General features: G+C 34.2%; 11 protein-coding genes and 2 pseudogenes across 15 annotated transcripts; 7 read left to right on the forward strand and 6 right to left on the reverse strand.

The window, feature by feature from the left end:
* The first annotated feature begins 7,339 nt into the window (after positions 1-7,339).
* Positions 7,340-9,307, forward strand: LOC145563277 (NAC domain-containing protein 104-like). Its single transcript, XM_081623720.1, has 3 exons — positions 7,340-7,559; positions 8,199-8,470; positions 9,131-9,307. Exons 1-3 carry the CDS (start codon positions 7,340-7,342, stop codon positions 9,305-9,307), a joined length of 669 nt encoding a protein of 222 aa, XP_081479846.1.
* A 15,297-nt stretch (positions 9,308-24,604) lies between these two features.
* On the forward strand, positions 24,605-27,649 carry LOC145562030 (2-oxoisovalerate dehydrogenase subunit alpha 1, mitochondrial-like). The gene is made up of 9 exons (XM_081622185.1): positions 24,605-24,920; positions 25,606-25,740; positions 25,830-26,012; positions 26,114-26,271; positions 26,390-26,489; positions 26,638-26,749; positions 26,822-26,961; positions 27,042-27,227; positions 27,372-27,649. The coding sequence occupies exons 1-9, from the start codon at positions 24,729-24,731 to the stop codon at positions 27,537-27,539; spliced, it is 1,374 nt and encodes a 457-aa protein (XP_081478311.1). The 5' UTR covers positions 24,605-24,728; the 3' UTR covers positions 27,540-27,649.
* A 134-nt stretch (positions 27,650-27,783) lies between these two features.
* LOC145562031 (3'(2'),5'-bisphosphate nucleotidase 1-like) lies at positions 27,784-31,271 on the reverse strand. The gene is made up of 8 exons (XM_081622186.1): positions 31,027-31,271; positions 30,312-30,387; positions 29,406-29,479; positions 29,116-29,321; positions 28,700-28,901; positions 28,495-28,593; positions 28,259-28,412; positions 27,784-28,137 (listed from the first exon to the last, which is right to left on the reverse strand). The coding sequence occupies exons 1-8, from the start codon at positions 31,192-31,194 to the stop codon at positions 27,974-27,976; spliced, it is 1,143 nt and encodes a 380-aa protein (XP_081478312.1). The 5' UTR covers positions 31,195-31,271; the 3' UTR covers positions 27,784-27,973.
* Positions 31,272-44,067: 12,796 nt separating this feature from the next.
* On the forward strand, positions 44,068-44,835 carry LOC145564633 (BURP domain-containing protein BNM2A pseudogene; annotated as a pseudogene).
* Positions 44,836-49,327: 4,492 nt separating this feature from the next.
* LOC145564634 (BURP domain-containing protein BNM2A-like) lies at positions 49,328-50,107 on the forward strand. The gene has a single exon (XM_081624896.1). The coding sequence runs from the start codon at positions 49,328-49,330 to the stop codon at positions 50,105-50,107; it is 780 nt and encodes a 259-aa protein (XP_081481022.1).
* Positions 50,108-50,448: 341 nt separating this feature from the next.
* On the reverse strand, positions 50,449-51,790 carry LOC145564635 (pentatricopeptide repeat-containing protein At1g31790-like). Its single transcript, XM_081624897.1, has 3 exons — positions 50,995-51,790; positions 50,643-50,752; positions 50,449-50,532 (listed from the first exon to the last, which is right to left on the reverse strand). Exons 1-3 carry the CDS (start codon positions 51,788-51,790, stop codon positions 50,449-50,451), a joined length of 990 nt encoding a protein of 329 aa, XP_081481023.1.
* Positions 51,791-52,880: 1,090 nt separating this feature from the next.
* Positions 52,881-54,269, reverse strand: LOC145564636 (uncharacterized). The gene has a single exon (XM_081624898.1). It carries the CDS (start codon positions 54,267-54,269, stop codon positions 52,881-52,883), a length of 1,389 nt encoding a protein of 462 aa, XP_081481024.1.
* A 4,224-nt stretch (positions 54,270-58,493) lies between these two features.
* LOC145564637 (BURP domain-containing protein BNM2A pseudogene) lies at positions 58,494-60,567 on the reverse strand (annotated as a pseudogene).
* A 17,973-nt stretch (positions 60,568-78,540) lies between these two features.
* LOC145564638 (cation/H(+) antiporter 15-like) lies at positions 78,541-81,847 on the forward strand. Its single transcript, XM_081624899.1, has 3 exons — positions 78,541-78,768; positions 79,227-80,222; positions 80,420-81,847. Exons 1-3 carry the CDS (start codon positions 78,541-78,543, stop codon positions 81,737-81,739), a joined length of 2,544 nt encoding a protein of 847 aa, XP_081481025.1. The 3' UTR covers positions 81,740-81,847.
* Positions 80,062-86,064, reverse strand: LOC145562032 (nuclear intron maturase 4, mitochondrial-like). 3 transcript variants are annotated; one of them, XR_014094264.1, is made up of 4 exons: positions 85,913-86,064; positions 83,321-85,745; positions 80,372-80,522; positions 80,062-80,198 (listed from the first exon to the last, which is right to left on the reverse strand). XR_014094264.1 is itself a non-coding variant. In XM_081622187.1 (2 exons), the coding sequence occupies exons 1-2, from the start codon at positions 86,025-86,027 to the stop codon at positions 83,428-83,430; spliced, it is 2,433 nt and encodes an 810-aa protein (XP_081478313.1). In that variant the 5' UTR covers positions 86,028-86,064; the 3' UTR covers positions 81,872-83,427. The 3 variants fall into 3 exon arrangements, 1 of the variants encoding a protein (XP_081478313.1); XR_014094265.1 differs by lacking the exons at positions 80,062-80,198; positions 80,372-80,522 and adding an exon at positions 81,589-81,790; XM_081622187.1 differs by lacking the exons at positions 80,062-80,198; positions 80,372-80,522 and having other exon boundaries at positions 81,872-85,745.
* Positions 86,065-88,389: 2,325 nt separating this feature from the next.
* Positions 88,390-100,463, forward strand: LOC145563278 (uncharacterized). 2 transcript variants are annotated; one of them, XM_081623721.1, is made up of 13 exons: positions 88,390-88,544; positions 88,681-88,808; positions 89,101-89,241; positions 90,628-90,758; positions 91,277-91,495; positions 93,222-93,397; positions 95,373-95,473; positions 97,530-97,676; positions 98,397-98,452; positions 98,534-98,591; positions 99,630-99,750; positions 100,031-100,141; positions 100,229-100,463. In XM_081623721.1, the coding sequence occupies exons 1-13, from the start codon at positions 88,535-88,537 to the stop codon at positions 100,291-100,293; spliced, it is 1,464 nt and encodes a 487-aa protein (XP_081479847.1). In that variant the 5' UTR covers positions 88,390-88,534; the 3' UTR covers positions 100,294-100,463. The 2 variants fall into 2 exon arrangements, with proteins under 2 accessions (XP_081479847.1, XP_081479848.1); XM_081623722.1 differs by lacking the exons at positions 99,630-99,750; positions 100,031-100,141; positions 100,229-100,463 and adding an exon at positions 99,330-99,599.
* Positions 100,464-101,478: 1,015 nt separating this feature from the next.
* LOC145563279 (ras-related protein RABC1) lies at positions 101,479-107,615 on the forward strand. Of its 2 annotated transcripts, none has more exons than XM_081623724.1 (8): positions 101,479-101,660; positions 101,801-101,934; positions 104,032-104,100; positions 104,909-104,974; positions 105,369-105,490; positions 106,326-106,454; positions 106,992-107,107; positions 107,272-107,615. In XM_081623724.1, the coding sequence occupies exons 2-7, from the start codon at positions 101,805-101,807 to the stop codon at positions 107,097-107,099; spliced, it is 624 nt and encodes a 207-aa protein (XP_081479850.1). In that variant the 5' UTR covers positions 101,479-101,660; positions 101,801-101,804; the 3' UTR covers positions 107,100-107,107; positions 107,272-107,615. The 2 variants fall into 2 exon arrangements, with proteins under 2 accessions (XP_081479850.1, XP_081479851.1); XM_081623725.1 differs by having other exon boundaries at positions 107,276-107,615.
* A 2,423-nt stretch (positions 107,616-110,038) lies between these two features.
* On the reverse strand, positions 110,039-111,511 carry LOC145563280 (U-box domain-containing protein 25-like). The gene has a single exon (XM_081623726.1). It carries the CDS (start codon positions 111,490-111,492, stop codon positions 110,230-110,232), a length of 1,263 nt encoding a protein of 420 aa, XP_081479852.1. The 5' UTR covers positions 111,493-111,511; the 3' UTR covers positions 110,039-110,229.
* Between the last annotated feature and the right edge of the window lie 10,656 nt (positions 111,512-122,167).

The raw sequence follows: 122,167 nt of genomic DNA on the forward strand, positions 1-122,167 counted from the left end.
GAGGACTCTGAAATCTTCTTATTGGAGAATGAGGAACCCACAACCTACAAGCAAGCTTTGGTGAGCCCCAACTCAGATAAATGGCTTGAAGCCATGAAATCCGAAATGGAATCAATGTCTGAAAATAAAGTGTGGACCCTAGTTGACTTGCCTAATGGGGTAAAACCCATTGGTTGCAAATGGGTCTACAAGATTAAAACAGACAAGGATGGAAATGCCTACATCCATAAAGCAAGACTAGTTGCAAAAGGGTTCAGACAGATTCATGGTATTGACTATGATGAAACTTTTTCCCCAGTAGCAATGCTTAAGTCCATTCGGATTCTTCTAGCGATTGCCGCATTCTTCGATTATGAGATATGGCAGATGGATGTCAAAACCGCCTTCTTGAATGGGTTCTTGAAGGAGGAAGTGTATATGACACAACCTGAGGGTTTTGAAGATCCAGAAAATCCTAGTAAGGTATGCAAGCTTGAGAAATCCATTTATGGATTGAAGCAGGCATCCAGGAGTTGGAATCTTCGTTTTGATGAAGCGATCAAAAGGTTTGATTTTGTCAAAAGTGAAGAGGAACCTTGTGTATACAAGAAGTTTAGTGGGAGCAGCATAGTTTTCTTAGTCTTGTATGTAGATGACATACTTCTCATGGGAAATGACATACCAATGCTTGAGTCAGTCAAGGAATGGTTGAAGAGTTGTTTTTCCATGAAAGACTTAGGTGAAGCTGAGTATATTTTGGGAATCAAAATCCATAGAGACAGGTCTCGAAGGATGATTGGACTAAGTCAAGAGACTTATATTGATAAGGTTCTTGACAGGTTCGAGATGACAAACTCCAAGAGAGGTTTTCTCCCCATGTCCCATGGCATTACGCTCAGTAAATCTCAATGCCCGGTTATGCCAGATGAGATGAGACGTATGGCTATCATTCCTTATGCTTCTGCAATAGGATCGATAATGTATGCCATGATTTGTACAAGGCCGGATGTTGCATATGCTCTAAGCATGTGCAGCAGGTTTCAGGCAAATCCAGGTGAAGCACACTGGACAGCTGCCAAGAACATCCTTAAGTACTTGAGAAGGACGAAAGGAATGTTTCTAGTGTATGGTGGCGAAGATGAGTTGGTTGTCAAAGGTTATACGGATGCGAGTTTCCAAACAGACAGGGATGACTTCAGATCTCAATCTGGATACATTTTCTGTCTGAATGGAGGAGCAGTGAGCTGGAAGAGTTCGAAACAAAGCACTGTCGCAGACTCTACAACAGAATCAGAGTATTTGGCTGCTGTTGAAGCAGCTAAGGAAGCTGTTTGGATAAAGAAGTTCCTGACTGAGCTGGATATTGTACCAAGTTCTCAAAAGGGTATCGAGATATATTGTGACAATAATGGAGCTATTGCTCAATCTAAGGAAGCTAGGTCACACTTCAAATCCAAACATGTAGAGAGGAAGTTTCACCTCATTCGAGAGATCGTTGACAGAGGAGATGTCAAGATGAGCAAAATTCACACGGATGAGAACATCTCTGATCCGCTTACTAAACCCCTTCCAATGCACAAGCATGAGAAGCATACTAGTGCAACTGGATTGAAGCGAATGGTGTAATTAGAAGTTGTTTTTGTTTTGAGAAAACAAATTACATATGTAATACATTTATTTGCAGAATTATGTTTAATTTGAAATTATTTTCTTTTCTTATTTAATTGTGGTTTCAAAATTAAATGAAATGTCCAAAATAATTATGGATTGATGGGCTCATCAGGTTATCTATTCGATAGAGACCTGGTGTATGAAACCCCACAGGTGAACAAATCCACATATTATTTAAGTTCCTAGTTCGAAATCATTAAAGTGGACATAAATGATTTCAATGAATGGACTAGCATGTAAGATTGATTGGATAGCTCGGTTTCATGGGCTATAGGAGCTTAGTGATGTGGCTCGGTCAATCACATGGATATGCATGAATGATGCAGGATCGAACTATAGACCAAACTTTGAAGTTCAAGTATAGAACTTCCGGATATATTAGTGGATTCCTTTGACATGAGTGGAACATTGATTTCATTCAATGGATGATATAACTGTGGTACATTCAAACGTCTACCCGTAACTGGAGATTATAAAGGGTGTTTCCTGGTTATTTCAGAAATTGAGTGGGAGCTTTGGTTGCCACAAGATTGGATAGAGTCCACCTATTGAATTAGGAATGTGTCATGTTTTGGCCTCTTGAAGAGGGAGAATTCAGAAAATGCATGGCCGTGCTCAAATGTGTTACATAGTAACCATTTGTTTTGTAATTCTAACTCAGGTTTCAAGAAACGATTTGTAGATTAATATGGATTAGCATAAGATGCAATCATATTATCAAATCGACACAAAATGACTTAAGGAATTTGAATATTGCGCACTTGTCTCAGACAAGTGGGAGATTGAAGGAATTGTGTCTTCGATAAGTGCAATTACTAGATATATCAAGGATCACTGTTATGGAGATAATAAGTTCATTCTATTGGGGCGTCATCCTCTGTTGCTAGACTATGAGAGATGATCTTTGGGCTAGTCAAATAGCCCAAAGCCCTTTAGAATGGATCCTATGTTGGTCACACACAAGGGTATTGGGTTAAGCAAGTTAGAGGCCCATTTATGGGCCTCATGAGCAATCAATTAGTCATAAGCATGAGTGGGCTAAGTATAGTTTGAGTAGGATTAGGAAGTGGGCTTGGATTTGGACTTGGGCTATTATTTAGAGATATGATCTATAAATAATAGCCTTGCCTAGGGTTGAAGGAACAAGTCACAATTTGACATTACAGTGAATTGTGAAACAAGCAACCACCATCCAAAAAGACCCTCTTCCTCCCTCTCTCACACGCCACCTCTCTCCTCACCTCACACCCACGGCCGCCACCCCTAGTGGCCCTCGTGGTGTTGCGCGGTGTCTCTTGCCTAGTTGATCGTTCTTCCATCTCCATAGAAGGTCGAAAGAAGTGTTCTCTCGCGACTAACTAGCATTAGTGGAGGCCTTAATCCGTGCCCGTGGACTGAATAGAGGAATCGCATTTGAGGTTCTTTATCTCCCATTGTTCTTGCTCGATCATCGTGGAATCACGCTTCAAAGGTATAATTCTTACTTCTTTATGTGTTATGCATGAGATCCTTGTTTTGGTGCTATATGAATATGATTCATGTTAATTCCGCATTTAGTACCTATAATCTCCTACACCTTTCATAACATACCGCCCGTTAAAACATAATTATTTTACGTGGATTGTAACGAGTTAATTGAAATTATCATAATTAAGAAAGTATATTTATATATCGTTTAACGAGGATAGTATGATATGACTGATAATTTTGAGCATTAGCGTAAAAATTATACAATATATGTGACTATTATTTTCGAATGGTTGATTTTAGAGGTTCATGATAAGTTAGGCCCTGTTCTCATCAGATTATTTTCAGTTCAGTTCAGCTCTAATAAATTTAGTTTAGTTCAGTTCAGCTCCTAATTCTTACATGAAAGTAAGGTCATCCTTTTCAAGGAGATTATGGTGTAGCTCATGATTATTCATTTATCTTTAGTTTCTTTTAGCTTAGTGATTCATGGGAGCTCCATGATTACAAAAATATTCCTCAATGCACACGTAGAATGGTGGACTATCAATTCACTACTAATTTTGTCTTTTGTAACTTTATTTTGCTACTTATATATGACATGTGTAATGTGTTTTTTTCCTTATTTTCTTCCAACTGTCCACATTTTTTTGAGTGCTAACTTTTCATTTGCTAATTACACTTGGTTATCTTTTCCTTTTTAATGCATTTTAAATAATTAAATAAATTTGACAAAAGAGTTAAAAAACAACAAGTTCAAATGATCTCTATATTTCAGAATAACAACAATATTTGATTATATATTTACTGTCTTTGATGCATAACTTTGAGCTTTTGACCATTAATAAGTTTTGGTTACATAGTAAAAAATGTACTTAAAAAATTAATATTTAGAAAATATTTAAATAATTTTTTTTGAGTAATATTTTCTTAAATTAAGTTTTGGTTAAAAAATATTAATATGGAAGTTTATAAGTTTATTTTGATTACAGGTAAATATACCCGTTAATTTAGGACAAGAAGATTTACTATTTTTGACATTACATGTCGTTGACGTAAGACTCAAATTTTGTTGTGATACTATTGTAATGAAAAAAAGTGCCTAATACGGAGGAATCTTGTATTTAATTTTATTTTTTCAAACGTTTGTTATAATTAACTTGCCTGAAGTAGAAGTGGAAAATTGAGATAGGCTAGTAAAATTTAATGATAATGCAACTTTACACTTGTTGAGATTAGAAGTCATGACTTTACAAACAATTCGATCTACCAACTTCAATTTTATCATATGATGTCACGTTTATGTGATCATTTGGCATGGAGAAATTAATAATTTTAACCTTGTACAATTGTTGTTTGGTTACACTTTTCACTAACAAGATAATGTGAAGTAATTTAGCTAACTTGGTAAGAAAAGAAATTGGGAAAAGAACAGTTTAATTTGTCACCGTGAAATCCAATCAAAATTACTATTCTATCGGATTAGATTATTTAAATTTTGTCAGTTATTTTTAAATTAATACGTAGTATTTAATTATTGTATCATGTTATAATTAAAAAAAAATGTAATCCTCTGTATGATATTAAACTTGATGTACTTCATTTTACATGTGAATCCATTATGCAGACCATTAAAATAAATTGTTAAGTCCTTCAAATCAGTTTTATACTTCGTATATATTAGCAATAAAATTATACTGTATATATTAGTCATCTAACCAGGCCTCCACAATACAATTATGTGTTAATCATCTGATCTCCACCATCTTCTTTAGCTACGAACAATTCAATTCAACTTATAACAAATATGACTTTGTTTTTCCTTCTATGATCGAATTACTTGTCTTGGTGAATATCATCATAAACCAGCTAGCTAGATCAAAGCCTCAAAGTAATACCTAGCTACCTTAAAACTTTTTATTGATCTAAAGTTTATTCATCATCTAGCAAGCTAGAATAATAATGGTTAACTTTAGTTTGAAGGTGGCAGTGGCACAGTAAATTGGATAATGGTAGTTGCTTAATTGTGTTGGCACACTTGTATGAAAGCACACTATTTTGACTTATCCACCTATTCCTTATGTCAAATAGCAAGCCGAAACATCAAAAAGGGTTTTAAAGGTCACTATATCTTCAAACTTAATCCAAAGTGACTCTTGAGCACATAATCTTGTAACTCTAGTTAATTCATAATCCTGATTATCTTGAGTATATTTTATGCCTTTAATCATATAGGGCACTAATTACTTTCAAAAGAAACAATTTTTGTGATTTTAATTAGGGTTTAGTATTACTTCTTTACTATAGTATTATATATGAATCTATATATAGCAAAGTATGTACTCTATGCATGGATGCCTTGTCATTCCAACTAGCTAACGACAACTTTGGTATATATGTAGGTTATACTACATAGTAAGAAACACTTTAACAGTACATACATGTGTGTTAGTAGCTACTAGCTAACAATAATATATGCTACATGGCCGGTATATCTGTAATTTAAGGAAGAAAGTCGATCTCATCCCAATGTCTATAGAAATGCTAGTTCATTACAACAACAATGTACAACAACAATAACATATGGCAAATTGGCAACAATAAAGCCTAATTTGTTATCCGCATTTATTACTTTATAAAAGATGATGATAAATGATAAATTGTCCGTACGCTAAGTTTTTAATTCTCTAATTGAACAAATTGATTGTTGTATATTCTAACTCAAGAGTACAATAATTTATTAGATAAATTTAATTTGCTAGTCATTTTCCATTTAATGTTAGGTGTAATCTAGTTTAGTTATTTATTAATGTAGGTCAAGCAACAAGAATATTATGGAGATGCTAAAAATTTCACTTCTTTTTAGGTTAACGAAAAGGTATATCAGCCAATAGTGATTGAGTTGCCAAGCTTGAATTGCATGGTGTAGAGCTGGGATTGGTACATCTTGTTATCTTTAAGCTAAGGTCAGAATCTGAGTCCCCAATTAGAATATACGAGGAGCTAGCTTATGATATTTCTGTCAGATTTAGATGATAAATAGACCCATTATCTTTAAGATTCAGATGATAAAAGACCCATTAATTTAATTGAGAAACTTAAATGAACCTGATCTGATAAGATTATATAAACTAGCAAGCTATAAGACTAACGCTAGAATAGCTTAAGACACCTATATGCCTAATTATATTGATGTTTGGTTGAATACAAATGTTTTTTACTCCCGAGTCCCAACATATATACAACATTCATGTTCAAATAAATATGTTGAATTAATAAGTTTAGACAAATTATATAAGTTTCAAGTTTAGACAAAATACTTAAGTTAAGTCTATATGAATTTAGATAAATCAAAATCGGCAATGAAGAGACTATACACCTTAAATATCTTAGTTAAGGGATATCATTAAGATGTTTTGTTATTCAAATTTTAATGAACCAAATTTAGAAAAAGTAAAGGTATTGTATTATTATAAGACCGACTAAAAATATATAAGTGACTTGTATAGTTGTATCTTATAATTTTGAATGAGAGTATCACTAATGGGAGATTATAGGAGTAGAGATCTTGTGGTAATATACTGTAACACGGATATATACTCCGTATTACAAATCTTTGAGCAACAAATAAAATTGATGTAGATGAGATTCGATTATAAATTGAAAACTGCAACCTAGCTAGCTAGCTAGCTCAAATCCCAATACTATTTATACTTCATGACAAACATAGGTAGTTGTCTTTCAATTCATACAAACTTTCTATCAATCACTTCTTGTATAATTTGGCTTGTACCTCCACAACAACCGCCATGTTTCCAATGTGAATTTTCTTTCATATTTAACTTTCGCACCGAATAGAATATGATCTAAAAAAGAATATAAATATAAGAAAGTAGCAATTACACCAATCATCCTTAATAAACTGTCTAGTCATATGTAGAAACATCTCTCTCTTTAAACTCACAATCAATAACCTTTGTCCTTTCTTATCTAACCAAAACAAAAAAAGTCCTAAAATTAAAAGGAAACATCTCCACTTCCATCTAATCTCTTAGCTTCAACCACAATCATCAATTATATATAATATATTATCCAACTCTTATATTATATATATGTGTATGTCAAACAACTTAACCTAATAATCTAATTAATTTAATCTCCTCTTAGTTAAGATATTATCATACTAAGCTATATTATCAATATGGTACAAAACATACAAAATATGGTGGAGAATAATGAGAATATGTTAGATATGAAGCAGCTTCCTCCAGGGTTTAGGTTTGATCCTACTGATGAGGAGCTTGTACTTCATTTCTTGTACTCCAAGCTTAAGCTTTCGTCGTCTTCGTGTAATTATCCTTCTAACAATTGTAATAATCCTCATCGTCTTATTCCTGAGTTAGAGGATTTCTTTCATCACTATCATCCTTGTCAACTTCATGGTACGTAATTACTTACTTATCTTTGATAAGTTACTTGTTTAATTTGTTATATTTATTCTAAATTAAGTTGCTCTTTATCTTCGTTTATCTAAAATGTTCTTCATTACTCCAAAAATTTGATCTGATTTTTTCTTATAGTATAATTACATGTATCTACTACAAGTATGTATAAGGGTAATTATATGATTGATTGCTGCATCTACTCTATAATTTAATTAATGTCATTTTTTTTGTTGATTAGTTTACTATGATTTGGTAAAGTTAATTTTTCTTTAGTGGTAAACTTTTTTATTATTTTAATTTATAAAGAGAGGAACAGTGCCAAAGTCCAAATATCATTCTTTGCTTTTATTTTGCTTTGTTTAACCTCCTCAATGTGATTTTGATCACATACTTGCATAATCTAATAATTAACCAAATTAAATTACTAGTAGTACTACTCCACTTGATATTCACCTTAAAATTTTATAATTCACTAATTTAATCATAAAAATTTTATTATTTTTTTCCCCACTAAATAATGATATACTTAAGTAAAATATGAGTATATATTTTCTAAATTGAACATAGAAATAAAATGATTTAAGCCTTATGATTTAGACTATTTCTAAATTTGCATGTATGTATGATGATATGAAGGTGAGGCGTTTGAGAGCTGTGGACAATGGTACTTCTACACTAAAAAGACAGAGAACCGGGTATCCGAAAACGGGTATTGGGAAGAACTATTGGGCATGGATCAACCCATTTATGCTGAAAATAATTGTAACAAGTTAGTAGGGTTGAAGAAATGGTTGGTATTCAACAAGGGCATGTATGCATCATCAGGAGTCAAAAATGGATGGTTCATGCAAGAATATCATGCATGTTGCAATAATAATCTCTCTAAAAGAAGAAAATCAAAACAGCCAGCAGATGTAAGTACCCTTACATACTTATAGTAATAGCTAGAGTCTAAAGACCAACATTACAATATTTAACAATTACTTGGAATTGAATATTCTATGTGACATAATTAACGTGAAATTAACTTTAAACATATATAGATACTCCGATAGTCCGATTCTCCTAAATTCCTGTTCTTTTTTTTGATGGGTGAGAAGGAATATTATCGTTATTTTGTGAATTGCAGATATATGTGGTGCACCCATTATATAAACATTTTAACATGATGTTGCGATTGCTTAAATATGTGTGAAGTATATTGATAAATCTATATATCTTTTGCGGTGGTAGTTGCATTTTAAAATCATGTTACATATATACATTGTTACAATGTTACATTGAATTAATATATATGGGTAGTCCATGCATGTATATATATGCTATATATGTATATGTATATGCATATTATATTAATTAAAACTCAAAATTCTTGAACTTTCCTAATTATACAAAGCATAATTAAGCTAGATTGATCAAGAAGTAGACACTCATGCAATTAATTTGATGGTTAAGCATGCAATAAGTAAAAAAATTCCAATTTTTTTGGACTTCAATTATTTATAATGCTGCCCTTAATTTTTTTTATTTAATCTCTAGCTATTATATATTTTGATTCATATGATTAGGATGTGATGAACAAATGGGTTCTATGTCGGGTGCAACAAGTATGTGATGAATCTCAATGGATGAACACCTTTAATGAAGACAAATCTAACAACGAGGTGGAGCTTTCTTCTTCGGACGAAGCAGTGTATTTAGCTATGGAGGAGAATGATCAGGATGAAGTAACTTACCCATACTAAAAACATTATACGAATTACGTAGTATTATATATACCACCACCAAGCTTGCACAAAAAAGGAAAAACATAGCAATATAGGAAAGAAAAAAAAAAAAAGAGACAAAAGTATAATTAATTTAACATAAGCAGTTTTTTTTCTTTTCTTTGTAAATATTAGCTCAAGTGAAGTTTCATTTTTCTTATTTATAAAGCTAATTATATAGAGTTAATTAGCTATTATGTTGTATCTTGTATGTGTTATTTTCATTAATGAAGTTTCTTGTACATCGAACCTGAGTCTTTAATCCTCCATATTGGTTTTTGATTGAATAAATAATTTCAAGAAAACAATTACGCGATGTACTTATGTGCAGGAAGAGATGAGATTAGATTAAGCTTTGAACCATCAAATTATAGTACTCCGTATCATTTATGTAGAGGAAGAGATTAGATTAACTAAAGTGTTAGCGTAGTGTTTAGGCAAATCTCAACAAGGACATATGAGAATCTGCTAGGTTTGAGGGGTAATAACAATCATACTACCAAAGGCATACTAATTAATTATAAATGAATAACAAAGCAATAGATAAGCAATGAACAAGCAATAAGTAAACAGAATGAATTCGATTATAAAAAGAGAATAAGTTTAGAGATACAATACTGAGTAAGGACAAGCCTCATTCTTCAGTAGGGATGAAGCTCCGTAGGTGAATGTAGAGTAATTCTCTTATATTTTGAGTATATGTGCGTACATGAATGCTGAAAATGTCTAATTACACTTATTTATACCTAGGGATCTCTAGGGTTTACAAATAACTTCAGAATATATTCAAAATGAGGAAGATCTTCTTGATTTATCTTCTTCCTTGTTCTGTAGGTGTATCTTTGGCAAGTATCTCCTTGATTGATATCCTTGACGCTGCTTTCCTTGTTTGTTCCAATCAAGCCGTTTGCTTATTTTTGCTGAATCGTTGATCTTGGACTGATGCCCTAAACGTAATGGGTCGTATTATAATACGGGTCCAACAATTGCCCCTAATTTTTATTTCCAAGTATTGGAAGTGAAAATTACCTAAAGAAAATGCCTAGAAAATATTTTGAATTTCAGAAATTGTTCCAACGGTTAGCAAAATAGAAAGTGGTGGCGGTTTTAAGGCAACTTCTTCGATAACTGTGAAAGGCGGTTTATTTCCGTCTTTGGTATTTATTGGGTGTGCAGGCTCTTGTCTAATCACTTCAATTGCTTTGCCCCAATTTCAATTTCATCAGGTATTTTCTCTCTCCTCTCTGTTTGCTCTGTTTTTCACTTTGTGTTTTTCTCTTGTTTTTGCGATGGATGATCATGTGAGAGTGATGTTTGCTGGGGTGGATGAGGGTGTGAAAAGGCCAAACTTGGTGGCGCAGAACGTCTTTCCTGCCAAAGATGTCTATCCTTCCACCATTACGAAGGAGGAGGTTCAAAACATCGCTGCTATTGCGCGATTTCCTGATGGGGTTGTGGTGAAAGTTCCATCTTCTAGGGAAAGGGCTGACTGGACTGCTCCTGGTTGGGTGTGTTTCTTTGAGTATCCCTTTGTAATTGGGCATACTTTCCCTTTTTCTGCTCTTGTTCGCCAATTTCTTTCTAGAGTTAGGGTTTCACCTTGTCAATTACTGCCCCAAACTTGGAGGGTGTTGAGAATTCTGGATTTGCTGAGTGCAAAATTGGGTATAGAACTTGATGTGAGGGATTTGTGTTACCCTTATACTATTAGGACCAGTGGTAAGGGTCGAGTTGGTCTTCGCCTGAAGGATGGTGTTGGTCCTTTGGTGACTGACTTGGAGAAGGCGTTTGACAAGAAGTGGTATCACAAGTTCTTCTTTGTGAGGATTGACTCGTTGGGTGATGATTGTGATTTTTTGATTGACACTGTTGAGGCTGAAGGTATTTTGTTTTCTTATTCTTTTATGTTCTTCTCTCCTTCTTTGTTGATTTGGGCTTATTTGCTTGTTGGTTGCAGTGAGTAAACTGAAGCAGCGCTCTCAGTCTCTATCCTTGATAGACAAGTTGTATGAGTTGAGTGCAGACGAGAGATCTTTCATCAAGTTGACTCAGCTTGAAGCAGTTATTCAAATTAAGTCTTTGGACGAATCTGATTCTGAACAGAAAGTTGCCCCAACTATGTCTCAAGGTTTGTTTTCTTTCTTTCTTGTTCGTTTTGATGTTTTTCTATACTAGTAATTTTGTGGATGTGTGGTTGATGCCAATTTGTTTCACTTTTGATTGACTTAATTTGTGGGTTTTAATTTGTTTTAAATCAGTTGTATCCTTGCTGAATGTACTTGCATACAATTGTTAATCTATTTGATTCAATTAGCATCCTTGCTGTATACACTTGTTGCGTTCCTTGTTGTGCTACTTTTGAATTCCTCTATGTTCCTTGTAGATACATCGAGGTCACTAAGGTCTCATGATCTTCTTAGTTCATCTTCCATCTTGGGTCGTCTCAAGTCTCGCTCGTCCCCCCAGACTTCTGAAACTGTTCCTATCAAGATGGTTGCTCCCAAGGGTGCCCCTCCTCCACCTCCGCCTCGTGCTAGTCTCAAGAGGAAGTTGGAGATGCCTATTGATGTTGACGCTACTGAGTTTTCTTTTGATTCTCTGGCTCCGCATGTGGATACCCTGCTGTTTCCTTCTTTCAAGGATCGTCAATCCTCGATGACCTTTGCTGACCTTTCACAAGAGGCGGTCGTACAGTCTTTCCAGGTATAGTATACTCCAAAATTTTTTTTTTAATAAAATCAACATTATTGAATTATGCTTCTTACACTTCATCTTTGTTTTGCAGAGCCTTCAATCCTGCCTTGGTGTTTTAGGCAAGGTGTCAGTTTCACTCGGGTGTATGAGGCTATGAAGAAGGAACGTGATGCTCTGTCTGACAAGTACAAGGCTGCTACTGAGGCTCTGAAGGCTGAACGGACTAAGCATAGGGACTGCATTACTGAGCGGGATGGGCTGAAGGGTACCCTGAAGGAAGCTGCTAACGAAGCCATTGATTCTGCTACGTATTACTACGGGAAGGCACGTCTTGAGATGATGGAGGAGTTTCAGCAAGGAAAGCATGAGGCCTGGGATTATGATGGTGATAAGGCTTCCTTCGAGAAGGTGTTTCCTGAAGGGACTGCTGCTCCTGGCTCACTGCTGTTAAGCTTTGCTGATGAGGAAGTGAACTCTCCTCATAATGAAGAAGTCAAGGATGCTCCAGAAGTAATGAAGCCTGTTGCTGAAGAAGTGGTCCCTGCTGACAACATGGGAGAGAATTAGTTTAGCTGGTGCTGCGTCACCTTTTAAAAAAAATGTAAAGCTTTTGAATGATGTTTATGTTTACTGCCTTAGTGCAGTTGGATAGTTTGTCTTTTGTGCTACACTTCTGTAGCTGGATAATTTGTTTAATTTTGTTGCAATACGACTAAGTATTTCTGTCCTTCTTGCTGTGTTGATTTTGTTTCTGTATAGTGTGTTGTGATTGTATTGTAGTTGTATTACGATTGTATTACAGTTGTATTACAGTTGTATTACAGTTGTACTGCTACTTACATGTGTTTGCATGCCTTGTAAGGATAGTAGGTCTGTTCTGTTCAAGAATGACTGATCATCGTTCTGCGGTGAAGGGACTTGTTTCATTGTTGCGATGTCAGTAATGCTCCTTGCAAAACAGAAGAAGGTGAGGGGTGGCCGTGGGTTTCCCCAACGGCCCTCCGATGCCAAAGTCAGTACTCGTAATGATCATAAATCAAATTGACAAAGAATAGGGAGAAATGAGTACCTTTCGTGCTGATTTTGGCTGTTGGAGATTTTTTGTGTTTTTCTGTTTTCTTCTTTTTTGTATTTTCTTTTTGTAAATTAAAAGGCAAAATTGAAATAATAACTACGTACCTTTCTTCAGAAATGATATAGTTTTAAATGTGATGCGTTCCAGCTTCGCTGCACGTCTTTTCCTTCTGCATTCCTGAGTCTGTATGCTCCATTACCTAATACCTTAGTGATTTCATAGGGTCCTTCCCAGTTGGGTGCTAGCTTTCCTGCATTGACTTCCCTGGTGTTTTCGTATACCTTCCTGAGAACCCAATCTCCTAGCTTGAAGACTTTGATTGTAACATTCTTGGTGAAGGATCTTGCTACTTCCTGCTGATATGCTGCCATTCTCATTTGTGCGTCTTCCCTGAGTTCCTCCACTGTGTCTAGGTTGTGAATTAGTTCTGCTTGGTTCCTTTCTTCTGTCATTAACCCGTACCTTGCTGTAGGTACTTCTACCTCTGTTGGGATTACTGCTTCACATCCGTATACCAATGAGAAAGGGGTATGACCTATAGCACCTTTAGGAGTTGTTCTGTCTGCCCATAGTATGTTGGGTAGCTCATCTGCCCATTTTCCTTTGGCTCCTTCCAGCCTTTTCTTCATGTTGCCTATAAGAACTTTGTTGCTTGATTCTGCCTGCCCGTTTGCCTGTGGGTACCTTGGTGTAGATGTGATAAGGGAGATGTTCCATTCCTTACAGAACTTGGCGGTTTTGTTCCTGATGAACTGGGACTCATTGTCTGTAATGATCTCTGCTGGTACCCCGAACCTGCTTAGAATGTTCCTCTTTATAAATGAGATGACGTGCTTATCCTTGACTTCCTTGTATGCTTCTGCTTCAATCCATTTGGAGAAGTAGTCTGTCATTGCTAAGAAGTACACTCTCTGTCCTGATGACGGGGGCAGCTTTACTATATCCATTCCCCACTTCATGAATGGCCAAGGTGTCAACGTTGGGTGTAATTCTTCTGATGGCTTGTGTGTCAAGGGTGCATGTTTTTGACATGCTAGGCATTTCTTGGCGAACTCTGTTGCGTCCTTCCTCATGCTGGGCCAGTAGTATCCCATTCTAAGTGCTCTATTGGCTAGATTCCTTCCTCCGGAATGATTTCCGCATTCTCCGCTGTGTAGGGATTGTAAGACTTGTTGAGCTTCTTTTCTTTCCAGACATCGTAAGAAAGGTCCTGCTGCAGATTTCTTGAAGAGTACGTTGCTGATCAGACAATACTTGGAGGCTTTCTAAGCGAATGCTTGAGCTGTTACTTTCCCTGTTAGTTTCGTGTTGCCCAAGAGGTACTCCTTCAAAGGCGTTGTCCAACTATTGCCTTCTCCTTCTGTAGGGCTTGCTTGAATCTCGTAGACGCTCATGGTTGACTCTTTCTCTATGGCTGGTGAAAGTACGTGTACTAGTGGGATAGCTCCAAATTCCTCTGGATTGATGTTTGATCCTAAGTTTGCCAGTGCGTCTGCTTCGGTGTTCAAGTTTCTGGGTACTTGTTCTATCTTGAATTCCTTGAACTCTTTGATGAGCTTCTTTGTGACTTCTAGGTAAGCTATCATCCTTGTGTCTTTTGCTGCATATTGCCCGTTGACTTGGTTTACCATGAGTAAAGAATCAGAAATTACTTCCAGGTGTTGTATCTTCATGTCTTTTGCAACGGTCAGTCCTGTGATTAGTGCTTCGTATTCAGCTTCATTATTGGTGGCCTTGAAGTTACACCTTATTGCCTGTGCTATCTTGTCTCCCTGAGGTGATGTCAGTACCATTCCTAAGCCTACTCCGCGTATGTTTGTTGCGCCATCTGTATGGAGTGTCCATTTCTGCGCAGCTTTTGGTTCTTGTAGTGCCAATACTTCCTTCTGCGCTTCTTCTTCAAGGGTAGGGCTGAAGTCTGCCACGAAGTCTGCCAAGGCTTGTGACTTGACTGTCGTCCTGGGCTCGTACTGTATATCGTACATGCTCAGATGTAGGGCCCATTTCTCCATCCTTCCTGACATTTCTGGCTTTCTCATGATAGCTCTGATGGGATAGTTGGTTCGTAATTGTATGGAATGGCTCTCGAAGTATGGACGCAACTTTACTGAAGTAGTGAACAAAGCTAAAATGATTTTCTCTAGTGATGCATACCTTGTTTCCGCACTGAGCAGGGTCTTGCTTACATAGTAAATTGGAAGTTGTTCCTTTTCTTCCTCTCTTGTGAGAACTGCACTGACCGTCCCATCAGATACTGCAAGGTATAGCTGGAGTGGCTCTCCTTCTTTGGGCTTGGAGAGAATCAACGGGTTGGCTAGGTATTCTTTCAGCTTCTGGAATGCTTCATCGTGCTCTTGTTCCCAGTTGAACTCCTTGTTCTTTTTCAGTACCTCGTAGAAAGCTCTGTTCTTTTCTGAAGACTTTGAGATGAACCTATTCAGTGCCGCGATTTTTCCTGTTAAGCTTTGTACATCCTTCTTGGATTTTGGTCGCTCTAGATCTAGGATGGCTTTGACTTGTTCTGGACTGGCTTCTATTCCTCTTTGTGTAACCATGTATCCCAGGAATTTTCATGATTGTACTCCAAATGTGCACTTTGTGGGATTTAGCTTCATGCCGTATTGTTTCAGGATGGCAAATGCTTCTCTAAGGTCTCTGACGTGGTCTTCTGCCTTCTTGGATTTAACTACCATATCGTCTATGTAAACTTCCATTGTGTTTCCAATCTGTTCTTCAAACATCTTGTTTACCAACCTTTGGTACGTTGCTCCTGCATTCTTCAATCCAAAAGGCATCACCTTGTAGCAGTATATTCCTTGACTGGTAATGAAGGTTTTCTCTTGATCATCCTTGTGCATGAGGATCTGGTTGTAGCCACTGTAGGCGTCCATAAAAGATAGCAACTCGTGTCCTGCTGTGGCGTCTACCATGGCGTCGATATGAGGTAAAGGGAATGGGTCTTTTGGACAAGCTTTGTTGATGTCTGTAAAGTCTATGCAGATTCGCCATTTTCCGTTTTTCTTCCTGACTACCACCACGTTGGCGAGCCATTCTGGTACTTTACTTCTCTAATCTTCCCAGTTTTCAGTAGGTTCTGAATTTCTTCATTGATGATCTTGTTCCTTTCTGGCGCAAATTTCCTTCTTTTTTGCTTTACTGGTGTATGCATTGGATCTACGTTTAGCTTGTGGGTGATAACTTCTGGGGAAATGCCTTTCATGTCTTCATGGGTCCAAGCGAACACATCTTTCTCTTCTTCTAGGAAATCGTAAATTTGTTGTCTGAGTTCTGCTTTCAGCTCTGATCCTATTCTGACTTTCTGATCTGGATGTATGGGGTTCAGCTGGACTTCTGTAGCTTCTTGCTCCTCTGACATGCTCAATTTCTCTTGGCCCAGCTGACCCTCTGATTGCTATGCTGAACTCTTTTCTGCAGATGTTGCCTTCAGTGCTATCTTGTAACATTCTTTAGCTTCCCTAGGATCTCCTCTGATTTCTTGAATTCCCCACCTAGTAGGAAACTTGATGACTTGATGGTATGTAGAAGGGATGGCTTTCATCTCATGTATCCAGGGTCTTCCCAAAATCATGTTGTATGAAGACAGAGTGTTGATTACTAGGAACTTGACTTGTAGGTTGATCCCTTTTGCGTACGTTGCCAATGTAATCTCCCCACTTGTCTTTTTGGTTTCCCCGCTGAATCCTACTAGCATTGTTGATTTGTTGACGATATTTTTCTCATCTATATTCATATGCCTCAGGGTGTCTAGCATGATGATATTTGCAGAGCTTCCATTGTCAACTAGGATTCGCTTGATCATGCAATTTCCAACCGAGAGTGAGATCACTAGACCGTCGTGATGACCTTCAACTGCATCGCTCTCTTCAAACATGATAGGGATGTCTATCTTGGATTTTTCCCTCTTATCTGGTTGTTCTTTGTTGCTTTCTTTTGCAAGTCGCTTCGTTGCTGAATATGTTAGACCGCATACTTCTGACCCTCCAGATATGAAACAGATGGTTTTGACAATTGGAGGTGGAGGTGGAGGTGGAGGACCTCCTTGCTTGGACTCTCTATCCTTCCCTGAAGCCTTAGATCTATCTGACAAGAGTTCTTTGAGGTAGCCCTTCTTTAGCAAGTATGCAACTTCCTTTCTGAGCGCGACACATTCATCAGTAGTGTGACCGATATCTGAATGGAAATCACACCATCTGGATGGATCTTTCTTCTCCCCAGGCCTATCACTCCTTCTGGGCCATTGAACAGTATCTCCCATCTTGTTTAAGGTCCTTATTACTCCTGCAGGGTTGACATTGAAGCAATACTCATGCAACTTGGGTGGAAGTTCAGGATCTTCCCTCCAATCAGATAACTCTCCTTCGACAGCATTGACTGATCCCTCATCAAAGCGTGAACGCTGATACGGCTTGAATCGATGATCTCTCCTGGGGAAGTTGTTATTCCTTCTTAACGGACGATCTTCATCCTTTCTGAGCTCTGGAGTCTTTCTTGCATATGCATCTTCCTCAAATCTGACCTGGGCCATTGCTTTAGCTTGTACATCTTCAAAGGTCGTACAGGGGTACTTGGTTAATTCCTTGTAGAGTTCGCTGTGATCTAGCAACCCTCTTCTGAACGCTTCAATGGTTGTAGGAGCATCACACTTGTGTATTCCAATCTTTTCCCTGTTGAACCTGTTGAGATAATCCCTCAAGGATTCACCATGTCTCTGCACAACACGGTATAAATCCGATGACTGCTTCTCTATTTTCCTGCTGCTGGCGAACTGGACCTTGAATAGGTTTACCATTCCTGCAAAAGATCGAATTGTCCCATTATCTAAATTAATGAACCAAGTTAAAGCTGGACCTGATAATGTGGCTCCAAAGCCTTTGCACATGATAGCCTCTCTGATGTCTCTAGGGATTGAGCTTGTCATCATCTTCTGCTTGTAGAGGGACACGTGCTCATCAGGGTCTGTTGTTCCATCATACATGGCCATGTTGGGTGTGCTGAACCTCTTTGGCACTTCTACCATGGCGATCTCTTCTGAAAAAGGAGACTCTATATAGCCATCCGACGCCTCTTCCTTCATGGGCTTTGGCATTTCATGGATCTTGGCGATCTTGGCTTCGATTGCTTTGAGGTACTCTTTGACTACCTTCTCTATCTTTCCTTCCTCAGATCCTTCTTGGCTATTCTGCTTAGGGGTTCCTGCATTCAAAGAGTCTAGATCTAGGGTTGTCTCCCTAGTGTTAGATCCTTTTTCCCCGTTATGGGTATGAAAAGTACCTGACATATCAAGCTGCATGGCTATACTTTCAGTGTTCTTTCTGATATTGACGGTTTTAGAAGCGACTGATTGTATTTGGCTACGGAGGGCTTCATTTTGTTTGGTGAGACTGGTAAGTTTGGCTTCGGTTTGAACCTTTTGGGCCAACAGTGTTTCAATCTGGCTCTTTTGTTGGTCTAAGGTTTGACAGAATGCGTTCATTCCCTCATTGATTTCGGCCATGGTAAAGGGTACTTGGTGCCTAGACATGGTGTTTGTATTGGTTTTTTGGCGAATTGGTAGGTTAATTGATTATCAGCCCCACAGTGGGCGCCAAATTGTTTAGGCAAATCTCAACAAGGACATATGAGAATCTGCTAGGTTTGAGGGGTAATAACAATCATACTACCAAAGGCATACTAATTAATTATAAATGAATAACAAAGCAATAGATAAGCAATGAACAAGGAATAAGTAAACAGAATGAATTCGATTATAAAAAGAGAATAAGTTTAGAGATACAATACTGAGTAAGGACAAGCCTCCTTCTTCAGTAGGGATGAAGCTCCGTAGGTGAATGTAAAGTAATTCTCTTATATTTTGAGTATATGTGCGTACATGAATGCTGAAAATGTCTAATTACACTTATTTATACCTAGGGATCTCTAGGGTTTACAAATAACTTCAGAATATATTCAAAATGAGGAAGATCTTCTTGATTTATCTTCTTCCCTGTTCTGTAGGTGTATCTTTGGCAAGTATCTCCTTGATTGATATCCTTGACGCTGCTTTCCTTGTTTGTTCTAATCAAGCCGTTTGCTTATTTTTGCTGAATCGTTGATCTTGGACTGATGCCCTAAACGTAATGGGTCGTATTATAATACAGGCCCAACACGTAGTTTAAATTGATTTCAATAAATCAACTAAAATTTCATTACTTAGTTTAAATAAATTTCAACAAAGCAACTATAATTTAAACAAATCAACTAGTAGCATAGGTTTTATTTTAAGTTGTATGTTTGGGTACTCAAATGGCTCACCACTGTTAGGCCTCTAACTTATTGAGTAAGGCTCCGTTCACTTCACCTTATTTTTAGTGAAGTGAAATTATTTTTACTGAAACAAAATTATATTTGTTGAACTTAAATTATTTTTACCGAACTTAAATTAATTTTACAGTGCTGAACTGAAATTATTTTTACTGATTTTCTATTATTCCCTCCTTTTTTTTTTTATTTGCATCACTTGTGTTTACACGGAGTTTTAGGAGAATGAATTAGGTATAATATAATAATGTGAGTGGATGAATAATTTATTATGGTAAAAGTAATATGGGGACCATGAAAGTGAAATCATGTGAGAGAGAGTAGTGGGGACCATGGGAGAGAGAAATGATAAATTATTTAAGTGGGGTTTAAGGTAAGAGAGAGAAATAATAAAATATAGTATAAAGTCACTATATATAGAAGTGATGCAAATAAAAAAAAAATAAAAAAAAAAACATGCATAAAAGGAAAGTGATGCAAATATAAAAAAAACGGAGGAAGAATAATTCTTCATTATGAAAACTGAATTTTACTGAACTGAAATTATTTTTACTGAAATGAAATTAATTTTACTGAACTGAACTTATTTTTACTTAATATTATTTTTTTAAGGTGAAGTGAACAGGGCCTAAGTCTATAAAAACGTCCATATTCACTTATAGGAATTGGACCGATAAAAGAGAAAAAACTACAACAATAATACAAGTGTAAAGGTGCCTCTATCATGTTTGTCGATTAATAATGGCCATCAAAGGCATCTAGATATGCATATATTACATGCATTTAGGTGCATGTGATGCAGCTTTAATCAAACATAATCCAACTAAGTCAATCCCGAATTTCCGATCATAAATTGTAAATTAAATTTGCAGAAGGTGATTGTTTCTGTTAAGATATTTATATTGACATTTGTTGACTAGGACAAAGTTAGTTAGAGAGTTTGTTACACAATTTCCAGCTGTAATATTCTTGTATATATTGCTCTCTCCTCTCATTAATGAAACTAACTTACTTCTCACAATTAATTTCTCTTTTCTTCTCTCTACTTTCTCTCTCTATTTTCTCTGGAATTTTTCCCCAAATCTCAGTTTGTTCATGGTATCAGAGCACTTTGGTGTTCGATTCTTCGATTTTCGCTGATAATTTTCTCTTGATTTCTGCATAATTGCAGTAATTCTTTCTTCGATTCTTGATTTCTATACAAATTCTTCTTCTCCTTCCTCGATTTCTTTTTCATTTTCTTGAAATTCAAGATTATTTTTCGTCTTCTTCAAGCTATTCATCAATGGCGGGGAGTGAAGCTCAGCAGAATACTGTGAATTTTGCTGATCCTTACTATCTCTCTAATGGCGATTATCCAGGTATGTAGTTTGGTAATCACATACTTACTGGTTCTAATTACATCAATTGGAGCCGCGCCGTACTGTGCATATGGCGTTAATTGCTCGAAATAAATTGCAATTTGTTGATGGAACTCTTCCTTCTCCTGGTGTTAATTCTCCTGATTACCAGAAATGGTTAAGGAATGACTATATGGTCATGTCTTGGCTTTTGAATTCAATTGATAAGAATTTAACTGAGAGTTTTATGTTTGTGAATTCTTCTACTGAACCGTGGAAAGAAATTTCTGAGAGATTTGGACAATCTAATGCTCCTCAATTATTTGAGTTGCATCAGAGTTTAGGTTCTATGAACTAGAATAATGATAGTATTGCTGAGTACTATGGCAGATTGAAGAGTGTTTATGATCAATTACGGATTCTTGAAGGTTATCCGGATTGTAGTTGTGGTGCTATGAAGTTGTGTAGTTGTGGTATACTCAAGAAACTTCTTGAAATGGATCAGAGGAAGAAGTTGATTCAATTGCTTGCTGGTCTGAATAGAAGTTATGATCAGGTGAAAAAGAATCTGTTGAGTTTAGATCCATTGCCTAATATCAACAAAGCTTATCACACTCTACAACAGATTGAGCAACAGAATAAGTTGACTCAGATTAGCACAAATTATGTTGAAATTGGTGCGTTTAATTTGCATCTGGTAATGTTGTGGTTCCTCCTAAGGTTTTTCCTAAACCTAATTTTCAGTACAAGAAAGATTTTAAGAGACAGAAGTCTGAGATTGTGTGTGATCACTGCAAGAAACGTGGTCATTCAGTTGATCAATGTTTTAAGATCTATGGAGTTCCTGATTGGTTCAATGCTCTCAAGGCTAAAGGTCTTGCTCGTGTTGCTGGTAATGTTACTTCTGGTAGTGGTATTCTTGGTAAGGTTCCTATGGAGAATGGTGAAAGGAGTGGTTCTGGTGAAGTTTCTGGAATAAGAGCTGATCCTACTGTCATGACAAATATTTACAATGAGTTTTGCAGGATGATGCAGCAGCAACGCAGTTCTTCTGACAATCCTTTGTCTTCAGCTGTCAACTTTGCAGGTATAGCTATTGCCTCTAATGTTGATAGTTTGGACAAATTTTTTCATAAGAATGCTTGGATAATAAATACTAGTGCTAGTGATCATATGGCTGGAAATTTGGATTTGTTTGCTTCACTTATAAAATTACTAAATCCAATTATAGTATGATTGCCTGATGGAACTATTACATCTGTTTTATATGCTGGTTCTGTCAATTTGACACCTACCTTGGTCTTAAACAATGTTCTACAGCAGCAGAATACAGGAGTATGAGTTATACAACAAATGAGTTGATTTGGTTAGATGGTTTGCTAGATGATTTAGGAGTTCATGTTCCTACTCCTATTCCTTTGTATTGTGACAATATTTCTACTCAACATCAGGTAGAAAATCCTGTTTTTCACGAGTTGTCAAAGCACTTGAGAAGCAAACATCAGAAGCTGGATGTTGATTTTGTGAGGGAACAAGTTCAAGCTGGTTTCCTCAAAAATTTTCATGTAAAGTCAGCAATGCAACTTGCTGATATTATGACCAAACCATTGGGAGCAGATCAACACAGATTTTTGTGTTGCAAGATTGGTTTGGTTCAGCAGTATCCTTGTCAAGATTGGCCCTGCATCAAGAAGGCAGTTCAATCTTGAGGGGGGATGTTAAGATATTTATATTGACATTTGCTGACTAGGACACAATTTCCAGCTGTAATATTCTTGTATACATTGCTCTCTCCTCTCATTAATGAAACTAACTTACTTCTCACAATTGATTTCTCTTTTCTTCTCTCTACTTTCTCTCTCTATTTTCACTGGAATTTTTCCCCAAATCTCAGTTTGTTCAGTGTCTACACTAATACGTAAGCAAATTCAAATTTGGTAAATAGAAAATCATTATTCATTATATTCATGATGAATTATATGTAATCGTATGGAATAAATCATTTCTATGTCTATATATTATCAATGTCCAAAAAAAGATGGGCACCCATCATATTATAAAGGAAATTTTGTTTTTTACCACCTCACAAAAACACGAAAATCTGTTTTACCACCTCCCAAAAAAAAAGTATTACTTTACCACCTCATAAAAATCACGAATATAGGTTTTACCACCACTTAACGGTTTCCATCCAAAAATTCCGTTAAGTGTGGCCCACGGTAACACGTGTCAGCATTTTATTTGTTAAAAAAAAAAGAGAAATTAAAAAAAAAAAAAAAAACCTAAAACTACTCCAGCCACCACCACAGCGCCACCCCCGCGCCACCGCTGCCTTCCCCCCAACTCACCACGGCACTCCCCGAAACCACCACCCACGTCGCACCACCAGCCCCAACCCACCTAAACCCTCCCCCTCCCTTTCCCGCAACCGTAACACCCCCAAAAACCACCAAACCCAAAACCCTCCTTCCCTAATACGGTCACGATTTTGGCCACAAATGGCCGAAATTGGCCGGCTTTAAGGCTGAGTGGCCTTAACCGGCCGATTTCGGCCATTTGTGGCCGGAATCGTGGCTGTTTTGGGGGGATTCGTGGTCATTGAGGGTTGTGAGTTGGTGGTTTTTGGGTCGATTGCGGTTGTGGGAGAGGGAAGGGGGCGTTCAGGTGGGTTGGGAGAGGGAGGGGGAAGAGCCGCGCCGCCGGTGGTAGGTTCGGGGGGGGGCAGTCGTGGGTTGGGTGGTGGCGTGGTGGTGGCTGGGTAGTTTTAGGGTTTTTTATTTTTTTTATTTTTTTTATTTTTTTTTTCTTTTTTTGGCCAATAATAACATGACACGTGGCTTTATGGGCCCACTTAACGGATTCGTAAACGGAACCAGTTAAGTGGTGGTAAAACCTATATTCGTGATTTTTATGAGGTGGTAAAGTAATACTTTTTTTTTGGGAGGTGGTAAAACAGATTTTCGTGTTTTTGTGAGGTGGTAAAAAACAAAATTTCCTATTATAAATGTAGATCTTAAAAATGATACTCTCTTACTTTATTTTTTATTATTATTTTTTTTTTATGTTGTTTTTTTCCTCCCTTAAATTATTAAAGATTTTGGTGACTTGTGAATGGATTATGTTAATCGAGCTCTTTCGATTTGATTTTGAAGACGATGATAATTTTTCTACAAAATTATAGCAAAGATATTTTTTACAGAATATATAATCGATTATATCATGGACGGAGTCACGGAGTAACATAATTCAAAACAATCTTCATGATCTGGTGGTTTAACGTATGAAATCATTTGATCTTGGTCAACCCATTTAAATTAAATACAAATATAATCCAATCTCTATAATCGTGCTCAATTTAATGAATCTTTTTATAAGATCATCCAAATTCCAAATCCAACCCATAAATTTGGCATATTAAAATATACTTCAACGACAAATAAACGTTTTTATCAAGTTAATTTGATGTGTACACTCTGTACCGTACAATTTTCGCGTTTAATTAGATTTAATGACCTGATTGGGTCAGGCTTGTCCCAGCCCGAAATTTTAAAATATGAATTCGGATCGGATAATCCTTAAAATAAGGAACTATTAAGAGCTGAATCCTTAACAAGTTTTTGTACGACTTAAAATTTGACCCGACGGACTCAACTCAACTTAATCCAAAAAGGTCCGATCTAACTCGATCCAATTTACGTGTCTAGTGACGTGATTCATAGCCCGAATCTTAGCCCGAAATATTTCACCTTTCAACCCGACCCATAATCACCTCTATATAAACGTTAAATAGACTGCCAAAGTGGCAAAAGTTAGTTGGTTTAAAAGGATATGAACAAACACGCAAATATAAGTGTCAATCTTTCCTACTCATCATCTCCAAATTGTCTTCATACTACTTAATAATCCTTAAATTTCTTAATTATCGTCTTTTACAATTTTCTTCCACAATTTTTTCCCCTTTTAGATATTATCAATGGCATCATCATTAACAAGATCAAGAGCTCTAATTAACAAATTAAGATCAAATTTGGGTTCAATTAGTATGCTTAATTACCCCAACTCATCAAAAACTCTTCTTGTTAATCCAAATTTTATTTCTCATCGTTTTGAATCTACAATAGCCCAGAAACAAATTAATTTTACTTCTGATGATGATGATAATCAGGTTAGCTCTTTTAGTTGCTTTATTTCATGCATGCATTACTCTGTTTTGAGTTTAAATTGTTGTAACTTTGTTAATTTAATATATTTTTTAATTATATGGTTGATTATGTGACATAGTATTTTCCTATTTATATATACTTGTATAATTCAATGATGGGTATAGAAAAAAAAAATATAAAATAAATTACCTATTTGTTGGGGCTTTTGCTAAGAAATGTACAAGTAAATAATTGTATGTCGTATCCCCGTACCTGTGTCTAAAATTTGGACAGAGGCCATAAGTCTTGAAATTGTATGTCTAAAATTTGGACAGAGGCCATGAGTCTTGAAATTGTATGTCCGACACTTGGATATGTACCCATATGCCTATACTAAAGTCCCAGGAACAAAGATACGTGAGTAATTTAATCTTACACGTCGTGGTGGTAAACAAAGGTTCCGACCTTTAACCCCCTTAGGATTAGGAAAAAAATCATGTAATTGTAAAATTGACTAGGCATGAAGGCATAGTCTAAAGCAATGTCTTAAGTAATGCTGCTAATTAATGTTGTGTTATTGAGTTGTATACTCGTATTTGATAAAATATGACAATAATAGCGCAATTTTTCAAGTATAACCGTCTTTTTCCATCCTTGAAGTTGATCATTTGAGGAATAGCTCTAACTTGAGTAGTGTTATAATGACAGGACTTAGATTTTCCTGGTGGTAAGGTTGGAATTACCTCTCAAATGAGGTTCATATCGGAAACTAATGGTTGTAGGGTCGAATGCTATAGGGTCCTTGGTGATGATGGCGAGCTTTTGAAAAAGCCACCTGTGCAGGTAAGATCGAGTGTTTGAAAACTTGTCGCGGTCTTGGAGTTTGCAGGAAGTTTGATACTCAGTCTTACTGGATTAATTGATTATATCAGGTCGGCGAGGAACTTGCTGTCAAGATGTATGAAAATATGGTTACCTTACAAGTGATGGATAACATATTCTATGAAGCACAAAGGCAGGGAAGAATCTCATTCTATCTCACTACTATGGGAGAAGAAGCCATCAATATCTCCTCAGCAGCTGCTCTCAGTGCAGATGATGTTATATTCCCTCAGGTAGCCAACTGAATATAACTGATGATTCTGAAAATTACTCGAGTTCAACGTGTATGTGCTAGAAAGTTTAGTCTTAATTTACCTGGATTCAAATTTTGCAGTATAGGGAGCCAGGTCTTCTACTATGGCGAGGTTTCACCCTGCAAGAATTTGCTAATCAATGTTTCGGTAACAAAGCTGATAATGGAAAGGGCAGGCAGATGCCTATACATTATGGTTCAAACAAGCTCAATTACGTTACAGTATCCTCAACTGTCGCGTAAGATTTGTAGTCTTTGACAGGCTTTTACTCTTTCATACTGTCTGATATACATCAGCCTTTGTATATATTTGTATCTCAGCTTGCAAATCCCTTCTGTTTTTTGTTTCATTTTCAGTACGCAACTACTCCATGCAGTCGGTGCTGCTTATTCTTTGAAAATGGACAACAAAAATGCATGTACAATTACTTATTTTGGAGATGGTGGCACCAGCACAGTAAGTATAATTATAAGTTTATACTAACCTCTGGACTTTGCTGGCCTGAAAAAAGCTTCTGTTCGTCTGTCAATGGTTATGATTTTGCTACTTATGGTTCTTAAGAATAAAAAGCCTTGACTTTGTGTAATGGCCTAACTCATTTCAGGGAGATTTCCATGCTGCTTTGAACTTTGCAGCAGTTCTAGAGGCTCCGGTCATATTTTTCTGCCGCAACAATGGTTGGGCAATTAGCACCCCAATTTCTGACCAGCTAAGAGGTGTGTATCGACTATGATACTGCTTTCCACTACTTACATTTTCAGCACCTAATTTCTTTTTACCTTTTACAGGTGACGGAGTGGTTGTCCGAGGGCAGGCTTATGGAATAGAAAGCATCCGAGTTGATGGCAACGATGCTCTTGCTATTTACAATGCAGTGCACGAAGCCCGAAGAATTGCCATTAGTGAAAAAAGACCTATCTTGATTGAGGTGAGTAAAGGTTATTGCTGATCTTTGTACTGTGTTTTAGGAAAAGTTGAGCTAATAAATAATTAAATCTGTTATTGTAGGCATTAACATATAGAGCAGGGCATCACTCTACTTCTGATGATTCTACAAAGTACCGTCCACTTGAGGAAATTGAACGGTGGAGAAAAACTCGAGACCCAGTACCTAGATTTAGAAAATGGATTGATGGCAATGGGTGGTGGAACGATCATAGAGATTTAGAGTTGAGAAGCAGTGTCCGAAAACAGGTAATAACTGCTACATTATGAAAGTGTTCTGTAAGTCCATAGCTAAGCTTTTAAATCAGTGTAGTCAAGTTTTAATAAACTTAATAATTATGATTACAAGTTACAACTGTGATTCAGCTGTCTAACTGCTGTATTATGTTACAGCTCTTGCAAGCAATTCAAGTTGCAGAGAACCTTGATAAACCACCAGTAGCTGATCTTTTTACTGATGTCTATGATGTTCTCCCACCAAATCTCCAGGAGCAAGAAAGATCGTTAAGGAAGACCATTACAGAACACGGGAAAGATTATCCAACAAATATTCCTGTATAGTTGATTTACTTGATTTATTTTAGCACATCAAAATATGTGCTAATAATGTGCAAATGTTCATAAAATTTATCAGGAATAATGGTTATGTATTTAATGTTTATTTTGGTATAGAGATTAATGTACATCTAAAGCCGATATTTACTTTTGGTGGCTATCTGAGTAAGAGCAGACAAAAAAACAAAAAAAAAAAAACACCTTAGCCTAGATCAGTCAATCAATATTCAATACATACATAAATACAGAATTGTGCAAACAAGAAAAGTGACCAACATTTTATTAATTTTCATAAATGCTTCAGTTTCTCATCTACAATCATCCCCAGAACCTCTAGTACTTTGTTTTACGGTATGTCAAAATGACATTCATAGTCAAGTAGAATAGAAAGGGGCATCAAATTGAAGATAAACACTATTATTACATTAGAGAAAGCAGCACTACAAGGATGCAGCCTTCTCGTCTATGGACTGTTGAATTGCCCTCAGAAGGGATGGCATTAGCTTCTGGTTGCTAGCTATTATGCCTTTGTACAGGTCTAGATACTTCCCTTTTGAAAAATCTAATGGGTTTCCTGCAGCATCTGAAACGATACCTCCAGCTTCTGCAATACCCACCATATCCATACCAAAAAAAAAAAAAAAAAAAAAAGCCTAGAGTTCAGGAAACATTTGAAAGAAAAAAGTGGGGAAAAAACCAACTAGGGGCAAATTATGTCGCTTTACCTGTCACGACAATAGACCCAGCGGCATGGTCCCATATCTTTTCACGATAACCTGCTTTCGGGAAACGCAAATATATAGCCCCATCACCTCTGCTCAGAGCACCATACTTTGCTTGGCTGTCAATCCTTACTGGAGGCGCTTTGACACCAAGTTTCTGTCGAAATATTTTGATGATTAAGCAGCTTTTCCATGTACAAGAAACTTTTCTACAGAATGTAAGTAGTTCCAAATCTTACTTTTGCTATGGAGCTACTCAGATCAAAGGAGGAATGAGCTGCTTCATATGATTCAAAGAATGATGCCTCTTCAGAATTTTCTATTGGGCTGACATTTACCTGTGATAGTTGAAACCACAGAATACAGAGAAAAAAAGCATGAGATTCTGTACTGATTTCAGTGGAATTGATGTACAGTACATTTGCAATCAGATTAAGAGCACACTTTGACTGGGGAAGAACCGTCAAGTGATTCCATATAGGTTCCTTCACCGAGGACAGCTGAGAAAAGACAGCCAGTTTGACCGGCAGAGCTCTGCACACTAAGAGGTGCTAAAGGAAGATTTGGGCAAGCCAAGACCCCAAGGACTACTCTTCCTTGATCTAGCAATGCTAATGCTATTGCATACTGGTCCCCCCTCACAAACCTGGTATAATGCAATCTTAGCTTAGATGTATCAAAATCAGGAAAACAGGACAAAATAGGCAGTCAAAACTAAGAGATGTATGCATTCATCAAAGATGTGACTTATTTGCAAAATCAGGGGTCAATTTATCAGTTGAAGTTTGACTCATTCACTGTACATCAGGAGGATACAAACTAAACCCTGGTATTCTACCAATTTTCTGAATTTAACATACCCTTTAGTACCATCTATAGGGTCCAAAACCCAGTGTCGACCTACCGCACCACCTTCAGATCTGCCACTATCGATAGCAGCAAGCACACCATCAGCTGACAAAGGTGAAACACTGTATGTACTCTCACTGGCAATAGTATCATTTACAAGCACTCTGATACGCTCTAAAGTATCTTGTGCACCATCCTCTCTCAGATCTCCAGAGTCCTGAAATAGTTAAAAGTCGTAATGTAAATTCACCAAAGCATACAGAGAAGTGTAAATATTAAGAATCGACCACAAATATTTTACCTCCTCGGCCACCAAAGAAAATGGTTCTGCAGAAAGTTCATGTTCAAGTACAAAACTAACAACAGCTTGTGAACCTGGTAAATACACACACAAGGAGTAAAATATTAGTCATTAATTTGCACCTGTGTAATGAGTCTAGTGAGCCCTAATTTTCTGAAAAAATGTCCCATTTATCTTTCTTATAGCTGATGGTTCACTTTGGAGCCATTGCTTGCCATGCAGAGGACAATTAATGGACATAAAGCACTCAATAGTCATTACTAAGACAAACATCCCAGAATACCCAAATCTACAATAACAAACCCAGCTTTAGTGACAAATAGAAATGACTTCAAGCACCACTACATGGACAGCATTTCAAGCTTGCACAATCCATAGGAGAGGACCCCAATAAATTCAAGGAAGATAATCTTCAAGCTATGTTACAGGAAGATTTATAAACTAAGAAGGTTGACAGGCTGTGGCGACAAAAAAACCTACAGTTTCTAAAAGGTATTGTAAGATTTGGTCTGGTTTTCATAATCTAAGTGTAATGGTGCTTTTATGAATAAATGGGGTAAGGTATGAAATTGAGCCAGAGAAGGAAGTTTTCGTGCAAAGAACTTGACCCCATTTTCCCATCTCAAGTTCTCAACATGCACATTGACGCCCTTTGAAAGTGGTACCCATTCCCAAATGCTAATGACCTAATGTAATACGTGCAGACGTGCTCGACATCAACCATATAGCTTTGTAATGTCACAGTCTCTCTAAGTCTAGACTAATGGCAAGTATAAATCACAGGCTATAAGAAACCCATTTTTGATGGTTCTACAATGGATTAGCTATATCATAAAGCAAAAATAATGAGCAGATATTGGCACTATCTAAGACATTAGATATACATAGAAAGGTTATACTACAAACCATAATCCGCAACTGTTACAGGGCTCTTGTCCAGTTTTGATTGAACATCAGATTGCAACAATGATTTTTGTACTTTCTGCAGATAATCCCAAAACATAGGAGCATAAGATTTAACAAAAGTATGATGCCATTGTTACAGAAAGCCAGGTATAAAAAATAAATAAATAAATAAATAAAAAAACATTGTACCCAAAACTGCATATATCAAGAAACCAAGAGTCCAAGACTAGTAAACCAAACTAATCCAATGGTTGATCATACTGGCCATGCCGCGAACCGTTGAATTCTAATCAATTGACAAGCTAGATAGGATCTAGACTACATTTTTCAATCAAATAATAGGGAAAATATACATTTCCATTGAATTTCATACACATATTCTCTCTCATCCAATCAGCCCAGAAATTCATCCAACAATCCAAATCCATTCACCCTGAATCCTGAAATTCCACTACTTCATACAATTTTCAGTGCACAAAGAACAAATTATGAATGTATAAAAGATCTATCGCCAAAAATACCATCTCCATTCAAATTCAATCAAATGAAAAATCCCCCCAAATCAATCTCAGCCAAAATTATGACAATAAAGTTTGTACCCATTAAAATAACCCGAACCCCAGAAAATTTCTGACAAATTCTAATCTGGATATTCAAATAAATATTGAAATGCATCATTTTAATCGTATATAGCAATGAAGGAGGAGAGAGAAACCTGGCAAAGTTTGGCAGCAAGACTAGCAGCTTTCTTGGCAGCAACAAGCTCCTTGTGGTAAGACATTGAAGAATTGAGGAGAGAGAAAATAGAGGACTTGGGTTTATGATTGAGAGTAGGAATAACAAAGTGGGTTTTACTTCTTAAGCTGCTTAAGCCTATATACATGGTGACTGAGCGGTTCCTTGCTTGTTCTCTTGTCTTGCTACTTCTCTGGTCTTTACTTCTCTACCTACTCATTATTTCATTTCTTGATTATTAGAATTCTTAATATAATTTTTTTTTTTTTTTTTTTTTTTTTTTTTTTTTTTTTTTTTGGCGTTCTCATCCGGTGTACTCTTTAAGATCATCCGGAATCGGATCAATTTTGAATGGTTAAGTTCCAGAATCCTGAGTTAGTATTATATACTCCTGGATCATGGTACTCCTAGACAGTGGCGGAGTCAGGATTTGTAATGCGGGGGGACAAATTTCAGATGTTTAATAAAATCGACAAAAATTTTAAGAAAAAAAGATGGTCACATAAATTGCTTAATATATTTTTTTTTATGGACAAGACTATTATTCTTATATGGCAAAAAAAAAAAAAAAAAAAAAAAAAAAAAAAAAAAAAAAAAAAAAAAAAAGAGAGTTTTTATAAGTTTCATTGCATATTAAGAAAATTATCAAAAAAAAAAAAAAAAAATTGTTGGTGAATCCCAATTGTAAGTTATGTGATCCCTAATAATCGAAAAATACGCTTTATCAAATAATAAGAGTTTAAACAATATGAAAATAGATATAAAGGGATTTGGGTTACATTTAAAAAAAAATAAACACAACTTTATTTGACTAATGAAATTATTACAATGTGTTATGTAAAAATAAAATTAAAAATCTAGTTCCAAACACTATAAAATTAAAAATTTGAATTTAGGCACACATAATTAAAGAGATAAAAAATACAGAGATATGTTACAAATAGTTGAATAACACATTATTAATCATTATAAAAAAGGCGGTACTTGATTAAATAGTTAACTGAGAATAGTTAGAGGTTTGAAAACTTATAATACTTTAAATTTATAGATTATATACTATAAAATGAAATCCAAAACAAGTATATAAGAAAAGGAAAAAAAAATCCAAAAACAAGAAAAAAAATCCAAAAACAAGAAAAAAAATCAAACCTAGGAACAAGGGGAGAAAAGGAAGCCTTATTCAAGGCCCAACAACCACTAGACCATCCTTTAACTTTGTAATACATGTTGTTTATATAATGTATATAAATGTATTAATCGTACCTTTTTATGCTAACGGAAATAATTTTTTTATTTTTTTCTGAAAATGGGGGGACAGCTGTCCCCCCATATTCCTATAGTGGCTCCGCCACTGCTCCTGGATCATGGTACTCCATGCCCAATATACTTGAGTTATTTTGCCTAAGTCTTATGTTATTTTGTTTAAAACCTTATGTTATTTTGCTAAAATAATATGATATTCACTTATATACTTCAACATCATGCATACAAAAAAAACATGCATTTATATTTTATAGAAATAACATGTACTTATTTAAAAAATAACATATATAAAAATTGAAATAATAAGAGGTTCACATCAAAATAACATGAATTGTTATAAATTTGGAGTACAGCGAAAGGATCAATGTTGAAAAAAAAAAACAACATGCAAATATAAAATAACATATAGTTATTTTAAAATAATATATATATATATATATATATATATATATATATATATATATATATATATATATATATATATATATATATATATATTGAAATAACAAGAAGTTCATATTAAAAAAAACATAAATTTTATAAACCTGGAGTACCATGCACACGGTACTCCAGGAGTAGCATAGAATTTGCGACATGTCATGTTAGAAGAAAACTTAAATTGAAAGGTGAACCTAATTATAGTGTACAAAATTAATTTATTTGGACTACTAATTTATTATCTATACTTATACTTTGAAAGTATTATTTTGACAAAACTTATAGTATGAACTTAATAATTTAATTTGAATATATTTGAGCTCATTTTTGTATAAACTTATTTGAAGTAATATAATGTGTGAAAAAACAACCTACTTTTGTGTATTATTTCACAAATTTTTATATATGGTTGGTCATACCATGTGGTTGGGGTTACTCTCACAAAGAAAACACGCTAATCGATTGAGTAACACCACAATAAGTAATCCTTGACTGACTGGGTAACCCATGAATAAATAATGTCGGCTACATGGTTTGATCAGCCACACATAAATAGCACAATAATCACAACCGATATTAACTTCATGTCTTCATTTCAGCATAAAGTAATACTCCGTAACTAAATATTGCCTTCTAAATTATACATATAGTAGGACTATTTAATCGTTTAAATACTTGAAAGAAAATCCATAAGTTGAAAACAACAACGAACATTGCATAGCTTAAATTAAAAACGTTACATACATACAACAACTTAGTACTAAAATCCTTAGGCATAACAAAGCATAGCTGATAAACGTTCACTCTAAAATAGTACATCAAATATATTTGAACCAAACCCCCTTTATTTATTAAATAGACACTTACTTTACTCATAATCCAGATTAGTTTTATGCCACTAGATAAACTATGGGGCTTAGTCTAGCATGCTACACCATAAGCCGGTCTAGCTAGTTGAACTCGAACCCGGTCACAACAGATTTGATAGTTGGCCAAACATCCTTGGTAGGATTAGCCGCTCCATGGTGCCATTGTAGAACATGGTTAATCTTAGGCTCGAAATCTCTCACAAAATAGTTGGCTGTGGATACCTCATCATCATGGCTAGCCGCACCATGGTGCCATTGTAGAACATGGTTAGGCTTAGGCACAAAGTCTTTCACAAAATATATTGGGGCTACCTCATCATCATCATGACTAGCCGCGCCATGGTGCCGTTGTAGGACATGGTTAGGCTTAGGCACAAAGTCTTTAACAAAATACGCGGTTGTTGTTGTTGTTGCCCCATTTTCCGATTTAGGATTAGTATCCAAATATTGCCATTGATTAGGCTTAAACTTAAAGTCTTTGACAATAGAATTAAATTTTTGTACATCATTAGACTTTAAGCCTACTAGGGCTTCAATTGCTTTCTTTCCCCAATACTCGCCGGAGTTTTGGCGTCCGTCGTTCGACTTTATGCCTGAAAGGGTTTCAATTGCTTTCTTTCCCCAGTACTCTCCCACACCGTCGTCACATCCATGAGCTACATTGACAACCTGTATAAATATGTCAATCTATAAGACATATATACTATACGTCTCCCTCTGTCTCATTTTACTTGTCAAATTTTCTGATTTGCATTTCACGGTAGAAGTATAATGTAATAATCAACTCTTTATACTCCGTATTAAAAATATATATTATTCAACAAAGTAAAAATTACACATAGCACTTTTAGTTAGAATCTCTGTTAAACGAATGAAAGAATGAACACTCATTTAACATGCATTATATTGTTGTATACAATCAGTTTTTTTATAAGGCTTTTTAAATGTTTGACCAGTGTGCAATCAATATAATTTTAATTCCTCGATGGTTTTTTTTAAGATAAAACACTAACATTTTTCATGCATGTTAATTGGTGGAGAATATGAATATATCTTAATATCTATCATATATAATGCATAAACTAAATATTTAATAATTTTTATCAATAAGTAAAAATATTTAAAAAAAATTCCTCAAAAAAAAAATAAATAAAAAAATAAAAAATAAAATTTAGTTAGGAAATATACACACAGACATAAAATAAAATTGAAACATATGATTATGTTTTTTTTTTTTTTTCTGTAAATATAAGTCACAAAAAAAATGATATTGTTGTAATACATTTAAGAGAATGTAGGAAGTACTTTATAATTAACTACGAGAAGAAGCTAATAATCTAACACTTTATTGTTGAAAGAAAGGTATTTACGCCGAATGAATATGTTCTCAAACTATATATACGGAGTATTTGAAATAAAGATCAGAATAACCAAACCTAAAGATAAAAAATAAAAGAGCAAATTATAAAAATAAATTTTAACAAAAAAAATTGTGGCTCTAAAAGAAGAGGAGATAAATGCTTACGAATAGAAGTGCCAGAAGAAGAGTAGAAATGATAGATAGCTTCATTTTCGTCAAATGTCTCCAACAACTGTTGTGTATGTTCCCCCGACCAAGCCACTTGCATAAGAGCTATATATAGACTGATTTTTCATTTTTTAAAAATAGTTCAGGGGGTTAGAGCGAGTTTTCTTCTTGATTTAAGGGGATTATAGGATCGATTCTCATCACTTGCCGTTATAGTAGTTAAAACTAAAAAAAATATTAAAGAAATATGGTTTACTATGGCTCGCTACACAAACAAACTAAGGCCATGTTCTGTTCACCTTATTTTTACTTATTTAATTAGGTTTGATAAGTTCAGTTCAAGAAATTAAAATTAAGTTCTGATAAGGGTTACCCAAGTTTAAATTACAACTAAAATAAGTTTTAATAAGGTTTAATAAGTTCAGATTAGTTTAGATAAGTTAAGCTAAGTCCAAATAAGTAAAAATCAAATGAATAAAACACACCTTAATTTAATAAAATATTTCTCCCTCTGTTTTTTTTTAAATGCATCACTTGCATTTACACGGAGTTTTAAGAAAATTATTTGCTTTAATATTATATTGTGCAAGTGGGGCAAGTGGGTGATTAATTTATTTTGATAAAAGTACAATGTGGGTCATGAAATAGATAGTATGTGAGAGAGATTGATTTATATAATTATATAAGTTGGGACCATGAAAGAAAGAGAAATGCTAAAATATTTTAGGTGGAGTATTATAGAAGAAAGAGAAATAATAAAATATAGATTAAAGTTACCAAAGATAGAAATGATGCATTTAAAAAAAACACCCCAAAATGGAAAGTGATGCATTTAAAAAAAAACGGAGGGAGTATTAAATGACTTATCAAGTCAATAAGCAATACCCGCGACATCGTAGAATAGTGTAATTCTCCTTAGTTGGAGCATTCTCATTAATCGATATATATAGGTGTCATTACAACCTAAACATGACAATAAAATATTTACTAAATTACACTCAAAGTATATCAAACAGAATACGTACATACGAGCTAGATTATTTATAATCTTCATCTTAAATGAATTAAATGTTGAATTATTTAGAGTATTGGTGACAAATATTCATGTGTTTGATTGAATTTCTTAGGTTAAAGTGTTGAAATTCAATTAAACAAGTAAAAGAGCAATTTGTATCTCGGTTTAGAAAAGTGTTCCTCGCCCTATAGTCCGTCTTATGGCGCGCCCGGCAGCGTTGCCCGGTAAGGCGCGAGAGCGAAGAAAAATTAAACGATGTCACCGCCCAGCATGGCAACTATCCGCCTGGTAGGGCACGAGAGCACCCAAAATTTTCTGGGTTGCTTGGTTTCTCTCGCCCGATAGTGCGAAGGCCTGCCCGACAAGGCGTGGGTGTAAGCGTGGCAATTTTGACGGTAATTGTTCAGTTTTGCCTGGTTTTATTGCTCTTGATGATATAAATATGATAGTTCATATTGATGAAATATATTCAAGGAACTGATTATGTTCTTCTTGAAAAACCTTTGCATGCAAGTTTATTGATTATCATTTCAAATCACAAAAGCTTATTTACATTGTATTGTAATCATCCTACTTGTGATTGCAATTGACCTTTGTTATATATCTTGAGTAAATTTCCGTGATACTAGGTTGTAACTACTTTTAGAAAAGTGATCTCGTTTACGCCTCAAAAATTTTTCCGTTAATTTCATTTGCAATTTTCTTTGTGACCTTATAAACACAAAATACCCAACATTAAAAATTGGGTGAATGTCAACAAACTTATATTTTTATGCTTTTCAAAGTTTTGGAGAATGACATCGAATATGTAAGCATCGAATCTTAGCTACCCGTGTATTTATTATTACTTTTTTTTGCTTCAATACACAAACACACACACACACAAAGTCTCCTTGTAAATATTTCTTTAAAAGATATCTTCTATTTGTTACATATATAAACTATTATATATATGGCCCTTATTTTCACTTAATTGAAGAAAAAAGTTCTAGTAAAATTATTCTAGAAAAATAAGTTCAAATAATTGATAAAAAAGACCGAGTTTTAATCGGTGCTTCATATGCATCTAGTAATATTTTTCAACATTAATAGAATTTAATTTAATCAAGATTAAGGGCCTGTTCTGATTGACTGAAATGAGCTGAATTGAACTTATTGGAGCTGAACTGAACTGAAGTGAACATTTTATGAGAGAAGAAAATTAATAAGAATTGAAATGAAGTGAACTGAAGTAAAGTGAAAATAAGCTGAAGAGAATAGGCCTTAAGATTTTGTTTATGATGATAAACTACATATATATGTACATACTAATTTTACATGTATTTCAATTATAGATGTTACAAGACATTAAATCTTATGAAATTAAAATCTTACATTATTCAAAGAAGATTAAACATCAAAAGATTAAAATGAGTGCAATTAATTAATAATTAATCATACTACTCCGTACATACGTAGTATATAGGCAAATGTTGGTTATTGTATAGTGTTTACACCTCATCGAGTCCTAATTTTCTTTTAAATATCTAAGTACTTAGTGTCATGAGTCTACTTGTAGGCTGAAATGAATTGTAACTCGAAAATCTATTCTAACTTATTTGTCTTGGTTTTATTTTTAAAAATGGTACTCTCTCCACCCTTTTATTATATGCCTATTTTTCATTTTGTTTGGGAATTAAGAAAGTTAAAAATTTCTTAAAATTAATAATTAGGAGTACAAATATACATGTGGGGTTAGAGAGAGATAGAGAGAAAGAAAAAAGTGGTTGAGAATTAGGAAAGAGAAAGTGTTGGGAATTGATGTCAAAGTACAAAAAAGAAAGAGAAAAAGGATGGCAAATCATCAAAAAAAGAATAAAGTACAATCTATTAATAGAAATTGACACTTAATTTTGATGACTCAAAAAAGGAATACATACATATAATAAAAGGACGGAGGGAGTATTTGTTTTATTCACCTTACTTTCACTTTTTTTTATAAATATAAATTCAAATAATACATATTAATAACTTCATAAAAGTTCAGAATTTTAGATTAGTCCGTCAAAATTAAAATAAATGGAGTTTCGATTAGATAAAAGTTAATAAGAGTTATTCAAATTTTTACAGTTGAACTATATATATTTTAAATAAGTCATTATATTAAGGGTATGTTCTCTTCAAATTATTTTCATTTCAGTTCAGTTTTTAATTTCTTTCTCTCATAAAATATTCAATTCAGTTCACTTCAGTTCAACTCCAATAAGTTCAATTCAGCTCAGTCAATTAGAACAGGTCTTAAGTTTTAATAATTATATATTCTAAAAGCATAAATTATGTGAGTAAAACACAATCTCGACAATATATACAAGAACATCAAAGAAAATTATATCTCTCTCAAATAGATGATGTTCAAACTAATATGGGACCAATGAAAATGTTAGAAAATCACATGCGTTACTTCCCTCAATTAAATCCCTCTCTTGCATTGCATGCTTTTATATTTTGGATAGAATTCTTTCAAAACTTGTTGGAAACAGACTTATGACAATGCCAACTGTTAAAACTAATCTCACCATAATTTAAAAGCACGAATTGTAATGCATGCATGAATGCTCAAAGACATGCAAGACGTACAATTGGTCATTTTTCATCAATTTCCTGAAAATATATATGTTCCCAAGCTTTTAACGATATCAAGACAATCATGACCGTTGATAATTTATCCAAACAATCCTATCTTTTAACCACCAATAGCTATGCATGCGCATGCGCAATATAGAAGACGTACAATTGTCATCGCTTATCTATTTTTCTAAATATTACTCTTTCCGTACCCATCCCCATAACTTCGACCCTTTTAGGTTAATTTCACGATTATTAAGAAAGTTAAATAAAAAGAAATAAAAACATATTAAAAATATATAATTTGTCATTCCTTATCTATTTTTCTAAATATAGACATGCAAGTAGTACTTTTTAATACTTTACGTGCATGTTTCTGTAATTATGTTTGTAATAAAATCAAAATATATCTTAATATATAATAACAGTAAGAAAATTTTCGTTAATTTGAGTATAATTTAAAATCAAAATATATCTTAACATATAATAACAATAAGAAAATTTTCGTTAATTTGAGTATGATATTACAAAATACCCATGGAGACAATGTCTTGAAGTGCAGATGTGGTGATTATGAGTGACAAAGTGAGTGTAAGAAATAAAGTGAATAATATAAGATAGGGTAATATGGAAATGTGTAAGGGGTCTTAACCGTTCAACTTACATATATAATTTCAGTTTATCAATTCAGTTCAACTTTAATTAGTTCAGTTTACTTCAATTTTTAATTTCCTCCTCTCATAAACAATTCATTTTAGTTCAGTTCTACCCAATCAGTTCAGTTCAGTTGTTTTCAGTAAATCGAAACAGACCCTTAATATCACGAGGAAAGAGTGATATTAAGGTATTAAATTAGGTTTGTCAATAACTAAATATAGTTAAGTGTAATATAAGAGTACAAAAGATGGTCAAATTGATACATATATAGCTGTCAATTCGGGTAAACTGTCGGGTTTGGATCCGGTCAATTCGGGTTGGGTCAATTCGGGTTAATGCCGTAATCTATGAAGGTCGGGTTCGGGTTGGGTCATGCTTGAGTCGGGTCATACATCTTATCGGGTTTGGGTCGGGTTTAGGTCGGTTAATAACAGGTCGGGTTACATTTAAGTCGGGTGAACAATAGGTCGGGTTTAATTCAGGTTTTCACGGGTTAAGGTAATTCTCGGGTTCGAGTCGGGTTCGGTTTAAGTCAATAATTGCGGGTTAGAATCAGGTCGGGTCAATCTCGGGTTTGAGTTGGATTCGGTTCAAGTCAATAATTTGCGGGTTATAATTAGGTCGGGTCATATTCAAGTCGGGTCAATCTCGGGTTTGAGTTGGGTTCGGTTCAAGTTAATAATTTGCGGGTTATAATCAGGTTGGGTCATTTTCAAGTCGGGTCATTCTCGAGTTCAAGTCGGGTCATGTTCAAGTCAATAATTTGCGGGTTACAATCAGGTCGGGTCATTTTCAAGTCGGGTCATATTCGGGTTCAACTGACTATAAATAGATAATTATCATTTTTATCAAGCTAATTATTTCCTTTGACTATAATATATATGGCAACATACTAGGGTATATAGTCTATAATTTAGGAAGATGATTATCTCCTTTGACCATACAACAAATATATACTATATTTAACTCTTAAATTTGGGGATGATGCCCCTTTCTTTTGCTGGCCTGGACCGACTTGGTCTCCTTAGACAAAATGCTTTGATCAACAATAATAAGGTGGTCTAAATTGAATTTAAGGTGATTTGAAATCGGGTCAGGAACAATTTGGGTTGAATTTAGGTCGGGTCAATAACAAGTCGTGTTGATTTCGAGTCAGGTTAGTAACAGATCGAGTTGAATTTTTAGGTCTGGTTAATAATAGGTCGGATAAAATTCGGGTCGGGTCAATAACAAGTCGGGTTGAATTTGGGTTGGGTTAATAACAAGTCGGGTTGATTTCAGGTCAAGTTTGTAACAGGTCGGGTTAGGAACGGGTCGAGTTGAATTCAGGTCGGGTTAGTAACAAGTCGGGTTAAATTCGGATTTTGACGGGTTAAAACGGATTTGGGTCAATTTCGGTTCAGGTCAATAATTTACGGGTTACATTTAGGTCGGGTCATCTCCAAGTCGGTTTATGTTTGGGTTCGGGTCTCACATACTCGAGTCTAGCGTTGGTTTCAGGTCGGGTCTGGTCGGGTCGGATTTGGTTCACCATTTTTTTGGGTTCAGATGGGTCGATTAATAATCGGGTTCTGATCGGTATTTCGGGTCGGGTCAGCTTTTGACAGCTCTCTCTCTCTCTCTCTCTCTCTCTCTCTCTCTCTCTCTCTCTCTCTCTCTCTCTCTCTCTCTCTCTCTCTCTCTCTCTCTCTCTCTCTCTCTCTCTCTCTCTCTCTCTCTCTCTCTCTCTCTCTCTCTCTCTCTCTCTCTCTCTCTCTCTCTCTCTCTCTCTCTCTCTCTATATATATATATATATATATATATATATATATATATATATATATATATATATATATATATATATATATATATATATATATATATATAGTTAGTGTTATATGAGTTAAATTACTTGATTAGTATTACAGGATTACTTCGTCAGGATTACAAGGGTTAATATATAGGTCAATGTTAGGGATTACTCGGTCACTATTACAGAGGTTACTCGGTTAGTGTTACAAAGGTTATTTAATTTTATTATTTTACAAGTGGTCACATGATGTGGCCAGTAGCACACAGACGGGCTGGAATAATATAGGATCATAATATCAATGTTACCATAAACAATTTTATTTTTTATACCTAAAAGTAAAAAAGATCTAGTTATATATAATTAATCAATCAATTACATTATACTAAAGGCGAAACTTAGAGAACACTTGACAAAATATAATAAAAAGTTTTCCCTCCAAAACCACTTACTAAAAAAAACTTATTGTAATTAAATTATGACTTTTAGTTTGTATAAAATCTAAAATAAATGTCCTTAAATATCAAGTTGCCCATTATAACTATTATATGTTTAATTAATTTCTTTCACAATATTTCATACTTTTTACTACTAAGTCTATTTATAATATTTATATCCATTATTTTTGATAAAATTTATTGTCATTAGAATTATTTAACAACCGTGCATTGCACGGGTTTAATCTAGTTAAAATCTAAAAACAAAGATGGAGTATTAAATATTGTAGTTTTCATATACTCTGTAAATAAGTAATTCACAAGATAGATAATAAGATCATCTATCTCTGAAGTATAGGTCATGTGTTACATCCTTTACTAATTTTACTTTTATTTTATTTTATTTATTTTTATTTATTTATTTATTTATTTATTTATTATTATTATTATTATTTTATTTTTATTCTTTTTTATTTTTATTTTTTGTGGGATAGAGTTATTTCATTACTTGTTGAAAACAGACTAATGGCAATGCCAAGTGTTAAACAAACTATAAATTTAAGTAGTATATAATGTTATTTTTTTCACAAGCATATTGATAGGCTAATAGTTATACATGCATACGGATAAGTATACATGCAATTCATACAATTGTCATTATTTTGGTTTTCAATTTCTTTTATTTGATTCTTTTTTTATTTTTTAAGAAATAGATTAAAACCTAACTGTTTTTTAAAAGCAACATTCCATATAAACTGATATAGACTATAACACTGAGGTAATCTATAACATTTTTTTTAACTCGGTAAGATAGGGGGGTAGTCCCTATAATTATTACAGGAGGGGTGAAATGAGGATCAAACCCAGTTTACTTCTGAGGGAGATGGAGGGATAATCAGTCCCTTCACTCCTTGATCGAGGTAATCTATAACATAGTACAATAAAGAACGTAAATTCAACTATCTTAAATGGTAAAATATTGATGGGTGGTACACATGCATGAAATAAATTAGATCAATTCCACTAGTCTTTTTATAACCAAATGCAGAATTATGTTATTAATGAAATCATGCATATCAATTCCTAACTCTTTTTATAAAAAAAAAGGTCATAAATAATTAAAAGATTTTTTTTTTTTAAAAAAAAAAGATTTACAATTGAATTAAATTACGTATTTAATGTTTTAAGACATTTGGAGTAATTTGAGTACCTACACATATATAATTATGTAGTTCAATATACATACATGATATATGTGCAATATATGTGTAAATGTATAAAATAAATGTGTATGTAACAAATAAAAGGAGTAAAGGGAGCAAACTTGACAATCCTTAATGATCTGATGCTTCGCCATTAGCCTTAAAACTAGGATGACATTAACAAAAGTTTCGCCATCATCTATCTATTTCTCACTAAATTATCTAACTATCCTTAATAACACGTCTTTTTTCTAGACAAGTATCAATACTAAATATCTCAAACATGAAGTGAATTTTGATGTATGTGAGAATCCCTGATTTGGATTAGTCTTAAACTCCTTATACATCTTAATGTCATCAGAAAGTATTTTAATTAATACACACACATACACGTCTAAGGAACACCTTTGCTAACTTAAGCATATAACATTGGTGGGTTAACAACTTAACACATATGCTACATGATCAAAATCTAATTATTTATCAATCACTCGTACATAATGTATGAGTACATGATTAAAAAAAAATTAACTAGTGTGGTATGATTAATACCCTTTTTTTTTTTTTTTTTGTGTTTTTGTGAAAACAACACCCTATTCTCTTAAACTTTGACTTTAGTTAGAAAAAACAAAACAAATTAAATTATTTAATTTATTTAAACATATTCAGAAATAATAATTTTTGAACAATCTCTCACACTCAAAAATTAAAAAGGCAATTTTAATTTTTTAAATATATATAGGTAAAATAAGTCCAAAATAGTTAAGATGATTTAAGAATAAACCAAAAATTAAAGTGGTTAGAGCCTAAAGATGTCTTAAAATCCTTTTTTTCTTTTTCTTTTTTTTTTTTTAACTTTACTTGCTTCATTTTTTTTTTCCCTTCAAGATTCATATAGTGTAGGCTGTAGGCCCCATAATTGAATAAATATTTACTTCTTATCCGCTTATAAATAGAAACCCAAGTTTTTGACGAATGTACTCAAATCATAAGCAACATCCACAAACATCTCATCCAATCAACTAACAAAATGAAGATGTTTTTGGGTTTCCTAAGTTCAGCCGTACTCTTTTTGGTGGTAATTTCTCTACATTTAATCTAAATTTCTCCTTTTATTTAGGAAAAAGTCCACATTTTGAATTTACCATAAATGTTATTGGATTAGTCACAGGACATATTTTCAAATTATCAACTTTTTATAATTCCGTTCCATGTATGCATGCAGGTTGTGAGCGCTAGAGATGTTGATTTCACCAAGAAGTCCGAGTTCAAAGAATCCGACTATGTATTCTTCAACTACAACGACCTCAAGGTCGGAGCAAAAATGCCAATTTACTTTGGTGGTGCATTCGACACTGAAATCCCACATTTTCTTCCTAAGGAAAAAGCCGAAATGATCCCTTTCTCATCCCAAAAACTCCCATTCCTTCTTAACTATTTCGGTTTCCAACCCGAATCACCTCAAGCTAAAGCCATGGAATACAGTCTCAAAAAATGCGAGGGAGAAATCCCCGACGCTAAAGGAGCCAAAAAATGTGTTACCTCCTTGGACTCCATGATCGATTTTGTTCGTGAAACCTTCAAAACTAGTTCTACCAACAACGGTGGTCAGTTATTTGATGACCTTAAGGTATTGAGTACAAGCCCACTTCCGAAATCAGCCAAAGTATTCCAACCTTACACCATCATTGAACAACCAAAAAGAGTACCGAGCCCTAAAATGACCGCGTGTCACATGCTGACTTATCCTTACGCGGTGTACTATTGCCATAACCCTGACCCTGAAAACCGAGTGTACGAGATTTCTTTGATGGGTGAAGATGGTACTCGTGTTAACGCGATTGCTAGTTGCCATATGAATTCTAACGCATTTGACGCTAATCTATCCGTGTTCCGTATGTTTAACACACAGCCTGGTTCTCCAGTGTGCCATTTCCTTTCTTCTGATGGACTTCTTTGGGTGCCTACTAACCCGTCCTCAGTCTAATTGTACCGCTGCTACTGCGGCTACTAGTACGAGTTCATTTAACGAGGCAAGAAAGATGGTACTTCACTCTCATCGGACTCAGATCCACTCTATGGAGTTAGGAATTGAATAAGTCCATCTGTTAGTGTTGTTTTGTTCTTGTTTTTAACTTTCTAATGTCTTAACTTGGCTATTATGAAGAGGATTCCCAGAAACTAGCAAGTGTAGCTAGTGTTTTATTGGGTCCTAATGTATGTTTTTATTATCGATCAACCGTGTACTTAACCATCGATTAATAAAATCTTGTTTTATGTACATGCTATTGTGATTTATATTCTTACATTGGCTGCTTGCAAATTTAAAGTTACGAGATAAGTGCATAGGTTATAGTTAGTTTAGTTATTCCAAAAATCAAAGTAAAAAAGTTATACTATCTCTGTTTCGTATTATTTACAACAATTTGACATAAAGTAGAAAGAAAAAATATCTAATCATTGCAAATAATATGAAACGGAGATAATACGTTGTAAATGTCCAATTTCCAATCACAAACGAACATTGCTTCTATTCTTAAAACATTGTAATGATAGAGCTACAAATTAAAGGTGAATAAAGTGGTGGAGCTATTTTTTTGAAGACGGGTGTTGACAATTTATCTATGGAGTGTCAGGACTATGAATTACTCCATTTAAATGTATTTATAAAAGAAATAAAAAGAATTATTTATCAAAGTTTTTATTTTTGATGAGGTGTTGGCTGACATTTCATGCACCTTAGTGACTTTTCCAATCTCCACTACGGTAAATCATGTACTGTACCTTCTAATCTCACAACCAAAGCATATAAGAATCCATACACGATACACCCAACTCGATCAAACCACTAGAAACTAAACAGCTACATATCGACTACATAGAAATCTTCGATCAAAGCCTCAAAGGTGTTCAATATAGGCAGCAAGTCCACCATGCATGACATTGGTGAAGATCCAATGAATGAAATCTGGGCAGCAGCATGGATTACCGGTCACTAACTGACCGACCATCCGGGGTTGTTGAACGGTTGAACCTAATCATATTGTATTTCCTTTGTTCACCCTTAGTTGCAACGTTTTACACGCCCCAATTACCATTTTCCTGGAATGAGCAGTTTAAAATTTTTCATTGTGAAACTTTAATTTTTCAAATATCTTTAATTACCAAATAACTAAAAATTATAAAAAAATTACACTATGAAAGCATTAACTAAGTCGAATCTAACAAGATTTTATGTGATTACGTTTTTCCTTGGCTATAAATCACTAAAGCTAGTCGAAGTGAATATGTGAATAGCTTTAAAAATCAAAATATTACAACACTATTGAAATCTAGCTAGCTTGCAAGTAAACACTGAGTAATTTAGTTGTGATTTTGAAACCCAAGTCGTGGCATCAAGCAATGGGCTTGGTTTTGAAACATTATTGGATTAATGGCGGTTATCATTCTTATCAACATTATAAAAAGAATTTAAGACTTGTTTATTAGATTCGTTGATTTAAAGTTTCTTCTCTATAGTTATATCTTTTTTTTTTTTTTTTTTACCCATTTTGAATCTTGCACGCACATTTTCAAGCTAAATAATAATTGTAAAAAAAACTTGGAATGTGCAATAGTTGCATTAAGTTAAAAGATAAAAGAACAGATGAAGTAAAAATAGACTTTGTATATTGTATACCTCAATTTCTAAATACCCACTCGTCTTTTTCGTCCATTTAGATATTTGCAACAATTTCTATTTTGACTTAAACCACTACATATATTCTTTCTTCCTCCCAATAAGCCACTTCACAAATATTTCATTATTTATCCCTTTCACTACTCACATTAATCCTTTATTATTCTCCCACCTATAAAACTATTAAAAAATACTCTCATTAAAAGCGCATACTACCTCTGTTAATGATTATGTGCAACTTTAGAATATTGTTTGTGAGATATAAAAAATTTCAAAGTTGCAGATAATCATTAATGAATGTAGTATAATGATCTGTATCCGACCCGGATTCGTGGATCCATATCCGTTTTCACGAATATGGAGCTTTGAAATTTAGACCCAACGGATCCGGGTCGGAGCCGGATCCTGTGCTAAAAAATGGATCTGGATACGGATCTAACCAAAATATCCGTATCCAAATCCGTTTACCCTTTTTTTTTTTTATAAATTTTTATTTTAAAACTATAGGCCTAGCCTACAGCTCTACAACATGTTATATTGAGATTTTTAATTTCATTAATGTTCATACTAATTCCAATAGTATATTTCCTTAAAAAAAAAAATCCAATAGTATATTATCCAACAGTGGAGCTCCTTTAGTGCTCACTGTTTTCCGTATGTTGTTTTGTTTTTGTTTGTTTTTTTTATATATATATATTTTTTATTTTATTTTATCATTTTTTTATGAATCTTATTAGTGTAATTGTTACTATAACTTGCAATTAGTTCCTACTTTAACTTAGTTATATTTTTTTAAAACTCTTGGTTTGTAATTTAAAGTAGGTGAAATGTGCAAGACCCTTTTTGGTCTCGGATCTGTAGGATCCAACGAATATAGATATGGATCTCCCATTTTCATACCCAACGGACCCGGATTGGATCTGAATTCAGGGTATAAAAACGGATCTGAATCTATATCCAGTCGGATTCTGTCCAAATTCGACACGTTGCCATCCCTGATAGTTACTCATGCTAGAAAAAATTCCCCGGCATATTCAATATTGTCACGCGTTACTTCAATTCCCCCAATCATTTCTCTTGCAATGCATTCTTTTTTCTTTTTTAAAGACAGGATTCTTTCACTACTTGTTGAAAACAGACTAATGAAAATGCCACGTGTTAATCTAACCCATAAACTAAGAATTATATATCCTTACATCTAGCCTTTTACAATGACTAGATGATCCTGGCCCTTAACAATGTCCGTAGCTATGCATGCACATGCATAAATAGGCTAATAGCTATGCATGCATATATGTAGACATGCAATACGCACAATTGTCGTTTCTCATCTTTTTTTTTGAATACTATTATTCTTTTTTTTTTTTTTTTTTTTAAACTAAGGGGTTGTTTACTTCAGCTTAATTTCATTTTAGTTCAGTTCTAATCAGTTCACTTCAGCTCCAATCAGTTCAGCTCCTAATTTCCATCTCTCATAAAATATTCATTTCAGCTCTATTCAGTTCAATCCACTTCAGTTCAACTTAGCTCAGTAAATGTGAACATGCCCTAAGTAGGAACTAATCTTAAACAAGTTTGTCAAATAAATTAAAGTGATATGGATTGTATATTTGTATGTGGTTTTAATTGTATTTGTTTATGAATACTATTATTACTAAATTAAAATTAATGATGATTAGATTTAACCACTAAGCTATGAACTTAATTTTCTGGCCTATATTTTTCCATCTATTAATATGTAATTGTAGAGGGATAACATTAAATATTGCATGATTTAGTAATTGAAGCTTACTTCAATGCATATCTCAACTGTTAATATTATTAATTATCAAAAAAAAGTTAAAATGTGAAAAATTTAAAAATTAAAATGAATCAAACAAGGTTTAAATGTTTTCAAAAAAAACAAGGTTTAAATAATTATGTTAATCCTTACGAAAAAATAGGGATTATAGTGTGAATATGAAAATGTTTCATCTTATAAATGGAATGATATATATAATGGAGGTCATGAGATCAAATCTTAAACAAAAGATTGATTAAAGGTTTTCTAACATACTACGAAATTATAACAGTCACTCTTTACTTGACACAATTTTTTTTTTTCTATTTAGGGAATGATTGGTGCTTTATAAATGCAAAGTCAAAGTATTCAAAAGCACATACAAGGTAGTCTCATAAGGACAATGACTAACTCAAATTTGCTCTACTCCAAAAGGCACTAATCTAGCGAGGTGATGAGCAACATATAATTGCACTCAATGCATCAACTTTAGTTGGACACACTAATTACACTCAATGCATCAACTTGGACTAGACTACATACTAATTACACTCAAATACTCAATAACACAATAAAACTGCACTAAAAGTTTAAACGGATCAAATCAAATTAGAGAACAGACCAATTGAATCGTAATATTGTCATACCAAGTATATCTTTATTAGGAACATGCACTTGTTAAAAATCTACAAAGTACTACTTGTATTTTTTTTACCCAAATCCCATAGTGTAGGCCCCATGCTTGATTAAATTACTAATTCTTATCCGCTTATAAATAGCAACCCAAGTTTTTGACGAATGTACTCCAAACTAAAGCTAATATCCACAAACATCTCACCCAATCAATCAACAAGATGAAGATGTTTTTGGGTTTCCTCAGTTCAGCCGTTCTGTTTTTGGTGGTAATTTCTCTATCTACAAACTCTTAGCCTTATATTGTTGAGCAATATATAATGTTTATTGTACATATTATAAGGAAAAACTGTATACTTTAATTATTTACGTACCATATATTAATATATGAATGCATGCATGCAGGTTGTGAGCGCTAGAGATGTTGAGTTCAGCAAGAAGTCTGAGTTCAACGAGGCAGACTATGTGTTCTTCAACTACAACGACCTCAGAGTCGGGGCGAAAATGCCAATTTACTTTGGTGGTGCATTTGATTCTGAAGTCCCAAATTTTCTACCTAAGGAAAAGGCCGACATGATCCCTTTCTCTTCCCAAAAACTCCCCTTTCTTCTTAACTATTTCGGCTTCCAGCCGGAGTCTCCTCAAGCGAAAGCCATGGAATACAGTCTCAAAAAGTGTGAGGGTGAAATCCCTGATGCCCAAGGAGCCAAAAAATGTGTTACCTCTTTGGACTCTATGATCGATTTTGTTCGTGAAACCTTTAAAATTAGTAACACCGGTAATGGTGGTCAGTTGTTTGATGATCTTAAGGTATTGAGTACAAGTCCACTCCCAAAATCTGCCAAAGTATTCCAACCTTACACCATTATAGAACAACCAAAAAGAGTACCTAGTCCTAAAATGACCGCTTGTCACATGCTGACTTATCCCTACGCCGTCTACTATTGCCATAACCCTGACCCTGAAAACCGAGTGTACGAAATTACTTTGATGGGTGAAGATGGTACTCGCGTTAACGCTGTTGCTAGTTGCCACATGAATTCTAAGGCTTTCGACCCTAACCTCATGGTCTTCCGTATGTTTAACACTCAGCCAGGCTCCCCTGTTTGCCACTTCCTTTCTTCTGATGGTCTACTTTGGGTACCTGCTAACCCATCCTCGCTCTAGATTGAACTACTGCTACTTCTAATGCGCGTTGATTTATGATGCAAGAAGATTGGTACTCCACTCTCATCGTACTTGGATCCCCTCTATCGAGTAAGGAAAAGTCGAACTGTTAGTGTTGTTTTGTTCTTGTTTTAACTTTCTAATGTTTAAACTTAGTCATGTAAAGGACTCCCATAAAGTAGCAAGTATAGCTAGTGTTAATTGGGTCCTCTAAGTGTCTGTATTTATCGATCAGATGTGTACTTATTATCGATTGATAAAATAAAGTTTGTGTACGTACTACTGTGTCTTCATTCTACCTTTAAACTCAGATTAAAAGTCACGAGATATCGAGTTCATAATCATAGATAAACAAACTGATTTTCATAAACTAGAAAATCAGTGCTTACTGATAACATATACAGATAACAGATACCATCTGAAAACTACTCATAGATACAAGCTGTTCAAAATGATATATGTATAAATTTGTACACGAATTCAGGCAAACATGTAATATAAACACTAAATGATCAGTAGAAACGACACGTATTACCTGATCTAGTGCAAAATCTCCCAATGCAAGCTTTGCTGCTAGTTGACCGATTATCAGTTTTCCATGAGTACCATGACAGGGCACAATTGATGCAGGAAACCAAATAATGGCTAGCAAATTTCGTAGATGAATGCTTCCGTATATAGCTCAGGTCGAACATACAACAAGAGATCGTGTTATTCGTTAAGTTTAAGTCATACATTAGCAAATCGAAACCCATCAATAGACATCTCTAGCAGAATTTGCTTACAATGTCACATAGGATCATTTCTGTAACCCGGGTTTAATATTATTATCCTTACAAAAACTGTTCCTGTTAGTATTCATCATGTTATTTCTAGCTTCAGACTACCACAGGCAAGCCTGACTTCATCCATTACTGATTTCTGTGGTTTCAGACCTGCAGCCTTCATTTCGTACAAGGTCTTTAAGGCATCAATGTACGATCCATGGTGTATAAAACCAGTAACCATCGCGTTCCAACACGCATTGTTTCGTTTCTTGTGATCCATACTGTCAAAAACTCTCTTAGCATCATTCAACAATCCACATCTCCCATACATGTCAATTAGAGCACACATCACAAAAACATGACTGTCCAACCCGAGTTTTATAGCTTTGGCATGAACTTCTTGTCCAAACAATCCACCATCACCAACTCTTCCACAAGCCTTAAGAACATTAGAAAATGTATACTCGTTCACCCTAACTCCGGCCTCGCCCATCACCTGAAAAAGTCTTATTACCTCTCCAAAACATTGTTTGCGGCCATTGTTAACAATAACACCAGTCCAAAGCACAGTATCGCGGTGATCAACCACTTGAATAAGGTCAAAGAACACATGATTAGCCTCCATTAAACACCCAGATTTTCCATAGAATTCAACCAAAGCAGTATCAACAACTAATCCTCTATCATAACCCATTTTAAGCATCCACCCATGAACCATCTTCCCTAAATCAACCTCCTTTAAATGTACACAAGCCTTAAGAAAACTAACCAAAACAACTTCCAAACCCGAATCAAACTCCTGATAAACAAAATATTGATGCATATTCACAAACAACTCTAAAGCTTCTTCAAGAAGATGATTATCAATAAGGGCAGCCATAACAATAGCCAAGGAAATAAAATTTCTGTGCGGCATTTCATCGAACAGTTGGTGTGCAACATCAAAACAACCGCAACTCACAAGCATCAACCGTTCAAAAACCTAACAATCCCAGCATTTTTCTTCATGTGGGTATAAATTTCTGCTGCTTCAATGGCGTCTCGTTTGTGGGTGCATTCAACAACAAGAGAAGCATAGATTTCTGGGGTAACAACAACTCCAAGGCCATCCATTAAGCGTAGAACATCTAAGATTCTGTTATTATTATTGCAAATTTGATTATTTTGTTGTTGAGGCGGCGGCGGCGGCGGCGAGGTGGTGGTGGTTTTATGCAGCGGTTGTCGGAGAAGGGTGGTTTTAAGAGGGAAAATGGGTTTAAGAATTGAAGGGTGGTGTTTTTGTTTTGGGGTTGGTTGAATGAAACGAGTAATTGAAGTTGTAGTTGTAATTGGGGAGTTGAGATTAATGAGTTCCATAATTCTCCACCATTTGCGTTTGGGTTCAACCGTTCAAGGGATTGTCATACGAAAATAAGATGTACTCGACTACTCGTACTCTTTATGCTTCGTAAGTGATAAAGAACAATTAGCACTGTCAAAGCGGTTTGACAGTTCGGTTTCGGTGAGCATGAGCATTGGTGAGGTTACTCACCATTATCCACCTTACTTTCAACTATCTTTTTTATTTATTTTTTTTCCAAATCATCTTCCACCTCACCTTCCACTATCATAAGCTACTAGTGTGAGTCACCTTATTTATTTATCTACAATGGTGAGGTTACTCACCATTCTCTCTCCTAACTACCCCATCATTTTCTCTTTCTCACTCTTGTTTTATTTTATATTTTTTAAAACATGTATTAATCTCTATTATTTATTTGTAATTTTTGAACTTACATAATTAATTAAAAAAAGTTAGACATTCTTTAGTGCAATATTAATAGTCATTATAAATAGTACAATATTAATAATCACTTATGTATGTAAATTGAAACAATTTTTTTTTCTAATTTTTGAAATAAAAAGTACAAAAATAATACAATATATAAATAACATAGTTTATTTAGCAAAGACATCCATTAAAATTTAAAATACAATATTCATTAACAGCGACTTTTGTCATCTCTTCATTCGTTGCCGAAACGTCCCCATATATGTTCAACCAAGTCATTCTTTAGTGCAATATGGGTCTCCCTATCACGAACATTATTTCTATTTTCCATATAACCATTTAGATTGAGCCTATCCAATCGTCCACTTCTCACAGTAAATGGTTGGTTGTTGTTACTAGTTGATGATTCAGCTACATTTTGGGGTTGGTCATTGATAAATTCAGTTGCATCATAATGCAAATATCCATCTCGCTCATCTTCAACAATCATATTGTGCATGATAATACAAGCCATTACAATTTTCCATAAAATTTCGGTCGACCATGCTAGACTTGGTTGACGTATTATTGCAAATCGAGCTTGTAACACTCCAAAGGCACGTTCAACGTCCTTTCGATAACTCTCTTGCTTCTTGGTAAATAATTTGTGCTTACCAGTTTGTAGATGTTTGATTGCTGGGATAAATGTTGCCCATTTCGGATAGATACCGTCTGTAAGATAGTAACCCATATTGTATGTATTTCCGTTGACATTGAAGGTAACCTCTGGAGCTTTTCCCTCACATATATCAGAGAACACCGGTGACCGTTGGAGGACATTTATATCATTACAAGAACCCGGGGTTCCAAAAAAAGTGTGCCATATCCACAAGTCTTGCAAAGCAACAGCCTCCAAGATCACCGTTGCTGTTTTACTTCTACCTTGATACATTCCTTTCCATGCACGCGGACAATTTTTCCACTCCCAATGCATGCAATCAATGCTGCCCATCATACCAGGAAATCCACGAGCATAACTTTCACGGAGGAGCCGTTTAGTATTCATAATATTTGCCCTCCTCAAGTACTCTGGTCCAAATTGAGCTACAACCCCTTCAACAAAGTGAGCCAGACCTTCTCTTGCAGTACTTGATGCGATTTTAAGATACTCGTCAACTGCATCGGCAGATGTACCGTATGCTAACATTCGAATTGCTGCAGTGCATTTTTGGAGGGGGGATGCACCTAGTCTTCCGGTGGCATCCGACCTTTGTTGAAAGTAAACATCACTTTCGCTTAGTTGATTAACAATGCGTGTGAACACATTCTTACGCATGTGAAACCGTCGACGAAACATATTAGCAGGGTACAATGGTTGGGGATTAAAGTAATCGTTATATAACTGAATATCAGCATATTCTCGATCTCTTGGTACATACCACCTTTGGTACGTAGGTTCAAGAGTGAATGGGACCTGATAAGTTGATGTTACAAAGGGAACAACAGCTGTATTGATCGCTTCCTCGATCAATTCATCTTCTTTTTGCCTTTGGGTAATTGATTCATGCCACTCTACATAGTCGTTCACCATGTAATCAAATAACCCTGAACTAGATGAACTAGAAGAATTTGAATCAGAGTTCATTTTGTAATATTTTTTTGTAAAGAGGAAGAGAGAATTTTGTTTTTTTTTTTTTTTTTTTTTTTTTTTTGTAGAAATAATACTTATATTTATGTATTGAAATATGAAGTGTATCCCCTTATTTATAACTTCTAAAATAATTCAAAAAAAATGACTATTTCTGATAAGGTTTGTAGATATATGAGATATGATTTTCGATAAGGTTTACAGATTTTCTACATTGGTAATTCGTTGAATGGATAAACAACTCAAAAATATTACATTTCTGATAAGGTTTGTAGATTTCTTTTGTATGACAATTCAATGTATGGGTACACAAAACAGTAAAAGATGAGATTCTCTGATATTATTGCTTACAGATTTCTTGTCAACATGTGACATTTCAATGTAGCATTGCATGTCGGTCATATTCTACAACATTTCTCATTATTGAGCTAATTTTATATTATTATTATTTACAAGATATAATTTATTGGGTAATAAACAAAGAGCAATTATATTTATTAAAACTTCAACTTCAATGCATTAAGAAAAAACAACAAAATATTACAAAGGAAATTGTTAAAGCAACATAAGTAACATACATTACATCAATTAAAACTAGAATAATACACATGTAGTTTGACTACCTTAATTGATATTTAAACTAGCCTAGAAGATGTGCAAATTCTTGCTTTAATTTTAGATATATTTCTTTTTCTTCTTCAGATAGAATTGGTTTTGCAAGAAGGACACTAAATAGCTTGAACCTTTTTTCTTCTTGTTTCTTCCGAGCTTTGATGGCATCTCGCTCCTTCTGATACTCTAGCATACGTTCTGCTACATCAATTCGCCTTTCATCAACATCTTTGTGTTGACCTTTCATTACATTCATCTCTGATAGGGCTTGAGTAAACGACTCTAAATTTTTAATTTCAGAATTACCCCCAATTTGAATTCCAGAATTGAAAATAGATTTACCTTTTCTTTTAGATGCTTTCACCCCGTCAGGATGACGGCGACGAGTATGAGTTTTTGGACCTTCATCAGTTGGAGTATCTGGCTCTGATCTTTTCGAATTGCCACCATCACTAGAAGGTAAATCCAGGTCTATTGGCTTCCATTTGTCTAACTCTCTCAACATCTCCCAACAACCAATTAAACCAAAGCGTGAACCATTACATGATCTTTTCGAAGTACCACTCATATATCTTTTTTTTGCTTCACTATAGCAACCAACCCATATACTCACATCTTTATTTATTCTTGCCCACCAACTTTTAATAGATCTTAAAGTTCTAGGGCGCATGGTGGATGAATTTTCTTCTCTAGCTTGATCATAAAGGGATTTTATGTTCCTCCACATTACCGCCAAACTTTGATCAGTTGCCGTCTCTGGATGTTCAACTGCACACTCTACCCAAGCCGAAACGAGGACATCATCTTCTTTTGCACCCCATTTTTCTGCCCTTACATTAGTGTTGCTCCCGTGGGGACCTTGAACAACATCATCATCACCAACGCCATCAGCATCATCATTGGCTTGTTGTTGAACCCTAGGATCATCGGGTGGGGTTAAGTTACTGCTTCTTTCTCCCTCGGGAGTTGCTGGACTGTTTTGAATTATTTGGTTCACACCATAATGTTGCGACATTGGGAACATAAAACCAGAAGGATAATTTTGGGGAATTTGTTGCAAATTTTGGTTTAAAAATTGGTTTGAGAATTGTTGGGTGTAATTTTGGTTTGGAAATTGATTTGGGAATTGTTGTACAAATTGTTGGTTTGGATGCGTTGGTTGGTTAGGAATGTTATAAAATAACATCCTTTGAGCATTTGGATTATAAGGGTTATTTGGATCAAAATGAAAATTACTTTGAAAATTTGGAGAATTGGAATATTGGTTATTTGGATTATTTTGAGAGGAACCACTTCCGTAATTAGGATTATTAAGATCCATAATCACAAATTATTTTTATAATGAAAAAAAGAAGAGTGAAATTTTAAGGGTGAGAAACTATATCAATATTAGGCTCTATTTATAGATAAAATTATAATTATACCGTTGGTGAAATTATTTTTTGGAAATATGTTTAAATGAAGTGAGAAACTACCGTTGGAGCATTATAGCAATACTAACTGTTAAAAATTAATATAGCCGTTGCATTCTACAGCAAACATCAAACACAAATAGCAAACATCAAACACAACTTGCAATATTCATGACAAGTGTCATGTGATAATTGGACCTAAAAAAAATCAGATTCTTTGGTTTAGAAAGTCAGCAACTCACGCTCATACTCAGTGCCGCTTCAGACGTTGCTACCTCATACTGTGAGTAAGTAATGAGTCAGATATTTCAATGGTAAGCTAACTCAAAAAAAGTGAGAGATAGTTCTGAGGAGGGTACTGACTCACCGTTGTACATGCTCTTATACTCTGTAGGTGATAAAGAACGATGTATCAATTCGAGGATTTGGGTCGGGTTATTTGGTCGTGTGGTGCGGATGTAAACCAAATCAAATTAATATGTGATTTCTTCCGGTTCAAACAAATCCATATGAAAACAAAGGAAGATTTTTTGAAAGAACAAAGAAGGTTTTTCTGATGACTAGACAAAATTTAAATACTACCTCCATTATATATTATTTGTAATAATGATTAGACATTTTTCCTCTCTATTTTATGTTAAATCGTTGTAAATAATATGTAACAGAGGTAGTAATTATACTTGTTTTAATTTTTAATCAGTTACAAGACTTTTATATTAGCTACAATTTTTTTTGTAGCAATTGAATAGTATTTCGCTTGAGAGTGAGGGAAAGCTCAAGTGGTTAGAGCTTCCTTCCCAGGAGATCCTGGGATTAAATCTCATTCCCGCACTTGTGGCTCTCTAGTCTCTAAACACCAAAAAAGAATAGTATTTGGCTTATTATACCATCTCTTTCCTTTTTTTTTTTTTTTTTTTTTTTTTTTTTTTTTTTTTTTTGTTTTCCACTCTCAATTTCTCTAATGCTCTCAGGTAGGGGTGCTAATTGAGTTGAGCAGCTCGCGAGCAACTCGTACTCGACTCGGTCAACGCTCGGTCAAAACTCGACTCGAGTTGGCTCGACTCGAATTCGACTCGACTCGAGATGTTAACGAGCACGAGTTGAGCAAGCTCTAACTCGACTCGATAAGCTCGTGAGCAACTCGATAATATAATATTAATATAGAATTTGCAAACAACAAGTTACTATCTTTAAACAAATTTGACACTTATTAAGCCTTAATTTATATCATAAAAAAAGAAAGAGTAAATTTTTAATAAAATCTATATATAATAAGGAAAACAATATTAATTGAACAAAAAATAAATAAAGGCATAAAATAATAGAAGGACCAAAATTTTAACGAGCAGAATGTGAGCTGCTCGACTCGACTCGAAACTTTAACGAGCACGAGTCGAGCAGGTTTTATTTGCTCGAAACTTTAGCGAGCACGAGTTGAGCACATGTAAAAAGTTTTCGAGTTGAGTCGAGCACCCCTCAGCTCGTGATCGACTCGCTCGATAAGCACCCCTGCTCTCAGGCTTGCAAATCACTCTTCAAAACTCCATTTCCCTAAATTCTATAGAAATGGACAATTTGTTATCTTTTGTTTATATCCATTTATAAGTATAATGGTGATTGTCAAAAAAAAAAAAAAAAGTATAATGGTAGATTTCTTGGCTTCCTTATGTGTCATACACTCATGCTTATTTCTTAATTCAAAACAAAAAGTTGTTGATTCAAATATTTTAAGGATGTTAGCCATCTTCTCGTGTGTGATTGGATATTGGACATTTTTATGCATTGATTTTTGAAAAAAACTAACTATAACCAGTCACCATTCCCCAATGTTTGTTAATCAATTATGCACTACACTTGATATCTCGTAACTTTGATTTTGCAAACCAACCAAAGATAACACCCAATAGTACACTTAGGACACAATTAAACAAGATTTTATTAATCGATGATTAAGTACACGGTTGATCGATAATAAAAACATAAACTTAGGACCCAATTTAACACTAGCTATACTTGCTAGTGTATGGAAATCCTCTTCTTAAACCAAGTTAAACCATTAGAAAGTTAAAAACAAGCTAGAACAAACAACACCCAACAGATCGACTTATTCCGATGAGAGTGGAGTACCATCTTTCTTGCTTCATTAATCAACTCGTACGAACTAGTAGTCGCAGCAGCAGCAGTAGCAGTCGTTCTATTAGATTAAGGATGGGTTAGCAGGCACCCAAAGTAAACCATCAGAAGAAAGGAAATGGCATACTGGAGAGCTGGGAGTAATGTTAAACATACGGAACACGGCGAGATCAGCATCAAAAGCATTAGAATTCATGTGGCAACTAGCAATAGCGTTAACACGAGTACCATCTTCACCCACCAAAGAAATCTCGTACACTCGGTTTTCAGGGTCAGGGTTATGGCAATAGTACACCGCGTAAGGATAAGTCAGCATGTGACACGCGGTCATTTTAGGGCTCGGTACTCTTTTTGGTTGTTCAATGATGGTGTAAGGTTGGAATACTTTGGCTGATTTCGGAAGTGGGCTTGTACTCAATACCTTAAGGTCATCAAATAACTGACCACCGTTGTTGGTAGAACTAGTTTTGAAGGTTTCACGAACAAAATCGAGCATAGAATCTAAGGAGGTAACACATTTTTTGGCTCCTTGAGCGTGGGGAATTTCAGCCTCACATTTTTTGAGACTGAATTCCATGGCTTTCGCTTGAGGAGATTCGGGTTGGAAGCCGAAATAGTTAAGAATGAATGAGAGGTGGTTGGATGAAAAGGGGATCATATCGGCCTTTTCCTTGGGAAGAAAACGTGGGATTTCAGCATCGAACGCACCACCAAAGTAAATCGGCATTTTCGCCCCGACCTTGAGGTCGTTGTAGTTGAAGAACACAGTCGGATTCCTTGAACTCGGACTTCTTGTGGAAGTCAACTTCTCCGGCATTCACAACCTGCATGCATGGGAAAGGAATTATTAAAGTTGATTGATATTATGAAAATATACGTCGTAACTATTTTAATTACATGTAATAAATAATGTACACGATTAAATTTAGCAAGTAGTATATTAACAGTTACAATTTATATTGTTGAACAATTTAGACTAAGAGTAGAGAATTACCACCAAAAAGAGTACGGCTAAACAGAGAACACCGAAAAACATCTTCATTTTGTTGGTTGATTGGATGAGATGATGTTTGTGGATATTAGTTTTGATTTGAGTACATTCGTCTAAATTTGAGTTGCTATTTATAACCAAATAAGAAGTTCTAGCGTGGGGCCTACAATATAGGAATTTTAAAAAAAATATTAAGAACTTTTTGTCTTCCGCTAGCTATATACCTAAATAAGTTGTAGTTTATAGTTTGATTCTTGTATTATTAAGGTCTGACTTCTTAAGTAGGTAATCAAATAGCCTAAATGGACGTATGTAATGTGATGTAAGTGAAGTTAATCAAAAGAGAAGATTGTAACTTTGTAAGTGTAAACATGGATATGAAATACATCCACTTACACAAAACTAAGCTTGAGTAAAATTAAAACATAGGATTTTGCAAGATTATTATTAGACTATGTTCTCTTCAATTTCTTTTGTTCATACTTATCATCTGAACTTATATCATCAAATTATATTTTGTTTGAAGCTTTCTTGTTTGTGTGTCAAATTATTCGAAAAGGCTTGTTTTAATTTGTCTAAACCTATCTAAAAATATCTGAAAAATTAAAATTATTAAACTATTCAATTACTACTTTTTTTTTTTTTTCAAATAAAAGTCAAATTCGCTGAATGGAATGAAACTTTAATCATGTCATGCTAATTGTTACTCCTACTAAATTTTAATCATGTAATTAATAAATAGTCAAATTCTAATCATGTAGCATATTTGTCAACCCATCATCGCTCAATATAATTAAGCAGAGAAGGTGTTCCTGTGGTTTGTATTAACTTAGCCAGTTACACTTAAAGGAAATTAAGGATATTATTAAGATCCAATTAAGGAAATTGTTTAACAGTTTAAAAAAATATAGAGAAATGAACTATTTAGATAAGTTATGTATGCTGCCTCAAAAGAGAAAAAAAAAAAAAAAAGTTGTTGTGTATGCTGGTGTTTCGCATTTGGTCAAATCTTGTATAATGTGGGAGTTTGTATATCCTTTCAAAGCTATAGAAAATAAAATGTTTTAGTTGCAATTGAACGTAATGCATCAATGTTAGTGTCATCTTTATCAAAGTTAGTGTTGCTGTTTGGAGTGTGTTTTTTCATCTTATTGGACCTAAATTTAACTGAGCTTATTCGACCTTATTAAACTTATGAAACCTTATTTTTATAAATTGTACATTAAAATATATATCGATCAAAGTTATGAATATCTTTGAAACAGAGAGAATAACTATTTTTTCCAATAGTTAAAAAAAAACTGGATAAGCATGTCTACATACATATATGCATGCATAACTATTGGCCTACTACTTGCATGTGCATGCGTAACTGAAGGCTAGGATTGGGATAATAAAATTTTCAGATAAGTAAAGAAAATTGTATGCCTAGCATGTTGCATGAGTTTATGACATACAATTAATGCTTTAAGTTTAAAGTTGTTTAACACTTGGCAATGCCATTAGTCTGTCTCCAACAAGTTTTGAAAGAATTCTATCCAAAATATAAAAACCAAGCAATGCAAGAGAGAGAATAGAGGAAAAGTAGCGCATGAATTACAATCTGCCTTCTCCATCATGTGAAGTTACAGTTTCTATCAGATCACGGGTAGTATATATTTTTGGTGGTGAAATTATGAAATGTCAAATAAAATTAACGAAAAAAACAGTTTATTAATCAAATTAAGGTGTTTTGGAGAGAGGTATAATACAATTTATCTAAGATTAAACATAGTGTTATAAAATTAAAGAGAAAGAGGAGAAATTAGGGAGAATAGATCAGTCTCAATTATTCCATAGAGTGGGGATACATATATACATACAATATAACTAGGGGTTTGCTTATATAACAATAAACCCTAGTTCTAGAACATTCCAAAATGATAAAGGAGGATAATGGATATCCATACAATATTTCATAACACTCCCCCTTGGATGTCCATTATCGAAAAGTGTGCCTCGTTAAAACTTTATTAGGAAAAACCCTATTGGATAAAAACCTAATGAAGAAAAAGAGTACAACATTCTTCGTAATACGCTCGAGATGCTGCCTCATTAAAAACCTTACCAGGAAAACCCAATGTGGGACAAAACCATGGTCAGGGGTAAAAGAGTGCAGCGCGTATTTTCTCCCCCTGATAAATATATAGCTTGAGATCTTCTAGTGTCGCAGCAATGAATCCAATATGTTAGATATCTTCTCATATGTAGTAAAATATCACTCGTTGATCTTCGATACTCCTAAATTGAAATTGTATCTTCAAGTCTTCACATGTGAAGTGTCTTCATTTCACCATACATGTGTTTATCTCTAATATCATTATTTCAAATATCTGTTTAATAGTTGATTCAAAGGGTAAACTTATACGGTTATGACTTCTTCTGGAAGTCGTTAAAAATAAATATTGATGATCATTATTTGATCAAACATTCATTAATACGAGTAATAATTTGATGACAAAACTTGATATTATTAATATCATTCTTCTCATATGAATTATAATATAACCCATATAATTATCTACGCTAATCATGGTTCTTCTGGACCATAAGAAAACATTGTCATGCATAAGTGATCCATTGATATTCTTTAGACGTTTCATAACTGACACGATAGCTCTCTTGCAAATACAAATAGTAAATCTCATTAACTCTCATATGCTCAAACTTCAGGTTGATATGTCAATAATGTTGTTACGTACATAGATTTTCAAGAGTTTGATAATAATTGCAAATTCAAGATATAAACTTTGTAGGGCTTGATATTACAATAGGTCGTATATAAGTTCTTCAGGAACTCTTCTTAATTCATAATGTGCAATTAAATCGATGTCATCAATAATTTCATCACAATTATAAGCCCATTGGAATATTAAATTATTAATATCTCTTTCTAATTTTTCATCAAAGTTGTAAACATGTCTTACTATACTTTGAATGAACATTTACATACACCATAATTATTGTAAGAAATTAATGCATGCAATATGAGATATAGAAAATATGATATCATATTAACAAATATACAATAAGTAATGCATCTAACAACTTCCTATATATGCAATAAATATCCATTAACTAATGACTCACACGTGCACATGAACATAAAACTCAAAATGATGCAAGACACTGTACAGTGTTTAAAAATCCATATTTCATTGGACTTCTGATCCATAATAAACTTTTGATCATTATCATTATGTCGACAACAAAATGGACATATATTTCAGATCTCTTATTCACTAATCCATTCTATCATGCATATGCATATTATTCATCGGTTCCATTGTGTACCGGTATCATAAAATTCCTATAACGTATATTTCGCATGCTATTTTACTATGATATCTGAATGCATTTCTCATAAGTACCATCATAACTTTTCTTACATAATAGGCCATCTATTATAATAATTCAGATATCTATACCACATATTAAGGGTATTTCTCGCACTATGGTATTAATATACTATTATTATACTTTAAAAGTATCAACTGCACTATCTTGCCGTATATCGCATATTTATATTGGATCCGATCATACAAACTACACTTCAAGTGTAGTGATTTAAAGTAAATTGACAAGATCTATCTTAATGTATGCACATAATATCATTATCACCATAATCAAAATATATCTCTCTATTCCTCTAGATGGGTCATAACGGTATATAAATCAAATCATAGATGTGTAACATATGTTGATACAAAAGTTAGCATGTAACTTTAAAAAGTATCATTAGAGGGATCAACTATTTATAGTATTATAGTTTTGCCAACTTACTTCAATTCTTCCCCCTAAGTTGGTAAAATATCTCAAATGTTGGGGCAATTCTTCACCAACTTCAGGATGGTATCATACTAAAGATTTAATTATCGTGTGGCCACCTCTATCAAATAAATGTTAATATTTAAGCTAATATATGTATCAAGCTGACCTTCAATGTATTTTATTGTTTATGTGCAAGGATTACATAATTTAACGGAATGAATAATATCTCCCCCTAATCCTTGCATATGGGGGCATAAAATTAATCGTCCAACAACCTTTAATTAATTTTATTGCGTCTTTTAAGCCAGAAAATTATTTTGGCAATGTTATGTAGCAAGTCAAGTGTTCCTCTTACATTCATTTTAATTTGGAATATCTCATAAGTATGGGCATAATAAATATATTTATCAAGTGAGTTAGTTGCTCACAATGTCATGCATTTTCAATCTCTTGCTCATAAAGATAATATGTACTCATATTAATTCTATCTTATAAACTTTTCCATGATATTGTGTATATAGGAACACATTATTTCTAGGTCAAATAGATGATATATATAATCATGTTTGCAATTCTAATTGAACTTTTCAGTAATTTTTAATAACAAAAACATCGTGCAAACATGCTTCTTTCAAATCATAAAAGACTTATTTACTTTTGGGATTGAGTAATTCTAGTAATTTATGTATCATCAGTTTTGACCCAAAGTTCGATATCTAGAATACTATTCTAAAACTTTTGTATAATTAATCTCATGTTTATAAACACACATTTAATCAAATAAAATTACACAATCTGTATTTAATATATGCTTCATGAAATATAAACTTAACTAATAAGATCTAGAACCTATGGTCAAATAGATTTAAAAGAGTATGCAATTTTAGAGTATTGACTTGCAAGTTACTATTAGTTCACTACTTGTTTTCTCTATTTCATAAAAAATCATATGTATATCATGTAATAGTCATTATCATTGTTGTCACAAACTATAATTTATTAATCAACTCAACATTGTATGTGGAAAACTAAGCTAGATGGATTGTGATTAATATAATTTGAGGTTATTTAGAAAATGTGAATCTAGGCAATTTAGTCTATGACATCATACATGTATTATATCTTATCAATATAGTAATCTCCCTCATAAGAGTGATTAAAAGCAATGCTAGCTATGTCTTATCAAGGACCAAAACATACTCATAGATATTATTTCTAGGGAGAAATATCAACTTTATGATATTTCCGGATCAACATTGACTAGGCCTCTAAGAGGATGAATAGACACATTAATAGGATAAAAATTATGTCTTGAATCAATGTTCAACAAAGATTCATGGTCAACTAAAATTCATGGTCGATCGTCAGCAACAAAGTTTTTGATTTTTGAATAATTATTGAAGGGCCTAGTATGAGCTTTAAATAGGCAGTATGGCCGCTGAATGTACATATCAAATCAACAAACCATTAGCTAAATAAATGGAGCTAATCAGCTAACTTACAAAAGATAAATACTCACAAAAGATAAATACTACTAAGTTGATAAGCTAGCTAATTAAACGGAGCTAATCATCCAATTTACTCGTGAAATCATTTCTTAATATACATGACAATTAGAAATAGCATTGCTCATCTGAGACGACATTTCTTCATTAATTCTATGCTTAAAATATTGACATTTCTTCATTAATCCTATGCTTAAAATATTAAATATATATGATGAAAAAAAATAGCATACTGATAAATTAACACACGTTCTTCTATTTCTCTAAATAACACAATATTTAAAAGGATATGGGCATATGGCTAAGGTAAAATTATTTGATTAGCAATTTAACAGTACTAGAAATCTAGAAAACAATTGAACTCGATATTACATCAATTCATAAAATATCACTAAAGAAGTATTAGTATGATCCTAATTTATCCTAATACAAAATCGGTGGTAATTGAAGTATAAATCTATTGAATTACTTATAACATCATCGACTAACGCTTTAAAAAAAAAATACCGAGACATTAAATCCTTGAACAATATATCGATTATCATCATAAAGCTTATGTAATGATTTATTATAAAAGAGTATCAATGATAATTATTAATTAAGCATAAATATAATATAGTTGAAATATTCAAGTATTATAATCATGAAATTATATGTACAAAAAAAAAAAAAAAGTTATTTAATCAATCACATATATGTACTCGTACAAGATAATTATCATGAAATTCGTCATGATTTGTCGACATCAAATTGGCGCATCAACAAACAAAGTATTAAATGGTTACACGGCTATATTATACCCCAAAATTCATTAATCGCGACAAAGTGACGTTACGTGAAATATTATCTAGCTAATAAATTTTAATCGTTATAATCATTAAGGGCCTGTTCTCATTGACTGAACTCAGCTGAACTGAACTGAACTCAGCTGAACTGAACTGAACTGAAATGAATATTTTATAAGAGAAGGAAATTAGGAGCTGAACTGAACTGAACTGAATTGAGCTGAGCTGAACTGAAGTCAGAACTGAATTGAATTTCAACGTAAGAGAACAGGCCCTAAATTTAGATGATCTAATTAGTTTTATACGGAGTACTCAACTATATGCTCGCATGAAATACTATATACTCACATGGATTACAAGAAAATTTGATGAAGGTAAACACCAAGCACCCACATAAACAACAAACGCATAGTTCAAACCGGAAATTAAAAGATAATTATACATAACCATCATTACTCGCATAAGCTCAGTACCATAAAAGAGAACGAAGGATAAGAACTCACTAGAAAAAACAGGTCATCACAATGCATGTCAACTCTATGTAAACGTGTTGGATCAAGGTTATCAGTGTCATCCTAATCATGCACTTAAAACAAAATAATCCACTGCCATCATAAGAAAATTGAAAAGATTGAATTTAATAAATTTATTATATCATGAACAATCAGGTTATCAAACCCATTAATTTACTAATCAATTAATATACGAGGAAGATTACAATTCGTCATCGTCAAATAATTTAAACTCTTAATTATGAATAATTTAAGATCGAGACAAAGAAATAGTTACTTAGATTATACTAGGAAGAAATTATAAGAATACTAACCTTGGAGTATTCCGTTCGATCAGTTTGGCTAGAGCGTGGTGCTGATAACGTGTTATAAAATTAAAGAGAAAGAGGAGAAATTAGGGAGAATAGATCAGTCTCTATTATTCCATAGAGTGGGGATATATATATACATACAATATAACTAGGGTTTGCTTAGATAACAATAAACCCTAGTTCTAGAACATTCCGAAATGATAAAGGAGGATAATGGATATCCATACAATATTTCATAACACATAGCAATATAATTATGAGTAATTATTATAATCGTCTCTAGAGCTGTCAATTCGGGTAAACGGGTCGGGTAAGAGTGGGTCGGGTCAACTCGGTTCGGGTCAATTCGGGTTAATGTCGTAACCTATGCGAGTCGAGTTCGGGTTGGGTCATGCTGGAGTCGGGTCATACATCTTATCGGGTTTCGGTCGGGTTTAGGTCGAGTTAATAACAAGACGGGTTACATTCGGGTCGGGTGAACAATAGGTCGGGTTTAATTCAGATTTTCAAGGGTTGAAACAAGTTAGGGTAATTCTCGGGTTTGAGTCGGGTCCGGTTCAAGTCAATAATTTGCGGGTTAGAATCAGGTCGGGTCATTCTTGGGTTCAAGTCAGGTTCGGTTCAAGTCAATAATTTGCGGGTTATAATCAGGTTGGGTCATTTCCAAGTCGGATCATTCTTGAGTTCAAATGGGGTTTTGTTCAAGTCAATAATTTGCAGGTTACAATTAGGTCGAGTCATTTCCAAGTCGGGTGATATTCGGGTTCAACTAACTATAAATAGATAGTTATCATTTTTATCAAGCTGATTATTTCTTTTGACTATAATATATATAGCAACATACTAGGAAACTATAGCTTATAATTTAGAAAGATAATTATCGCCTTTGACCATACAACAAATATATACAAAGTACTATATTTAACTCTTAAATTCGGGGATGATGCTCCTTTCTTTTGCTGCCTGGACCGACTTAATCTCCCTAGACAAAATGCTTTGATCAACAATAATAAGGTGGTCTAAATTGAATTTAAGGTGATTTGAAATCGGGTCGTGAACAATTTGGGTTGAATTTAGGTCTAGTCAATAACAAGTGTTGATTTCGGGTTGGGTTGTAACAGATCGGGTTGAATTTTTTGGTCGGGTTAGTAATAGGTCGGGTAAAATTCGAGTCAGGTCAATAACAAGTCGGGTTGAATTTGGGTCGAGTCAATAACAAGTTGGGTTGATTTCAAGTCGGGTTTGTAATAAGTCGGATTGAATTTCGAGTCGGGTTAGTAACAGGTCAAGTTAGGAACGGGTCGGGTTAGTAACAAGTCGGGTTAAGTTCGGGTTTTGACAAGTTAAAACGGGTTTGGGTCAATTTCGGTTGAAGTCGGGTTCGATTCAGGTCAATAATTTACGGGTTACATTTGAGTAGGGTCATCTCTAGGTCGGTTCATGTTCGGGTTAGGGTCACACATACTCTGGTCAACTCGGGTCTAGGGTTAGTTTCAGGTCGGATTTGGGTCACCATTTTTTTGGGTTCAAATGGGTCGGTTAATAATCAGATTCGGGTTGGTATTTCAGGTCGGATCAGCTTTTGACAACTCTAATATTCGTCTCTATGAAAAGTTTTTTAATATTAACTTTTGCCTACGGTTAGCTGTTATAATCATTAAAGAGGCTCCGATCCTTTTTTTTTTTTCATTCATTTAAAATCTTAGCATTATTTATATCTTTTTTTTTTCTTTTTTTTTTCTTTTTTTTTTTTTTTTAACAAGCATTATTTACTTTCAACATACAGAGTATAACATATAGCTCATATTCGGTCTTATTTAATGGTTATGCATGGCCAGATCCATAATTGGGGGCATTCTAGTAATTTTGCGCAAAATTTTATGTAGCATGCCCATGAATTTAAAGTAGTATCATTGAGTGATTCTCATTAGATAGTCAAATAATAACACTGAAAAAATTTCAACATTCTTTTATAAGCTTCCAATGGTACAGTTACAGTGGGATCCTATCACTATTTTCTCTCTTTTCAATTTTTCATGTGATGATGGAGTCCACATTACTTTTTTTCTCTCTTTCACATACTTTCATTATAATTTTTTTTTTTTTTTTTTTTTGACAAATATATTACTTTTTTTCTCTCTTTCACTTGGAAATTTGTTTTTAAAACGAAGCATAATGAGAATTTATTTTTATTTTAACAATATTACGGGAAATCGTTCATTAGGTATTAGCCTATACATAACTAACCTACATTACACTACTTCCTCACCAAGATTTTCGTGGTCAATAAAAAGAACATTTAAGATCATATGGAACATTTAACAACATATTTCTAGTCAATGTTGATGTAAAAAAGTGCCACCGTTCTAAGAAGACGAAGGGAGTAGTCTAATTAGAGTTTGTAAATAAGACTTTATATTTCAAACAATAAGAGACGAGCAGAATAATAGTTCCACTACTTTGACTTGCACCACTTTTGCCATATTTCTTTTCACTTGCAACACTTTAACTTTTACATAACACACTATTCACAATGTAGCTAATGGACGGAAATACAGGGGAGAGTACTGGGGAGAGAAAGCAACTGAAACCATTGCAAGCATAAGGTTGAATGAAAGAAGCCAATACTCGGGCAAGTACTAGTGGCACAAAGCTATTGAAAGCCTCGTAAGCTCGAGGTCAAAAGATGGACAGAAGAACTCAGGCGAGTACTGGGGAAAGAAAGCAATTGAAGTCCTTGTAGGCTTGAGGTCCAATGATGGACAAATATTTTCTACTGTGTGAAAGTCTACTTGAATGTGAATCCTACAGGGGAAAATGTGCAACAACCAAATATTTTGTTAAAGACTTTGAACCTAAGCCTAACCATGTTCTTCAATGGCACCATGGTGCAGCTAGCAATGATGATGATGAAAGTAGCCCCAATCATATATTTTGTGAAAGACTTTGTGCCTAAGCCTAACCATGTTCTACAATGGCACCATGGGGCAGCTAGTCATGATGATGTAACCACAACCAAATATTTTGTGAGAGACTTTGAGCCTGAGATAAACCACGTTCTTCAATGGCACCATGGGACGGCTAATCCTATCAAGGATGTTTGGCCAACAATCAAATTAATTGTGACAGGGTTAGAAATCAACTAGCCAAACAAGCTTCTGGTGTGGCATGCTAGACCAAACACCAAAGTTTATCTATTGGCATAATTAGGCTAATATGAGTATAAGTCTACAAGTGTCTATTAATATATAAAGGGGGTTTGAGTAGAATCTGTCTGATGTACTATTGTAGAGTGAAGTTTTCAGTTTTAACATGGCTTCAATTATGCTGTCCTAGGGCCTAAGGAATAATACTAAGTTGTATGTAATGTTTAATTTTGGTCATGCTAAAAATAAAATAAATACGTAGTAATATTTTTTGGGGGGCAAATTATGGTGACAAATTCTATTCATCCAATACTTAGTGCTAAAAGCCCTTAAACATATCATCAGCCAATCCACATTATTTCTTAACAAAACTTCTCCTCCTCAAATTTACAGCAATCACCTCTGGCCTAATTACATCAGCAAATCAAATGCACCAAAACCATCAACACACCCAGAACTCAGCATCACGAACTCCCTCAAAACAAAAACAAAAACAAAAAATTATTTCAACAAAATTCAAAAACATTTAACCAACACCCCAAAGATATTAGACCAGTCAATAAACTTCAGAAACACAAACTACCAACACGAGCATATATATCGACACCTTGTGTTTATATCCAAAAATGAGGCAGTCAGCAAGTATATCCAATCAAATCTTATAACAGTATCCTTTAATCAACTGACAATAATACATCACTTCTAAAACCATGCATAGCCTTTTTGTCACTATGGTCTGATTCACTTAGTGTCTTCAGCCTAATGTCACTTCTAGTTCCTCAACAAAACCAGCGTAGTAGAATATACACTTAAATCTAAAAACCCTCTCATAACGATAAACACACAATGATATAAATAGGGGAAATATACCACCCAATTCCTCCAAACCCTTAAAGACCTTAGTTTACATAACACCAGCTACCTCAATTTACAGAGAAGAGTTAGTCACCAAATGAAGCATCACCATTCTTCCAAGACCTAAATTCTCAACCTCTTCTCAATCAAACCCAACATTGTATACAAACATATCTATAGCCAAAATAAAAATTCCAAATCAGAAAACCCCAGGAAATAGAAAGAAAAAACTTCCTCAAATATGACATTATATAGAACAAACCTAACCTTAATTAAATTAAAGCGCAATGCAACAAGTCAAGGGACATTCTAAAGATCAAAAACAGATTGTCAATTTTTATTAAAAAAAAAAAAACTTTTGCAACTTTATAATCCAATCACAGAAACTTTAAAAGCTTAAAAAAAATTCTTTAATTTTGTAAGAAAATTTCCAAAATATTCAGCATTAGGAGAAAGAGAAAAAAAAAAAAAAAAAAAAAAAAACACGGGATTCAACATGCAAAAATTTCACAATTATATTCAGCTGTAAGCCTATAAATTGCTTTCTCTTGAACCCTTGTGCAAACTATCACAAGTCTCTTTAGCCTGAAAAGGTACTGTCATGCTCCCCTGTTATTCTTCTGCTCTTAGCACAATTTCTCATCCTCGAATCAGCAACTTTAGGCTCTTCCATACATTATACCCACATAGAAAATACACCAAAACCATCAAATACTCAGAACTTGGCACCCCAAACTCCCCTCGACACCAAAAAATCTTACAACCAATATCATAACATTACTCATCCTATTTCAACCATAAAAGATACTTAACATAGAGCAGATTAACAAAATAATACTGATATCTTCAATCAGATCTAGCATTTATAAGAAGCCCATATAACACGGACTCACACCTCAAAAAAATAGAGTTCTTCCATCGATTTCACAAACACCAGCACCAAGCCCAAATAAGTCAACACTGAGTTTTCATCTGCAGTCAGCAGCAAGTACATCCATTCTTACCTCAAAACAGTAGCACTTTAATTAACTTGCAATAAAACATAACCACTAAAGCCATGCAACACCAGTATCTCAAGCTTTAAGTCACTTCCAATTCCACAATAACAGCATATATACCAATGAACAGTCACCGAATCACTCCAAAACTCTCTCATAATACCCATAAGACATCTAAATATAACGCTCAATACCTCCAAACATTATACCTTAGCTACATAAAATCATCTACCACAAGTCACTGAGAAAAGCTAGTCACCAAAACAAGTCTCACGATACTCGTGGATCAAACCTTTTAACAATAATAAATAAATAAAGCAAATATCATAATACCCCAAAAAATAGTATCCGACTTCTCCATCAAAAATTAAATTGTATAGAATCTAACCTTAACAGATGCACATTGCAGGATATCTATGGGTATATAGAGCAATTAAATAGTTAACCAACTTATTCTATGACTTCAAAATCCTTTCAGGAGAGAAACATACTTCAAACCCATAAACAAGTCAATAGTCACCCAACCAATTATTAATCCATTTCTAGTCCCCATGCAATTATACAGGCTGACAGCTAGTAAAACCTTATGCCAACCAATTCTTATTTTAACAGGCTTATGGCAAGTTTTAAATCAGATCAGAAGGGAAAAATAAAAAATTAAAAAGGCCAAGCAGTTCAAAAAATCAGATCCCCTTGATTCAAACAAAATTTAAAACCATTTGAAGTTATGTAAAATGTGGACCAAAACATTAATTTTTAAAAAAAAAGTTATATTTTTTTTTGGAAAGCTTAAAATAGATCAAGAACTTTATTTCAAATAATAAACCACCAGCTCAAAAATCTGAAACTTTAAAAATATATCAAGTTGAAATGAGAATTGTTTTCATGATACTATTGAAAATGCATTACTAATAATACAGCCTCTAAAAATCACTAAGGGCCTGTTCACATTTAGTGAACTGATTGGAGCTGAGCTGAACTGATTGGAGCTGAACTAAACTGAGCTGAAATGAATATTTTATGAGAGAGGGAAATTAGGAATTGAACTGAACTGATTGGAGCTAAACTGAACTGAAATTAAGTAAATGTGAACAGACCCTAAGTTCCCAAAAACAATGGATTTAAAAAAATTTCTCCTTTATAAGCCTATAAAATTTGACAATATTGATTGTTTCCTCTAGAACCACCAGCTACAAGCCTACAACTATGTCACAAATGAAATATAAACATGGAACCCACAAAGCCGAAAAGAGATTTTTTAGCCAGATGATATTTCATCATATTCCCCCATTATATTCTGATCTTTAACACATTTCAAATCCTTAATTAATAGTTCTTGACTCCACCACTAATACCCAAAAAATTCATTATTCCCCTTAAAACTTAGACTCTACACAACAGCACATCCAAATATCACTAATTCCATATAACAAAAATAGCACATCTGCTAGTGATACTCAAAGTAACAAGGCCACACATAGTAGCTAAAATAAGACTTCTCAACCTCTCATCATTTATAGTGAAAATAGCACATCTGCTAGTGTTACCATTGCAGGCTATACACCACTGCAATGGTAAGTTGGTAAGAAAACACGGAAACTCAGCTAAAATAAACTCAAGGTCATAAACAAGTCAATAGTCATCCAACCAATTCATAATCATTTCCTAGTCCTAAATTCCAAACACCATCCATATAAAAAGAAGGGAACCTTAACCTACTTTACTTACACATCTAGTTCTCACTGCAGTGTATATATCAAAAGGAAATTTTAAACCATACAAAACTTTGGAAATTTAAGATCCAATCATGTGTGAAAAAAGTAGATTTAAGTGACAAAAATCCAAAATGGTATACATCTAAGCACAGATATATGGAACTTACTATAAAGTAAAAATGCTTTTTCTCATAGCACGCTTTTAAACACTAACCCACCAAAAAGAAAAGCATAGAAATACAAAAACAATATTTACAAATACATGGGCTTCAACAAGCAAGTATTATGACAATCATATTCAGCTGTACGCCTATAAACTGATTTCTCTATAAACCTGGTACAAGATTTCACAAATAATATAAAGCTTAGGGAACTGATAAACCAAACAATGTTTCTTTAAACCTCAAAGGGTACTGTCATGCTCCCCTATTATTCAGCTGCTCCTAACAAAATTTCTAATCCTCAAAAAAGCAAGTCTAGCCTCTAGCCTTAAATACCCAAATATACATATCTAAACAAAAATCATCAAAATATTCAGCTGAGCTGCCTCGGCACCCTAAACTTTCCTCAAAACTAATACTTCAATCAGATCTTGCATTTATAAGAAGCCAAATAAAAAGAACCGACACCTCATAAAAATTAGAATCAACCCTAAACTTCACAATCACAACCACCACCAAGTGCACATACGTCAACACCTTGAGTTATCTTCCAGAAATGATGCAGTCTGCAAGCATATCCAAAACCTATAAAAAGTAGCACTTTGTTTAACTTGGAATAAAACATAATTTCGAAAACCATGTATAACCAGCACCAAAATCTATATGTTACTTCCAATTCCTCAACGCACCATTGAAGGCTATATGAACTTAAATCTACAAACTAACAAACAACACTCCAAAACCCTCTCTTAATGATAAAAGAAAAATTAGAATACGATGGCAGAATGTACCACTCAATATCTCCAAACCTTAAAACCTTAGTTTACATAACTTCATTTACCACAATTTACTAAGAAAGTCCATTCACCAAATGAAGTTTTACCTGACTTCTGGAGCAATCCTTTATTCTCAGCTTTCCCTTTAAAAACAAAAATCATATGCATTCAAACCCAACATAATGTACAACAACCACTTAAGTCCATATTTAAAATAAAAAAAAAAATAATAAAATAAAACAGCGTCCAACATCTCCCTTAAAAATCACTTTGCTTAGAACAAACCTAAACATGACTAGCACTTAGCACGACATTAGTCACAAGATAAATCATACAAACAGATACTAAAAATGACTTCAATAATTGCACCACTTCAAACTCCATTGTCTTCTTCTACTACTACTTGCAAAAACTCCATTGTCTCCATCCACTAAAGAATTGAAAAAACTTGAGCCAAATTAAGATCACCGCTTTGGGTTCTTGCCAGATTACAAGCTAGAATATCAGATTTAAAACCCTTCAAAATTTTGAAAATTTCGGCCATAAAAAATGGAAAAAAATAAAATAAAAATCAAGTTCTAGAATGAGTCATAACTTGTAAGTAACAACACTTCATATGATTTAAGTTTAATAAAAAGTATAGAAAGCATAAAATCACTATGTTTACAATTACAATGGACTTAAACTTGTAAGCAACTTCACAATTTTTTTCCCCTATCAGCCTATTAAATCTTACAAAAACTTTCTCTGAGGATCAGGAGTTGATAAACCAACCAAAAGAGAGTTACTTTTGCTAGATTGGTACATCATATTCCCCTAATACTCCTTTGTCCTTAACACAACTTCCAATCCTCGAATCACCAACCCTCACCTTTAGCCAGTTCTACCTAAAAACCAAATATACAAAAACCATCAAAATACTCAGACATCAGCAACCCATACTCTCCTCAAAAAATATACTACGTATACATTTATAACTTAACCATCAGAATACTCAGAACTTGATATCCCATGCTCCCAACTTAAAAACTTTAGATCATCATAATGTTGACTACCACAACTTTTACTTAAAAGAGCTACTCACTTAATGAAGCTTCACCATACTTCCAAATCAAACCATAATTTTTTGCACAACTTTCTATCCTCACATCACCCCTTGTCAAACAAGCCTAAAACAAATGTACAATAACGAACATAATCATCAAAACTCGGAATCCCATGCTCACCTCAATACCAAGATACGTTATAAAATATCACAATACACAAGTTATAAATAGCCATACTAGCCCATACCAAAGATAACAAGGCTGTACACAACAACCGTCACTTCCAAAACCTAAGCAAACCGCAACAATAACCCAACACAATCTAAAACATCAAAACCATGAAGCAATCCAAATCACCAAAATCCACTTCAAACTCTAGAAAAGTGGAAAAAGCAGAATCATTCTAAGAATAACAACTCCCCGCTTTGTATGCAACTACTATGCAAGAGGTCAATTTAACAACACTACAAGTTCGACTAGAACCCAGAAGAATAGCACCTATTTACTCCGACAAATTCTATAGTAAATACTCACTAAAACAACAACAACAAATTTAGCCTTCCTATTCCAAAACATTGCAAATACATATCTCCACAAGACCACAATATCTTCATTCTTCACCCAAAAACACAAAGATAATCACTAGCTACTCAGAAATCTCATATCATAAAGGAAGTACTTGTGTAATTGTTGCATTTATCAATCAATCAACCAAACTTTTCTTACTCGACTAGTTAAAAAAAATTACAAAAACAATTTAAAAAAACAAAAACACCAAACCAACAAACAAATAATAAATAAATAAATAAAAATGGATTTTTACTTACTCGACTAGTTCTTCATCATCTCCATCAACGCCATAAAACCCGGTTAACGTACCGGAGTCGACCCCGATACAACAGTCATACTCCGTCTCAAGCACAAATTGCCACTGTTTTAAGACTAATTAATACTGCTGAGTTCCATAAACAAGTGACGATTTCGAACTCCTTGAACAACTCTTCATCTTCTTCTTCATCATAATCATCAACAACACCAAAAAAAACCTACTAATAATGTACCAAAATCACCTCCGATTAAACCATTGTACTCCGATCTAAAACAGTAATCGACACAATCTAGTTGCTAAAACAAGTGAAAATGCTAAAATTGGAAACTTCTTTCCTCAAAAAATGAAGAATTTTTATGTAATCGGAGAAAAGTTTAAGAGTTAAGACGAAGGAAGATAATCTAGGGTTAAGGTTAGGGTTATGATCGGAAATGTTGAATTGCAGGGAAGATTGAGAAGAGAGAGAAAGTAAAAGAGGTTGAAGAACTGAATTTTGTGATCGGAATTTTCAGCGTGAAGGAGTACTAATGTAGTCGTACTTGATATGGCGGTGAATGGCTTCACGGTAAACGCGTGAAATGGAATGGAAGTTTGTAAATTGTAACGGTCCTTTTTTTTTTTTTTTTTTTTTTTTGACAAGGAAGATGTTTTTTCTTCAAATGGCAGAATAGCAGATGATAAAATTGAAGTTTATTGATAAACTTCTCTTAGAGCGTGTTAGGCACTAGCGTTTGAGTAGCTTTTAGGTAGGTTTTATTGGTTTGACTTGGTCAAACCACTAATTAATAAAAATTGTGAGTGTTTGGCAAAGTAGTGGTTAGGGTAGCTTTTAGTGGTAGAGGTATCTTTTATGGAAAGTTAGAAATATTAGTTTTTGAAAGTAGAGGTACCTTTTGAGGTACCTGTTGAAAATTTAATCTATAGTTTATATACAAAATATTGATTTTTATATGTAATAACTAGTCAACCGCTATTTTACCGAACACTCATACTTAAATTATCTATCTTCACAGTTACAGCTTGTTGACAGCTAAAAGCTACCTACATAGCCAACAGCTACCTTCACAGCTATCAGCTACCTTCACGGCTATATTTTGCCGAACATGCCCTTAGTCTTAGACAAAAGTGTAATATTCTAGGGTAAAAATGGGTCTGATCGCTAATATCAACAACGGTTTTACTATTAAAATTGCTACGGGTATGTTAGTGATTTAATCTCTTTTACCTGGAAATTTGACAATTTTGCCCCTTTTTAAACATATTTCGTTTGCTAAGGAAATAAATTGGGACTCCCTCCAAATTCATTACCAATCACAAAGCAAGGTCATTACAAATTTAGTTAATAACCAAAAATTGTGTTTATGATTTATTGTTTACCCTTGTCAATTTTCTTTGATTTATAATTTTGTAAAAGGGAAAGAGAATTTTATTAATTGAGGTTTGGATTTTGAGCTATGAGGATATGTGAAAGTTTTTCTTAGCTCAATTTGATTCAATACACTATAATATGTTAAAATAGTAAAATATAAAATTATTAAATTGGTTAAAATAATAAATATATAGAAAGTATAGAGTATCGTTTATAAGTGCACAATTGCACACCATACAACTAATTTTTTTAAAAGAGCATATGGCTCAAATATTAACGCTTTATCACCTACACTAGTAAAAAAAAAATTATAGTTATTGCAATCAATACTCTATTCACCCTTCATAATATTTAATTTTTTGAGAGTTTTACAAAATTTAATACAATAAATCCAACATACTTCGTATATATTTGTACAAGTAGCATTTGTACACTCCTTTATCATTGGCTGAAACGGTATATTTTTATATACAGAGTATTCTATAACTTTACTCGATTTCTTTATGATTAGATAGTATGGTAACTTTTCAATATTTATGTACGTGTATTCATGACTATCAATTATCAATGGAGGGGGTTGTATACTTGTATAACATGCTAGAAGTTATTGTACAAAGTATTTCATAATGTAATCTAGGTAAAAAGGCTTAATACTCTAATCTAGATTCTAGTGTTTGAATATGCGAGCACTTGGAACAATTTTGTCTAATTGAAGAAAAAGAAGAAAAAAAAAACAAAATTTTCAATTTCCCTAAAAGATAGGAGAGTCTTCACAACATTACATGATATCATCTTAATTTCCTTAAAATAGCATATTTTCACTATCTAAGCAAAAAAAAATTCTAACCACAAAGATATGCACAAAAATTGAATGGACAACCAGAAGAAGCTAAATTTTACTTGTTTCTCCTAATTTTCTTTCATTCTTCCAACAATCAAAAAAGAAACCAGTTTTTATTGCAATTACCAACAATAAAAATAGAAGCTTTCACATAAAAAATTGCTAGAATAAAACTATCCACCTTCATTCTTCAATTCTAGCACACAAAGAAGGTATTATTGTTGATTCGGTTCGAGGTGTTGGCGTCGGTGGTTCGAAGCATGAGGGCACCAATTTAACCACCATCATTGGGTTATAATCAAGGGAGAAAGAAAAGCACAAAATATTTTTTTTCAAAGAATAAAGTTTGTTATAAAAAAAGTGATCATTTTCCAAGAAAAAACAAGAATAAGAAACAACTACATTTGCATGTTCTTGCTCCCTTGAAAAATAAATAAAGGTAATAAACACAAAAAATAAAAATGGCAGAAAGTACAAATGCAACAAATACAAATTCATTGGAGTCTAGCCCCATAGTATGTTATGCACCAACAATGATAACAACAAATGGGGTTTGGCAAGGAGATAATCCCTTAGATTATTCCTTACCACTCTTCATTTTGCAATTAACGATGGTCGTCGTTACTACTCGTGTTCTTGTTTTCATCCTCAAGCCACTTCGCCAACCCCGAGTCATCGCTGAAATCCTTGTAAGTACATTTTCATAATCTAACGTCTTATTTGATCTATGATGGGCATTTGTGAAATGGTATATCTTTGTCTTATTGATGTATCATAGAACAAGATCAATTAAAACATAACATGGAAAATGTGTTCCTAATTTTCAATAGAATTTTGCAATTTTGCCTGTATTGCTTGCTCTGATCTTCAAATGATGATTATTAAAAGGAAACATAGTTTCCTTTCCATTGAAAGTAACCCACTATTTTGTCAACCCTTTACATCCTCCACATAAAGCAATAACATAATTTGATGCAACATAAAAAAATTCTATAAAATAATTGGTAAGTTTACGCAATTTCAAATTTATGTCTCAACTTATATACTAATCTCTAGTGCATTATGCATAGTGTGTGTTGGTGTAACAAAACCATGGTTTGATGTATGCTAACATATGTTGCTTGCTTGTGCTAAATTAATCAAATAGGGAGGTGTTATACTTGGACCGTCAGTCTTGGGGAGATTTGAACGCTTTGCCAACACCATATTTCCTCTAAGAAGTGTGATGGTGCTAGAAACTATGGCGAACATTGGCCTCTTGTATTTCCTATTTCTGGTTGGGGTTGAGATGGATTTAGCAGTTATCAAACGTACAGGGAGGAAGGCGATCAGCATCGCAATTGGGGGCATGATCTTACCCTTTGTCATTGGATGCACCTTCTCCCTCTTAATGCAACACAAAGATGACAGCACCCACCACGGAACTTTTGTGCTCTTCCTAGGTGTTGCTCTCGCTGTCACTGCCTTCCCTGTGCTAGCTCGAGTTCTTGCCGAGCTCAAGCTCATTAATACAGAGTTAGGGCGGATTGCCATGTCATCAGCACTTGTCAATGACATCTGTGCTTGGGTGCTCTTAGCCTTGGCCATCGCGCTCGCCGAGACCAACTCAACCAGTCTCACTTCCCTCTGGGTGATTCTATCAAGCACTGCCTTTGTGGTCGTGTGCATCTTCTTGGTTAGACCCATCATCATGTGGATGATCCGCCGCACACCTGAGGGTGAGCCGTTCAGTGATTTTTACATATGCCTTATCCTCACAGGGGTTATGATCTCAGGGTTCATCACTGATGCTATAGGAACACATTCTGTGTTTGGGGCCTTTGTCTTCGGCCTTATCATCCCAAATGGACCTTTGGGAGTAACCCTCATAGAAAAGCTCGAAGATTTCGTATCAGGCCTTCTACTTCCTCTGTTTTTTGCAATCAGTGGTCTTAAGACAGACATTGGTCAAGTTGGCGGCCTTAAAGTCTGGGGCAATCTCATGGCTGTCATTGTACTGGCTTGTTCTGGCAAGGTTGCTGGCACTGCTGCTGTCGCCTACTACTACAACATGCCAATCCGTGAAGGAATCACCCTTGGTTTGCTCATGAACACCAAGGGTCTAGTTGAAATGATTGTCCTAAATGTGGGCAAGGACCAAAAGGTCAGAAAGCCATTAGATTCGTACATTTCCTCATTTCATTATATTAAATAAAAAAAAGGAGATATCAAACGGCACAGATGTGCACCAAACAGATATGAACGACTATGTTGAAAATCTGGTATAAATAGCAAAGATAATATAAACTTTACCCAGTTGATTAGTCTTGCACTTCTGAGATTTTAATTATGTTGTCACAGGTATTAGACGATGCATCATTTTCTATCATGGTGATATCAGCATTAATAATGACTGGTGTGATTGCTCCCCTGGTCACCGCAATTTACCGGCCAGCAAGAAGATCTGTGGCATATAAGAGAAGAACCATTCAGAAATCAAAACCAGATGCAGAACTGAAAGTATTGACTTGCATCCACACCCCAAGGAATGTCCCAACTATAATAAATCTCCTGGAAGCCAGCAACCCGTCAAGAAAATCTCCAATATGTGTCTATGTGCTACATCTAGTAGAATTGACTGGACGAGCATCAGCAATGCTCATAGTCCACAACACCAGAAAGTCTGGTCGGCCTGCTCTCAACAGAACACAAGCTCAGTCAGACCATATCATCAACGCCTTTGAAAATTACGAGCAGCATGCTCAAGCTGGATCAGTCTCGGTCCAGCCCCTGACAGCCATTTCCCCTTATAACTCAATGCATGAAGATATTTGTCACTTAGCACAGGAAAAGCGAGTGGCATTTATCATCATCCCCTTCCATAAGCAACAAACAGTGGATGGGGGCATGGAATCAACAAATCCAGCCTTCCGAATGATAAATCAGAATCTATTAGCCAATGCCCCTTGCTCAGTTGGAATCCTTGTCGATAGAGGGCTAAGTGGGTCAACCCGTTTGGCTGCAAACCAGGTGTCACACAACATAGCAGTGCTCTTCTTTGGTGGGCCTGATGATAGGGAGGCACTTGCATATGCATTGAGAATGTCGGAACACCCAAGCATCACAGTAACTGTAATGCGGTTCATACCAGGTGACGATGCTTCTAGAACAACATCTGTGGAGCCAAGTCGCGAGCCAGGGGATCCTAGAGTGCTAACTGTGATAACTGATGCTGAACAAGAGAAGCAAATGGATGAAGAGTTCATCAACGACTTCAAAACGAAGACCGCCAACAGCAACTCAATCACATACATGGAGAGGGTTGTAGATAATGGGGAGGAAACAGTGGCTTCCATAAGAGCAATTGAAAGTGTTCACGATCTTTACATAGTGGGAAGAGGACAGGGCATGATATCACCACTAACAGCAGGTCTAACAGACTGGAGTGAGTGTCCTGAACTTGGAGCAATAGGTGACATGTTGGCATCATCAGATTTTGCAGCAACAAGTTCTGTTCTAGTGGTGCAACAATATGTTGGTTTAGGGCCACAACATGAATCTCCACCAACTCCTGATAGCCCTACTGCTCAAGCTGATCTTGATGAGCAATTAAATGCAGGAGTGCATCAGACGAACCAAAGACAACCTCCAGCAAAGGGTCAGAATGCCTTCAATCTCTAAAAATTAGCCGTAACCTAGTGATATCTAACAATGCTGACGCTGCATTATCATCTGATAAGAAGTAATGAGAACAATTTATAGCGGCATTTTCTAGCAGAAATAGGAACACCCCCCCCCCCCCGCGAACCCATATGCGACCTTTATTCTTCTTTTTTTTTTTTTTAAAACCTAGTTTTCATGACTTCATCTTCTGTTTACACCTCCCTCTTTATTCACATAATCTTCGGCAAATACAGACGCTCTACCTACCCCCACACCTATATAGCTATACCACTAAATCTATATTCAAGTTGTGTATACAACTAATTGTTATGAGAGCCCACTTGTATAGTCAGTAATCACTTCGGAGGGGGGTTTTGACTTTTGAGTATAATTTTTATATTTAGCATATATGGGCCAATGGTTGTTTCATAGTACTTGCATTAAGTACCATATCATCTGAACCTGGCACCCAACCCCCCAGCAAGATACTTAATATCTCAGAATATAGATGATGCATTTTCCATCCACAAAAGCCTCACATGATATCCATACATGATACATCTGAAGTGACAATTATGCAGATAACAATCTATTTCTGTTTGTTCCACCATCCTCTCCTTCACCAGGGCTTAACTTTACCATTCATCCTAGATACTTTTACAAGTGTATCATATATTAAGCAAGAAAGCCATTCTACAAAAGACAAATTTTTTTCTTTTTTTTGGCAATTAATTAAAGATTTTATTAATCACCAAGGAAAGAACAAAGACCTCAACACCACAAGGCTGGCACAAACCACCAGACCTCACCCAAACAACCTACTTATAATACAAGTCTAGCAAAAATTTGTGTTGCTCATGAGAACACCTACAAGCAACCTTGAAACTAATATCATGAAAAGCAGTAGCTGTCGTTACAAATGACAAATTAATATAGCATGAATGCTGAGGCTGCTGTTTGATTTATGTTTTTTAGAGGTTAACAAATAACAGATCAGTAGGCGGACATGAATTAAAAGCAAATCACAAACTCACTCCAAACAACTGTGATTGAATTGTCACCTCAAATAAATAATGTCACCTCAAATGAGTAATTTCACCCGTGATAAATGACAGGTTGGATTTGTGCCTTATTGTAAATTTGTAGAAACTTGGATAAGCGTGGAATTATTAAATAGAATTCGTTGTACTTCTTTTATGTCAAATTAATATCTTGTTATGGCTTCTTTGAATTTCCAATAACAATTATCTCAAAAGCCCATTTACCTACTACCCCGGTTTTCCTGGTCTACTCACTGTAGCAACAGAAACTAAGGAGAGCTCAAAAGGGGAATAACTCATGTGGATACTTTTGCTTTTTAGAGAGAGAGAGAGATTTGTTAAAGATAATTGGTCACAAAAAGTGGGATGTGAGATAATAATTCCATGAATGCATATGGGAAGGTTGTATAACATGTACAGATACTACCAAAATTACCCCATTCCTAAAACCCAATACAGTAAATGAAGGACAAAATCTGATCACCTAATGTGCAATAAATATATGATATCACAGAAAATTTGCAATGGAAGTAACTTTGACAAGAATTGGAACACATACCTAGAAAGACATCAAGCTCAAGCATTCCCAAAACCAGACTTCCTTTATATGCTTCTCAATATGAGCTGACTGTTGAAAGGGTAAACATTTTCTATAGAAAAGCCTCCTCATTTCCATGATCCAAATTCAATAGACTGAAGTGATATTTCACCTAGATACAGGTCTTTCAGATGCTGTTTACACAACCCAATACGCCTTTTATTCAAACTGGGGTGAATACAAGTTGAAAATCCCGTATTCCAACCAGGAAATTTCTGCCTTTCCATCACATGAAGAATGTAAACACATGGTGCTGCAGCTGAGCAACCCATAACAAAACAGTTACATGGCCTGGACAGGCTCACCATCCTGGCAAGAGACAGTTGGCACAACCCACTGTAAGAAGTTCCATACATATATGCCTTATCATGATCAAGAGTACCAGACTTCAATGTATCTTCACATATTCCATACTCTCCATCCTGGCAAAGCGAGATCCTGCTCAGCTGAGAGTCAAAACTTTTTTCTATCTCAGACTCATGAATTCTATATTTTAGTGCCAGTGTCCGGATGCAAGACTTCCTAACTTGGTCTGAAATGATAATCTTTAACTCACCAAAGTTTTCACACTCACTGTACCATCTCAGCCATCTATGTACAATACCAGTAAACCAATCAATTATTTGGCTGCTATCCTGTAAAATAAGAACGCGAACTGCACGGGCATATCCTTCATCATTGATCAGTCCATAGCGTAACAAACGTTTCTCAATGACATTGACAGGAGCTATAACCTTTGTGATGGTCTCACTTCTTGGAGATAACCCAGAACTTGGCAAAAGGGAAAGAAGAGATTCGGTTTCAGAAGAATTGTATTTTTCAACAAGTCTCTGAAACTCATAAAATGACTCCTGCAGAGATGGTGGAAGTGCAGGTTCAGCAATGCACTTGGACAAGATATATTCTTCACTGGTTGCGGCATTTGTCTTTACATCTTGCATCCAAATCTTTATTAATTGCTTATACCAGTGATCGGTTTCCATGCCCGACTTACGGTAGCAGGATATTTTGCTCAAAAGAGAGTTATTATCAGAAAGATGCCTTATCTCTGACTCCTTGACCTTTCTCAAACCATGACCCAAACACTTCTTACCTATTCTCACTGTCCCTGCATCCCAAACCTCCTGTTTCTGCAAAGCAAATAATTTCACCTTTTCCTTCAATTTGTGAACTGCTCTTACTGCTGGACTGTCTTTAATGGTTCTAAGAACTAATGTGCCGGCAAAACGAACACCTTGGCTGTAGTTACATGGTACTATCTCCATATTGCTATTAACATCTAAATGAAGACAATTCTGGAAGTAATTCTGAACCTCAGACTTTAATGAAATTGCAGCCTCTTTGGAGCCAGAAACAGCAAAAAATATTTCATCCATGAAGCGACAAGAATAGACTCTAAGACCAGAATTCTCATGACTTTTGGAGTTGTCAGCACTGCATTTTATTTGTCTCCTAAACCAGCTTCTCAACCTTGACTGAGGCTGTTTTTCATCAAGCTCGGAACTAGATTCAAGAGCCTCGTATCTCATTGACATTCTGTGGAACTCATCATCAAAGAGATCAAGGTAGATATTCATCAATATAGGGGATAGTGTTCCCTCTTGAGGCAGGCCCTGACCTTTCGGAAAGCCTCCAAATTCTACATTGAGTACCTGAGCAGCAAACATGCTACGGATCATCTCACATAAAGGGTGGTCCTCAACCTTATCCTCTATGGTCGAGATTAGTTTAGCAAGTACTACAGAATCTAACCTCTTGCTTACTAGCACGGTGAACCACCAATCAGGATCAGAGATCTCCTTGCAAATGTACTTAAAAGCTGATAAGTGCCCTCTTCCACTTCGACCACCATGAGAAATCTTCGAGAAATGAGGCTTATAAACAACTTCCAAAACTATTCTTAATGCTTCTTGAACTACCTTCAATTTCAAATTAGGAAGGACAAGGACTTCCTTTCTACCACTACCCTTCGTCGAGATATTAAACGTATTCGCTTCCACATCAAACCTTTCACTCACAAGCTCTTCGGCCAAAGACTCAAAACAAATGCCCGAATCCTCAAATGTCGTGACATCAACATTCGAGCTAACTCTAATACAATTATAAGCATCCAAAAGGGTCTTGGGATCAGCAACAACTTTCATAAAAAGATCATAAAACCTCCCATCCATATATTGCTGCTTCACTCTCTTCTTTACACGCGTTTCGAACAGCCGTTTCAACTTAACTCTACCATTTTTTTGCCTATCAGTGTCTTCAACATCATCAGGAGGTGAAGACTCAACAACTACAGAAGCTAAACTCTTTGCTAACCCCAATTTCTCAACATCATTTTTGGCCTCTTGAAGGGTTGATAAATATGCTTGATTTCTACCCAGATTAATTCCTGACCCAAATTAACAAAAATCAACCCATATAATGCAAATTTCACTAAAATTAAATGTACCACTATATTGGAAACAAGTATTAAAAAATCAACAATTGGTATTATTCAGCAACAAAAAAATACGAATTATAATTAATAATATATATAAATGCTTGAAAAATACTTACTTGGAGAAACATGCAATTGATTAATGATTGCAGAAGCTTTTGCAGTAGAAAATTCATGAAATCCAAGAAAGAAAAACCCTTTTTTGCTGAAATTTAAGAACCTCAGGAACCACATCAGTCAAAAAAAAATCACAAAAAATAAAGGAATTTATTGCATTGCAATTGGAGGGAGATGGTGGTTAATGTTGGTAAAGATGGTGGTGAAGTAGGGACTAAGGGCCTATTCATATTTACTAAATTGAGCTGAACTGAACTGATTGGAGCTGAACTGAACTGAACTGAACTGAACTGAACTGATTGGAACTGAATTGAGCTGAAATGAATATTTTATGTGAGAGGGAAATTAAGAGCTGAACTGAAATAAACTGAACTGATTGGAACTGAACTGAACTGAACTAAACTGATTAGAGCTGAACTGAACTGAACTGAAATTAAGTAAATATGAACAGGCCCTAAGGAGAGATAGAAAGAGAGAAAGGCCTCGTGGGGGGGGGGGGGGGGGGGGGGCTCAGGGTTAGTTTGAGAAGGCAGCAGGGTACGATGTGGGTGCTAAATTGGCCAGAGCAATGTAGCGACTTGCTTGTAATATGAAATAATTTTTAGCTATTAGCTTAATCATTAGAGGTAGAAAATACAATTAAGTTAATTTATTTTGAAAAAACTTGCTAAAATAAAATAAATTAGAATAAATAAAATGAATTTTATCAATTTAAATTAAGGAGGTGTGCTCTATTAAAATAGTAAGCTACTGTATCAGCTAATCATTGGAGTTAAAATGACAATTAGCTTAAAAGCTTATGTGGCATGACAAGTTAATTTAACAATACAATTAGCTTGTCATTGGAGTTGCTCTAATGTGCTATGCTTGTATTCGACTAAAATACACGCGATGCATGTTTTAAATTTTAGAGAGGTTATATTGATTATAAGTCATAAGTTGATAACTAGCTAAGAAAATGAATAGCACTATGTTAAGGGATTTTTTTTTCTTTGGTGTTTTGAGAGCCACAAGGGCAGAGGTGAGAATCGATCCCAATATCTCTTGGAACCGGGAGGGAAACTCTAACCACTTGGATCTAAACACGTTTGGTATAATGATTGTTTTTTAAAAAAAATTGTTCATATGCCTTTTATTAGCACCTTCACGATCTCAGTTAACTTATGTCTTAACCTGATTGTATATTTAAAGTTTATGAACGGCTAAAGTAGCAAGTAGATGAATTGAAGATTGAATGATTTTCTCCACTATAAAAATCGTCCACTTGCTCAAGTAATGCATTTGGGCAAATAATTCATCACCATACCACTAAAAAAAAAACAAAATATAACATAAATTAGGGTTGGTTTTATTGTTTTGTTTGGTTAGATTTATTAACTTGTTTGGAATTAAGAATTTGATGTTCTTGTTTGGTTTGGTTAAAATAATTAATTGGTTAGAATATTTGACTAATAGATTGTTAAAAAGTGTTTGGTAAATAGTTGATTTCTTAAAATTGTTTGACTATGCAAAATGACCAATAAGGGCCTTGTTTGGCAATTGGTTGTCAGCTGTTTAATTTGGCTAGTTTGACTGGTTGTTTGACCATTGGTTGTATATATATGTGTTTGTTGTTTAATTTTGGGGTTTTTTTTTTTAAATTTTTTTTTTTTATTATTATTATTATTATTATAACAAAACCTACGGAGTCAATCAATTTACAAGAAATTGGTAGGGAGCCGAGATACAATCTGGGCCCCCACCCCTCTAGCTATAGCGAACCCGATCCTACTGAAGATGTGAGCAGCTGCACGAGCACCAATATCCTGAGACTTGGCGAACGCTTGAACCCGCTTCAGCAACGCAATAGCATCCTTGTCTAATTCCCCTAATGAAGAAAAGGAGAAAGGAGGAAAACCATAGCCAATAGCCCTACAACGTGCTCCATACTTGTCCCGCTTTCGCAGAGCCGCCGCCGACACAACACGACCAGGAACGAAGTCAAACAACCCCGAATGTGTCAAAGGTGAAGACCCCGTCAAGTCGACACATACATCACGACCTCTATCCCAGGAATAAAGCAACACATCTGCTGGTCGTAGCGCCCCCTCGTTCCCACCAGTCAACCCAACGTTAACCTCCTTTCGAGCAGAAATCCCAGACCGAAAACAAATATCAACAAGGGTGTCACGAACAACGTTGTGCCGATGTTTAATACCTACTATCCCAACACAAGATACTGCATGATCCCCATAAATATCTCCATCAAAAACCCTTGAGCAAGTAGAACACGGTGCTGAAACGGAGAACAATGGAACACCCAATCGATAGCAAAGAACACTACGGTAAGTCTTACCATTCATAGTCTGACTTAAACTCGATATCGGGACCGTTCGCAACCAGGCCGAAGAGTGATTATAGTGGTCATTGTTGTTATTATTGATTACTCTCATTAGTCAATCACTTAATATTTGTCAAATAAACCCAAACACCGCACAAGTGCACATACACTTTTACGAGTAACGTATAGTCTGTCACAACTCCAAACTCCCAATTCGCCAAATTCTCTCTCCACTGTCTACCTAAGCACCGGAATTTGTTGTTGATAATCAAACACCGTCGTCAACTTTCCCACTTCGCCGGACATGCCACAAGGTACCTTTAATTTCATTTTCTTCTTCGGTTATACTACTAAGGATTAATTCTTTGCAATTTTTATTCACAACTTATATATTCATAGGAAAAAAAAAAAAAATTGTTTGATTAATGCAATTATTGTATGAATTTGCAGATTTACCTGGGTTTTATTACGACCCAGATAAGAACAGATACTTCCCAATTAAGGGTCCGATTCCTGGTTCTTCCCGTAAACCTAAATCAGTTCCTCCTGATCAAAACTCTGTTTCATTGCCAACCCAGGTCAGTTTTCCTTGTAATTTCTTCAAAGGTTCAATTTTTTTTGATTTGTAAGGGATACCCATTTCGCTGAATCTTGTATTTTGTTAAAAATGAATTGCTTTAGGGTGTCATGTTAATGTAAAATATATTTCCTTATAACAAAATCATGTGACGATTGGTGTTATATATTAGTTTAGCTTCTTATATTTAGCCCTTAGGTCTGCGTTCATCAATATTCAGTAAAATTTGGCAATTGGCAATTGGCAATTTGGCATATCATTTTATTTTTCTGATTTTGTAATATCTATTATAGGTACCAATCAAGCTTAAGAAGGATATTAAAATTTCTAAGCTGCTTCAATGTAGGGAATTGTATGGTAGTACTGTTGATTTAAGTGATCGAAAGGGTAGCTTTCAAGAAGAATGCAAAAAGAAGCTGGTCTCGAAACCAAAGGTATTTTTTTTAATGCTCTTTCTGCGTGCATCAGATCCTTGATAGAATGCAAAGCCCTTTTGCAATCTTAGGGTGAGGCTGTGTACATCAGATACCTCTGTGTGACTTAGCCTCGCTATGGATGAGAGCCTCGTTAGGGGCATTTGTCTAACTGTAATGGTAATAATAATGACATTGTATACATAATGTCTCTTTTTGGTACTTGTTCAGTTGTTTGTAAACTGCACTGTCCATCTAATTGTGAGCTTGGCATCTAATAGTATTATGATTCCAAATTTCCGGAGCTTATATTCTGAAACTCTTTTTTCCATGAGAAATTTATGTCCTAAGAATGTTGAGAACAAGCTTTGAGGAACATTTTCTTTAGGTGTGAATATACTTGGTTGATGATGTTCTTATAGTGAAAATGTACCATAGTAAGATATTTCCAAAGTGACCATCTGAATGCCTGCCGAAGGGATAGTCCCTTCTAAAGAGCACTTTGGCTAGTTTGTCCACATATTTTGTGTCCATGTTCAGTATACCAGCTAGTTTGGCTTGCAAACTGGAGAGGATCGAGTGAATGTACCAGTACATATGCCTTTAAAGAGAATAGAAAGAAAGAGTTTTAATTGGCAGTTAGGAAAAAGTCAAGTTTGTACGTATGTTGAGCATGATTGGGGTCATAGAGGTCATAGAGGATCTGTCAAAGAGTAAAATGGGGGATATAGTTGGCAAAGCTGTGATGCTTAAAAAGATTCCAAAACCAAGAGGGAGCAAGAATTCCATATTGTTACATCAAAAAAATAAAATTTGAATGCATTTTATAACACTCTTCCTCCCAAAACAACTCCTGCATTAGAAAAGCTCTTAATTATGAGGCTCACATCTAAGTCTCTATAAACATCTCAAGCAGTCAGGATTCATGGTAAGGGAAAAGTATTTATGTGGTTGCGGCATTTATATCTTTGCACATTGCACAATTAGAATTTGCCTCATAGCCGTCTGGTTGCAGGGCTTTGTAAGGAATTTGTATGTGCAAGCAGCTGTTGCCTTGGTATTGATTCTGTTGACAGGAGGTTGGACTACAGACTTTACCTTGTTAGAGCTTTTAAGTTCCACCAGAGGTTGCAGAGTTTGAATGATTAAGAATTTGTCACTCTTATACAGTGACTGCAAGGATTTACACAAGAATATGTCTGTGTTATGTATACTCTAGATATTAGTGTTTTCAGAAAATTACAAACAGGTGTAGAAAAGTCATTAGTCCCAACCCCAATCATTTAGTCTCTTTCTTCCATGACATGGACCCCAACCCATGTTTGAGTCAATGGGTTCTCCTTGAAACCATCTCCTCATACGTATTATTCTATCTTTTTCTGATAGAAGGATAATTATCCATTACAGGTTTGGAAATATCAGGATGTAGAAAAGGATGCTGACTGTTCGATGGCCTTAACACACATTACTGTTGAGACACCTGAGGGCCAATGTGCTGCAGATGCTTTAATAACGGGTGGTATGAATGGTTCCTTGAGGTATGTTGGGTCTAATATGTTACCTTTGTATTTACTGGCCCGTTTGGTATCAATGCTGATTTTCAGTTTTTGGTTTTTATAGCTTATTGTAAGCCATACTATATTATTATAGCCTGTATAATGAACTTAATTAGTCATACTTATACTAATCATGTTAGTTTTGAAAAATGACAACGGAAATTTGGAAACTATAGCATTTTTTGTTTCTAGATTTTATTAATATTTTTATTTTTTATTTTTTTTGTTGAAAACCGAAAACAAAAATGTGGAAGCCTGAAAAAGTCATTTCCAGTTTTTTTTGTTTTTTATTGTCAGTTTTCAATGCACTCAGTTTTGAAAAACCCGAGTTAGATTATGTTGCTTTCTGAAACAAAGTATAAAATAGCTGCTATTGCCTATCAGTTCTGTTCAAACCGTAACTTGTAAGAGTGATATGCTCCGTGTAAATAATCCTTTGTAGATTTTTGAGTTGTCAATTGCTACTTATGTTTTAACATCTGAAGGCTTTTCTTGTGTAGTCTTTTTGATGTTGGAGATGTTGGGCAGCATGGTCACAAAACTGCTGCAGAGTTTGTTTGGCCTGAACAAGATGACTCTGGCTCCAACCAGACACTCAAAGATATTTGGAAATTCAACGGATCCACATTGATTATGCCATCAAGCATATCTTCAATAAGTTTATCCAGAAAAGAATACGATGCGGCAGATAATAATAGTTCAGCTCGGCAACATGCATTGTATCCATTCATGATCGACATACATTACCTATTCTATGTCTTGCACAATTTTGTCAACAAACTCACCTTTTATATAGATCATATACATGAAATTCTGTAAATTGTGGTCCTTGAATTCTAGAAACATTTTACCCACCATATAATTTGTGCCTTATTTATAAATTACATTATGTGATGCCACTTTCTGTCTTTCTTTTAGGCAACTTAATATATATATATATATATATATATATATATATATATATATATATATATATATATATATATATATATATATATATATATATATATATATATATTTTCACGAATAGCACAATTGTGAATAATCGGTCAATAGCTATTAGTGTTGTGCACCCATACTATTTACTGAAAAATATTTTATTTGACACCAGGTTGTCAAAAAATTAGAAATTCAAATACCTCCTTTTGGAGGTAAGGAGTGCTGTCATTAGACATTACATTCTCTTAGCTAGGTCAGGGTCTAAGGTTAGGTGCAGAGTGGTGACAGAGACTAGGGTCATATGCCAGATCACGGCTGACTACCTTGCATTGGGGCTTATGTTTCTTTTTCCCTAATATCATACTTAGAGGCAGGGGTGATAATGAGGGACTAATCAGCGAGTCCATTTGCTAGCTTTTGGCATGCTCAAACTTTGATTTAAATGAGCTGCTTAGTCTAACTTCACTTTAGACCTTAACATGTTGAGCTCAGCAGACTTGACTTGGATTGGAAAGCTCATAAGCAATTTAATTTTTTTTTTTAGTTACAATTTATTTGTTAATTAATGAGATATGACTTATGAGTCATTATATCTAGTATAGATTTCACAAAATGCTTATGAGGATATCATAACAGTAGCAAAACAAAAAAAAAAAAAAAGGAATTTTGTAATATGAATTAGTATTTTGCTGGCTGCAACTTGTTTCTTGCATTCATCTTTAGTTCTAGCTTGAGTCTAGTTGTGAGCTGAACCAAGTAGGAATCTTCTGAGCTCGACAAGTTCTAGCTTAGGCTTGAGTTGCTGCTTGTCAAATCAAGCTATGCCACGCTCTATTGCAGTTTGGGTCAGCTGCTTATCTTCCCTACTTGGATGTGTGGGAGCTCATAAGCAATTTAATTTTTTTTTTTAGTCTAACTTCACTTTAGACCTTAACATGTTGAGCTCAGCAGACTTGACTTGGATTGGAAAGCTCATAAGCAATTTAATTTTTTTTTTTAGTTACAATTTATTTGGTAATTAATGAGATATGACTTATGAGTCATTATATCTAGTATAGATTTCACAAAATGCTTATGAGGATATCATAACAGTAGCAAAACAAAAAAAAAAAAAAGGAATTTTGTAATATGAATTAGTATTTTGCTGGCTGCAACTTGTTTCTTGCATTCATCTTTAGTTCTAGCTTGAGTCTAGTTGTGAGCTGAACCAAGTCGGAATCTTCTGAGCTCGACAAGTTCTAGCTTAGGCTTGAGTTGCTGCTTGTCAAATCAAGCTATGCCACGCTCTATTGCAGTTTGGGTCAGCTGCTTATCTTCCCTACTTGGATGTGTGGGAGCTCTGCAATTTTATCTCTCCTCTCACCCCATGTTTTCTGGATCTATGTGGGAATGTACATGTTGACGATGTTGTCTGAACTGGGGTTCTGGGTTCTGTTGCTGGATTATTGATGCCTTCATGCTTTTGTTGTTGTGTCGATTCCACTTTTCTTTAACATATGATGACAGAATTACAACATTGGGGTCAGAATTATCTGGTGGTGCGCTTTATATTCTAAATCTGGCTGATCCTGTGGATCTGATTTCAAATTTTGCTGTCGTTGGGAGATTGCGAAGACATGTTGCACTCAATTGTACTATATGGGGGGCAGAGACCAGTCACACTGGCCATAAAGCTGTTGTTGGTAAGTTCCTGAAAATTCTGAAATCATTTACTTTTCACATGATTTATTGTTCACCCCTTCTTACATTCTGTAATAGAACCATAGTAAGTTTGTTAATTAGCATTTACTTCTTAAATGAAAAGAGTGCATTGTGTTTGCCACAATAAAAATCTGGCAATATTGCCATGGGTGCCATGTGCTGCAGTGCCCTCCCCCCCCCCCCCCCCCCCCCCCCCCCCCCCCCCCTCATGGGTGCCCTCTATATCTTTATTTATGTGCATTCTCTGGAGTCTGGACACGGTTGTCATTCTCCTGCTTAATCTGTGCTATATATATACAAGTACACTTATGTTACACGTTTGGTATTCTAATCCTATCTTTTCACCCTACTGTATGGTAACCTACATTTATAAATCTGGCTGATCCACTTTTTATTTGATGTGGAAGTTGTTTGCTGATAGATTTGTCTCTCTAATTAGAATAATCTAGGTGATGAAAATGCTTTAGTAAGTGGCAATATTTTTTTGATGTAGCATTTGAGGCGATGAGATTATTGCTTGTTGTTTGTACTTTGGTAAGGTATGTGATGGGGTGACTTGACTCAATTAACTTTTCATTAAAAAAAAAAAAACAAAAACACAATGGAGTGAGTCTATGATAGTGGCCAACTGGTGTTTGTTTGTTTTTGGCCTACTTATGTGTTAAGGAATGGCTAGCCTACAGGTAACGAGACAGAATAGAGGCTATTTGTGACGAGGGTTTCCTAATGTTTTTGCCCTACTTAAAGCATTAAGGAATGGCTAGCCTAAAGGTAAATTAGACAGGTCAAAACAAAGGCTATTTGTGACGAGGGTTTCCTATTGTTTTCGTTTTTTGTTGCATTTTTCTGATAGTGTTTTGTCCACTATGGTAATCGCTATTACTCAAAATGTTCTTACTTCCTGTTGGTCTTTGTTATGTTTCAAGACGTAGAATTACCCTAGTGAATTCGAATTCATGAGATTCTAGTATTCAATTTGGATTCTTCTACCCTTGATGTGTATTGATCTGGATATCATCTGTTGCAAGTTGGATTATCTGGTGGACCAAAGGCTTGACTAGTTTCACATATCTCTTTGCAATATTGTGCCTTTTTTTTATTGTAATTGGTGGGAGATCCTTGTAAGTATTCATGCCTTCAATTTAGTGTTGGAACTTCCCAGGTGTCATCTTTCTTGCTGAATGGGCTCATGGAGATTAAATCAGCTTTGCAGAAACACTTGTAAGGTAGCTTGGATATCAGCTGCCTTTTCCATTACCTTTTTCATGTATATTTTGGCCGCTTTACAATATGTAGGGACTATAGGGTGATACTCTTATTATCAGGATATGATGCAGGAAATCTTGTATCCTTAACTAAATCAAAGGCTGTGAGAAGAACTGAAGATAGTTATGGTGTTTGCATGTACATATCTAGCTGGGCAAACTGCAATATCGGTGAATAATGAAGTGCATTTAAGTTGATAAATTCAGTGATATTGTATGGGACTTAGAATGGTTTATAATCCCAATGCCATAAAAGTCTTGTATGCCAGACAATTATAGATGCTGTGACATTTTAGAGACTAGGAATATGGTAAATTTTTGGAAAGATCCACTTCATAAGCTGTGGTTTATACAAGGCCAGGATAAGAGGAACGGGTAAATTAAGGACTTTAGAGTCTTTACAAGTTGAGTAGTTGAAGTCATTTGATTTAAAAGAAGATATTCTGAATTTTACAAGATTAGGATTGAGACTTGACAAAATTTGATGTTCTGGCTATCTAGGTCCTGGAGGCTATGCAAGATATCATTTAGAAATGCAAATATGGCTGACTTCTGATGTGGGGCATATGGCTGTCAATCTTACTCTAAATCCTTTAACTCCTGCATGCAAATCATAACAAAACAACAGATCTGCATGGATTTTTCCTTTCTTGAACTTTACATGATAACTCATTCCTCATGGTTTTTGTAGGCACCAGCCTAGGAGCTACATTGGTGGATTTGGAAAGTGGAGTATCATCTACATTATGCCGTAGTAAAAGTGATGTGTTATCAGTGAAATTTATTCAGTCGGTAATTTAATTCTCTTGAAGTTTGGTTTGGTTCTGCAGACTTTAATGGTGCTATCCCGTGTGTGCTGATTACTTCATGCATGACTTTTCTTTCCATGATCTGAGGGCATATCTTTTTGCCTCGTGTTTCCCTTTTCTTTTGCTTGGTTTTGTGTACAGTAGATGGCATAAACTTTTTGTGGGAAGTGGATGACGTGTCTTAATTTGCCTAGAAAGCATAGAATTGATTCATTCACGATGTAGTGTATTAGAATTTAAATACTATTGTGTCACCAAGCACAATTACATGGATGAATTTCTTTAACAGCAAAATTATATTCTTATCTACATTATTTGTTTCTTAAGAAGTGGTTGCTAGGCCTGTTCCTTAGTGTGGTGTCTCTTTACATATTACCTACAATTTTTTTTTTCTGTCTCTTATCCCTTTCCTGACAAATAATAGATATAGTGAGTTTTTTTTTTTTCATTTTTTTTTTTTTGAAACAATAACTCTCCTGGATTTTGGGTGGAAAAATTGTTGTAGCTCATAGTAGAAGTTTTATTAATTTATGTTGAATTTCTCCCACGACTCCATGAGCGAGCAAGCTCTGAATTTCTACTTATCTCTGCCTTAGTCTCATCTTTTGAACATCAATTTATCTGTTTACATAATATACAATTTGCATGTTGATGTAATTATATTAAGGTAGCACTGGATGGCAATAGGGTTGCATAGTGCCATAGCTGATTTTACTGTATAACTGATGGATGCAGTCATGATGCTGATCTAAACCTTGCCATGGATTTTATATTGTATAAGGAATTTAAACCTTTTTATTTCCCTGTGTTAATGTTTGGCATGTACTTTAATAAGCTGGCAGGTGCTGGGCAAGGAGTGAATCTAGCTTGGGGCGAGCCTGGGTAGATACATGTGTTAGGCACCTCCTTAGAAATTGTACTACTAGACTACTGGCATAAACCATGTGGAGCTTTTATTCAGAATATTAGAAATAAATGAACCTATTTACCCCTTTGATCCATAGCACAACTTTCAAAAACTTATGCTATTTTTCTTTATAACGAATTTATTTTGAAGAGGCTTCCCTGATTTGCATCCTATTCTGCTGAGTGCTGACCTGTGATAAGACTGATAACAGAGAGAAAGATATGTTTAACTTTTTATTCCTTCAGTTTTTTTTTCTTTTTCTTTTCAAGATCCAATATATGGCTATCTCTTTGCATATTTTTCCAGAAATATCGAAAGTTTACAATTTGAACTTGTTAAAGATGATACCTTTTGATGTATGTACTACCTTTGGTTTCAGAATCATCGTATATTTTACTGTTTCAGACAAATTAAGCCAATAGGAGACCGAGAGAAAGTGTGTTGACGTGGTTAGGGGGTGTAAGAAAAAAGGTGGATAAAGTGTGTGTGTGTTTGTAGATAACGAAAATTTGTTGAGGATTTGGTTGTTGATTCTCCACTCATGCAGCCATTGGTAATTGGGGATTTCAATGATGAGATGTTCGTTTACTGCCAATATGTTGTGGAAAAGATGGCTTAGGATGAGAGAGGTGAAGTTGTGGGGGGTAGAGGGAAAACCTGTTTTGGGGTTGCTAAAGAACACTAGTACATATGTAAAGAATATGACATTATGATAAAAGAAAATGTGGTATGTGTTATTTAATATCAATTGTTAAAAATAAAGTAACAAATACACGTTTTTTTGTCAAAATGTCATGCTCTTATATATATGTATGTGTGTTCTTTTAGTGCATTCTGAGCATCATGCCTGAATCCCACCTGTTGTGGGCATTTTGCGCAAAACCACTAGCCAAAAACTTGGTGCATTAGTTAGTACTACTGGTTGAGGTATTTCTTAGACTATACTTCGTATATGTTACAACTCATAAGTACTGCCTGCTATGAAAAATCCTCAGCTGAAAGTGGAGTTTCTCTCTTTCTGTCTAAATCTATCTTATTTATGTACAGCTATTATGATTTTGAGGGACTTAGGCTTTTTAGGTTTTTTCTGAAGTAAACAAAGTATAACTGGTTTAACGTTTTGATGTCACAGGGGAATGTTGCTCTCTGTGGACTGAGAAAGGGAGCAATAATAACAGTTGACGTTCGGCAACAGCAACGTCATCTTGCTCGTCACAGTTTATTGCACCCTTCTGATGATTCAAATAGACCTGGTCAGAAAAGGACTAAACCTTTTGTGGTAATTGACACTGATAAAGAATATGGCCTCACTGTGTACTTTTTTTCTTTTTATTTTTCTTCTCACCTCTATGTCTGGATCTGGCTGTGTTCTGAAAATTGTAGAAAGTCTACTTCGAATAAATTGTCATTGAATTCATGATCTTTTTAGTAGTGAGGTCGCTTTGTGATCTCCCTTTACCTCTGCTGTGATTCAAACTTGGATTTCTGCCATCTAGATTTCTGATGTGCTGTTCTAACCTGCTTTGCTATGGCAATGCTTTGGTTCTTCAGCCATAAACTGTAAGCTCTAGCTGTAAGGCCTGCTTTAGGCTTCTTTTCATTATACAGAACGCATAATGTTCCTGAATGAATCCTCTGCAGCCCATCCCACCCTACCCCCCCCCCCCCCCCCTCCTCTCTCACAAACACACAAATCTGGACTATGTATTTTCTTACCAAGCAACTATTATTGCCCTGTGTGCCACACTGCCACCCCCTGATTGCTCAAAAAAGAGCAAAAATAAACATTATTAAACCTTGTTTAAGTCAACATGTTCGTATTTGCTTTTACTTCTTTGAAAATAAGCCATTGCAAACTTGAGATGGTAAGGCAAGCTCAACATTTGTAAGATGCATAACGAAAACAGGACCTTCCATACTTGGTTCAAGTAGTTATGGGCAACGTGCATCTAATGTTTAATTATGTGTTAATTGTCTCTACCTTTCTATTTTTGTGCAGCTTAAAGGAAATATACAACCTTCTTCTACAGTATACATGCCTTCATCAATATGCTGGTTAGTGTTCCTTTCCAGAAATAGTTATCAATTATTTAATGTATTTTTTTTCTACTAAACTTTGCCAGGTCAAAATTGTAGTTTGGAGTCACTTCAAATGTATGACCAATACTTCTTGGCAAGCTCAATGGATGGATCGGTCAGTAACTCAATCTTGCATTTCAAGCATGTTTCCTTACATGTCTATCTTCATGAGGTCTAAAATGTATATTTTGGCACTAGTAGGGGTGCTTATCGAGCGAGTCGATCACGAGCTGAGGGGTGCTCGACTCAATTCGAAAACTTTTTACATGTGCTCAACTCGTTCTCGCTAAAGTTTCGAGCAAATAAAACCTGCTCGACTCGTGCTCGTTAAAGTTTCGAGTCGAGTCGAGTAGCTCACAATCTGCTCGTTAAAATTTTGGTCCTTTTATTATTATATGCCTTTATTTATTTTTTGTTCAATTTATATTGTTTTCCTTATTATATATAGATTTTATTAAAAATTTACTCTTTCTTTTTTTATGATATAAATTAAGGCTTAATAAGTGTCAAATTTGTTTAAAGATAGTAACTTTGTTTGTAAATTCTATATTAATATTATATTAACGAGTTGCTCACGAGCTTATCGAGTTGAGTTAGAGCTTGCTCAACTCGTGCTCGTTAACATCTCGAGTCGAGTCGAATTCGAGTCGAGCTAACTCGAGTCGAGTTTTGACCGAACGTTGACCGAGTCGAGTACGAGTTGCTCGCGAGCTGCTCAACTCAATTAGCACCCCTAGGCACTAGTCAGAGGTGCAATTCTTGCCCATTGCACTATGTTTCGAGTTTTAAGGAGTTGTTTCTTTCTGGTAGCAGTCCTTTATGTAATTCTAGTTGTGCGCAATTGAAAATCCAGGTCTTGCATCTGGAAAGTGGAACTGATTTGGGGAAATGTTTGCCTGGCTTTTTGAAATGGTGCATTACCATATGTGCAAAAAACATGTTAGAAATATCCTGGTAACACTACATCAAAATTGTAGACTATCTTGACACGAACTCTAAGTAAGAGGAGGATTACTTCTCACACATAAGGAAAATATTCTTCATCGGAAGCGGGCTCCTTTGATTTATTGCATTAACATCAAGTTTTATAATACGTGTGCAAGAAATTATCTACATTATGGAGCTTACTATGGAGAAACTTATTATTCTACAGATATATCTATACGATCATCGCCTGACTAAACGAGGGCCTGTACAATCTTACGAAGGTCACGTGAACTCCCACAGTCATATCAAGCTTGCAACTGATGCAAGTGAGCGTTATCTTATGTCAGGTATGTCTTGTCGCATGGCTATTGTGCTGATCGTGAATGAATTTTGGGTCTAACAGTTGGAAGTTTGAGATAGTTTCCTAAAACCTATGAAAATTGACCTAAACTAAAACCATCCTTTAATTGTCCAAACCTTCACGGCTTATAATAATTTAGCCCAATAATTAAGTCTTAATCAACCAGATTGATCTCAGTCTGAAATTACTCAACCGACATACCTCACTAACTCCTTAGATTTTTTATCATGGGTTTGATATACTTTTTATACATGTACTTTACATAGGAGGTGAGGACTGCAAAGTGCGCATTTGGAATATTAAATCAGGTGAAATGCTGTTTAAGGAGAAACTTTCGAGCTGTGTCCCGATGGCTGCATGCTGGCAAGGAAGCGCAGGTAGGTTTTTCTTGGTTGCTTTCTGATGTGCAATATATGAAACAAAGCTGTTTTCTTTTATTTACTATTTATTTAATTTTTATGAAGGCAACAATACGGATGCGTGGCTGGGATCAGCAGAGGGATTGCTTCGTATGCAATTTTGCTTATGACTGATCTTTTTCGTTCCCTCAGGCCTAGATAATTTTGAATTTATTTATTTATTCGGTTAGAAATGAATGTGCGATCTTGTATGTGCAAGTATGTTGAGAAAATTGATTTACTTGTATTTAACTCAATTTTGATTTTCAACACCAAATTATACAGAACAAGGATCTCCCTTCCTGTCGATGAGTGAAATCGTATCATCAGGGATCGATTAACAAATTCCCTATGGTTATACATGCTCAATTGTTACAGATATAATACATGATTCTTTCGACAATGCATTGAGATAACAATAACAATAACAAATTGAATCACTTTTCTGATGGATTTTCAAGTTTCAAGTGGTCTTTTCTCACGTTGGATGTCAATAACCTCAAATATGATCATAATCAACAACAATATCATAGAGTTTAATTTTATGTACCGAGTAAATAAAGCTCGCTAAAGATCCTCAAGATATGAGAATATGTACTTCATATTACATAACGGTTAAATAAACATGTAAATTATGACCACCAAGCAATAACTTTACTAGATTTTATTAGCTCACGGGAAAAGTAAGTAATCAACACATTGTTTGAATAAATTGAATCTCCCCTTCCTTGTTTCCACCCCTCTCCCCCACGCTCACGACAAAAGCAAGTAATCAAAAGCATAACAATCCGAATCTCTCCTTCCCGCCCCCTCTCGCCCCGCGCTCATAGCAAAAGTAAGTAATCAAAGCATAACAACCCAAATCCCTCCCTCCACCCTCTCCCTCAATCAATCCCCCCAACCTAGGAAAAAAAAACAATGTCTAATAACTAGCACAACTTTAAAAATCACTAATGAAATCAAGCAATTGGAGTAATAAACTCGAAAAAACATTTATTAAACACAAAGTCTTATATGTGGCTGGCCAGGGTTATTTCGTCATTGTAATAGAGATTTCTTGATCAGTGTTAAAGGGGTTGCTTCGTTAGTGATATAGGGTTTTCAGTTAGTGTTATAGGGGTTACTCAATTAGTATTACAGGGGTTACTTTGTCAGTTTTAAACGGGTTACTTTATTTTAGTGGTCACATGATGTGGCTGACCACACACAAAACGGGTTATTTATTAATTAAAACACTAAAAGTGAGTTAATCACTTCAGCTTCACAGGTCAGACTCTTCGGATCCGTAGTTCCGAAATTCTTACACAACACAAGAAAGAAAAGAAAATAAAAGGTGCCAGGTGCCTGAAGGCTGAAACTAGCAAAGTCAAAAAGCGGTCATTTCTTTTATTCTCGGCGGTTCGTCTTGCTTCCGATCTTCACATTCACGCTTTCTCTCTCCTAATTTCTTCTCTTTGATTTTCACATCTCATCCATTAATATTATTACAATTACTCAGGTAATTTCAATTATGTTAATCACTTTTATTTTTTTTTTCTCTTTCTTTCTTCTATTGGTTTATGTTTTTGTTTCTTTTGCATTGTTTATTTATTTAATTTTTTTTTCTAATCTAAGTTTCTGCTTGATTATTCTTTGAAGGATTATGGATTCAAATTCACCAGAATTCGATTATTTGTTTAAGTTATTGATGATTGGTGATTCTGGTGTTGGAAAGAGTAGTCTCTTGTTGAGTTTCACTTCCGATACTTTTGAAGATCTTTCTCCTACAATTGGTACGCATTTCCTTTTTTTTATGTATAATTTTTTTAATTTTTTTTTTTTTTTTTTTTTTTTTTTGTAATTACAATATATCCTTTTTTTTTTTTAGGGTTTTAGGATAAAGGGTGCTTTTTTTTTTTCTTTTTTAATTTTTATGGATTGATAAGTTTTGATTTTTAGTGTATCTGAAACATGGGTTATGATTAATTGTGAAGAATTTGGATTAAAATGATTTTTATTTGTCATATTATTAGTTGTATATCACAATGATTTGGAATCAGCTCATTGCAATTACCAGTATCTTAAGCAAGATGATTGATGAGATTTCCTATTTGAAAAGTATTGTAATGAGAATGTATGTATAGGTATTGGGAATTTGAGGAATATAATTGAGGAATAGGAGAGTAGTGTATATGTAACTAATGTAAGAATATGTTGAATTTTTGCTTTGGGAATTGGGAAGGATCTAAGACGTTACGTTCTGTACTACAATGGTGTAGCCTGAAAAATAAGGGAAAGAACAATAGGTTATGAAGTTTGCTGATGTTTTAGTGCAATAGTGCAAAGTGATAATGATGGAACAGAATTTAGAGGCATCATCGGAGAATGTGTGACGATGGAGTATTCTTTGGGACCCATCTGACCGGGTAAGTAATGTCCATGAAGCAATAAACACAATACTAGGCAGTGGGCATTACTATAATAGGGTTCAGGAAGTAGGAGTAAGGTGTGGGTGTACTCCGTGACATGAGATGCAAATGATGTTGAGCTATTGGAGTAACTTGTACTTAATGCATAAAAAACATGGTTGGTTAGAAGAAGAGAGTATAAGAGTAAAGGTTGTGAGAAGAGGAGCCTAGAGTGGGAGGGGGGGCAAAGGAAAGAAGAGAGAGTGAGAGTTTTTTTTTTTTTTTTTTTGGCCGGCGGAGTGGGTTTTTTTTTTTTTTTTTTTTTTTTTTGGGGGGGGGGGGGGGATGTGCTTGAATCCTTAAAATTACGGAAAAGAGGATAGGTTTACCTTCATGTGCCTCACCTATGGATAAGTACGCCACATGTCTCCTGGAATTAGCCATGCAATGGTCTCTAAGGTTTGGTAATTGGTGGATCTTTCAGCAAATCACATCTAGCATATGCTCTTACATAGCACTATTCTCACTGTGATAATGGATTGGTAATTTATTTTGAGCTGGAGATTTTGGGGATTTATTTTAGCTTAAAATTAGTTTTCAAATGCTCGGGCGTCTCATTTCCGCTCAAATATTTATGTCGGATACTTGACACTCTAGAAATATGGATATTGGACACTAAAATCTGACCATGAAATGAAAAACCTTTGAACTTATGTACACCCTGTGTTCTTTTCTTATCTTCCTATTTGCATTTTGCCCGTTTCTCAATGTACCACTTTGACATTAATATTTCTATTATCATAGTTGTAAATTTTTTAAAAGTTGATATTATGAGACTGCATATTTAGACGAATGTATCCATTTTCACACGATTAGCTTTATTCTTTAAAATTACAATATATGGTGAATGTTTTTAAAGTTTGACCAAATGAATTGTAGAAAAAAAAAAACCATAAAAAAACGGGGGGAGCATAAGTTTGTAAATTAGAAATGTATCCTTGTCATTCTTATCTTTTTCCCTATCAATCAAAACCTTAATCCCATACGATATCCATTTTAGACTCTTAGATCCATACCCGAGTTCCAAAATTTGACACTTGTATCCTAGTCTGAGCATCATATCTTGAAAGTCTTGAAGCTAGTTTTTTTTTTCAGTTGTTATACGTTAGAAGTGAATTTGAATTGCTCTTACACCCATATTGAACGTCATCAAGTTGTGAGGATCCCGAAATTACTTAGATCTATTGATCTAGAAGGTTCATTTTCTACAGAATCAATGTGAAGTGAAGTAGGTATACAATACTACGATTTTTGAATGTTGAATATTAGATAGGTAATTGAAGGGTCTGTGTACAATAAGTAGTGGTTTATGTATTTTATTTTTACATAGTTCAATTTGCTATTTTGGTTTATAATGTTGATTACAGCCATCTGCTGTGGTTATATCAACAATATCTTCACTTGTTAATTGCTATCATACAGGTGTTGATTTTAAGGTCAAGTATGTAAACATTGGGGGCAAAAAGCTGAAGCTTGCAATTTGGGATACAGGTAATGGCACCTCGCTATCACTGTTTGCACCTATTCAGTAATATTCTTGAATAATGTCCTTATAATTTGTCTATGATATTCTGACCCTATTTATACCAACTTTGTAAGTGTTCAGATTGTTTGTTTCACCTGGCCAATTTAATCCAGCTTTATAAGATGTTGTGAAATTATTTCCGTGGTACAAGTCTAGGGAGAATTCGCTCTTGTTATTGGTTATTTTTCAAGTAGGTTTTCGATATTGAGAAATATGTAAACTTGCTTGTGAAGTTTTTCTTGGCCTATTTCATGAATGAGCTCTTGATGCTATGCCCAGTAATCTTCAGCCTGCCATTGCACAATGAGTCATTGCCTAGTGTCTAACAGTACCAAATGCCTTTCAAGTGGCTCTCACCTAAGGCAGGGAAAGAGAGTGTATTTGAGACCAGATTTGTGTATCTTTTCTTTTTTGATAATCAACTTAGACACTAAGCCATAATGTAAACCAATTTTAAAACTGCACTGCAGTGTAGGCTGTTCATGTTATGTCACTCCTTACGTCTTTACTAAGTGTATAAGTTGTAATTCTATTAATCCTAGTAAATTAACATGTAGAAGAGTTTTCCAGTTATCTACTGATGTTATAGTGAAAAGAAAAAAAGTATTTTCTTAGCTCCTTTTTAAAAGATTGTTGGAGTATTCAGTCATTTTTCTAATTTCATCTTGTGAAATATTTGCTTAAACATTATACTATATGTGATGGACTGCAATTCTACTGGGGAAGTAGGTTTTTGAAGTATCTTCTAATGGAGTTTTATTGACTTTCTTGCAGCTGGGCAAGAGAGATTCAGGACATTAACAAGCTCATATTATAGAGGAGCACAAGGAATCATCATGGGTACATATATGTCTTCTTTCTCGCTTGGTCTATTGTTTCTTAATGCGGAGAGAATTATGTTTTAAGATTAAGGAATTTTTGTTGATAATGTTGCTTGGATTGTTTGTCATTATCAAACTTTTTTTCTGATTGATCTTGCTGTAAAATGCTGGTTTATTTTTGGTTCATCAGAATAGTACACTTTACGAGGAACAGTGTTATTTTTGGTTCAGTTATATCACTCCTTGATGTGCTTATACCATCGGAACTAGTGTATTATGGATGGTTATAAATTTTCAGTTCAATGTTTCTTTTCTTTATCTTTTGCATAGTCAAAAAATTGCTATAGACTTGCTTGAGCTCTGTCGTTTGTTTGTGATGTGATCACTCATGTTGCTTCGTGTGATGGGAACAGTATATGATGTGACAAGGAGAGACACATTTACTAATCTCCGTGACATATGGGCAAAGGAGATTGATCTGTATTCGACTAACCAAGATTGTATCAAAATGCTTGTTGGAAATAAAGTTGATAAGGTACTTGGTGTCTCTCATTTTGCTTGCTGCTTTTTCTTTGTGTTCTGTTTTTCCTCCTGTCCCTTTGAATGCCCCCAGACCCCAAGATCCCAACATCTTGTCTGGTAGAAACAAAATGAGTAAACCTAAATTGAAGAAATGCTGTTTAATTTATAATGATTTGCTTTTTCATCAAGAGTATGCGTCTTTAATTATTTGGGGGGCCTCAGTGCTAGGAGCTTCATTTAATGAATGCCTACTCTTTTAATGGGACATTGATTAAATATTCCACAACAAAAAGGACTGGGTAAAATATGAATATGATTGACCAAGCCCAAGTCCAGTCTGTATAACTAAACGTTAATGTTGCTTTGACCCAACTGAGCTGTGGTTTTTTATGTTTCTATTTCTGAAGAACCTATTTTGAGAGCAACTTGTATTCATGTACATTTAGTGCAAAGCCAAAAAAAATTGAAAGGCACCACAGTTCTTAAACTAATACGTTTGTATGTTTGTCTTTTCCTCCCTTCTCCTTGTTTCTTTCCCTGCTTGATTTTTTTTTATCTATCAAATGTGTGTTGGCCGTTTTTTGTACAAACCTTTTAACTGGATGCTTTATTTTCATATTTTGAAAGGAAGGTTCTTATTCAATTGTACCAAAACTAGAACAAAGGTGACTTTTGGACATTAGATAACTGCATAGGTGTCGTTAGAAATGAAGAGCTGTGGAACAAGTCTAATTATTCAAGATACTGTACTTTGCTTGTCACTGTAGTGTATGTTGTTGCTTATAAGTAAGTCGAGTTGTTATGTTATGTATAAATTGAATCACCGACCTGTTATGCTATCTTGTTAGGAAAGTGAAAGAGTTGTTACAAAGAAAGAGGGAATCGACTTTGCTAGAGAGTATGGATGCTTATTTATTGAATGCAGTGCAAAAACACGTGTAAATGTGCAGCAATGCTTTGAAGAGCTTGTATTGAAGGTGAGGTTTTCTGGCTGTTTTTTTTTTTTTTTTTTTTTTTTTTTTTTGCGCTAGGATTGAAGTAATTATATCTGCATCTTCTTTGCTGACAGTGATCATCAACTTGTGAATTCCTATACTGCATTTGTAATCAGTTAGTATAATTTCATCCATTTGTGTTGCCTCTTACTAAAATTTTGGTGTATAATACAAAAAGGAAGGAATTTAGGGTTTTCACAATTTTTTTCTTGTACCAACGTATGTTGCTGTTTCATGTTCCTTGTTGAGCCAAAGATCATGCTTACAGTCAGGTGCAAAACGGCCAATCACCAGATATTTAGGTTGCATTTGGACATGTACTTCGTGTCTGACACAGTGACCCTTGCACCTGAGTCAGTAGCAATAAGAGCTCACTTTCATTTCTGTTTTTTGTGTCTGTTATAGGTCTGAGCTCTTTATTCTACCCCCATCCCCCCTCTCTTCTTGAAGTGTACAATACTTTTTTGTTGAATGATGAAAACATAAGATGATGATGAGAATTGTTCTGGTGAATTGCAGGTTTTAGACACACCAAGCCTTTTAGCTGAGGGCTCAGCAGGAGTAAAGAAAAACATCTTCAAGCAAAAACCACCCGAGGCTGATGAATCTGCAAGTGGTTGTTGCTAATTCTGCAGGTTTTCACTGTAGTTCTTTGCCTTTTTCTTTTGGGTGTGGTTGGTGGCTGGGTGGTTTCTTTGTAAATTTTATGCTTGATAAACTGAAATTGGAACTTGTAATGTTGAATTTGTTTTGATCTTTGATATCGGTAATACTGACTGGTCATGCCTCGATTTGAAAGTTAGTGCAGATACCACCTTGGAGGAATGCAGAAATACGCATGTATTTCCATGCTAGTATTCTTAGCGTCATTGCACCACTTATTCTTCATTCTCTGTTCTTTTCTTTGATGGTACAGGTAGTGAAATGATGATTACATGTAAAATTGTAAGGCAGTTTTGCCAATGCTCATTTGAATGGACATCCACCCCAAACATGTGTTTTCCTTCATCAATTTTCTTAGTATTATTGGAAATTTATGAAGGAAAAGAGATGTTTGGGAGTGGATAAGCTTGCAGCGAACATTGGCATAAGTATTGTCCTTAAAAACTATAAGACTGTATCGACTTATTTCTATTGCCTCAATTTATCGTCTATAAACAGAACATTGTACCTGAGGTTGACTTGTGAGTAGAACTTTTTGTTAAATGTAATTTATTATTTGTATGTTTTTATCAACCAAACAACTACTGTTGTAGTTGGATGGTAAAATAAAAATAAGTGGTAGATAATCAAGTGGGACTCGCATTATTATGCAGGAACAAAAATTTACCAAAATAGGTAAAGAGAGATAATTAATGAGTTGCAAATATTAATGAAAAACTCCATATATAGTAAGATAAAAGCATGGGACATAGGTAATTACTTACTGTTTAGTTTAAATAGAGACAGGCCTGAATTGGGCAGGAAAATTTTTTGGGTGGATTTGTGGAGCGTGATGTGGGTCCACTAACAAACTTAATTTAAAATTAAAAATAAAAATAAAAATAAAAAACTTGTTCTAAAGGAAATAGTGACGTTGATAGTCAAATTTCATAATTTATATTGCATGAGTATGGTTGAAAATGAACTACCATTTTCCCCATCTTTTTATTTGCTTTTTTGCACTTTTAATTTAGTTAGTACATGACTGCTAGTTGGCCTAACTTGTGTTTAATGTGACTAAATTAGAATTATAATATTTTTTGGGATATTTGTTGTATGATTGAAAAGTTAGAAGATCAATATAGAACGTATGTTTGATGTTTAAGACAAAGTATGGCAAGATTGTTTTTAAAATATGGTCTTAATTGATCGAGTGATTTTTGTAGAGCGAATCTGAATTAGTAGTTTATGGTTGTACTTAATTGATTTGTAGACGATTAACTTTATAATCTTGGATGCTTTCTCAATTACATTATAATCTTGGATGCTTTCTCAATTACATTAAAAGGAGTGGTTTAAATGCACTCAAAGTGATCTAGCAAGACAATTAACTTACGTGTAATTTTATTTTATTTTATTATAAAGTGTAAACAGGGACATAGAGAATAAAAGATGGAGATATGTTATTAACTTATAGTCTTATAATATTAGATTCACTTATATAGTTATATAATGTTAAAAGATAGCACGTAATCGCATCTCCAAATACGAAGAAAAAGGGTACCAATATGATTTGACAATAGTTAATGTCTTTTTTAGTGCTTTGATTAGCCAATAGATGGAAAATTGTATATAAGATAGAAAGGTTATGAGCACTCTCAAATTAAAGTAATTTTTCCCTCAAAAAAAAAAAATTAAAGTTATTTTATTCTTCTCAATGTGTTATCACAATATTGGAATTTGGGAGTAGTGCTAATCCCATTAGTATGTCACATAAAAAAATATATTCTCAAAATAGCATGTCCTTTTATGAGGAATAGTGAATACTTTAGTATAGACTTGACAATCCTGATCCGACCAATAACCTGAAAGTTGACCCGAAACCAATGACCCAAAAATGACCCGGACCAATCAGACCCGACCCAAACCCGACCCGAATGACCTGACTCGAAATTGACCCGAAACCCGAACTTGACCCGACTCTAAGTGACCCAATCCGATTTTAACCCGAATTAATTGACTCGAATCGACCCGACCCGAATTGACCCGAATCCTAAAGTGAATAGGATGAAATGGTGAATTACTTAGTTTAGGGCTTCTTTCTTTCCTAAGTAATAGGTACTCACGATTTTTTATATTTTTTAAGTAGTTTATTTTGGTGACCCGACACGAACTTGACCCGAATAGACCCGACCCGAATTGACTCAACCTGAAATTGACCCGACTGGAAATTGACCCGAAAATTAATCCTAAAAATTGACCCAACCCGAACTTGATCCGACCCGAACTTGACCCAAAGTGCTGACCCGAATTTGACCCGAAACCCAAATCGACCCAACCCGACTCGAACCTGACCCGAACATTTGCTGACCTGAATTTGACCCGACCTAAATTGACCCAACCCGAATCCGACCTGAATAACCCGATTGCCAGGTCTACTATAGTAACACACTCTAAATATAGCATTTATATGTCAATCTTCATTGCAGGCTTTGTAGCATAGCATGTGTATCAATTACTTGATAGTGATTGTATTGCACATAAAAAAAATTGCGTTTACCTCCTACTTGTAAATTTCACAATTGATTTTTATGGATTCGTCCAACGTGAGTTAACAAAACACATCAAGTCGTGAAAAGATATTTATTACTTTCTTTCCTTAAATTTATGTTTAAAACCATAAAACATTTACTATGCTCCTCAAACAACTTAATGAAAAATTGAAAGATGATACTCTTGTCGTGAACTTAATTCGAGGATGGAGCATGGCTGATGCTTCCATCTTCCTCATGATTGTCGAGGACTTTATTCTCAATTAAGAAGATGAGAAGTTTTAAATAAGCTATATCTAGAATCAGCAAAAGAAAACATAACCAACATCATCATAAACGAAAATGCTCGTAAATAAATCGAAAAACGATTCCAATACAATATATATATTTTTTTCTCTATCAATCTTATTTACTGAAAATTTCAACTTCCAAAATCCATTTTCATTAGGGCCACAAGGATTACAAACTTGCAAAAAAAAAAAAAAAAAAAACTTTCTTCCTTGACCTTTTCATTCCAAACATAGAACTTTTGGCCCCACATTTATAACATAACATAATCCTAACTACACATGTATTGGGTCCTTAGCCCACATGGATCTTAGCAGCTTTAACAGCATCCTGGCCCGACTCTTGGTCCGCCCACTACACTGGCTTTGTAGCAGCAACAACAACTGTGTCAAAATTCCACCACAAATTGCTTTTTCACCAACTTCCATTGATTCATAACACAATTTCATTAGACAATTTACTGCACTTTCACTCCCTAAATCATCTCCTGATACTCTAAATACCATCTTAATTAAGGCCTTAATCCCATTATTAAGCACCTCTTTTACCAAAAATGCTTGTTTACCACTTTCTAACTCTAGCACCAATTCTAGAGCTTTTGTTGCCTTTGGTGCCAAGTCCTTGTGATCTTTACCACTTTCGACTTCGAAAATGTATGCAATCAATGTATGAACCACCCCTTCTTTAACCAAATTTTCGCGGTATGGCTCGTGTGATGAGCTTGATACAATGCTTAAGATGGCCTTAATTGATGCCTCGGCGAGCTCGGAGTTTTGTTTATGATCATCAACATACCCAACCATAGTTTTGAGTACTTTTGTGTCATTTCCAATTTTGGTTGCTAACTCTTTTGTTGCTAAACTTGATTGAACAAAAACTCTCTCTATAATGTTGCACAATGTTGTCTTGGTAATACAACTTCCTTCTTGTAGTAAAACTTTGAAATTTTCTAACTTGGAATCTTCCAAAAGCATATTCAAATCTCCTATATTAGAAGATTGCATCAATTTTATTGCACAAATAAGAGATTTTTCCACCAAATCAACCATTTCTTGGGTAATTTTTGCACCAAAAATCATCCCCAAAATCAATGAGAAAAACCCCATTTGAATTAAACCCCCATTTTTTCTTGGCAAATCTTCTGACAATAATCTAATTTGCTCTAAAACTTGTATTTTCTTCTCCAAACTTGAATCCTGAAATTCAAGAATATGCTTTAATGAAGAAAAGGAGACATTTTTTGAATTACCCACTTTGTAAAAATCATCATAATAATCATCATTAAATTGATGATAATTATGACTACCCTTAAGATGCCATTGTTGAATTAAATGTTTAAGGGTATGATTAGGCACCATTGATAAATCTTGAAGCTTCTGCATTGTAACAGGACATGTAAGATTCCCAGCTGCAAGCCATTTCTCAATTGAAGGCCTGTCATAAGTTTGTCCTGTGCAAAGAGTCACAGGATCATTGAACAGTTCTAGACTAATTGGACATGTGAAGAATTCTGGGATTGACATTCCAATTTCTCTCATCACAAATTAGAAGAGAAAAAAAGGGGGAAGGGGGGGGGGGGGGGGGGGGGGGGATTAAGTTTTTTGGGAAAAATGAAAAAAAAAATTAAAAAAAAGGGGTAGAGTAACTTAGGGCTAATATTGATCACGAATATAGTATCTTTATTTATATAGTAACACAAAAGCGTTAATATATAAATCGATTCACTAGTGGAAAAAACCTCATTTGCTGCGGCCCTGCGTTCGAGGCAAGGTTTAAAAAAGAGAAGGTGATAAGGGGTTGAAAGAGGGGATTTTTATGGGAGACAAAACACATGAGACATGGGAGGGAAATGAGGGAAAGTAAAAATATTGATCAAAGAGAGAATAAACCAAAAAAATACATCTAATTTTTTGAAGGGGTGATAGATAGAGAGGAGAAGTTGGGGTGTTTTTATTATTGTTATGATAGTGGGATAGTCAGACTATATTGCATAGATTAGGATTATTGAAAGGGTTGGTCCACACTATTTAACATTTCCCTCTATGTGTTCTAGCATTCATCACTAAGAGAGGTGGGAAAAATGGACAAAAAAAATTAAGTATAAATTAGTGATAGTGATGGAGGCATAATGACCCCACTTAAAGGGAAAGGGTAATTGATGCTATCTTTGAACTTTGAATCAAACAAACATGTCATTAGTATACACGAGGTATACTCTTTCCTTCTCTACAATATAGGTTTATTCTGATTGTTTTACTATGTATTTAATCAGAAACTGAGTTAGGTGAGTGGATGATTTTGCTTTTTAGAATATGAGATTGGGAATAAAGTAGAGTGACATTTTGACTACTCTAAATTAACCAAAATAAAGTAAGGTTGGTTTTAGAAATACGATAAAAAGTAAAATTAGACAGTCATTTTGGGATGATTAAAAGATTAATCTATCAAAGTTGTAGGGTTGTTGAATAGCTTTCCGACTTTCATACGTGACTAGGTTAAGATTCAAGTCTCCATGACCCTCATAACAAAAGGGGTTTTTGTATACCTCTCCTTACCTACAAAAATATTTATGACATTGAAAATTAAAGATGTAGAGAGTAAGCTAGAGATAAAATTAAAGATGTGGAGGGCCAAGAGTAGGGAGTGATTAATGGGGGTCATGAAACTCATGAGTGAAGCAATAAAACGGGAAAGCTAATCCACCCAAATTGTGATCCAAATCAACATTGCATAATTTATGGAGCATTAAAGATTGATGGATTTAACAAATAGTACTGTTTGATTAGCATATATGGCAACAAAAGAGAGTATAAAATTCCTTGCCTAAATCATTACGATTTACATAATTAATTGCATTATCTAATAAGGACAAACTATATATATCTAGCTCAGCTTATTACTACATATTTTTTATTTGTTTTGGGTGCAAATCTGGCTTAGCTACTTCTGTAGTTTGCTTATGCTATAATTTTCATTTTAGTTATTCACTCATTTTCATCAACATATTCTAATTTACTATCTATATATATGGTCAAAGATTATAATTGTAATCACTTATAATAAACTATGCTTTGTATAAAGTTTATGTGGTCAGACTAATCAAGTATAGATCCACTATTCTTACATAGTAAATTCTCCTTTTAAAAAAAAAAAAAAAACTAAGACAAGGTCCGGTGTTGAGAGAAAACTTTCCTAATCTTGGTGTATCTTTCATTTCAAAAAAGTCATTTAAGTTATTTATTTATTTTTTATTTATTTTTGGATTCTTATAGTATGTGCATTAATGTATGTATTCAAAATTTCAAATTTGTTACACGTATGAAAATAAAGGTATCGATACTCAAAGTTACACACTGATAACTACTTGATATATAGTTAAGGTTGAAGACTCTAAAGCTATACTATAATAATAGCATAATTTGTTTCAAAAAAAAAATAATAATAATAGCATAATTAAGAGTACATTTAAAGCTCGAAGACAATGAGGCTCAAAACTACAAGAGCTTGCCACCCTTTTCCCAAGCCTGGCCTAGATTCCATAATTTGATTCCAATTTGGACTTTTTTTAGGTAGCTAGGTGCTGCATGCATGGATACTTGAAGGAGTTGAAGTTTTATTTTTGTGAATTTAATAAGTAGTTGGAAATAACATGAGAAATCACTAGTTTTTAGCCCGTATAATGAACACTTTTATCTTGCTCCTATTAATTTTAGAGTATTTTTTGTTGTTTAAAAAAAAGGAACAATTGAAATATGTAGTCATACAAGTGCTAAAGAATATACGTATTTCTCAATATATTGTTAAAAAATCTATTCCTACTTCATCTATGGAATTAAAACACCTTATCCTATTTAGATGAAAGTGATATTAGGGCAACATTAATTAATATTTTAATTGTTGCATAAATAAAGCATAGTATTGTAGGGTAAAAAAAAAAAAAAATCATAATTGCACTTTTCTTCTATATAAAATAAAAATTTACATGCACTTTTCCACCACATACATCTTTTGAAACTTTTTTCCTAAAATGGTTAGAAGTTGGGAACTATTTGGGGACGAAATGAGTGCTAAGGAAAAGAAGTCAAAATGATGGGAACAAAAGAGAAAAATGTGCCAACAGAAGTTTAGCAATGCATTATATCATTATATTATATCTTAGTCACTTAGTGCAAACAAATAGTTTCTTTCGGCATTTTAGGTGTGTAAAGAGTCACAAAACATAACTTAAAAACATATGTAATTTAATATGGAGTATTTTTTTTTCATCAAATATCACTCCTCATTACTCTAAAGAACTAAGTTCCTGTTCTCATCAGATTATTTTCAGTTCAATTCAGTTTAATTCAGCTCTAATAAGTTTAGTTCAGCTCAGTTTAGCTCCTAATTTCCTTCTATCATAAAATATTCAGTTCAGCTCTAATAAGTTCAGTTCAGCTCAACTCATTTCAGTCAATGAGAATAGGCCCTAAATTAATTGACAATTTGACATCAATATCTTATATACATACAGTGATATAGTTAGGTCTTCTATGATGTTGCAAACATTTTTATATGAATCAATACTTAAATGACTTCTACCTTTTTGTGTGGAAAAACAATACATGAACAACTTTGGTAGGAGTATTATATTATTATTATTTTTTATTTTTTTTTGAAAACAAGTATTATATTATTTGATTAGCCGTAAATTAAACTTTTCCAAAATAGCTGCCTAATTATTGATTTTTCTTATTGATAAACAGCTAAAAGTATGTAATAAAGAATTAAATAATGCAATTAAAAGTTTAGATAATACTGTAGCATAATACTAATACTCGGTAGTCCTTAACTTTTATCCATTTCAAAGTAGATATTGATTAATAAAAAAAAACTTCGTAACAACGTTAACAAAATAATAATAATGTCTCATGTCATTTTTTTTGTGTTTGTTTGACGTGCTCACGTCATATTCTTGAATGCATGACTAGCATAATTCCAGCTTGCCGGACCACGAATATAATTGATACGGGATGACGGAAATATTGAACAACCAATTTAATTAGAGAAAATGAAAGATAGATCTTTTAGGAGTATTGTGATCAAAGAGAATACGAGAATAATTCAGTAGACGACAATTAGTTTATTTAGTTAAATTTTAGAGAATATTATATTCTTTTCACATGATATATTTCGTATCATTTATAACTTTTAATCATATATACCTATATAACATATGTGTACCGTCTAAATAATCGCCATTATTATTGTTCTTCTGCCTTATTTTGTTATCGTTGTGTAGTGTGTTGTTTGACAAAATTGTCATGAGACTTGACTACTCATGTTAAGATTAAATTCGTGAAATTAGTGAAGGTGGATAAGTGAGACAGTGAGAGTACAATTTGTAGTTGGAATTGTCCAAATACAGGTACACTAATGGGTAGTTATAAAAAGATTCTGCAATACATAAAAATTAGGGTTAGAAATAGAATAGGTTCTGGCTTTTGGTAAGGTAAGGTAAGCTTCTAGAACAGTCAAAGATAATCATAAAAGACCATATTCTGTTTCTGGCTAATATTTGATACCATTTTATTTGCCCATATTGATAGCTCCGTTTAATTCTCTCATCACATCAATCAAATTGACCACAACTTTGTCTTTATTTTTTGGATTTATTTATTTATTAATTATTATTATTATTATTATTATTATTATTATAACCCGGACAAAGTTATACAACCTATAAAAAAATTAGTGGGAAATCAAGATATAATCTAGACCCCCACTCCTCTAGCAATAGCAAAGCCTATTCTAGTGAAAATACGAGTAGTTGTACGTACCCCAAATTTCTCAATGTCCTGATGAATTGTCGAGAACTTCTAGCTGAACTTGATTTAGCAACGCAATAGTCTCATTCTCTAATTCCCCAAGAGAAGAAAAGGAGAAGGGAAAGAAACCATATCTAATTGCCCGACAACTAAATTCGTAAATCAAGGACATGTCATGTATCAAGGCTAAACATAAGGATGAATGGAGGGGAACTAAACTAAACCTTACACATGTAGAGAAAAGGGACAGATCTATATTATATTGATCTCCACTTAATGAGGAAGTTTGAAATATCCATTAGTGGGATCAAATACGAATATTATTGAGTTTATTTTTCTGACTGTCAAGCGCAAAATTTACATAGAAAGAAGGGATTTTGTTCCAATTCAATGATTTCAATTGAACCCGCTTGGTATAAGCTAGGTGCATCTGCACCTTTGCCTACATATGTGTTATCTCTACCCTCGATTTTGGTATGATGTTAGTAGTGTACAATATTGTTTGTATATAAATCTTATATTATGGGCAAAAAGATAATTATACGGTACCTCTCACATTGTGATGGACGAATTTTGTATGCAATAGAAGATTAGCTAGAATAGACCTAGAGTGTTCTCTTAAAAAAAACAAAAGACAAATCACATGTAAATGTAGTGATAAGTTACTAATAAAGTTGGATAACAACCAATTGGGCATACCCACTTTCATAAGAGATAGTATAAATGCATGGGAAGGCATATTAAAACAATATGAAAGAGAAAAAGAGGAGACTAAGGCCCTGTTTTCATCAGATTATTTTAAGTTCAGTTCACTTCAGCTCTAATCAGTTCAGTTCAGTTCAGTTCAACTCTTAATTTCCTTCTCTCATAAAATATTCATTTCAGTTCAGTTCAGTTCAGCTCTAATAAGTCAGTTCAGTTCAGTTCAATTCAGCTCATTTCAGTCAATGAGAACAGGCCCTAACAAACATAAAAACAAAAAGAAATGGTCCTAAAAGACAGATATTGACGATGACCAATTTACCAAAACAAATTGGATTAGTACGTTCAACTTGAAGCATAAACATTGTGGAATTTTGCAATTTTATTAATTAGGTCGTGGAAATTTGGAATTGTTAGGTTTTGGTGCCGACTATTACCAATTGAATTACCACTTTATAACCAAAACTTCTTTTGGATCTAGTGGCATGATAAACATCCTTTGTTCCACAGACATTGGGATGATCTTAGAGGTTTTGGATTTAGTCGATTACATTGTTTCGTATTGTAGGGGTTACATACATTAGATTTTTATTCACAATAAACTTGATATCAATTAAGAGTTGGCAATCTTGTCATACAATTATTTATTTATTTTTTTTAACTAAAATAAACTCTTAGAAATTGTATCGTAACTAAAACTTTAATAATGATTCGCCATATATATACGTTGATAGATATATATTTGTCATGAATATAAAAAATTTTGTGTATATATATATATATAAAGCAAATCCTTAATAACACTTGTCATTACCTTGTAAAAAAATATCCTTTTTTTTTTTTTTTTTTTTTTTTTTTTTCAAAATCTTTAAGTGACTATTTATATCTTATGACATTTTCTTTTCATATTGACAATCATATTCCATATATATTCAAATGAATTATTTCTAAATATATTTTATATACTTTATGTAGTATTTTGTAATATTTAACAACCGTGCATTGCACGGGATTTTGACCTAGTATATATATATATACATTTAAACCAAATATAATGCAATTTATTAGTTAATACCAAATTAATTAAGGAAATTGAAGTAGAGTTTGTGTTGATGTATTACTTCTTATGTAGAATTTTCTTTTTAAAAAAGTCAAATTCAAATAGTGCTATTATTGATGTGTATAGTAATGCACTAATGCACAATCCAAAAATTTAATTCAGGATTCAATTGTGATTAAGGTTTTTTAATAAAATTAAAATGTCGTGAATTACAATAGAATAGTAGAACTCGAAATAACCTAAAAAATCATTATCATTTTATAGAGAATATGATCTCATCAAACTTACATTCTACTCACTATAGGTTTATCTTCATATTTTTCAATTAATCATTCTCCACTACATCAACAAGCTAAGCCTTAAGAAAACTATGGTCAAACTTGATGATTTAACATCTTTGACAGTTCCCAAAAAAAAAAAAAAAAAAAAAAAAAAATCTGCTTGATCAATCACTAGCACGTATATGACTATATAGCTATATTGACTAACAATATAATCGTATACTTATACAAATATACATGTATATGTACGCTATGTATCAATGTATAATTTAATGATTTATTGTATGGTTTATAATACGGAGTATTTCAATATTTCATTATCAGTTTGATATGGTCATAATCAATTTCTTGGTGCAAACATGGTCATAGTCTTTGTTCAATTGTTCCTTGATGATATCATCTTAACTTACATGTTTATTATATTGAAAATGATACACTTATTAATAATTAAATGGCAAACTTCATAACAATAACACGAAAACATTACCCTAAAATTTTAAATTCCAGTGGTTGGATATACATTTGCATTCACTATGTAATGCGTTGAATTTTCAATATATATAATTAATTTTAATTTCTAACAAATTAATTGTTCATGACAAAACTAATTAAAGAGAAATAAATATTTATAAAAGGTCCACTAAATTAAAACTGAACATGCATATTGAACATGGGTTATTAAGTAAGGAAGGTGTAGTCAAAGAGTTTGAGCTTCTAGTAAGTAGGAAGATGAATTAGGTCATTATAAGTGGCTAAGAAGCACACGAAATCTTAAAAACAATAAGATAGACGTCTTACTTTCTTCCATTAAAAAAGTAAGATGAAAGTTGAAACAAACAAAAAACATGTAGTAATTCGTTATCAACATATTCTCCAAGACTAATAAAGACATACACACAACACAATTGATGGTAGCGGTCGGCCTCTTTTAGCCTTTTTTGTAAGTGTTTCTAATCATATTTTCTTCACCTGATTTTACTGATATAAAATTATTTTTTCTTGATGATAAAAATATTTTATATTATCAAAAAGTTAATTTTTGTGATTAAAACTCATTTTTTATATTAATTAAAAGTTTTTCTTTTTGAGGAAATTAATTAAAAGTAATTACTACAATACCAATTCAGCATCGGTTCATATCAATATAATATTAATTTAAATTTAATAGGATTCAAAACTGATGGCCATTAAAAATAATACACTTTAAAATTGCTAAAAATGACTTATATTTTCGATTATTAAGGGGCAATATATGTTTATTTACAAAAGTTTGACTCAAATATATACAAAGTTTAATACGTATGTAGTACGATTAATTACCATTTAATGTCCCACTTGTCAATGCAATTAGGGTTTGAAAATTATACTCCGTAATGCAATTAAGGTTTGAAAATTCTACTCCGTAATATAATTATTCAAGCTATTCACTAATCCTAGTCTCATACTAATATAATTCAAGCTATTTCATACTCCATATTTATTATGGTAGTTTTTAAGAGCAACTCCAATGGCAAGCTAATTGTCAAATTAGCTTGTCATACCACATAAGCATTTAAGCTAATTGTCATTCAGCTCCAATGGCTAGCTAATAGCTTACTATTCAAATGGACCACACATCCTTAATTTAAGTTGATAAAATTCATTTTATTTATTCTAATTTGTTTAATTTTAGCAGTTTTTTTCCAAGCAAATTAGCTTGACAAAGCTAATTTACTTGGCCAAACTAATTGCATTTTTTAGCTTCAATGGTTAAGCTAGTAGCTAGAGGTTATTTAATATTGCAAGCAAGTCCCTAACTACAATCATTGGAGTTGCTCTAATTCAACTCTTAATTGATATTAAAAGTAGGTGAATTGGACCATTAATTGATTAGTAGACCTCGTGTGTACTAGCTAGCTAGTCTCACCATGCATCAATACGTCACAGTGTATAACAACGTTTGTTTCAAATACAGAGTACAATACAAAGTTGTAAAAATATATTTGGATATCAATTTATATTAGCAATATTTTTAAAAATGGATGTCAATTACATTAGTTAGTTCAATTTAAATCTTACAATATCGTAATCATAACTCGGGATCGATTAGATGATTCAAATCTCATCTACATGCATTATTATCCTATGTGATTCACAAAATCCCGATTAATATAATAAGATGATACAACGAACACTCAGGTTTACTCAAACAAACCTTATTAACAAAATCCATTCTAGCATCCAAAATTGTAGTCTACTTGAACATGTAGCACGACCACATGCTACTGAAAGACTGATGACTTCTAGAAGCCAAATAATTAACTTTTAATTTGGTCCAAAATACAAATATATGAATATGATAAGATTATCAAAATCAACATCCAATAATAATATGTTAATTTTTGGTCCAAGATTCAACTAATAAGATTTAGAAAAGTTGTCGCATCTGCATATCATTGTTCTAACAAATGGCCTACGAACCTAATTAATTTAGTTGGAATATAATTGTCATCACCGAGTGATTAACCGTGCTTTGTAATTGATTACTTGATTAGTAGACTAAGGGTCTGTTTTCTTCAACTTAATTTTAGTTTAGTTCACTTCAATTCAGTTCAGTTTCAATCAATGAAGTTCAGTTCAGTTTCTAATTTCCTTCTCCCATAAAATATTCATTTTAGTTCAGTTCAACTCCAATCAGTTTATTTCAGTTCGACTCAGTTCAGTAAATCAGAAAAGGCCCTAAGTATTTAGTATAGAAACCAAAACTTGATTAGTCTAAGTTATCGTTCAAAGTGTTCACATGTCATTAAGCCGCACTTTAAGGGCATAACAATCACATGAAGAGAGATCAGATTAGATGATCCAAGAAATAAAAAATTAAAATAATGAAGCACTCTTTCATTGATTTTATCTATATTTACATTAGGTAATTAGTAAATACACCAATGGGAAATATTTAGTAATGTAATACTACTCTATAGACTTTATAATAAGTAAAAGACATATAATTAAGTTAATCAATAACATAAGGCAAGTTGATTAGCTAACTTATAACTTAAAGCTCAATTTGAGTTTTAATTGTCCAAGCAATTACTCTTATAAGTTCAAGTAATCCACATCTCAATATCTCATTGCATTTCAAAAGAGTGATTTATATGATTTTGAGTGGGCATATTGTCTTTGTAACACAAAACTTTTTGTATACGAGACCTACTATTAATTATTATTAGTCGTACATCCTTTTAATCATTAAGTCTTTCCATGTAGAATCTTTAGTACCAGAACATCTATTTTGAATATGGTATTTAGCCAAGTGTACTCAAAGGTAGTTTTGCTCATTTGATCACGTTAAGGCTATTTAAAAGATTTCAACTTAAAACAATCAAATGGAAAAATTTTAAAATACGAAGTAAATTTAAAATATCGATAATATACTCCTTATCGTTCGGCGTATATGAAAGGTGTACCCGAGTATAAAATCGATTTGTGGCTAAAGTACCCTAGAGTGTGTTGTGGACAGTCTGGGCACTTTTGTCTTACCAGGAATGACTGGGATATGATCATATGAGTTGGAAATCTACATGCGGACCTCTATATCTCAGTCATTCCCCCACCCTCATAAAGTCATACCAAAAAAAAAACGTCCTAGTTGATTTTTTTTTTTTTTTTTGGGCTCAACTTTGGGTTTGCCTTTTTTTTTTGTGACAAGAAAGCCCGTAGTAATATGCTTGTACAGGCCCAATGAAAATAAAACAAAGTGGCTACCCCAACTTTAGCAATGTTAATTGGGCCTTGGCCCATCTTCAATAACTCAAGGTTCTGCTTCTTGGCCTTCTTCCAAAGATGAATTATTGCACTTTGATTTCTTTTTTATTTTGAAATTATTTAGTTTATTCACATACATTCATGAATTTTATTTATGAGTTTGCTACTATATATCTGTTCCTGTTTGGAGTAAATTGCTTTGGTTTTTTTAATAGAAGAAAATTAATCTTGTTATACTACTCCCTTAATAATATATATATATATATATATATATATATATATATATATATATATATATATATATATATATATATATATATATATATATATATATATATATATATATATATATATATATATATATATATATATATATATACAATTCTATATTTAATCTGGCACAATTGTAAAGCTCCGTTCACTTCACTTTATTTTTATAGATTTTCTATTATAATTCTTCTTTAAATTTACTGATTTTTACTGAACTGAAATTATTTTTACTGAATATTATTTTTTTTAAGGTGAAATGAATATGGCCTAATTCTAACAAAAAACTTAATCACGCAATACTCAAAAATTTAGGATTTTTTGTAACTCTAGAAGACATGATTTTGTAGAGTAC

This window comes from Chenopodium album, chromosome 10 (genome assembly GCF_948465745.1).
Source record: "Chenopodium album chromosome 10, dcCheAlbu1.1, whole genome shotgun sequence".
Lineage (NCBI taxonomy): Eukaryota > Viridiplantae > Streptophyta > Magnoliopsida > Caryophyllales > Amaranthaceae > Chenopodium > Chenopodium album.

Coding starts and splice junctions, on each gene's coding strand:
- LOC145563277 (XM_081623720.1), top strand. CDS start 7,340: ATGGTGGAGAATAATGAGAATATGTTAGATATGAAGCAGCTTCCTCCA. Junction 7,560..8,198: donor TCATCCTTGTCAACTTCATG/GTACGTAATTAC, acceptor GATGATATGAAG/GTGAGGCGTTTGAGAGCTGT. Junction 8,471..9,130: donor GAAGAAAATCAAAACAGCCA/GCAGATGTAAGT, acceptor TCATATGATTAG/GATGTGATGAACAAATGGGT.
- LOC145562030 (XM_081622185.1), top strand. CDS start 24,729: ATGGCATCATCATTAACAAGATCAAGAGCTCTAATTAACAAATTAAGA. Junction 25,741..25,829: donor TGAAAAAGCCACCTGTGCAG/GTAAGATCGAGT, acceptor TGATTATATCAG/GTCGGCGAGGAACTTGCTGT. Junction 27,228..27,371: donor GAAGCAGTGTCCGAAAACAG/GTAATAACTGCT, acceptor ATTATGTTACAG/CTCTTGCAAGCAATTCAAGT.
- LOC145562031 (XM_081622186.1), bottom strand. CDS start 31,194: ATGTATATAGGCTTAAGCAGCTTAAGAAGTAAAACCCACTTTGTTATT. Junction 29,480..30,311: donor TGTAACAGTTGCGGATTATG/GTTTGTAGTATA, acceptor TGTATTTACCAG/GTTCACAAGCTGTTGTTAGT. Junction 28,138..28,258: donor TGGGTCTATTGTCGTGACAG/GTAAAGCGACAT, acceptor TGGGTATTGCAG/AAGCTGGAGGTATCGTTTCA.
- LOC145564634 (XM_081624896.1), top strand. CDS start 49,328: ATGAATGCATGCATGCAGGTTGTGAGCGCTAGAGATGTTGAGTTCAGC.
- LOC145564635 (XM_081624897.1), bottom strand. CDS start 51,790: ATGCCGCACAGAAATTTTATTTCCTTGGCTATTGTTATGGCTGCCCTT. Junction 50,753..50,994: donor TGAAGTCAGGCTTGCCTGTG/GTAGTCTGAAGC, acceptor GAAATTTGCTAG/CCATTATTTGGTTTCCTGCA. Junction 50,533..50,642: donor GAGATTTTGCACTAGATCAG/GTAATACGTGTC, acceptor ATCTATGAGTAG/TTTTCAGATGGTATCTGTTA.
- LOC145564636 (XM_081624898.1), bottom strand. CDS start 54,269: ATGAACTCTGATTCAAATTCTTCTAGTTCATCTAGTTCAGGGTTATTT.
- LOC145564638 (XM_081624899.1), top strand. CDS start 78,541: ATGGCAGAAAGTACAAATGCAACAAATACAAATTCATTGGAGTCTAGC. Junction 78,769..79,226: donor GAGTCATCGCTGAAATCCTT/GTAAGTACATTT, acceptor TTAATCAAATAG/GGAGGTGTTATACTTGGACC. Junction 80,223..80,419: donor ATGTGGGCAAGGACCAAAAG/GTCAGAAAGCCA, acceptor ATGTTGTCACAG/GTATTAGACGATGCATCATT.
- LOC145562032 (XM_081622187.1), bottom strand. CDS start 86,027: ATGTGGTTCCTGAGGTTCTTAAATTTCAGCAAAAAAGGGTTTTTCTTT. Junction 85,746..85,912: donor TCAATTGCATGTTTCTCCAA/GTAAGTATTTTT, acceptor AATTTGGGTCAG/GAATTAATCTGGGTAGAAAT.
- LOC145563278 (XM_081623721.1), top strand. Junction 93,398..95,372: donor TGGCCATAAAGCTGTTGTTG/GTAAGTTCCTGA, acceptor TGGTTTTTGTAG/GCACCAGCCTAGGAGCTACA. Junction 99,751..100,030: donor TGAGCGTTATCTTATGTCAG/GTATGTCTTGTC, acceptor TACTTTACATAG/GAGGTGAGGACTGCAAAGTG.
- LOC145563279 (XM_081623724.1), top strand. CDS start 101,805: ATGGATTCAAATTCACCAGAATTCGATTATTTGTTTAAGTTATTGATG. Junction 104,101..104,908: donor GCTTGCAATTTGGGATACAG/GTAATGGCACCT, acceptor ACTTTCTTGCAG/CTGGGCAAGAGAGATTCAGG. Junction 105,491..106,325: donor TTGGAAATAAAGTTGATAAG/GTACTTGGTGTC, acceptor CTATCTTGTTAG/GAAAGTGAAAGAGTTGTTAC.
- LOC145563280 (XM_081623726.1), bottom strand. CDS start 111,492: ATGAGAGAAATTGGAATGTCAATCCCAGAATTCTTCACATGTCCAATT.